This window comes from Furipterus horrens, unplaced genomic scaffold (genome assembly GCF_987537825.1).
Source record: "Furipterus horrens unplaced genomic scaffold, mFurHor1.1.pri manual_scaffold_1, whole genome shotgun sequence".
Classification (NCBI taxonomy): Eukaryota; Metazoa; Chordata; class Mammalia; order Chiroptera; family Furipteridae; genus Furipterus; species Furipterus horrens.
In genome coordinates this window covers 195,876,566-196,020,744 of record NW_028327171.1, presented here as the reverse complement: position 1 = coordinate 196,020,744, position 144,179 = coordinate 195,876,566, and the positions used below count along the sequence as shown (strand labels likewise).

The 144,179-nt window shown below is 38.7% G+C and overlaps 3 protein-coding genes and 1 non-coding gene across 11 annotated transcripts; 2 read left to right on the top strand and 2 right to left on the bottom strand.

The window, feature by feature from the left end:
• Window positions 1–41,217: 41,217 nt before the first annotated feature.
• LOC150022579 (uncharacterized) lies at window positions 41,218–47,035 on the top strand. The gene is given in 5 exon segments (XM_090288175.1): window positions 41,218–41,235; window positions 42,193–42,323; window positions 45,876–46,010; window positions 46,012–46,360; window positions 46,529–47,035. Coding segments are annotated over 5 exon segments (1,140 nt in total).
• A 1,863-nt stretch (window positions 47,036–48,898) lies between these two features.
• Window positions 48,899–105,868, top strand: METTL21A (methyltransferase 21A, HSPA lysine). 4 transcript variants are annotated; one of them, XM_090282955.1, is made up of 5 exons: window positions 49,066–49,126; window positions 50,262–50,440; window positions 54,489–54,600; window positions 60,494–60,810; window positions 105,277–105,868. In XM_090282955.1, the coding sequence occupies exons 2-5, from the start codon at window positions 50,294–50,296 to the stop codon at window positions 105,280–105,282; spliced, it is 582 nt and encodes a 193-aa protein (XP_090139081.1). In that variant the 5' UTR covers window positions 49,066–49,126; window positions 50,262–50,293; the 3' UTR covers window positions 105,283–105,868. The 4 variants fall into 4 exon arrangements, with proteins under 4 accessions (XP_090139087.1, XP_090139074.1, XP_090139081.1 ...); XM_090282951.1 differs by lacking the exon at window positions 105,277–105,868 and adding an exon at window positions 76,753–76,845; XM_090282961.1 differs by lacking the exon at window positions 105,277–105,868 and having other exon boundaries at window positions 48,899–49,126; window positions 60,494–61,132.
• On the bottom strand, window positions 73,511–125,643 carry CREB1 (cAMP responsive element binding protein 1). 5 transcript variants are annotated; one of them, XM_090282931.1, is made up of 9 exons: window positions 125,417–125,643; window positions 107,608–107,729; window positions 101,350–101,496; window positions 100,539–100,580; window positions 93,901–94,001; window positions 89,151–89,293; window positions 84,369–84,551; window positions 82,365–82,515; window positions 73,511–74,183 (listed from the first exon to the last, which is right to left on the bottom strand). In XM_090282931.1, exons 2-9 carry the CDS (start codon window positions 107,719–107,721, stop codon window positions 74,039–74,041), a joined length of 1,026 nt encoding a protein of 341 aa, XP_090139057.1. In that variant the 5' UTR covers window positions 107,722–107,729; window positions 125,417–125,643; the 3' UTR covers window positions 73,511–74,038. The 5 variants fall into 5 exon arrangements, with proteins under 5 accessions (XP_090139057.1, XP_090139060.1, XP_090139061.1 ...); XM_090282934.1 differs by having other exon boundaries at window positions 125,533–125,594; XM_090282935.1 differs by lacking the exon at window positions 100,539–100,580 and having other exon boundaries at window positions 125,417–125,638.
• LOC150022578 (U6 spliceosomal RNA) lies at window positions 87,585–87,688 on the bottom strand. The gene has a single exon (XR_016513406.1). It is a non-coding gene; the product is annotated as a U6 spliceosomal RNA (small nuclear RNA).
• Window positions 125,644–144,179: the final 18,536 nt, after the last annotated feature.

The following is a 144,179-nucleotide window of genomic DNA, read 5'->3' as shown; positions in this document are numbered from 1 at the left end:
GGCTAAAGGAGTTCATCACCACCAAACCATTATTATATGAGATGTTAGAGGGATTTATTTAAGAAAAAGAAGAAGATCAAAACATGAACTTCAAAATGGCAATAAATACATAACCATCAACAATTGAATCTATAAAAACAAACTAAGCAAACAAGAAGAACAGAAACAGAATCATAGATATGGAGACCTTTGGAATGGTGGCCATTTGAGACAAGGGTCTAGAGGAATGGGGGAAAATGAGAAGGGATTAAGAAGTACAAATTGGTAATTGCAGAATAGGCAGGGGGTTGTTAAGATCAAGTATAGGAAATGGAGCTGCCTAAGAATGTATGTGCATGACCCATGGACATGAACAAAGGAAGGGGGATTACCAGAGGGAGTCTTGGGCGGAAGGGGGCAACGGGGGAAAAACTAAGACAACTATAATAGCATAATCAATGAAAAAGAATGTATGTACTTATTTTTACCTTCCACTTAGTTTTTTCATGTCTCCATGGTCTCCCACCCATGGCCTATTGACTCTATTCACATTTCCTTGCCATTCTTCTGTAGGCTGCATTTTATTATTCATTGAAAATAAGAGACTGAATTGCTTCTCTTTCACAAAGAGCAACAAACCCATAAAACTGGTAAAAACAAACAAACAAAAAACAAAAAATGGATGCTATAAGTAAGTGTGCCAGTTCACCCCAGACTTTTGGGCTGATTTACTCACTTGACTGCAGATGAGAGTTGACATTAAAAAGTCAGGCAGTGGTACTTTTATAAGCTGGATACTCACTAGTACAGATGCACGGGGCTTAAGAAAGGGAACAACAGGAGGGCCACTGGCCTGGGTCCTCACTGTCACAGAAGGCCTCAAATGCACCAGATTATACCTATAGTTACAATGAAGTGTTGGCAGGTTTAAGGAAAGATGGTATCACTGTCCAAATTAACTCATTATCTCATGACTGAATCATATCTGTCATGAACTATGGACCGATATTTTTAATAAGTCCCCCAATGACTCCCTTAATCATCTTGGGGATGATGTAATTCTATTAAACTAAATGTGTATGTGTGTGCATGTGTGGGCTGAATTGCTTACTTATTAGATATTGACGTTTAAAATATACCACAGAAGAGCATTTGAGATCTTGCTCCTGGCACTTGTTCCTGGCACTAGTCATCAGTTTGATTCAAATAAACTCTTATAAAAATTTTTTTTTAAACTGCAAATTTTGTAACTCCATCTTGGAATTTCTTTTTCTTCTCTCTCTTTTTATCTTTTTGTTGTTGTTGTTCGGTTTGGTTTATTATAGACATGGCCTGTGCTTCTCTTGACCTCTTCAAGGCCCTCTGAAAACTTGAAACCAGGCAAGGTGACAAAGTCTGGTCACTCAGCACTCAGGCCTCCTCATATTACTCCTTTACTTAGAAAAGTCAGTGTTGTTGTAGAAGCCCAGGAGCCACAAAGCTTCTTCCCAGGCTAATGAGTTTCTGGATTCTTAGATTTTTCGTTTAATTTCAGCATTAGGGAATTTTCTACACTGGAAATATCTGGATGAAAACAAAAGAAAATCTCGTGTGAATCCCTGTCTAGCAGAATGAGTGGGAATCGGATATGGCCGGGAGGGGGGGGTGGCTTGGGGGGGAGTGGATGGAAGGGAGGGAACTGATTTTCACCTGTTTGCAAGACCATAGTTTAATCTTTGTAGCTGCCATTGCTAATGAGGCACAGGCGCGACCCTGTGTTCAGTATGGAAATGACAGCATAAAACTTTTTAGCAACACTTGTACTCCGTGATAATATTGTCATCTTGAGTTGAGGGATGGTGACACTGCCTGTATGTAGTTTTAAATTCCCCAGTGATGCCAAAGATATTTCTGTCAACAGACACTGTTTCAAAACACTGAGTTCAATTTAGCTGAATACCAGAGGACTGACTCAAGTCACTTTGAAGGAAACGAGTATATCCTTACCTCACTCAAATGGAATGTAAAAGTCTGTCTTATACTACAGAACTATACAATATAGTTAAATGCCAATAATCATAGGAATAATCATCACCAAACTAATATCTAATTCTGATTGAGTACTTAATATGAACTAGAAGCTTCCCTAGGTACTTTTTGGATTGTTGTATGTAAACCTCCCAACAACTACATATGATAGGAAAAATAATTTGCTTTTTCTATTCCAGTGAATGGCTAAGATTTTTATTGAGAACTTCCTGTGTGTCAGGCACCATTTTTAGTGCTGTGTATGCATTAACTCATTCCTTCTTCACGACTCCCCACCAACCAGTGTCTCTTATCATTCCCATTTTAGGGTACAGAGTTGAAGTGACTTGCCCAAACCCACAGAACTGTGATATAGGCAACACTCAAACTCTGGCCGTATGGCTCCAAGCTCAGTCTCTTACTCACTAAGAAGCTGCTCGATTTTTACATGTCAGGCGCTGTGTGAGATGATCTTCATGTGTTAATGATCCTTCCTTGAGGAGCTCATTGTTTTCCCATTTTTCTGATGAGCAAAGTACGGCATAGGCCACTTGCTCAGGGCTTAAGACCTGGTCTTGCCTGCCTCCCAACCTCATAGTCTCCCATTTAATTGCACAGGAAAAGTGGGTATGTGTTCAAAAGGTGCCTGGTGACTCCAAGGAAAAAGGATACGCACCGTGAGAATCCATTTAATCGGGTCCTGAAATAGGAGAAACACCCCATAAATGCATTAGACACAAAGGGCTTAAGAAAAACGTGGCACACTCCCCGCCTGTCTCCCTGTGCCTTCCAGGGTGCTGGCCCCCGATACAGAGAGTGAAGAAATCTGCCTAGAAGGCATCCATCACTCTCATGGTGAGCTGGACTTTTTATGGGCTGCCCAGGCTCGAAGACAGAGGGTCAGAATCTATCTCACGGATCCTGATTCCAGCCGTTTCTTAGATTTTTGAGTCACTTGTTTGGGCCAGCGATTTGAAAAGCCTCAAGTCACAGGCCAGCAGTGGAAACACAAGAGAAACTATTCCTGCAGAGTGAAAACCAGCTTGTCATTTTCCTGTTATTCATTTTGAGTTTCCTCTTCCTCACCATGGAACATTGTTTAAGAAACATTATTTAAGTGCTAAATTGCAGTAATTTTCATTTTCTTCTTTTCCAAGTGGGGGTATTCTTATTTATTCTTGTTTATTTTTCAATTATAGTTGACTTACAATATTATATTAGCTTCAGGTATACAACTGTTTCTATTTCTTTAAATTACTGTTTGACATACATTCATAGCCTCAGCTTTTGATAGAATTTGGCAATAGTGCCAGCCCAGTCTGGTGTAAAAGACATCTTCCCTATAAAAAGGTGCTTTATTTTTCTGAACTGTGTACACGATTGTCCCTTTTCTTTGTTTGTTTTTTTTTTTTGTTGTTGTTGTTTGTTTGTTTTTTTTCAGAAATGAGTCCCTTTTTACAATAAACTACTGTCATTTCTTTTTTCTGAAGTCATCTCAGTCTGTTGTTATATATATAAAACACAAATTGACTTCCAGTGCTTGAGTCCTCGACCAGGGCTGCTCTGAGGTTGTCCCCTAGGTTTCCTGAGTGCACAAATGCACGTCCCCATGCAGTGCCCTTGCAGTCAGGGCTCTTTGCCAGAACCGAGTACTGCAGCTTAGAGTTAATAACAGGAATTTACCATTCTTCGATTTTTTTCCCCCCAGGTTGATCTACAATCCTTTACCTTAGTTCCAGATTTTAACATTATAACTTTAATTTTTAATTTTCATTTTTTATTAAATGTTGGTTAATAAGATCATATAGGTTTCAAGTTTACATTTCTGTGACTTATGATCTGTGTATTGGCATTGGCATTATGTACCCACCACCCAAAGTCAGATCATCTTCTGTCACTATGTACTTGGCCCCCTTTACTCTTTACTACCCTCCCCACCACCCTTCCCTCTGGTAACCACCTTACTGTTGTCTGTGGCTATGAATTTCAGGATTATATCCTATATATGAGTGAAACCATATGGTTCTCAACATTTATGACTAACTTATTTCACTTAGCATAATACTCTCAAGGTGCATCTGTGTTGTCACAAATGGCAGTATTTCATTTTTTCTTATGGCTGAGTAGTATTCCATTACATACAGATATCACATCTTCTTTATCCAGTCCTCTGTTGAAGGGTGCTTTGGTTATATCCATGTCTGGGCCACTGTGAATAATGCTGCTATGAACATAGGGGTGCATATGTGCATATTTTTGCAAATAAATGTTTTCAACTCTTTAGGTAGATAGCCAGGAGAGGGATTGCTGGGTCCTGTGGTAATTCTAATAATTTTTTGAGGAACTGCCATACTATTTTTCATAATGGTTGTACCAGTTAACATTACCACCAGCAGTGAATGGGGGTTTCTTTTTCTCCACAACCTCTCCTACACTTATTACCTGCCTTGTTGACAACAGCTATTCTAACAAGTGTGAGGTGGTATCTCATTGTAGTTTTGATTTGCGTTTCCCTAATAGCTAGGGAAGTTGAGCATCTTTTCATATATCTGTTGGCCATTTGTATGTCTTCTTGGGAGAAGTGTCCATTCAGGTGCTCTGTCCATTTTTTAATTGGATTGTTTGTTTGGTGTTGAGTTGTATGAGTTCTTTATATATTTAGGATATTAACCCTTTGTCAGAGCTGTTGTTTGCAACAATCATCTCTCATCTGTTTAGTTGCCTTTTTTGTTTGTTCTTGTTTTTTGTTTTCTGTGCAGAAGCTTTTTAGTTTGATATAGTCCCATTTCTTCATTTTTGCCTTTACTTCCATTGCCCTTGGGGTCAAATGCATAAATTGTTCTATATGACCAAGGTCCATAAATTAAATACCTATGTTTTCTTCTATGTGATTTGTTGTTTCAGATCTCATATTTAGGTCATTGATCCATTTTGAATTAATTTTTGTACTTATGGACAAACTGTCATCTAGTTTCATTCTTTTGCATGTGGCTTTCCATTTTTCCCAATGTCATTTATTGCAGAGGCTCTTGGAGATTCCATCTCATTCAAGATCCATTTTTATATTAATAACTGGGCTTGGTAGTCTCCTACTACATGGACAGTACAAATACAAATCTTATACCTTTGTAGGGGTCTTTTCCTTTCTGCATGGGGTTTTAATTTCTCAAAGGAAATTACTTTTTATGCACAAAGTGCCCAAGGCACAGACTTCCTTTAGGCCATGGATGTCGTCTGTCTGATGCTCTTGTCAGGAGGGGCCAGCATTTCCAGGATTTTATTCTTGGTACAGGTTTTGGTTCCAGCTACTTAACTGGTGTGATCCCTCTGTCACCGCCTTCATCCTTGTGTGGATACTAAATGCCAGCCCATGGTCATTCAGACCTATGTCTGGGTGCAGTGTCCCTGTGACTTCTTTGATGTCATCTCATACATGTATCGCTCTGGTTTTGAGTTCCATCTTCTGTTTTGGCACCTAGGTATTTTCTTTTGGAAAAAGAAAGTACTGCATTTTATCCAGAAATCCTTCTGTTTGGAGCGGGAAGAGTGGCCTCAGCTGGATTTCGAGTCCTCAAAAAGTTCTCTAGACAAGAGTGTCTCAGACTATATTGTTAGCTCACCTAGTGTGTTGCCATCTGTTTTGAGGAGAGTCCCAGAGATCAGGCATTAACAAAAATGAGAGCACCAAAGTTTTTCAGTGTTTCACCTTTGAAAATAAATTCAAGGCTCTTCGTATTTGATAGCATGACCCTCACTTCCTTAAATTCTTTCCTGGTAGAAATTCTCTAAGAATGTCATCTTTCATGTGTGTGGAGGTGGGCAAATAGCTAGGAAGTTACTCTAGACTGTATTCGCCACCCTCTTAGGTATCATCTGAAGCCACCCTCCACACCAAACCTTATCAAATTCTTACAAAGTAAACACATGCTTCAAAACGACAAGCAGAAAACTCGATTTACTCTCTGTACCTTTTCTAAGATTTTTCTTATGATTAATTCCAAAGCGCAGTTTCATCCAAATAAAACAGAATTTGTAAAGTGTGTGCTATGGTTGCCTAGCTACTGTAAGAGGGAAATGAATTGAGCTTCTTCCCTCGCAGGTCCAGTCCTGAACTTACCCCAAGGGCCTACTAAGGAAAAATGAAACCTACCTTAATGGGCTATCCCTCACCTGCACCTCTTCTCCATTACTGTGGCCACTCTTCCTACTGAGATCTCTGGTATTTGCACCCATGTTCTCCATGTTGGTGGTGAAAAATCGAAGGTGGGAGGTGCAACCCAGAGACAATTGATTATTAGGTCCTGATTTTTATCTCCATCACTAAAATGAGTTTTCCTCAATTATATGACTCCTCAACAGAGCAATGGTAGAAATTATCTTTTAAAAAATCATAAATTGTGTTTTTTGCTGTGTAGTACATCACCCAGATTTCTGTAAGCTCTTTTGGTCACCTACCACCTCATGGGCTTGAGCGTCCCATAAGGAAAGGAGAGGGAGTTATTCCTTATTTCACAGGGGAAGCTGCCCAGTGTGGAAAGCCCTCAGGTGTCCATTGGGCAAACCTGGGGTGTCCAGGCTAGCACTGACCTGAAACCTTCGTTGATTCAAGTTCCCCCCTTTCACCCGTGATCTTGATTTGGTGGTTCTCTCCCTATTTTCCTTCTCTTAGCTCAGTAGGTGGGTCTAACCCTCTCATTCCAACTCATCCATGTCTCAACTCCACCACCACTGAAATTCCCACACACATCACTGCTTTACCAACACCCGTCTTCCCTGTTGTTCCATCAATGAGTCTACATGTGTGTTCACATGAGCCGACTGCACATTTGTCACTTCCATTATGTTGACCATTGGCCAGAATCTTCTAAGTTATAACAGATGAACCAGTGTGATTCATGCAGGAATGGTAGGACCAACTGTGACAAATCTTTGAGAAGACAAACATTACTTGGTACTTCTCTTGTGACAGGAAAATATCCCCTTTTTGTTAAGATTTTATTTATTTCTTCTTAGAAGGGCAAGGGAGAGAGGGAGATAAACATTGATCAGTTGTCTCTGGCACATGCTCCAACTGAGGAGCAGGCCTACAACCCAAGCATGTGTACTGACTGGGAATTGAACTGGCAACCTTTCGCTTTGCAGGACAATGCTCAACCAAATAAGTCACCCCGGTCAAGGTGAGATGGGAAAATACCCTACCATATAAAAGGCATCTGAATTTATTAGGTTGGTGTAGTTATAATTAACTACTAATATATGTGGCTTTTCTCACAGCCTGATAACAACTTTATTGCATGTCAGCCCTTGTCATTTATTGTTCCCTATGACTATAAGAACTGAAAAGAGTGTGTTATGGCTTGACTGGATGACTTGAATTTGTGGTTTATTTGATCAGAAATGTATCCTCTGATAATGGTACTTTACTTTATGGTCATAGCTGGGTTGGCAGTAAATTAAAAAACATAATTAGAGAGCACCCAGGACATCGAGCTGCTTTCCTAAATTAGAGTTACTAACTTAGTTATTATTTTAAGTCAAAACTCTGTCTGAGTTTTGGTTTTTGCCCAGCAACTTTATAAAAGTTATACAGGTAAGTTAAAAGAGCTAACTAGGTAATTAAAAGGCCATAAAGTGAATTCCTATTGCTTCAGCCTAAAGAGAAGGCTCTGTCCAGGGTCACACTTCTGTGTGTGAAGGGCAGGAAAAAGCAGGGAGATGAAGGAAAAAGAACATGAGCAACAAGTCTATGGCACAAGGATAAAAATACCTGTGGAGCGACAGAGAGTGGACAGAGAGGAGAGAGGCCTGGCCCTTGGTGCTCTCCCACGCCTGGACACACAAGCAGTGATGCAGCATCAGTCCAAAGAGAACAGAAGAAGTCAGCTCTCCAAGGTCATGATGCTGAGGGGGGCTGGCATGTGGTGTCACTAGAGATGATCTGGACTAGACTCAAAAAGAGAGCAACTGAACTTGGCAGAAACAACTATGAGGGGCATTACTAATTTTTTAGTAGTACCTAAGAGATATAATAGACCTGTTTTAAATCTCCCACCCTATCTTTTTTTTTTTTTTTTAATTCAAGGTTTGGTTGAGGCAAGATGACTGTTGTGTGAAAAGGTGGAAACTTCAGAGTTTGGTGCTTACGAGTTTTTATTCAGAAATCTCCAGCTTGCAGGGGGCAGACTGGGGGACTTCTTTGCCTCTATACCACGGGAGACTGTTACTGGTAATAAATCTCCTTGTGTCTATATATCTGTATCTATTTATATCCTGTTGGCTCTGCTTCTTTAGAGAATCCTGACTGACACAACAGGCATTTCTTCACCTAAAAAATATTTTATAGGGAGAATATGAACCACGCTTAAAAGTATCAACTGACTTCTTCCTTTTCCTCTTCTTCTTCCATTCCCTTTCCTTCCTTTCTCTTCTCTTCTTAAACAATTCAGGTTTAAAGTCATTAGGTGGGGCATGTGTCAGTGGTAGAAGGGGGTGGAATGGGGAGCCATGAAGGCCCGCTGAGCAGAGAGGAAGGGGTGCCTGGCAGAGAGGCAGCCTGGTGTGAACACCAGAGTCCCAGGGGAGTGTAAAAGCCATTCCTTGGAGAAGTGGCCTGGTACAGTGGGGTGGGAGTCCTAGCCTAAGTAGGGTGAGGAGGTGGCATTGCCAGATTTAGCCCCCAAGAAGCCAACCAAACAAAACAAGACATGACATACAGTTACATTTGAATTTCAGGGAAACAGTGAATGTTTTAGTACAAATCTCTCTGAAATCTTGCATGAATTATTTGTAGTTTACCTGAAATTCAAATTTAATTGGGCATCCTGTATTTTATCTGGCAACAGTACGAGAAGGCCATCCACACAGAGGGTGGTCCGGTGTGTGGAGTGCTGGAGCTCAGGTGTGGTGAGAAGGCTGGCCAGCAGGCAGGTGGAAAGTGGTCCAAGGCAGGGAGCCAGAGCTGGAGCAGAGGAAGAAGAGTGCTGCTGCAGGAGATGCCCTGGCAGCGGAGGAGTGGGGTCCCTAAGGCTGCCATAGCTATTACCACAAATATGGCAGCTCAAAGTAATAGAAATCTAGTCTCTCAGATCCGAAAGGCAGGAGTCTGAAATCAAGGTGTCTGCAGGCAGAAGGCGTCCTTGCTCTTTCTTCCAGATCCTGTTGGCTTTAGGCGTTCCTTGTCTTGTGGCTGCAGAATCCCCATTTCTGCCTGTCTTAATGTGGCCTTTCCCTCTTCTTCCTGTGTCTCTCCCTCGTGTGTGTATCTTTTTTTAATAAGGACACTTTGTTATTGGATTTAGGGCCCACCCACATAATCAAAGATGAGCTCATCTTTACAACTCCAAGTTAATTACATCTGTAAAGCCTCCTTTTCCAAATAAGGTCATGCCCACAGGTTCCAGGGGTTAGGATGTGGACATATCTTTTGGGGGACCACCATTCAACCCACTACAGTTATATTTAGGAAATTGATCAAATAAGCAAATAATTTAAAGATAATGAAAGCCTGGTTTCTCCCATTGGAGAGCAATATGAAAAAGCATCACATTGGAATTAGATATGGATTGGTATCAGTGTAACACATGGCTTCCAATATAATACGTACATAAGTACAGAAAGAATTCTAGGTGTTAGTTTCTGCCTGTGTGTATGTGCACATGTTGTGTACTGGCCAGCAGCATCCCAAGAGCCATGAACATAATACATCTAGCACCCAGTCTTTGGCTTTCAAATAACCATTTCCTACTAAGGGGAATCAGGTTACCTTGGAAAAATGCAAGAGAAGTACAAGGTAAACCCAGAATGTTTTGTTGTATCAAAAAATAAAGGTGTTCAAAGAATAAAAGGGACATGTAAAAAGGACACGGAAACCAACTTTAATAGGCTCCCAGTTGCCAAATTGAAGACAATTTGAGCAACAATATAAATGATTGTAACAGTAGACTATAATCCAGTGAATAAGAATCACAAGTCTATACTTACCTGGATGAATAAATAAATGAATGAGTGAATGAATGAATGAAAAGTTTAATGAGAAATAGGCTATTTTCATACTTTCTAAGAACCTCCCTGTAAAATATTTATCAGTTACAAAGGGGATAAGAATAATTTTACAATAAAGAAGTCTGGCAGAGCCCTGGCCAGTGTAGCTCAGTTGGTTGGAGTGTCGTCCAGTAACCCAAAGGTTGCAGGTTTGATTCCTGGTCAGGGCATATACCAGGGTTGCAGGTTCAATCCCTAGTCTGGGCATGTATGATCCCCAGTCCAGGCGTATACAGGAGGCAACAAATCAATATTTCTCTCTTGTGTCGACGTTTTTCTCCCTTCTTCTCTCTAAGAAAGCAATGAAAAATGTCCTTGGGTGAGAATAAAAAAAAATTATTTAAAGAAGTTTGGCCAACACCATCTTAATCAAATGATCAATGGGCACATCATCAGTAAAGTGATAAATTTAAATGAAACTCCGCCTGGTAGGGTGCAAAGCAAAGAACTCAGCATTAGTTCTGTTTTTTGTTGTTTTTTTTTCATGCCAAGGTTCATAATAAACAAATTTAATCATGAAAAGCATCAATTAAACCCAAATTGAGGGTCATTCTGCAAAATAATGGACCCATTCTTTTCCAGAGTGTCAAGCCCATGAGATCAAGAAAAGGCTGGACCCATGTTCCAATATCTAGCAGACTAAAGAGACATGACAGCGGACTGTAATACCTGATCCTGAATCAGATACTTTTGCTATAAGGGAATTATTAGAACAACTGGCCAAACTTGTATGGGAACTATGTATTACTAGATGGTAGTAGTGTATCAATGTTTATGTCTAGATTTTGGCTGTTATTTTATGGTTATATAGAAGAGTATTCTGATTTCCAGGGAGACACAGGGAAATACTTAGGGGTGATGTGGCATCCATTTTGTGTGTGTGGCAAGAACATTTAAGATCTACTCTCTTAGCAACTTTCAAGCATATAATACAGTATTGTTGACTATAATCATCATGCTGTATATTAGATCCCCAGATGTTATTCACCTTATAACAGGGTTTGTCCCCTTTGAATTACATCTCCCTGCATCCTCCACCCCGCAGGCCCTGACCACCATCAATCTACTTGAAGAGCTGTGTTTTATGGCATTTTCTAATCCAGTACCACGGAGTAGTATAGGGGATATATAGTAATGATGAAAAGATGAAGGATGTGCAGGGTCCCTAGAGAGTAAGAGTTCCCAGAGTCCTCTCGGTTTCCTTAGTTTAGAACAACACCAACTCACCTCCTGCAAAAACACACCTGGGGCAAGGGGTATTTCTTCTCTTTGGGCTGGTGTCAATGACAGCTTTTATGAAGGATACTTCCTGCCCAACTTGTCATGCTTTCTTGAGTTGATACCCATGTGTATGGACAAGAAAAACTTCTACAGAAATACTTGTAGCACCTCTGAGAAGTACTCTGGTGGCCAGTGGTGGGTGTGGTAGAAACGAAAAGAGAAGATTCCTTAAATCTTCTCACTCAGGATGACATTCTTCAAAATGTGTAGCCTTCCTTGTTTTGCACACTGCTGGTTAATTATTTACTGGTCAACTTATTTTTCATTTCTTTTCGGGGTTGGGGGGAGAGGGCTGAGTGATCCTGCTTTGTTATTCAATGTTACCGTTGAAGATGGATATCCCTATTTCCTGTGTAATTCAGTTAATGATAATCACTTTGTCAGTAAATGTTTTTACTTTTTTATTATTATTTTGAAAAGATATCTTTGCCAGAACTTTTCTCTTCATCTAACGTATTTTATTGAGCAGTTCTTCCAAGTCGAGGAAAAGGGATAAGGAAACTTCTGGGTTACTGTTGGCCTTATGATTCTAACTACCAGCTTCAAGTTCACATCAACGTACACCTCACAAAGTGTTGTTTGTTGTCTCACGTTTTTGACAGAGTGTTGAAACCTTTTTATATAATTCAACAAACATTTACTAAAGGAACGCTTTGCTGGGCTTTTGTGGAATAAGTAGATGAATAAGAAACAGTCCTGGCTGTCCAGGGAGATAAGAATGAGCACAGGTGACTGTGCATGAACTATTTCTGACTCACACTGGCAATAGACTGGGCCTTAGACCAAGAAAAACTAAACCCAAGATTAAAAAAAAAAAAAAAAAGTTCTTTCAACTTACTGGACAAACGATCAAAACTATGGACTTCTCAGATTTTAGATAACATTACAAAGAATCTTTACTGATTGTAAATTTACTCTTCTAGCAATATGAAATTTTTTCTGTGTTTATAGTTACAGACCTGTTTCTGTGACTGTGTTTTACAGTTGGGTATAAATGTAGAATTTGGCTTGGGTTCAATTGTAGAAGACAAATGTATAACTTTCCCTCTTCCCAATGAGAAAAAAAAATCAGGAAGGAACTTAAATACAAGTCTTTCCTCCCATTTTATACTTAAAAATGTCTCACAGGAAATGAACAAACAGTGAGTCTCAGATGTAACATTGTGATTCTATGAGCTGTTCCTGAAGTTGAGATTTTTAAGGACAAATATGAAACTTGAATTTTCACTTCCTGCAGAATATAAATGCCAAATTCTTTAGCCTAACATTCATGATCTTCAAAATCTCATCCTAGCTCACTCTGGCCTTATCTGTTTCCATCTTTTTCCTACATGCTCAGCAATGTCCCATGAAACATGTTGAATATTTTTATTTCCGTACGGCCCCCCAACTTTAGAACGCCCTACTATTTCTCCTCTCCCCCCATTTCCACTGTCAAAAGTTCTTCAAGGCACATTTTTATTAAAGGCATCCGTAAAGCAGCCTGCTCGCCATTCTCCAAATTTCTTCTTTTCTTGGGTTTTTATAATTCCCAATAACTAAAGGTTATTGCTTTGATAATTAGAACTAAAAACTAAAAATTGCTTAATATAATATCAAATAAAACTAGAACCTAGTGTTTTTAAAAGGGCAAGAAATTCCTTCAGAACCAAAGAGGTATATTCATACCTTTAAATCCTTTCATTAACAAGAAAAAAAGAGATTAAATTCCAGCCAACTTACAAAGTAGTAAGAAGATAGAGTTATCTATGAGCTACTAGTAATTATTTTTAAAAAGTAATGGAAAAGTGAAAGAAAAGATTTAAAAGCTAGAATTACATGAAAATGAATATGACCTATAGTAAGAAAATTAAAACCTTATTAATGGGAAAACATTCTAATGACATACTAATGCATACCATAGTCCTATAATTTTTCCTCAAATTAATATGTTGGTTTAATGCAAAAACTGATGAAAATTCCAATGTAAGTTTTAAATTAGAAAAATGAAGTAAAGTTTATTAAGAAAAACTAAACAGACAAGAATTAAAACATGTTTTGAAAAAGGAAAGACTGTAAATAAGTCATGGGGATATGACTTACAGCATGGGGAATGTAGTCAATAATATTTTAGTAACTTTGTATGGTGAGATATGATCATTAGACATACCATGGTGATCATTTCATAATGTATAAAAACATCACACACTCTGTTGCACACCTGAAGCTAATATAATATTGTATATCAACTATAATTCATATTTTTTTAAATTAATAAAAAACAATGCAGTGGGACTAGTTCTGTCTGATATGAAGACATATGAAAACAATAATAATTAAAACAGGATGCTCTTGCAGATGACCTGAGAAGTAAATTAATAAAACAGAAGGCAGCCCTGGCTGCTGTGGCTCAGTGGATTGAGCATCGGCCTGTGAGCCAAGTGTCGCTAGTTCGATTCCCAGTCAGAGCACATGACTAGGTAGCATGTCAGGTCCTCAGTTGGGGGCGCAAGTGAGAGGCAACCACACAGTGATGTTTCTCTCCCTCTCTTTCTCCTTTCCCCTCTCTCTAAAAATAAGTAAACAAATAAACAAACAAACAAACAAAAAACCTGAAGGCATAGCTCAGAATTAAATTTTAGTTTACCTAATATTTTATAATAAAATGTGTTCTAAGTAGAATTTAAAAACTAAAGATGAAAATAAAATAGTAAGATCTTCTGACAAAGTAGAAAAAATATATATTTATCCAATGTCTGGAGGAGAGAGTTCTTTAGGATTAGAAGTATGAAGAAGAATCAAAAGAGAAATGAAGTGTTATCTGATCACATACGTCTCAAACCCTTGCATCTGAAACATAAGCAGAAGGAAACAGCTGTTGTCTGGTCAAGTGCAGCAGCTTCACCTCCCATGAAATGTCCCTCCCACCTTCAATCCCCATACCTGGCTCAAACACATAGCAACCAGACCTGCAATAACCCGTCTTGGAGCAACCATTCCTGGAACAGTCAGACCTGGTGCTCCAAGCCTGGAATAACCAGACTTGAAACAACCAGTCCTGGAACAATCAGTTCTACAGTTACAGAGAAAAATCCCTGCAGCCCCAGATCCAGTTTCCGCAAAATTGTCCTATCAGTGATTTGGAGGCCACCTTGGAAACTGCTGTGAAACAATACAGCAAACCCCTAAGTATTGTAGTACCCAGCAAACCATGGACTTATTCCCAGATTACTCCATGAGCATACAGCCTGAAGATGTGTGATGGTGGGTATGTTCAATCTCAATTCGGGCAGTGGCTTTATTACCTCTCCTAGGATTTCTCTGTGTATCCCTGCCTTGATATCCTGCTTCCCATTATACCTATTGTTCCAATTTGGAGGGGTGGGGTATGACTGGAGTCTAATCATAGAGGCTTCTGTAGTCTTGCTGCTATAGACTAATTATAAAGGATGTCTCTGGCTGTAGATAACTAGTTATAATTCTATTTTGGATAACTCTAGGATCTAGGATCTTAACTTCAAGAATAGAAAGTACGAGTACAAGTACAAAGATGTGTGATGAAGGATTATTCACACTTTCTCAGATTGGGAAGCTTTTTAAAAACTTCAATTCAATTGATAATTACAAAATAGTCATGGGGATGTAAAGCATAGGAAATACAGTCAATCATATTGTAATAACAATATATAGTGCCAGGCGGGTACTAGAAATATCAGGGGACCACTTTGTGAAGTATATGATTATCTAACCACTATGCTGAAAAGTTGAAACTAATATTGAACTTAAACGATAATTGAAAATTTTTAATTAAAGTATTATAAATATACATTATGAAATATAAGAATTACTGGGTTAAAGATAAGCATATAAAGTGCTAATATGTTTTTTAAGTGACTGGGTAAGTTATAATATGCTTCATTGATTTCTTCTGCCCCTTTTGCTGTTTTACTATAATTCCTAATTTATTTCTCAAATATTTGTAAAAGATATTTTGTATTTTGTTGTGTCATGAAAATAATAGTACCAGTTTGGCTGGTTGGTTTATAAGTTGTAGTACAAATAAATAAAATGTCTATTATAGTTGTCTCTAAAAAAATGTATGCTGTATATACCAAAAGGATAAAAAATTTAAACCATTACAGGGTGAGTTCAAAACATCAAGAAAATATTAAAATATATCACAGATAAAAGACAGGTCATGTGTAATTAGGCCACAGTCATTCCATCAGAAATATTAGATGCCACAAAGAAGCCAGTAAAGTGATATCTTCAAGGTACTGAGGGAAAATGGATGTCTATACCACTAAACTTCTACAATGTGGACACAAAATGAAACTGTTTTCAACTAGCAAAAAGTAAGACCAAAAATTTTTGGTCACCTACAGACTGGGGCTGATATAATATTTACCAGTACAGGACTGGTATGAATAAAGTGGAGATCCATTACACAACAATATGAATATACTCAACACACTGAAATATACTTAAAAATGCTGAAGATGGAAAATTTTATGCTATGTGTTTTCCTACCACACTGGAATAAAGAAATACCATGCTCAGTTCCCAAATAATTCCACCCTAATTTCTCTGTGTGAGTGGGCAAAGTGCAGGGAAGGGGAGCAGTAGGGATTTAAAAAAATTTCCCAGGTGATTTTCAATGTGCAGTCAAAGTGAAAAACTACCAAATGATGCCTAAAACAAAGCCATAAAAATTTTGAAAGAAAAAAAGGATCAGAAAGGGAGTGTTTAAAAAGAGGGTTATAAGACAAATATAAAAAAAGAGGAAATAGTAGGGGGAAAAGGCCAGTGTAGTATTTATTAATATAGACAAAATAAAAGGTGAAGCAAAACACTTGGATAACAAGGGAGGCTACATAATAATCAAGGAGGAAAAAACGTCATGTGCAGTCATGGATTTGTATGCATACAGCAGCATAGTCACAAAATATATAAAGCAAAAAATATATACGAAGCAAAAACAGAATGACAAGGAAATACTTATAAATCCACATTTGTGGTGGGACACTTTTTACACCGTTTTCAGGAACTATTAGACCAGGAAGACAAAAAATTTGAGGAAGGATATGAAATATTTATAAAATAAAACTAACAAGTTTAATCTAGTAGAGATACAGAGAATCCTGTAAGTGGCAGACAAACACATAAAACAATTATAAAAACTGAACACAAAGAACACAAAGTCTCAACAAATTTCAAAAAACAAAAATTCCATATCATGAAGATTATATATTTTTTGTAATTTATAGTCTTTTTCTTCTTGAAGAATTTCTGAAATTATGGCAAAATATTATGTTAAAAAGCTGGATGTAGGTGCATAATTGTTTTATATATCATCCTATTAATGTTTCTTTATATTTACAATATAGGAATAACATATTTTAAAAAATTCAAACCACTAGAAAAATGTTTCCAACAAATATAATAGCAGATTAATATCACTTTATAGAAAGAGCCCACAAAAAGATAAGAAAACACTAAAATGTTAATACAGAAGTCCACAAAAGACATTGAATGACATTCAATATAAGAAAAAGACAAGTACTTAACAAATGGAACAAAATTCATTATGAATAAAGTCAAGGAAATATACGCCCTGACAGGTGTGGTTCAGGCTGTCAATGGCATAGTTACGGGCCATTTCTGTCCTTGTTCTGCCTTCCTTCCATAAGCATGAGTGTGATTGTCTAGGCCAAGGGAGGGCAGGCCACCTTGATGGCAGTTGGCCAAGGACATACAATAAGGGAGTGGTAGTTCCCCCAAAGAAAATCGAGGCCTTCTCGCCACAGAAAGAGTGAATAAAAATAATAATAATAAAATAAAATAAACATATCTGCTTCAGACGTTTATTGTTGTTTTAACTATTTTTGTCCCATGTGAGAATCTTCACACAAACCCCTGCCCCTCCCCTACCTTTTTTTTTTTAAGTACTACTACTTTTCCTTTTTTTTTTTTTTTTTTAAATTTTTAGAGAGAGCGGAAAGGAGAGAGAGAGAAACATTATTGTGTCGTTGCCTCTCGTGCGCCCCCAACTGGGGACCTGACGTGCAACCTAGTCATGTGCCCTGACTGGGAATCCAACGAGCAACACTTGGCTCGCAGGCTGACGCTCAATCCATTGAGCCACAGCAGCCAGGCCTCCCCTACCGTCTTCACACCCAAACTTATCCTCTGTGTCCCTCATTTTATTCAAATAACAAATGTCTGCTTGTGGCCCAGGCTAGGCTCTGTGTGGGAGATCAAAGATGAATCAGAGCCTGAGCTTGCCCTTGAGCTGTTCACTCTTAGTAGTGGGAAAAGAGAGAAATGCAGTAACATCGCAAAGAAAGAGGAAGACTCCCCAGAGGCACAGATACAGTGCTCTGGAAATTCAGAGGAGGTACTGCATCCAGCCGCACCCCTGATCACATACTGCCTTGCAACATCCCTTGTATTGCTGTGTTGTCTGGTTATTGACTCCTACGTTGTTCAACAACAGCTAATCTTAGTCCTGCTGAGTAGCGCAGGGGGCCGCTCCTTCCTCTGCACCCAGATCAGCAGCTCCCCCGAGGCAGGGTTGGAGAACTCTGATGCGCAGAGGGCAGGGGCTTATATCCATAGACTGAAGGGTACTACTGCAGCAGAAGAGAACATCAATGAAATGTTAGCTGAATAAAGTCTATATAGGCTCACAGATATAGACTTTTATTAGCTTACTAATATTTCTTCAATACATTAAACGAAATAAGAAATTCAAAGATTGCTTTTCTCCATTGCCACTCCCCACCTCCAACACCCCAGAAAACGGCTGGTATCTCCTGCTTCTGATTTCTGATATCAGAGTTGGGCATGTCTTTCCACCTTGGTTATATAGAAATGTCAACTAAAGGTAAAACACACCTTGTTGGTGGCTCTCGAAAGACCTTTTAAATACCATAATCTCTGATTTCTTATGGAAATTTCTTTTGTGCATGCACCATCAAATTTCGCCTTTTGATATCACTTCCAAGTCTGAAAAACATACTATGTTTCCTTTTTTCTTTTTAAATGACAGTTAGGAGATATCTTATTCACTCTTATAATTATTCCCCCCAGTTTTTCTCCATTAAACAGCAATTACCCTCATGCGTAAGCTCTCTAAGTAGTTATTTTCTAGCTCCTGAAGAGAATAATCCCAACAAAGGCATTCATTTTAGGCACTTCATGGGTTTTCTCAGCATGAAACTTCTATTGAATAGAATTTGTACCACAGTAACTAACATAGACACTTATATATGCTTGGTAGTTTGTTTATTTTTAAGCAGACCAAGTTTTCAGATGAAACATTCATCTGTTTTACAAAGGATAGTTTTCCTGGATTCTATCCAAAAGTACCTTAGAAGAAAATTAGTTATGTGAGTACGGAACTCCCATTATTTTCTGAGGGAGAGGTGGAGTGAAAAGTTTTTTTTCTCTGGCTTAAATTACCTCACATTTACACTGTGTTCAGCAATTTTTTAAAATATGCAAATTACCTGCTTTATGAAGAAGTAAAACCCCTTCTGGGTTTATTTCTGGATGCTAGCAATACTGAAAAACAATTTAATTTATATTACACACACATACATAAACCCTTTAGATTTAATAATTAAACATATAAATCAAGTCACAGTAAAGTAGCAGAAAACAGAAACAAGCAGTTATGATATCTTTAGAGGAATTTATAACTTATCTAAGCTTGGAAGCAGTAAATGAAATATCAGATGACAAAAACATGGGATTTGATGGTTTGTAAGTTGTAATACAAAAGATGATTTTAACAAATAACATTATCTTACCAAAGGTCATTCAAACTTAATTTAGAAAAAATTATTCTTGGCCTTTGGCAGCCAGTGATGTCCACATTTCACAAATAATCCCCGAAGCCAATGACATAAAGAACTATGTTACTTTGTTGAGTCAAAATTTGAATTGTGCTGAGAGCATGTATGCCCCACAGAGTCCCTCACTTGAAAGTACCCTATCTGACCCCAGTACCTGAATTTCAAGGTAGCCTTGTCCTTTTCACCCACTTATGACAAACTCTCCAGAAGTCACATGTTAATGGCATTTATACAAAAGAAAGCATTCACTACAACGGTTTTTCTCAAATGTGGAGATTCAAAAAGGTTTCACCCAGGATGCATTGCTGGAGAATGATATCATTGCTGGGAAATTCCATGGAATGGAGATAAAAGAAAGATAAATAGAAAGTTGTTGAATTTCTAGAGATATTCCCTGAGTCAGGACTTTCTCTAATTGACTTTAGAAGAATTGCAGCTTTGAATATGAATGACAGTATTCAAGGGAATCAATGCTACTGTTAAAAAAAGAACAGAAGATGAAAAAATAAATAAAAGAGTAGGAGGAAGAGAAGGAGGGGCAGAGAACCCTGTCTCAGAGTCCTACAGAGTAACAGTTACAAGCAGTCAATGTGAATTCCTGTCCAGGAGTCCTCTTGAATCAGTTGATCTCTCTGGGCAATATTAACCACATGCCAAGCTGGAAAATGACCAGAACTGCCCAGCGGGACAGTGGCCACAGTTATACACCTCGGGAATAAGGAGTCCTGCCTGTATTCCTCAGTGCTGGCAAATCTCCTTCCTGTCACACCCACATCAACCCAGGTCGGGACCCTCACAGGCCCTCCAGCTGCTCTGGCCACTGCCAATCCATGAAATACTGAGGCTGCTGTCTGAAATGTAGCTGTGTGGCCTGACCAGTGTGGCTCAGTTGGCTGAGCGTCATTCCAGAAAGCGAAAGGTCACAGGTTGATCCCTCGTCATGGCTCATGCCTGAGTTGTGGGCTAAGTCCCTGGCTGGGGATCGTGATCGATATTTCTCTCACACATTGATGTTTCTCTCCCTCTCTTTCTCCCTCTCTTCCCCTCTCTCTAAAAATAAATAAGTAAAATCTTTAAAAAATAAAATGTAGGTGTGGCCATATCCCTCCCAGCTTTAAATGCCCGGTACCTTCAATTCTTTCTTTTTTATAAAATATGGTATTCATCTCACTGAGTATTATAAATATTTTCTCATTGTATTAAAAATTTTAATAAATATTATTAATTAGCAGAAAGTATTTTTACCATAATCATAAAAGTAATAGTTTCTGAGAAAAAATTTAAAAATATTCATAATTCCAAAGTAAAAACCACCATTAACCCTTTGGGTTTTTCAGGGGAAAAGTATTTCTTTCGCTCTGTTTGTGTGTGTGTATAATTAAGACAAATGGAATAAACATTTAAAATCCTTGCTATGTTTGACAAATTGCTTTTCAGAAAATCTGTTCTTATTTAAATTAACAGCATCAGTAAATGAGAATGTTTGTCTCACAATAGCCTCACCAACTTTAAATATCATCTTTTAACATTTTTGTTAATTTCACAGTGGGAAATGGTTTTGAATTTGAATTTATTTTAAAAAAATTAATTGTGAAAATTATTACCTACAATTCTTATTTTATGAAGCAAATAAGATTAAATATATAATATTAAGAGCTCTGTATATCCAAATTCTAGTTTATATCACACCTTTTTAGACTATTTTAAACCAAGGTAACAATGGCTTGCAAGCAGTTCTGCAAAACTGCATTATATTAAGTGGAATCAAAAGAATAAAAAAGTACCAGGTAAGACTCAAGTAAGACTTCTATGGAAGAGAAGAAGGCCGCACCTCTCTAATTTATTTGTTTCTTTCTTCCCTACCCTGTTCCAAAAAGGGAAGACAACTAATATAACGACATAAGAGCACAATGCAGTCAGACCGCACCTGCAACCAGAACTTCTTAAACGTTCTCCCTGGGTATATTTTAAAGCCACCACTGATTTGAAGGGATATACATCAGAGTCGCAATTCACAGAACACTGGAGTGAGAAATCTAAACACCTCCAGAAAAAGTTTCATTTCCAGTCCAGTCACTACCTTCCTAAGCTTCCCTTCCTGTCCCTTTGCGCCTGAACATTTTTCAACAAATATTTATGCTTGTTAAATTTCTGGTATGAATCACATGCCATTGTTGACCCTAATATTGTGACTACACAGTCTGTTGAAGGAGAATCACATTTGTGGCACGTACAGTGTTTGGTGCCAGTGTTCAGAGTTCAAAGACCTGGGAGTGTCCTCTGTCCCTCCTGAGAGGAGGCTCTGCTGGCTTGTGGCGTCAGGTGTGTAAAGCTATCCCTGGCATCTTCAGGTAACGATGTGAGATAAGCCTGGGAGAGGGAGCAAGAGAGAAGTGGAAATGTTTGGACTGTATTTTGTAAATATCAAGACGTATGAGAACAAACGCCAAAGTCTGGAATCTGTTACAGCCTGTGAGTGCAATATGATGCTGTCATCATTGTTGCCATCAGAAAAGTGAAATCCCTTCATACTGAATGTCTTCTCTGTTACTTGTCAGTGGTTAATGCTATCATTGTTCTGGGGCTTTGTGTTAAGAATGCATGACAATCATGATGATGGAGACATGGAATGCAAACTCTTTCTTCTGACATTCAAGGCCTTATATAACATTGACCTAACCAACGTTTAAAGCTTGTTCTCTCCCTTATGTAAAGCTTTGTTCCAGGAAAACTAGTTACTCATTTCCCTTCGTAACCCCCTGCTTTGTTAGTGTCCTCATGCCATCTGTAATGCCCTTCTTACCAACCTGCCTGGCAGTCCTTTCCATTGAGGATCATCTCAAATTCCACCCCGTCCATAATATTTCTCCCTTGTGAACTTTTTCCTCTACTCTGACAAAGGTTCTTCGAAGGTAGAAGCAACACCCCTTAGACAATATGAATGACAGAGACCTTAAGCTTGTTCCCCTCCTCCCCAACTGTAAAGCTGTTGCAGGAAATTGCTACCCTGCCAGGAATTACATGGGCCAATATGTCATACATCCAGGTGTGCCCGAGTAACTTGTCCTTATGGTTGCATGTAAGTGCAAGTGATGGGTGTCACTTCTGGTCTGGGCATTTTAAGAAGCGTGCATTGCCTTCTTCACTCTTCTACTTCTTCAGCAGCATGAGGAAGAACATTTTGCCAACAAAAGAGCATGGCAGAAACCCAAGATGGAAGGAGGCAAATCTTTGGAGCACCAGGTGGAACAAAGTTGCCTGCTCACCTAGAACATCACTAAGCTGGTAAATAAACATGAACTTAACTTCCATTGGGTTAAGCCACTGATGCTTTCTTTCTTAGAGAGCTAGAGTCATTTCCCAACTAATATTACTTGGTATATTTTAGTGCTTTACCCTGGCTGGTTTGGCTCAGTGGATTGAGCGTCGGCCTGCGAGCTAAGTGTCGCTGGTTCGATCTTCCAGTCAGGGCACATCAGAGAAGGAAAACTCTGACTCCAAAAAACCTCCGCTGCCTTGCAGCATACCTCTTCAGGGGAAAGGCTAAGGAAGTAAATCCTGACAGAAAATCTGGAGCCGGAGTCCCTAAGGTGGTTTGACGTTGTAGTCAACACCGGCAACTCCTGAGGCGCACCTGAAGCCAAGCTGTATTGACTCCGTCTTTCCCTTGGATCCTTCAGCTGCGAAGAGAGGGGGGGTCTGCTGCATGGGCAACAGAAGACCCTCCATATCACCCTGCCCAGGCTCTGTAGCTTCAGCTTCACTGGAGAGGACACTCCAGCGTCATCGCAAGATGTCGATTTAACACGGGAGGAGACAGATATCGTGTCACTCCCGAGTCGGACTGCACAGCCATTCTCGGTGGTGCAGATAGACTCTTAAGAAGCTACACCATCGTCTCTCGAGACGGACGGCTGCCAAGAAAGATTTTAGTGCTTGGCTCATTTCATTTCACATAACAGGAGCTCCAAAGTGTTTGTTAAGTTACATTGAAAATTCAGAGACAAACACAAAGAAATATGTATTAGGTTGTACTTTAGAATATAGTTTGAGATATCTGATGACTCTAAAATGCTCTCCTAATCCTATTTTCTTAAAAAATACCACCCCCAAGTCATTTGTTTTACATGATAAGCACTACACTTTGAAATCATTTGTCACTTTGTTCTTTGCAAAAAGAAAATAAGATGTTTTGATAGCCGATAGTCATTCTAGTTGAATGTGGATGCCAAGTTTTCTTCTGGTTAAAAGAGCCAGATGGCATAACTATGAACAAATAATGACAAAATGGAAGACATTCTTCTTTGACTGTCAGATAATTGGGTCAGATTTTCAAATAAGACATAAGTAGTGGATAGAGGCCTTTGGTCAATAGCACTTTTGTTCACATTCCACTTAGACTTGCCTTGTAAAATGATGATGATATTATTGTGGGTACTATTTCATAGGTTGAGCTAAGTCACAAAAAAGGGAGATATTTATTAGCTCCGCCCAAAATGTCATCAAGACAAAATAAGATTGGGTGATCACCTCTCCAAATCAAACTTCACCTAATTCAGTATGATAGGCTACTGCATTAGAAAACCAGAGTGCTGTGCTTGAAGAGGAAGAAGAAGATTATAAGGTTACCTGAAATTTGACATACAGCTTTTCTTGGAATTACTCTTCAATCTCCTCTCAGTGTGGTTTTTCTCCCCCTCCATCACCCATTTTATTTTTCCTCCATCTCAATAAGCAAGCAACCCACAGAGCCCTATTCCTGTCTCTGTTCAGAGACATTTTCTTATTATTTATCTTTATGCTTAGATTGTTTGAATCACTTGTCTAGCCTACACTATACCATCAGATTGTTTGCCATAAAAACATTAATGAATATGTATACATTTGTTTTTGATAATTTTTCCAAATTTTTTTTTTCCTAAAACAAAAAGTTGAACCCATACTTTCTGAGAGCAAATGGGCTATGAGACTCAATTTTGGGGGTTCCTCAGTGGCCCATAAAAATCAGTTGACTAAGTCACAATCAGCATTTCCAAAAATTAAATAAAATAGAATAAATAAATATATATCAGAAGGTGTTATACTCGGTAGCGGGTAAATATTGATTCATGAATCTTCTATTTAAGTTACTTGTATTTGGCATGTTCTATGAAACAAAATAAAATATATCTCAGTGTAGTATGAAGTAAAAACGTTTGAATCCTATTGATTTAGCAGATATTTTTCTGGTTATTATTGCATTAATAATTTAGCTGCCTATCATTGGGGTTTTTATGGAGGAGAGAAAAGGAGAAATATTAAGATTTTAATAACTAGTATTGTTCCTTAAAGTAAAAGGAAGAAAGGGACAATTCCTCAATGAAGAAATAGAATAAAAACTTTAATAATCCTTTACAATGAAAAACTTTTAAGTTTATTTTCCAAAACATCTATAAAATTCGTAATTATCACGTTGTCCTAAAATTATACTAATATGTTACTTTGCTTAATTATTAGCTTTAAAGATTCATTTTTTTAAAAGATTTTATTTATTTACTTTTTAGAGAGAAGGGAAGGGAAGGGAAGGAGAAAGAGAGAGGGAAACATCGATTGGTTGCCTCTCACATGCCCCGAACTTGGGAGCTGGCCCACAACCCAGGCATGTGCCCTGACTGGGAATCGAACTGCCAACCTTTTGGTTTCCAGGCGGGTGCTTAATCCACTGAGCCAAATCAGCTAGGGCTAACAGATCATTTTTTTAAAAACAGCTTTGTAGAGCTATAAATCACAAAATTTACCTAGTTGAAGTATCTATGATTCAGTAGGTTTTACTATGTTCAAAGAGTTATGCAACCATCACTATAATCTAATTTTAGGATGTTGTCATCATCCCCCTCAAACCCCATACCCATTAGCAGTAACTCCCCACCCCCCACCCTTCCCAGACCTTATAAACCACTATTCCATTTCTGTTTCTATATATTTTCTTATTCTGGACATTTCATATAAATACCCATACAATATATACAATCATACATACTGTCTTTTGTGATTGAGTTCTTTGCCCTATCATGCTCTCCAGGTTCATCCATGTTGTAATGTGTATCAGTATTTCATTCTTTTTTGTGACTGCATAATATTCCATTCCACAGATACACCACCTTTTGTTTATCCATTCATCAGTTGATAAAAATTTGGGTTATTTTTAACTTTTGGCTATTATGGGTAATATACAAGCTTTTGTGGGGACATATATTTTTACTTCTCTTGTGTATGTCTTAGGAATGGAATGATGGGTCACATAATAACTCTATCTTTAACATTTTGAGGAACTGCCAAACTGTTTTCCAAAGTGGCTGTACCTTCTACACTCCCACAGCAACTTATGAGAATTCCAATTTCTCCACATCCTCCCCAACTCTTGTTGTTTTCCCTTTGTGTATAAAAGGGCATCATATTATGGTTTTAATTTACAATTCCATAGCGACCAATGATACCGAGCATAGTTTTATGTGCTTATTGACCACTTATATATCTTTGGACAAATGTCTATTCAAATCCTTTGCCCATTTTTCAATTGGGTTACCTTTTTCATATATAAGTATTCTCTACATATTCTAGATATAATTCTCTTATCAGACTAATTATTTTTTTCACATATTTTCTCCTATGGATTGTCTTTCCTCTTCTTGATGGTATCCTCTGAAACACAAAAAATTTTCTTTTGGTGCTTCACTTGTGCATTTGGTGCTGTTTCTAGAAGGCATTGCTTAACCCGAAGTTACAAAAATTTATTCCTATATTTTAGCCTTAGAGTTTGGCTTATGATCTGTTGTGAGTTAATTTTGTGTATGGTGTGAGATAAGGGCTCAGCTACTTTCCTTGGTATGTAGATATCCAATTATTCAGCACCATTTGTTGAAAAGACTATTATTTCTCCCACTGAGTTGTCTTGGCATCTTTGCCAACAATCTATTTACCGCAATCAGAGAAGGAAAACTCTGATTCCAAAAAACCTCCACTGCCTTGCGGCATACCTCTTCAGGGGAAAGGCTAAGGGAGTAAACCCCGACAGAAAATCCGGAGCCGGAGTCCCTAAGGCGGTTTGACGTTGTAGTCAACACCGGCAACTCCTGCGGCGCACCTGAAGCCAAGCTGTATTGACTCCGTCTTTCCCTTGGATCCTTCAGCTGCGAAGAGAGGGGGGGGTCTGCTGCATGGGCAACAGCAGACCCTCCATATCACCCTGCCCAGGCTTTGTAGCTTCAGCTCCACTGGAGAGGACACTCCAGCGTCATCGCAAGATGTCGATTCAACACGGGAGGAGACAGATACCGTGTCACTCCCGAGTCGGACTGCTGTGCAGATAGACTCTTAAGAAGCTACACCATCGTCTCTCGAGACGGACGGCTGCCGACCGATTTACCGCAAATGTAAAGGGTCATTTCTGGATTTTCAATTCTACTCCATTGGTTTATGGCCTCTCTTCTTGTCAATGCACCAGTCTTGATTCCTATAACTTTGTAGTCAGTTTTGATATTGAGGATTCTGAGTCCTTCAACTTTGTTCTTTTTAAGATTATTTTGGCTATTCTAGGTGTCTTCCATTTCCATTTGAATTTTAGAATCAACTTGCCAATTTCTCCAAAAAGTTCAGCTGGATGTTTGAGAGGCATTGCATTGAATCTGCAGATCAGTTTGAAGAGTATTGCCATCCTAATGTTTTCTTGTGAGCCACAAACATGAGTTGTCTAGTCATTTACTCAGGTTTTTAATTTCTTTCAATACTATTTTGCAGCTTTTAGTGCACAAATCTGTACTTCTTTTACTAAATTTATCCACAAGTATTTTACCATTTTTGATGCTATTATAAAGGAAATAATTTTCTTAATTTCATTTTGGATTGTTTGCTAGTGTATAGACATATAATTGGCTTTTGTATATTGACATTGTATCTTGCAATCTTGCTGAACTTGTTTATTAGTTCTAATAGTTTTTGTGTGTGTGCATGCATGTGTGAAAGAGAGAAAGAGAGAGAGAGTCCTTAGAATTTTCTATATACGAGATCATGTCATTTGCAAATAACATGTTCCTTTCAAATCTGAATACCCTTTCTTTTTCTTGCCCTGACGGGCAGTACAATACAATACACTACAAAACAAAAGTGGTGGAAGCAGACATCCTTGTTCTGCTGTAAGGAAGAAAGCATTTAGTCTTTGACCACTAAGTATGGTGTCTTTTTACTAGATGCCATTTTTCAGGTAAAGCGCTTCCCTTCTGTCCCAGTTTGTTGGGGTTTGTTGTTGATTTCAATCACAGAATGGTGTTGTATTTTGTCATGTTTTTTCTGTGTGCACTGAGATCATGTTTTTGTCCTTTATTCTATTGATATGGTATATTGTATTGATTTATTTTTGGATGTTAAACCAACCTTGCTTTTTAGGGATGAATTCCACATACTCATCTCTATACCATGTTATTGTCTTAAAGGTAGAAGTTGGAAAGCCTTGGTAGAGCTGTCCTAAGTGTGTGACGTGTCTGGCTTTTTCCTCCATGTTCCTGGCTCATTATCTCTTAATATCAATTCAATTACTATCTAGGGTCCTTTCTTGTAGTCCAAAGGACTCCCTTTAGTATTTCTTGCAGGGCACATCTACTAGTGAAAAAGTGTCCCAGGTTTTGTTTGTATTTAGTCAAATGTCTCAGTTTTTGAAGGATGTTTTGCTGGGTGTACAATTCTTTTTTGTTTCAGCTCTTTGAATGCCATCTCACTGACTACCGGCCTACATAGCTTCTGACGAGCAGTACGCTGTCAGTTTCACCAGTGATCACTTGTAGGTGATGGGTCATTTTTCCTTTGCTGTTTTCAAAATTCTGTTCTCATCTTTGGCTTTAGACAGTTTGACTACACTGGAAATTCTTTTTAAAATATTGGATGAGGTACTTCTTTTCTGTTGGGCTGTAGTTCTTTCAATGTGTCTTACTGCCTCTCAGTCTTCCATCAATGCTGTTGTGACCTTCTCCTCTAATTCTGCTTAGAGTTATCCTCGGAAAACATTCATGGAGCAGGAAGAAATGATGGCCATATTTCTTAATACTTTTTTGTCCTTTTATGTTTTGTTTCTTATTAAAGGGAAGTCTTTTCCTTCTAAATTACCTCTGCTGAAATGTTAGGCTGAGTAGTGACCCTTCTCTGAGAACTTAAGGCTGCGAGAAGGCTTATATTATACACACTGTTTTCTTAACTGCTTTCTTCCACTTAACAACCTAATGTAAATATTTTCCAGTATCTTCCAAAATACACTTTGTAATGGTTGCATAGTAATTTGTGGCTGCAAAAAGAAACTAATTTTGGTTATTTTGTTAAGTTTCTGATTTTTCCCTATTATAAATAACACTGCAATGATTATTAACAATCTGCAGAAAGGCAAGGGCCCTATTTTATTCTATATTGTGTTGCAGCATAAAGCACAGTCTGCCCCATAAAAGATATCAATAAATGTGTATAGAATAAGTGGTCAAATAACAAGCTTTTAAACTTTTACATACAAATTTGATTAGTTCCTTTAAAAAATACCCAGAGGAGAAATTGATAGATAGGTAGATCTGTTTTTGTTTTAAACACTTGGTCAGTATTTTCAAATTGCATGCAGAATGATTTTGTCAGTTTACACATTCACTGGGTATGTATGGGAATGCCTATTCTCTAACCTCGCCAACTATGATTTGTTTAAAGCTATGTAATTGGCAGTTGAAGAATAGGGCTCTCTTAACAGTTTTAATGTACATTTCTTGCAGGATGAGCAGTGATGAACTTTTTAATGCCTTTTGCCATTTGTTCCTTTCACCAGCAGAGCTCATCACTTTGGGAAGGAGGGCTGGTCTCTCTGAATCCTGGGGAACACAGCCTGGGGCTGCTGAGGGGATGAGAGGGCTGTTCTGTGACATCAGAACCTGTCTGATTCTCAGGTAGTCTCACAGGGTGTTGTCCTCACTGGGAAGAACGACAGGAGTGATTCAATTGTACCTTTTTCCTGCAGGTTCTCCTCTCCTGGCACAATGACCCAGGCAACTCAGGTGTTTATCTTTTGTATCCTAGGAACTTAGGGACAGGCTCTCACTGCCACCACCTCCACTGAGGTTCACCTTCTTCTGTTAGAGACACCAACCACCTCCACTGAGGTTCGCCTTCTTCTGTTAGAGACACCAACCACCTCCACTGAGGTTCACCTTCTCTGTTAGAGTCTCCAGGCTTTATTGGTTCTGCATTCATATTGGCAAACAGCCTTCAAGCTTATTTTTCAATATATGCCTACCAATAAAATCTGTGTGTGTACTAAAATACTAATGTATTAAATACATATAAACCTATCACATGAAACTCAAAACTTTAAAGGGTAACATTAAAAAGGTATGCATAAAAATTGAACCACTGTAACAATATAATCAATAAAATATACTTTAAAGAAAAGGTATGCACAACTGGCAGGTCCAACGTTCGTTCTTGCTCAGTGATATTTCCTTTTGGGGTCCCCCACCTTAGAGCTCAGCACTTTCAGGTATTTGTAGTAAAGTGGGTTGTCTCCTGTCTGAGCAGACGAATTGTTTCCACAGTTCTTAGGGAGTCAGACTTCCTCCACCACCGAGCAGCTGGCTGTACAAAGCAGCACCTCCCCGTGGGGAGCCATGGAAGGGCACTTTAAACTGCTGCTCTCAGTAAACTGAACCCAGTGCCCTCTGATGCAGACTTTATATATGAGTCAAGCCCAGAGAAGCGAGGGTCCTGGCGTCTGTCCCAGCTCCTCAGCCTCTGCTGCCTCACACTCAACGGCTGGTCTGCTTATTAGATCACCGTGACATTTGAATAAAGAAAGAGTACCAGCAGGAGCCGAGTCAGGACCTGCCCTCTGCAGTTAGAGCTTGCATCGCATTGACCCAATTAAGTGAAATATTTATGTCACATCATATTGTGTACACATGTGATGTCTCTATACAGAGAAGTACACGTGCAAAGTAATGTAAAAATTTAACTGGAATCATAAAAGAAATAATAGGACTCGAAAAAAAGCTATGAGGCAATTTCTTTACAGTAAAACCTAACACCAAATGCTTTCATGGAAGTAGCTTTCTTAAAGGAAAGAAGGAAAATCCTTCAATACACTTCAGTTGAAACTTTGAGGGAAACTGCTGTATTTGAAAGGGTCAGGACCTTTGGGGCCAGACACCCAGATTTGAACTAGCTTTGGACCCAACCCTGCCGTGCGCAAGCAGAGTGACCTCTGACATTGAGATGTTTTGTCTATGAAAAGGGGATAAAAATCCCCTTACCTTACAATATTATGAAAATTGAACCACAGAATACCCACTCACCATTTTCCATGTGGTAGATGCTCAATAAATGTTTGTTCATTCTGAGACAGGATAGTAAGAAGGTAGGATGATTCCTGGGCAAGTGGAATAGGGAAACTGAGACAAGAAAATTAAACAAGACGAAATGGTTTGAGCAACTTACAGCCCCCTCGTGAATCTCAAGACCTTTATCTCCCCTAACCAGGGACACCTGGGAGCAAGTGGCTTCTACCTCTCCTCCTTAACCAGAGAATACCTGGTTTAAATCACCCTGGTCTGGGAACCTCTTCTGATACTTCTCCCTGCAGTTGTGACATACCACAGGTGGCTGGGGAAGGGAAGAAGGGGGAACCTAGAAGTTGGCTACAAGCATAAGACCCCTAAGAAACACTAGATAAACAATGGTATTTTCCTGAGCTTATTCACAGGGCTCAACGAAGGAGAAAAACAAGACCAGGGTGCACCTGCAGAGAGAAAATAACTATTTGTCAGTGCCCTGTAGCCACAGAAGCTCAGGTCAAAAAGGAAAAGCCTACTGCTCCCCACCCTGTCACCCCAATAAAAAGCCTGAGCACTCACACGCAAAACACGACTCTCCGGGTCTGATTCCCAGGGTTGCTGCCCTCTGCAGAGCTGAAATAAATCTTATTTCACCATCGGCATCCCTGAACTAAATTCTTTGATTTCAGGAGAAAAGAACCCAAACTGGTTCTGGGTTCCATTCGGTTACAAGTCCATCCTCATCTTTTTTTAGACCACAGGAATTTCCTTCATGCCTGCTTATGTCCTAACTTCAAAGTTTGCCTCCTGTTTCTTTCTGCAATAATGATGTAGAATGTTCTTCCATCAGTTGCTTTACCTAACAAGGTCTTAAATTTGAAAATTCCATTGTAAAAAGTCTATGTTCTATTCGATCATTTCCAAGTCTCTAATGCAACCAAGCGGGCTTACTTCTAATAAAAGTCAGGTGTAGCCTCCGGTAATTCCATCATGTGACTGTCATCAGAATTATTTTTAGCAGCGCGAGCTGATTTTTAAAAAATTATACATAACTAGAGTGTTCCAGAAATTCACACATACAGCAAAATGCACATTTACACCTGCTGCAAAACCTGCTTTAGGAGAAAGTCTCTCCATTCAGCTCTTTCTGTTCTGCTTTTCTTTGCTCCTTATTCGGTGCTGTAAATACAGGCTTATATTTAGCCCCTCTTTGAGTCTCCATAGGCCCTTCTAAAAACATTGCCTATTAAGGAATTTTCAGTAGCTGATCTCTTGGAGAACTACTGAGCGGTAAGATCCTGTGCAGGTGTGAGCGAGGGTGGTCTGCCGGTCGCATCACAACTAGATCAGGGATCGCACAGAACGTCCACCTACTGCATAGTTGTCCCATGTTTTTGGAAAACTTGCTGATGATCAGGGAGGGAGGGAGGGAGGGTCAAGCCTGGTGTCTGTGGAGGTCTGTTTCATCTGCACCCTCTCCACCTTCTCTGCTCTGTGTGGAGAGGGTGTGGACAGCCAGAGGATGGGACAGGTGGGCTCACAACACCACAAACCGAGGTAACTGATGCCTCCTCAGCAGGGCAGGGTGGCCTGGAGCTTCCTAGCGCGATGGAGGGCCCTGACCCCAGACTGCAGGTCTTTAAAGAGCTAACCTTTGTTGGCCACCTTACAGGCCTCAGGCTGCTGCTGCTCTCAGGGAAGAGTGGACAAAAACAGGGGCCACATACTAAACCTGACGAGCTCAGAGAAGGCCAACATGGCAGGTCCTACGAACCCAGAGACCAAAAGTAACCACGTGCAATGGTCTGAATGTAAAAATTCGTACCTGAAAGCGGGTCCTGGCGGGCACTCACACGCTAGGCCCGTAGCTTCCTTGACAAAGGTCAATCTCTACCCCAAGTGAGCCTGTCTGTTGCCTCTTTGTATCTATGATGACATACCTTTGAAATGTCAGAGTATGTCCTGTTCCAGACCCCTCAGGGCACCTACGTAGGTACCAGAGCACCAGAACACAGAAATGCTCCTTGTTATCTCGTTTCCTGAATACCATCTCTGTGTGCTGTAAATGTTCATCATTATCCACCCGGAATCCACCAGCGTAAAAAAAGTGTCTCTCCATTTTACTTTGTCCAAGTCCACAGATTTCTCTACTTTGCTTTCTCCTGCCCCCTTTAATCTATCACCAATGGATTTCATGTGACCCTCCTTTTGACTTTTGTCTCCTGCTTTGATTCTAATGTATAAAATAAGCAGCATAACTGCTGTTCTCAGGAGCCTTTTCCCAATCCATTGAGATTTTGCTTCCAGGCAATTGTCAGTTTGGCTCAAATAAACTCATAAAAATTCTCTACAGGTCTGGACGCTTCTCACATTGACAGAAGAAACCATTCACACTCGGCCAAAAGGACAAGCAGAGAGAGGGGAAGGGTTTTGGAGTCAGTGAGAAGGGCCCTGGAATCTCTCCCCTGACTCTTTGATATCACCCTGGGCCTTGGTCTCCTGGTCTCTAAAAGGGTTAACAGCTCCTACTTTGTAGGGTCACAGATGTGCATGGCATCTGCTGGGCACTCAATAAGCCATGATTATACCTCAGCCACTGGCCTGAGGACTCTGCTGGTCCCCAGTCTGTGCTCAAGCTCTCTCTTGTTTTCCTGAATTTAGTGCATATCAGCACATCCTGGATTCCCTTTCAGTTCTTTGTCTTTTCAGTCTTTTGCCTTTGTTTTCAATGTGTTTCATTCCATTTGATTTCCCCCAGTAGATGATAGGTTCTGCTTTTTTATTTCTAGAAACTTTGCTTCCATAGTCACTAAATGTCACCGTATTTACTTCCCTCGAAGAACATTACCACAGCCATGGAAGAAAATCTAGTGTTCTCTGTTCAATTTTCCTTCAGCCTCCGTCAGCCCCAGCGCCTCTGAGGGTCGGGTGGGTGAGGAGCGCTTTCCTGCCTCTCCAGGAGCCCACGACTGTCACCCTAGGCCTCTCTGCCCTTCGACGTGCTTTGGGAAGACTCAGCTCCTGGACATGTGTCTCAGACCTGTCCGTTTTCCTTCTGGGAGCACGCCTGGCCTCTATGCTGCTCCCCCATGATGGAAGAATCCCATGGGGGCCTGCCTTGCTCCAGTGTCCCCTGTGACCCAGCTTGGCTTTGCCCAAAGATAACAAGCCGCAACCCCAACCTCTTCCCTCTTGGTAAATAAAGGGGATATTCTGCCTTCAGCTTTATTCATTGTTTTATTCCTCAACTTGTTTAGAACCCATAGAGAAAAGAGAGAGATGCTACTCATTGGGGCCCTCTCAAACACCCTAATGGTATTGTCAATGAATGAAGCTGGGTAGGGGTAATAAGGAGACTGGCGAATTGAAGAGAGAGTGTACTATCCAAAGAGAATAGAGGCAACTCAGCTCTAGCTCATTGCTATCTGTGGGCATTTGGACCTACTTTTTCCAGATATTTCAAAATTTCAAGGAAAGTCAGAGCTCTTGATTTTTACCTGACATCTCCAAACCTTTAAAGGTTAACAAGAAAATTAAACAAACAAACGAACAAAGCACCAGTAGTTGGCGTGGAGCAAACTAAATATATCTGTAGGCCAAGGCTGTCTGCCTGGACCCTCGGTGCTGCTTCCTCCCCGGTCATGCCTGCATGGAATTCCACATCCATTCCTTATGTCCCATCAGGAAAAGGGGAACTCCAATGCCCTGTGACATCTGAGGAGGGATACTGCTGTAAGTAAATGAGTTATTTTGGACCTAAAAGTTAGCATTTTTATTTGATAATTTACTGTTCTTTTTTTGATGATGTCTTTTGGTCTGACTTACTTAAAATGAAACATATTTTTATAGTTACACACAAATTAGCATGCAGAGTATGAAAAAGGCAAATGGCTCTGTAACAGAATGAAATGCTCAGCCTCTCTTATGCCACCTGGTTCAAGTCTGCTTTGTTCTCATGGTCTTCAGACTAATAGTTTCTGCTTAGTCTTGCATTCGAGGGGGAGCCCCTCAAAATAACTGAAATTATCTTCTGGAGGGTGGGCCCCTTGTAGTACAGGCTTCCCCTGCTAGGTCAGTGTTCTACGAACCCATCTGTATCAGTGTGTGCCAGCTGGCATTGTTGTGAGAGGCTGAGTTCAGCTTCTGCCCCCCCCTTTTCTTTTTGGAGGACTCTTTCAACACCTTTGCCATTTATGAGTGCATCTGCCTACATCGCACTGAGTGTTCAGCAGTTTTTGACCAAAAACAGCATGACCCCATGCTCCCACCCTTCCTATTCACCCTATCTCACCCTGACTGGCTGTTTTTTGTTTCCCAGGATGAAAAAAGTTCTGAAAGGGAATCGTTTTTGCAGATGTGGAAGAAGTGAAACAAACAAACAACAACAAAAAAAAAAAAAAAATGAAAGAAGCACTAAAAGGCATCTAAATCAACAAGTTCAGCCCTGGGTGGTGTGGCTCAGTGCACTGAGTGTTGGCCTGTGAACCAAAGGATCACTAGGTCGATTCCCAGTCAGGGCACATGCCTGGGTTGTGGCCCAGGTCCCCAGTTGGGGGCATGGAGAGGCAACCACATATTGATGTTTCTTTCCCTCTCTTTCTCCCTCCCTTCCCCTCTCTCTAAAAATAATTAAATTAATTAAAATAAATAAATAAATCGACAAGTTCAAAAACTGAACAGTGGAAAAAATGTCTCAACAGATGTATTGCATCAAATGAAAAGTACTTTGAAGGTGGCTGAAGTTGAAATGTGTAAAAATAAATACACAATTTTTAATAAATAAATTCCATTTTTTTAGGTCCCCATCATATAGATATGCTAATCATTAGGCAACTTCTCCTGGCAGTTTGAGGAGATAAAGCAAGTATGTACTGATATCAAAGATTTGCAGGAACTTGTCCTGAGTCACATCAACTAGCACAGTCTTCTTTAGATCTCCGCTGACACCCAGAGGTCTGCCCCTCCCATTTCCTATTCCCTTTACATAAAAGAAACCCAAACTGTACTTTCTTAAGGTGAATTTGAGGTACCACTAGGGCTCCCATTTTCTCAGTTGGCGTCTTTGGGATAGATAAGCCTTTCCTTACTGCAAACGTTTGACGTTTGGAGTTTTGGCTTTTCAAAGCATTGAGCACACAGACTTTGGACAGACAACAGCTCCATTCCTTTTCCTGGCATCATTAAAAGGTGAGCGGTCAATAGCTTCATGTCCAAATATTCAGCACACTTGTGGATTTCACTGAACCTCAGCTTAATGAAACACATACAGAAAAAATCACTCAAAGGTGTCTAATAAGTAGAATTTAGAATTAGTGAGGTGGGAACTAATTTGGTGGGACAGTACTGAATTGCAGCATTTGTGAAGGAGGAACAAATTCCACAAGGCTCTTCTGGTTGGTCCAATAAGCAAACAAGCACCAGATGGGTCCGTAAGAGAAAATAACCAAACTTAATACATTCATATGTACGGGAACCTTGCATACATGAACAAGTCAGAGACCCCTCATGCAGGAGAGGTTCGGAGATAGAAAGGCAATGTGGGCGTATAAGACGTCCTGAGCTAGGGATGAGGTAAGGTGCCTTGGGGGCTTCCAATTGTCATTGCAGGATGATAAGTTTGTCCTGCCCAATAGATTGGTCAAAATAAATGATGCCTGATAATTTCTTATTATGAACAAGGTGCCTAAGTTAAAGGGAAGGGCAGAAGTTTCTCTTGAATCTGAAGGTAACATTGCCCTCAGTGCAAAATAATTTGCACACCGCTGAGGCACGTCTTGAGGTGACTGGCTCTGAACCCCACACATTCATTCATCCATAAACAAATATTTATTCGACACTTTTCTGAAAACCACAGCTGGAATTGCAAAGCCCAGCAGAAGCCAAGCCCGGGAATTCCAGCCCAAGTGGTTGCTGCTTATTGTGCTGATGACTGAGAACAGTGTCTGCAGCTGCCACACAGCTGGGCCCCACATCCTGCGGGGTAGTAGTGGGCAGTTCTTCGGTCCTTTTTTCCACGTAGTGAGGTCTTATGAAAACTTGGATATCAAGTAGCTGGAGGAGAACTTTAAAATGGTGGTGAGTGCAGTTATACCAGGCTGTGATCTATGTTTGCCTCTCTGTGGCACCAACTTGAGCTTTATTCCTTAAGCTTCTTGAAGAGCCTGCAGACAGTAACTCTTCTGCTGTTTGTTAGCATCGTCCAGGGCATCTGGCCTCACCCCCGGCGTCACCTGGGGCTCCAACACTCACACGGAGGACTTGGTAGTGATGATGCAGACAGGCCTCTCCTGCAGGCAGGCTGTTTGGGGAGTCCCGGGACTTAAAAAGTTTCAGTCCTGGGTTTACTTTACCCTTAAAGCCTCTTCCCCCTTGCTCAAGGCTCATCTCTGGATGGTTTCACTCTTAGCCTGGGGGCTTTTGCATTTTCCATTCCATTCCTTAGAATGCCTTCCCCTCCCCTCCCTACCCTACTTCTGACCTTCTAACCTTTCACATTTCTAGTCTTTCAAATGTCACTCCCTCGGAGCCCTCTCCTTCCACTCGCTCCAAGGACCTGACCTGTGTGTTAGTGAAGATAGAACAGGCCCCACTGCCACAGTGAACAAACTCCAGAGCTCAGTGGTATCACACATAAGGGTGATTTCTTGCTCATGTGACAGTCCAGTGACTCAGAATCTAGCTCCTCCAGGCTGTCCACCTCTCAGGGTGGAGGGCTCTCAGGCAGCGGCGTGTTGGTCATCCTACTGACCAGAACCTGGGCACATGGCCCCAAGTTACCTGAAAGGGGGCTGGGAAAATAGTCTTCCTTTACAGAGATTATTTCTCTGAATCCTCTCAGCAAGGCTCTGAGGTACACGAGCCTGCTCATTTTCCAGATGGGACACGGTGGCTCAGAGAGGCTAAGTGGCCCACCCCAGGGCGCCAGCCGCCAGAGCCTGGTCAGAACACAAACTCTGCATCGCCTACTTGCTTGCAGGTTCGAAGTAAAAGACGATCGGTAGCATATCAATTATATATTTACATCTCATGTTAGGACCTCAGAGTTTTCTTGTTACTGATTCTCTGAACGATAGCAGTTTAGACAAAGAAGAGAGTTTTGCCAAGAAGGCTAAGGAACAGTTATGACAAACAGTTCTCAAAGTATGGTCTGCAGCTTCTGGGGAACCCTGGTACCATGGTAGGGGATCCAGGATATCAAAACTATTTTCAGAATAATGCTGAGATGTTATTTGCTTTTTTTCATGCTCATCCACTCATGAATGTACTATGGAACTTTCTAGAGGCTCCCTACACATGATGATGTCGTTGCTGTGATGTTAACGTGTAATGGAGGCATGGTTGTTACTTTATAATGAATTAACAAATAGTTCACTGTTTTCATTTTTAATTTTTTAAAACCTGATATGATCAATATCAATAGATATGGCCCACATGAAAGTTCTTCGGGATCCTCGATAATTTTAAAGAATGTAAAAGTCCCTAAAGCCAAGAGGTTTGAAAATGGCTGGGTTAGAAGTTTAAGGCAATGTGTTTTCTGATAGCAGATTAAACTCTAGTGTATAGCGACGAAGAGTCTGTTTTAAAAGTCATAGTTTTAAAATGGCTAAGTCTCATTTCTTTATCTTTAAAACAGGTAATAGCACAAATTATAACACTGAATAAAATATTAACTTAAAACATCAACTATAGTGGCTTAGGATAGAATCTAGCATTCAAGAAAAAAATAACTATGAGAAACATTAACAATAAATTTAAAGAAATTTCCTCTATTTCTCCCTTTTCTCCTCCATTTCATTTAGTGAAAAATAACTATAGGTCAAATGCCAAGGTAACAAAACTCATCTCAACTGCATTTGTATAAAGACAGCTCTAGAACTTGGTTTACGGTGTGTGTTGTCCATGCTGCTGTCATTGTGGTAAATTTAAGTTTAAGTAAAACCAAGTAGCCAGTCTCTTCCAGTTCACTGCAGTGGCTACACCATGTCACAGTAAGCTGATATTTAAAATGCATTTACCTTCACCTAGAGGACAGGCCATGGTGGCAGAAAGCTCATTGCAACAGATACAATGTAGGTAAACCTCGGTATTTATCATCCCTGTTATCTTAATTGATGGTAGGCTGTGTGGGCGCTAAGTAGACCATTTAGAAAGCGACAGGTAAGGCCTGCCTGGGGGCATGGTTATGCTTGATTTAAGGCTTAATAACAATGAATTCATTTAAAGTATTCTCGCTTTTTGAAAAACTAGGATTCTAAATAATAAATTAAAAAACTAAGATTCTAAAATGATAAATAAGTAGTCAAATACTGCTACGGAGTTAATAACAGATAAGTCTTACTAAAAAACTACTATGTACAGGTGTTATATCTGGTGATGGACGTATTTTTAGCTCTCTTACCACCACCACCTTACCACCATCACCTCCCAATCGTCCGATGACACAGGCATTATTATTATTTTTACAAAAGGGAAGAAATTGATCTTTGCAGGATTTAAACTCAGATGCTCTGACTCAGTGGCTCACACTCTCAACTACTATCCTATACCACTTTCTACTTTAAAATCATCAATTTAAAGCAAATCCATACAGTTTTTTAAAACAGTATTTTCATTAAATTTTTCCCCTCATTTGTTTGTCCTTGCTGCTTTGGTTGGGGACTGTTATGGGCTGAATAGTGTCCGCTCAAAGGATATACTGAAGTCCAGTCCTAAACCCTGGTACCTGTGATGGGACCTTACTTGGAAAGAGGGTCTTTGCAGATGTAATCAAGTAAAGAAGAGGTCATCCTGGCTTAGGATGGACCCTAAATCCGATGACTAGTCTGCTAGTAATGAGTGGGAGATTTGCAGACACAGACACATGGAGAGAAGACTGCCGTGGGAAGACACGGGCCGAGACTGGGATGTGCTGCCACAAGCCAAGGAATGCCGAGGACCCCCAGAAGCTGGAAGAGGCAAGGAAGGACTCTTCCCTGGAATCTTCACAGGGGGCCCTACCTACACCTTGATTTCGGACTTGTAGCCTCCACAACAGTGAGAGAATGCATTTCTGGTTTTTATAAGGCACTCAGTCTGTAGTGTGTTGCTATGGCAGTCCTAGGAAGCAAATGCACTGACTTCACAGGCTGATAAGTAACTGAGGGATGACAAACGATGTAAGTCCTTCACAGCGTCCTCTGGTCCAAGGCAGGTCCCACAACAAGTAGCCAGGGCTGCGGAGGAGGTCAAGGAGAAGGCTGAGTAGAGGGGAAATCTGGCTCCTTCCTGGGGTGTACACTGACCACCAAGGCCAGTCCCTTGAAGACACTTTGGTCACCAAGCCCCCTGAGCAATGAACAAACAGACTGAAAAATATGGACACCAATCTTGGTAACTAGAAAAAGCTGGAGCAGTAGACAACAATGAGGAAAACAGTAACAATAAATACTTAGTAAGTGCTTCCTGTAGGCCAGGCTCTGGTCTAAGCACTGAGCATCTGACAGCCACCTTTCACCTGACATCAAGCCGACAGGGTCATGGTGTGGACCAAAACAGGGCCCCGTGCTACGTTTGACAAGCTCAGGGGGGCCTGCATGGTGGCCTTACAAACTCACATACCAGAAGTAACCACATAGGATGGTCTAAACATAAAAATTCCTAACTAACAGCAAGTCATGTTGGGTAGTCACGTTCTAGGCCTGCAGCTTCCTTGACAAAGGTCAGTTTTGACCTCAGTGAGCCTGTTTATTGTCTTTTTGTACCTACGATAACATACCTTTGAAATGTCAGAGTATCTTCTCTTCCAGACCCCTCAGGGCACAACCACCAGCATCAGAGCAGGAGGCCACAGAACTCCTCATTGTTATCCTGTTCCCTGAATGCTGCCTCTCTGTGCTGTGTTAATTATTGACTATCTTGTACCCGCCAGTGTGAAAGAAGTCTCTCTCCATTTTATCTTTATCCAGCCCCAGATAGTCCCCATTTTGCTACCCCTGCCTCCTTTAATCTACCACCAATGGCTATCGTATAACCTTCCTTACATCTCCCCCTTCCATTCTACGTATAAAATAAGCAGCAAACTGCTATTCTCAGGAGCATTTTCTCAGCCCATGGAGGTTTTGCTGCCCAGAAACTGTCGTCAGTTTGGCTCAAATAAACTCATACAATTTCTCTACAGGGTATGTTCACAGTGGTAAGATCCCTGTTTTGCAAATGAGGAAAATGAGGTACAGAACTACTGATTTCTTAGTCAAGGTCATACAGCTGGGAAAGGATGTAGTCAGGAGGGAAATCAGTCCCTTGACCCCCATTTATAGATAAGGAAGCAGATAAAGTCAGGGAGTTGTAGTGACTTGCCCAGGGTTGCATGACCAGGGACTAGCAGAATGGGGACTGGGTTCAAATTGTGCAATGTCAAACTCCCTACTCTTTCTCTGCACCCTTGTGGCTGCTCAGGGGCAACACTGGGCTTGCGTGGAAGTGGTACTTTTGAACATGTTGCACCTGAAGTCGCAGTAAACCTGCTAAGCAGGCAAAAGTGTAGGAAAAAAAGGCCAGCTTTCAGCGAAGCTGCAGCAGCCTCGGGGAGCCTAGAAGCAGAGTGGAGGCAATGGGAGAAGAGTGAGGCCAGAGGCTGGTGCCTCAACGTCCCAGCACAGAATTCCCCCCAGGGCCTCTTTAAGTCCAATACCACAGAGAATTCTGGCCTCTTGGACAGAGATAAGATCTAGTGCTGGCCAGAAGTAGCACTGAGACAACATCCCAGTATGGCTGGAGAGCAGAAGGTAGATAGCAAGCAGAAGGACCAGCAGTGAAAACCAGTGGGGGTTCAGAACAAGTCACCCCAAGATGTGCCTCTGTTGCATGCAGATTGTTTTGAGCTGAAGACAACATTAGCCACAGCCTCAAAAAAACTTATACTCCTCTCTTTACTACCTAGAAGAACTTAAATTATGAGCCTTGACCTATCTACATGGCAAGAAAACTTCTATTTACTAAGCATCTGCTGTTCTTATCATCCTGAAATGATCCCTTGAAGCACTCAAGGTTTCATCCCTAGCTCAGAATGCCTAACACACCTCAGTCCCCCTTTTCTGAATCTCTTGTGCATGTGGGGTCTCCACCTCTCTCGTGTATACAGAGTTCCCATATATATGTATGCATTAAATTTGGTAATTTTGCTGATCCGCCTCATGTCTGTTTGCTTATTAGACCAGCCAGAAGAACTTTGAGGGTAGAGGAAAGTTTGCTCCTCTCCCACAAACCCATAAGCAGCAAGCAAGCATCACTCTTAAAATACTGAATTTTGAGATATCAGGGGACTGTTGGATTTGTTTGAAGGCAAAAAGAAGCTGTTGATGGAACAGGTTGAGGAGCAAGTCTCCTCAGGCCTGGGGAGAGGACAGAACTCCCAGGGTGGGTGTGGGGGTGCTGTGGGGCTTGGAGGGGCCACTCCTTCATTCTAGAATGGACAGGAAAGATGAAGCCAGAGATCACACTTCAATTTTGTCAACATTTATTAAGGTCTGTGCTAACTCAAGCTATCTGCTAACAGTGAGTGTGGAGAGGAGATTTGTCTTTCAAACACATATCCCTCTATAAAGATCATATTTAGTTTGGCAAATAGGATAGGAAGTTAGCCATCACCAAATCGTATACCAGGACCTGATAGAATATTTGTATTTTGTCTACATTACTTCCTAAAAACATACAACAGGTGTTCACATGTTCCCTTTCCATAGGAGCTCCACGGGCCAAAGCAGGGTGCCAAAAGCGGGGTGGACGGGAACAGAGACTGTGCTGAACTACTGGAGCCTCAGATGCCAGGCCAATGGCACAGCAGCTCTGGGTCCTGGCCCTCCTCCTGGGTTGGGTGAGGTCAAGGTGGGCTTGTGGCCCCAGACGCTGGACTTTTTCCAAAGCAAGATGAAGCTAAGCCACCTGGATGTGGCTGAGGCAGAGTGGCGGCCTCTTCAGGGGTATCTGGCATGCAGGCAGAGGTGTGTGCCCTTCCATCTTCAGTAAATCTTACCACTATTGCTCAAAATAAATAAATAAATAAATAAATAAATAAATAAATAAATAAATAAATAATAGAGACAACAGAAGACATACTATCCATTAGGATTATGGTTGCATGTATGAGACACTCAAGCCAGCTTAAGCAAGAAAGGGAAATTTATTATCAGGTTACACTGGTGTCCTATAGGTCCTGGCAGCCCAGGTGCAGCCAAGAAAGGCTCAGGACAGGAAAGCCACAGGCCCCTCCGCCTCCAGCTGCTCTCTGCAGCCTGGCTTCTCCATACTCAGCACATGGGGGCTGGCCCCACACAGTGGGACTTTCTATCTCCTTTGTTCAAGGGACCAGCCCAGACTGAATGGATCATGTTTCTTCTTCAGGGGACAATAAAAGCAGCTCAAATTGGCTTAAGCTAATCAGGGAGTTGAACGGTTCAAATAACTAAAAATTCCCAGCCAGCTGGGTCCAGGTGGTCACAGGGCGCAGCAGGAGGTAGCCTCTCCCTCTACTAGCACATGCACTGCCTCCCTTCTCTGCTGGCTCAGTCCCCTTAGGACAAGATGACCTATAGGAACCTGGCTTCTATCCTTCTCCGGCACTGGGTCTCTGATTGTCCCACCAAGAGTCAGGATGGATGGTGGATAAACCCAGCTTTGGTCACGCTGCTGCTTCTGAACCACCCACGGCAGATCGAAGGACATGCTCATTGGCCAGTTCTGCAATATGGACCTGCTCCAGAAGCTGAGCAGAAGAAAACTGCTGCCGGCCAAACGGGAAATATTTAGATACTGGGCTAATAAAGATAATAACAACAGGTGTACAACAGCAATTCTGAATTCTCACTCAACAGAGAAAATTATTTACCCAGCCTGGGTTGGGGATCCACCCCTGGCCGAGGGTGGGATCACCTTGTATCAAGGTGGCTGTTTCTGCTGTGACCTCATACATAGACTATTTCTGGAAAACAGGAGGGACAGAAGAATATGTGCCTGTCCTCAATTATACCTTGGTGATGTGTCATCTGATTGGGGAAAGGCCATTTTAGTCTTGGTGTTAAAAATGCAAAGCCATCAACCAAAGGTTCTAGGTGTACTTATTTACATTCTACTCTCACCCTAAATTCTGCTCCCCACAAGGGGCTGGTGGGTATGAAGAGCCCAATAGCCTGAAGGTGCCCACTGGGCTGGAGGAGATGCACATGTCCCCTTTTTAGTTGCCTGGGTCCAGGAGAGGACCAAGGAAAGAAGCCCAGTGCCCCTTGCTAAAGAAAAAAGCACAACTTATAGATCATTATATTATAACTGAGCTGCACTTTGGAATTACAGAAAATGCAAAGGATGACTCTACCTTTTTTCACATCCTAGCAAGACTGTCAGTAGAACCGACTCCAAGCCGTAGAATCCCCCAGTTGGATCAAGGTGGTCAGTAATCTTAAGCGGATGCTGACAATGGAGGCCCAGGTGTAGGGCAATTGAGGAGTCATTATGAGCTGGGCCGAGCTCCAAAAATGCATCTTCTTCACTGAGAAGCTACACTAAGCTGCCCATCCTAACAACTTCTGTTTTTTGAAATTTCTCGCTTCCACATCTGTGTTCTGTCAGCTTATGCTGAGTCATTCTGTAGTGATGAGGCCCAGATCTCAATGGCTACCTCAGCAAAGGTCTATTTGTCACTTATGGATCACAGGTCAGCTGTAGTTGGCTCCGCCTGGGGACTCCAGGTTAGGGAGCACCCCAATCTGGGACATGTAGCTTTGGAACACAGGGAAAGGGGGCAATGACACAGCTATGCCAGACACCTCATGTTCCTTCTTGGAGGTGACAAATGTCATTTCCACCCACATTCCATTGGCCAAAGAAAGTCATCTGGCCAAGCCTGACCTCAATAGGATAGGGAGACGTCCCTCCCTCAGGAAGGGACACCAAGGACAGGCCTGTGTAGAAGGTGGACTAGGTGTTTAAATAATATAGTCTACCACATACTCAACTTCTTGTGAAGATTAAAAATTTATTTTCAAGTATTCACAGAGAACCCACTGGCTGTTTTTGGTTTATTTTGATAAAAAGCAGAACTCCGCTTAATGTCTACACTGCTATACAAGTTGCATATGTTTCTAAACATTTTTTCTGGTGTCTCCAATTGGCACCACTTAGAACACTGGTAGGACTAAGGATGTTCTTGTCTATTACACAACTATTATTCATCCATAAAAAAGGAGATCCTGCCATTTGTGACAACATGGATGACCTTGTGGGCATTATGGTAAGTGAAGTAAGTTAGGCAGAGAAAGATAAATACTGTATAATCTCACTTATATGTGGAATCTAAAAAAAACAACAACTCCAAAACCCCAAACTCATAGAAATAGAGAACAGATTCATGATTGCCAGAGGCAGAGGATGGTGGGTGGGGGAAATGAGTGTAGATGGTCAAAAGGTACAAACTTCCAGTTATAAGTTCTGGGAATGTAATGTACAGAATGGTGATTCTAGTTAACAGTACTGTATTGGGCATTTGAAATTTGCTGAGAGTAGATTTTAAAAGTTCTCATCACAAGGAAAAAATTGTAACTATGTGAGGTGATGGATGTTAACTAAACACTGTGGTAATCATTTTGCAATATATACACATATACATATACATATATATATCACATACATATATGTTGTGTACCTTAAACTAATACAATGTCTTATGTTGATTATATCTCAATAACTGGGGAAAAAATGCTCCACAGCATACATCATTAAGGAATTGCAAATTAAAAACACAGCAAGATACCACTACAGGCCTATTAAGGTGGCCCAAGTCCAAAACACGGAATGCCAGATGCTGGTGAGGTTGAGGAGCAACAGCAACTCCTGTTCATTGCTAAGGGAATGAGACGTGGTATGACCACTTCGGGAGACAGTTTGGCAGCTGCTCACAAAACTAAACACACTCTTACCACATGATCCAACTCTCATGCTCCTAGATACCTACCCGAAGGAGGCGAAAACTTTTGTGCACACAAAAGCCTGCACATGGACGTTTACAGTAGCTTCATTTATAATTACCAAAACCAGGAAGAAACCAATATGTTCTTTAGTGGGTAAGTAGATAAACCGCGGAACATCCACACAATGGAATGTTATTCAGCACTAGAAAGAAGTGAACTACCAAACAATGAAAAGACATCGTCGTCGTCGTCGGCAGCCTGTCCGTCTCGAGAGACGATGGTGTAGCTTCTTAAGAGTCTGTCTGCACCGCCGAGAATGGTTGTGCAGTCCGACTCGGGAGTGACACAGTATCTGTCTCCTCCCGTGTTGAATAGACACCTTGCGATGACACTGGAGTGTCCTCTCCAGTGAAGCTGAAGCTACAGAGCCTGGGCAGGGTGATATGGGCTGGGGGCGGCGGGGGCAGGGCCGACAGGGCGGCCGGCCCCACCGTTTCTCTCCTCGCAGTGTTCGAGCAGTACCAGAAGGCCCGGACTCAGTTCGTGCAGATGGTGGCAGAGCTGGCGACCAGACCCCAAAACATCGAGACCCTGCAAAACGCGGCATTTTTACAAGAAAGCAGCTGCCTTTGTGTTACGAGCAGTTGGTAAACATTCTCCTCAACTAGCTCAGGCAATAGTTGATTGTGGGGCACTGGATACGCTGGTGATATGCTTGGAAGATTTTGACCCTGGCGTCAAAGAGGCTGCAGCCTGGGCACTTGGAAATACTGCAAGACATAATGCAGAACTGTCACAAGCTGTGGTGGATGCGGGAGCAGTTCCTCTTCTAGTACTCTGTATCCAGGAGCCAGAAATTGCTTTGAAAAGGATTGCTGCTTCGGTCCTCAGTGATATTGCAAAGCATTCTCCAGAGTCAGCACAGACAGTAGTGGATGCAGGAGCTCCTGGCGTCAAAGAGGCTGCAGCCTGGGCACTTGGAAATACTGCAAGACATAATGCAGAACTGTCACAAGCTGTGGTGGATGCGGGAGCAGTTCCTCTTCTAGTACTCTGTATCCAGGAGCCAGAAATTGCTTTGAAAAGGATTGCTGCTTCAGTCCTCAGTGATATTGCAAAGCATTCTCCAGAGTTAGCACAGACAGTAGTGGATGCAGGAGCTCCTGGCGTCAAAGAGGCTGCAGCCTGGGCACTTGGAAATACTGCAAGACATAATGCAGAACTGTCACAAGCTGTGGTGGATGCGGGAGCAGTTCCTCTTCTAGTACTCTGTATCCAGGAGCCAGAAATTGCTTTGAAAAGGATTGCTGCTTCGGTCCTCAGTGATATTGCAAAGCATTCTCCAGAGTTAGCACAGACAGTAGTGGATGCAGGAGCTCCTGGCGTCAAAGAGGCTGCAGCCTGGGCACTTGGAAATAATGCAAGACATAATGCAGAACTGTCACAAGCTGTGGTGGATGCGGGAGCAGTTCCTCTTCTAGTACTCTGTATCCAGGAGCCAGAAATTGCTTTGAAAAGGATTGCTGCTTCGGTCCTCAGTGATATTGCAAAGCATTCTCCAGAGTTAGCACAGACAGTAGTGGATGCAGGAGCTATCGCTCACTTAGCCCAGAATGAAAAGACATAGAGGAACCTTAAACGCATTCTACTAAGTTAAAGAAACTGATCTGAAAAAGTTACATATTGTATGATTCCAACGACATGACATCCTGGAAAAGATTAAACTATGGAAAGAATAAGAAGATCCGTGCTTGCCAGGAGTTATGGAGGAGGGATGAATAGGCAGACAACAGGATTTTCAGGGCAGTGAAACTACTGTGCGTGATAACATAATGGTGGATACATGTCATTATACACTTGTCCAAATTCATAAAATGTGCAACCCCTAGAGTGAACCCTAATGTAAACATATCTTGTGTGGTAAAGATGTGTCAGTGTAAGTTCATCATTTGTAATAGATGTACCACTCTGGTGGGGGATATTGACAATGGGGGAGGCTGTGCATGTGTGAGGGTGGGGAGTGTAACGGGAATCTCAGTACCTTCTCTCCAATTTTGTTGTGAACGTAAAATAGCTCTCAAAAAGATTCTATCCTATAAAAAAATGAATAAAAATAAATAAACTGAGCAAAGAAAAAAGAAAAAAGAGCCCTGGCTGGTGTGGCTCAGTAGATTGGGTGCCTAACTGCAAACCTGTCACCGGTTGGATTCCCAGTCAGGGCACATGCCTGGGTTCTGGGGCAGGTTCCCAGTTGGGGGTACTGGAGAGGCAACCACACGTTGATGTTTCTCTCCCTCTCTTTCTCCCTCCCTCCCCCTCCCTCTAGAAATAAATAAAATCTTTTTAAAGAAGAAAAACAGAAAACATATGATCGTCTCAATAAGTGCATTTAAAAAAAAAGACCTTCCCTCTACCGTCCAAGTACACTTCAAGTCACCTTTGCAGCCCAAGGCCCAGCTTCTGCGTGAAGGTTAAGAAAATCGGGAGAGTGAGGCCTGGCACGCCCCCTGCGTGATAGCAGAGGGGCTACTTCAGGCCTGGCCTGAACCTCCTGCGGGTGGCCATACGCGGAAATCACCCTGGAAGCTCTGCAAAAGACCAGTGCTGGGCCCCAGCGCACACCCACTGAGGCTTTCGTAGCTCAGTACCAGGAGTTGAAAAGCATTTAGACACGCAGCAGCCCGGACTGAGAATCTCCGTGAGAGAGTGGCGGTGGGTTGGGTTGAGGAGACTGGGGATCAGGGTCAAAGCAAAAAAGGAAAGGAGAAAGCTGCTCCACGCGTGAGCACACTCTTGGGTGTTCCCTGCAGCCACGCGTTTTCCGAGGCCCTGCGGCCTGGGTGCCACGCTGTCAGCAGCTTTCACCTCAAGAATGGGTGTCCCCAGGGTAGATGCGCTAACCATCTGGCCCGGGACGGGGGTGGGGGGCGGCTAGGGACTGGGGTCTGCTGCAACTGCCAGGGGCAGAGTCGGGTCCCCTCAGCGCGCGCGCGCGTTTTACAATACAGGAGCAGGCGCCAAGTGCCGGCAACGCGTTTGCGCTCTAGTTAAGGGCTTTGTCACTTTCCCAATGTAATGTCACCGAGCTGGCAAATATACCGCTTCGGACTTCACAGGGGACGCGTGGACGAATGGGTGGGTGACTGTGTATTCTTTGGAACGAACTTTTTCCTACACCCGTTAACGGGCCACCTATAAATAAACTAAAAACGAGCAAGCACATAAATATAAAAAACGCGCACGCGAGAACGAGCACATGGATAGAAAAGTGCAACCAGTACTACGGCGTAGCCAATGACCAGATTGGTGGCTTCCTTCTCACCGATCGCCAGAGTGCCCCAAGCCCTCTCCGCAACTCATTCTGCAGCCAGTGCTGCCCTCGGCCGCGGAGCAACAGACATGGGAGCCCGAATACCTTGTGGATCCCCTGGAATAAGGGCTGACCACCCCCCACAGTAGGCAAGGTCTCCCTTCCTGGCCCCTGGCGGCACAAGCGGCGGCCTCGCGCCCCCCAGCGATCGCCAGGCACCTGTCGGGAAGTGTGGGAAGGGAGGAAACCGGAAACGCGTACTCAGAGCCGCCTTCCTCCAGCCGCCTGCCTGTGCAGCCCGCGCCAGGCCCAGCTCCCAGCTCTCCTACCCTTTAAGGTGGGTCGTTTCTGCCTCCCGCCTCGGGGCGGGGGAAACGCAGCGCGCACCAGGCAGCTGCCTCGGGAACCGTAAGTAGGACCGATGTATCGCGGACCCCACTTCGGGGGCGGCCAGGGCGTACCCTCGGCCCAACTCCAGGCAGCGCTCGGAACTCCCGGGGTGGGTGGGCGTCTGGATCGGCCCTCTCCAGTCTTCCATCTCCACCCCGCCGGTTCCCAGAGCTCTGGGGCCTGCAGGAAGAAAGTGCGGACCTGTTGGCGCTTCCGAGGGGCAAGTGGCGCAGGTTTGGGGGGACTCCGGGAAGGCCTCCTAGCCGCAGACCCCCGAGTCCATTCAGGATCCGGGGCCGCGAGCAACTCGGAAGCCACGAGTGTCTTTCACTTCCAGTCGTTAGGGAATGGAACTGGTTCCACCGTACAGATACGGCTGGCGTCAGAGAGTAGGACCATCCAGCCGTTAACAGTCCAAGTGCCGGTGGGGGTCCTTGGTTGTCACTAGAGAACTCACCGCTTTGGTGGGGGTGGAAACAAGACCAAAACAAAAACAGAAACAAAAACAAACAAACAAACAAAAAAACAACCAAAAATACCCTGCCGGGAGCAGCGAGATCCAGCTGCAGCCAGTGCAGGCCTACGCAGTTAGAAAGCGCCAGTTGCTCCCTAGCCCTGAGCTGGCACCACCGGCTCTCTCACCCTCGAGGCTGCTCGGAATGCTAACAGTGAAGTGTGGGGGGCATCTTGCAGGCGTTGTACCGTACAGGGTGCTTTTGCCTAATGACATACTTCGGCATGAATTCAGAGCCAAACCTCACGTCCCAGAAGACTGGGAGGAGGAACCCTGTAAAAGGAATTAGGCAGAAGCTTCCCTCACCTCTGATTATTCTTTTTTTTTAAATTTATGTATTTGTTTATTTTATTTTTAGAGAGAGGGGAAAGGTGAAAGAGAGGGAGATAAACATCACTGTGTGGTTGCCTCTCACTTGCGCCCCCAACTGGGGACCTGACGTACAACCTAGTCATGTGCCCTGACTGGGAATTGAACCAGTGACACTTGGCTCACAGGCCGACGCTCAATCCACTGAGCCACAGCAGCCAGGGCCTTGATTATTCTTTTGAAACCCTAACACTTTCAAAAGCATTTAGGGCCACCTAAGAGAAAATGCATTTCCTGGCCAGAACACGCAGGATTCTTTTTGCCCAACAGATTTAAGGGAGAAGAGGGCTGGCGCAGTCAACATGGCCCTGGTGCCCTATGAGGAGACCGCGGAGATGGGGTTGCAGAAATTCCACAAGCCTCTTGCCACTTTCTCCTTTGCAAACCACACGATCCAGATCCGGCAGGACTGGAGACAGCTGGGAGTCGCAGCAGTGGTTTGGGACGCGGTAAGCAAATCCTTGGGGACCTCTGAAAACATCTGCAATTGATTATAGGCTGGTCTTTATTTTTAAAAATAAAAGAACAGCTTATTGAATATACTTCATATACTGTATACTTCACTTGAAGTGCACAAGTGATTCTTTTTGTGTGTGTGTAAATTCAGAGTGGTGGAACCATGATCAATTTTAAACTATTTTCTTCACCCCATTGCTTCCAAAAAACTTCTACCCATTAGAATCACTTTCTTGCCCATCTTCCCCGAAATAGGTTGCATTTTAAGGGTGAGCAAAGGAAAGATGAGGGAAATTAAAATATTGCAGAAAGAGTATTAAAAAATGACAAAGCCCAAAGTGAAGAGCATGTGTTTTCTTTAAGTTTTCATAGTTGTAGTGGTCGCAAATTATAATTGCTTTTTTACTTCTTCTCCCAGCACTGTTGTCAGCTGCTTATGACAGTGACTTGCCCTCAGCACCTGGCACTACACCTGGGATTCAGTGAGAGCTCATTTGATGTAGGATAAATACTTGGTGTAGATGCAGTTTTATGGTTTCTGCATTGTATAAGGGAAGTAAGAGAAATGTTTAGGAATAAAAGTCAATCTATTCTAACCTAGTAGTACTTCAAGGAGTCTAGTCTAAGGTAATTATGGGAAAAGTATTCCTAGACCAAGTAATAAAGGTACATAATAGTGAAGACTGGGCAAGTCTCTTAAATGCTCACCAAGAAGAGGAAGGGCTAATTATGCAAAGAGTATGTGGCCATGAAAACAAACTATATTTTAAAAGGATGTTAATAGTCTACATTGCTTCTGTAGAACAGAATGCAAATGCTGACTCACATATCAAGTATAGGTATCCCCCATTTAACATGACACTTCTATAACATGGTTTCACTCTAACATGGTTAGAGAATTGGGGAAGACTCCCATATAACATGAAATTAGGAAAATACCTGTACAATACTGAACATGATAAAAGCTTTTAAGAGCAAAAGATAACTCATTTAAGATTTTTCATTCAAGCCCATATGTCTTATCAGTTTACTCTAAAAAGCGTAAAGAAAGGCCTAGACTTAGCCAAACAGTTACAAGTCATATTTCTTAAATGAAGATCCTTGCACTGAAAGGAGCACGAAATTTAAAAGAGAACTTGAAAAGTGCTTAGCACCATATAACGGAATTTATAATGATCTCTCAGCTGAAAGCAAGCAGTCTAAAATAACAGATTTTTGACTTCCGGCCAAGATGGAGGCCTAGACAGACATGCTGCATCTCCCTTCACAACTAAGAAGGAATACACCTACCTCAAAACTAGAGACAACCAGAAGTTCCAGGAAATCAAGCTTCATGGAAGTCCAACAAACAAAGATATAAAGAAGAAATACTCATCCAGACAGGTAGGAGGGGTGGAGAGGACACGGTGTGGTGGCGGCGGCAGCGGCCAGCTGGTGGAAAGCGCAGTCACACTTTTTAAAAAGTCAGGAGGGACACCTGGGGAAAGTTCCCAGCTCCTGACCAGACTGTGCAGCTCATGGTCCCAGAGCCAGGGAAAATTAAGCCTCATTGCTTCTGACTGTGCAAACCAGCGGGGGTTGGGATGGAGGAAGAAACTGCCTGTCTCTCAGCAGAGTCCGCTTGTTTAAAGGGCCTCCATGGTCCTAGAACATCCACAGACCCATCCACTCTGGAAATAACAGCCAAGGCAACAACTAGAGAGGTGCTAGTCCCATACAAAGTGGGAGAAGTGCCTGGAAAAGGGGCGAGTGCTGAGCAAGCAACATTGTTCCCTCTCAGACCCCTCCCCCACATACAGCGCCACACGTGGTAAAACAGGTCGCCCTCTATTGATGAGGAAACCTAAAGGCTCCGCCCCTTACAACGTAACATAAGTGATAGCTCTACCTAAGGCACAGAGGCAAACAAACACAGGAGCCTGTCAGGATGAGGAGACAGAGGAGTATGGCCCAAAAGGGGAACAGATCAAGGTTCCAGTGGGAGAACTAAGCGATGAGGAGATAGCCAACCTAACAGATGCAGAGTTCAAAACACTGGTGATAAAGATGCTCACAGGCTTGACAGATAATGCTTAAGAACAGCAAATGCATAAGGGAAGAAGTGAAGGCTATGCTAAATGAAATGAAGGAAAAGCCACACAAAACCGATGGCGAAGGGAAGAAAACCAGGGTTCAAATCAATGATTTGGGACATAAGGAGGAAAACAACAGTCAGCCAGTACAGAATGAGGAAACAACTTTAAACATGCCAACATCCAAACCATGGTGCCAGAAGGAGGAGAGGAAGAGCAAGAAATTGAAAACTTATGTGAGAAAATAATGAAGGAAAAATCCCCATATTTGGTGAAGGAAATAGACATACAAGTCCAGGAAGCACAGAGAATCCCAAACAAGCTGGATCCAAAAAGGACCACACCAAGACACATCATAATTAAAATGCCAAAGGTCCAACATAAAGAGAGAATCTTAAAAGTAGCAAGAGAAAACCAGAGAGTTAACTACAAAGGGGTGCCTATAAGACTGTCAGCTGATTTCTCAAAAGAAACTTTGCAGGCAAGAAGGGACTGGCAAGAAGTATTCAATGTAATGAAAAGCAAGGACTTACAACCAAGATTACTCTATCCAGCAAAGCTATCATTTAGAATGGAAGGGCATATAAAGTACTTCCCAGACAAGGTGAAGCTAAAGGAGTTCATCATCACCAAGCTATTATTATATGAAATGTCAAAGGGAGTTACTTAAGAAAAAGATCAGAATTATGAACATTAAAATGCCAATAAACACCCAACTATCAACAACTGAATCTAAAAAATAAAAACAAAATCCAACTAAGCAAACCAGAATAGGGACAGAATCATAGGTATGGGGATCATTCGGAGGGTTATCAGCTGGGAGGGGGAAGGTGGAGAAATGGGGAAAATGGTGCAGGTTTAAGAAGCATAATTGGTAAATACAAAATAGGAGGAAGTTAAGAATAATACAGGAAAGGGTGAAGTGAAAGAACGTATATGCACGACCGATGGACATGAACTAAGGGGGGGGTGGGACTGCTGGAGGGAAGGGGGTACTGGGCAGAGGGGAGTAAAGGGGAAAAAATTGAAATTACTGTAACAACAATCAGTAAAATATACTTTAAAAAATAAATAACAGATTTTTTGCAAAAAGCATAGAAATCAAGATAATGCTGAAGAAAGTTCAGAGGATGAGGATATCTTGTCAAAAAACATTTGATTGATGGAGCTTAGTAGTGATGATGAAGAAAACATTAATTCATATTAATATGCAGTACTTTTGATGAAAGTTGCTTTAATAAAGATATTTCTCTCAATTATAAAAATATAATAGTATGTTTTTAATATTTTTGGAACCTAACCCCCCTTTTCGTACTAGTTCTTTGTTTCGTATAACATGGATTCGTATAACATGGCATTTGTTAGGAACCTAACAACTGTGTTATGTGGGGGTTATCTGTACCCAGAACTTTGGCTAGACATAACTTTTGATGCCCAATAATATAGCGTGAGGGCTCCTGGTGGGTGATGGCTGTCCGGGAGTCCTGAGGGAGGAACGCAGCTTCAGGAGCCTTGGGGTCTGTGATGCTTTCTCCCTCTCCAGGACATTGTCGCCTTGCTGACTTGAACTTGGTTTAGAAACTAGACATTCCCTTACACAAAATCACAGAGACTGTTCACGTCAGCTCTGCCAGAGAGGAGTTTCGTAAGCCTCAAGTGTAAAGCAGTGACACATTAAGAAATTAATCTTCCTTGATTCAGCAAGACCCCACCTTGTGCGGGCAGTGTCATTGACAACTACTGTCCCGTGGGGCCCCCGTCATGTGGGATGCCGTGTCTATGCTCACTCTAGGAGCTCACCTCCCAGCAGCCCCTGAGTTCCTGTGTGTGTTCCACTGGGACTCGAACCAGGCCATGGGAGGAGGGGGCGGGCGTGATGTCTTCCTGCCAGTGCAGAACCTACTGGAAACCCTTCAGCTCCTGGAGCACTTATTGACCTCCTTCCTAATCACTCTGTGTTTTGACTCAGGCTGTCGTTCTTTCCACGTATCTGGAGATGGGAGCTGTGGAGCTCAGGGGCTGCTCTGCCGTGGAGCTGGGTGCTGGCACAGGGCTGGTGGGCATAGTGGCCGCCTTGCTGGGTGAGTGACTCGTTAGCTCACTCCTTTGGGAGTGGAGCTCATTGAGAGGTGCATTTGCTGTTTCCTCCATATAAAACCCATTGTTCATTTCCCCCTTATTTTTCTTTCCCGTGTACTTATGGGTTATGGGTCAACTGCTGGTGCTCTTGACTCCAATAAGACTAATTTCTTCTCTATTATCTTATCTATACTTCTCATGGGAGTTTGCTTTGCCCCCTTCAATTTTATAAGGCTGACAATATGATTTGAAGGTGACTCTAAGTTCAAAGAGAATTCTCTTATGCATGTACGTAGTTGTTTTTTCTTTACAGTTTAGGTGCTTTCCCATCCACTATCGGATTTAACCCTGTAAGGAAGATAGAGCAGACAGTCTTTTTCTTTCATGGCTAATAAAACTGGTGTTTGTCTTTTAGAAAGGGTCAGCCCTGTCTCAGTTTGCGCTGGCTTCTTACATTCAAAAACTGTTTTAACAGTGTATAGCTCTGAATTGATTAATATCAAGGTTTGTCCTTTTCTTTTTTGTTTGGTATACATACCTTGAGGCCTAGAATATTTTTAAGCCTCATCATTACTTGATTGTTCATTATTGATTCCTTACTACAATCTCTGGTTCACGCAGTTTGAGTTAGGAGTGATAGGAGAGACCAGCTTCTCAGATTCCATGCAGAATATTCACACTTCAGTACCATCACTTGGGACTCTTGTTAAAGGCAGCTTCTGATTCCAAAGGTCTGTGTGGGGCCCGAGAGCCTGAATGTCTAATGAGGCCCAAGTGATGATGACGCTGACTCTTAACTAATTTCTGCCCTTCTCCTAACTTCTTTTTTTTTTCGGTATTCCTTTCTCTGTTGAAATTCTGCCTTCCAAAATGTAACGGGGTGCCTGGGCCGGGGTGGAGGTTAGAAGTACTTATGAACTGATTTAGTGCTGTCTGTAGACACAGCACTTTGTCACGGATAAGGCCCTTGCTGCTACCCTGCCTTTTGTTCTCCCGAGGTACGCCTTATCTTTATGTTCGGTATTATTTTTCATTTCCATTTTTTAAATGGCACTGGGGTTCCGGGAGATGAAGCCTCTCTGAAGTCCTGGGCATCAGAGCCCAGAGACTCAAACCAGGGCTGTCAGACACAGCAGCCCAGGCTCTCTTCCCCACGATGCTGACTCTCCACTGCTGTGAAGAGAGGAGTTCACTGGGTGAGGAAATGAGGTTTCCTCCTGGCAACGAGGACTGCATGCAAAACTCGACTGGCTGGTATAGTGACACATCAGTGTGGTAAAGCGCATTGGGTTAGGATTACACTTGGTTTTGACACCTCTTTTAACTTCCGCTAGCTGTGTGGCCTTGGGCAGGTCGCTTAACTTCTAAATTGCCGTTTTCTTATATAATGGGGAATAATTGCACTGAGGATCAAATGAGATGAGTGTAGAAATCTTGTTAGCTCACTGACTGGCACAGAGTAAATGCTCAACTAGTATTGATTGCCTCTCTTGAGTATTTCTGTTTCTGACCTAGAAGTCTGGATCTGCGGGGTTGGGAAAGTCAGGATGAGGCTCTTCAAAGACTATTGTAGAGCCGCGGACTAGTGTGGTGTTGCTGCTGAAAGACTTGGGTGGTCCTGGGAGCTAGAACTGCGGATGGCGTTCTCACCATTGGGAGATGTGGCTCCTCCGCCCAGCTTCACTGTCACTTCTTTGAGTCCTTTCCTGCCCCAAAGCAAAATTAATTGCCTCTTAGTTCTCGTCTGTGCTGTGCTTGGTACTTCCCACCTCTGTCCCAGCACCAGCACATCTCCTTCTAGGCCGTTGTCACATGTATCTGTTTCTCCTGGCTCCTGAGGAATGGGCTCTGCACACCCCCTTCCTATTTTTTACTTCACACATTGTATCACAATATGTTTATGTCTCTTTCCCTCATGAGACTGAGTTCCTAGTGGGCAAGGTTTACCTTGCTTCTCTCTGTATCAGTAGCATGTACTGAGTGCTTAAATATTTCAATAAATTAAGTCATTGCTTACAAACCTAAAAACTAAACGTGAGGACAGATGTTTACACATTCTTTTTACATGACTGAGTGACAACTGGCTATGTCGTCCTACTGGGCCAGTTTCCATTAGCCTTTTATGAACTAAATATTACCTCACTTCCCTCCTCCTCCAGCCTAAATCGCAGCATAATTGATCTTCATCTTGGCCACCATTTTCACATACTGTCAACACCCTGCCTTTCCTTGCTTCATCCTCTTCACTAGGCTAAAAACAAGGGTTAAGCGTGTCTCTTCTTGTCCCAGGTACAGACCTGGGCAGGGAACTGGCTAGAGGAGATGCCCTGCTGCTGGTCTCATTTTAAATTCAGTCATGAGCCTCAGGGCGGTTTGGCTGCTGAGCAGTTCCTCGACTTCCTCTCTTCCCCTGCAAGCCTACAACCCTCCTTCCTCCATTTTCACCCTTGGCTACTGACCTTGACTCTTTATTTCATGGAGATGACTGAAGTGATTGGAGGAGAAGCTCTGTAACCCCCGGCACTGCTGCTGCCTGACCTGCGCTCTCCCCTGCTCATTCCCATCACCATGCAAGCTTGCTGGTGTTTCTCCCATCTAAAAAAAAAAAAAAAAAAAATTAAATACTTTCAAGTGGCTGCTTCTAGGTCTGTGGCAAGACATGAGTAAGATAACCCTGGCATATCTTGTTATACCAGATAGTAACAAAGCTACCAAGAATGACATGGGTTTGTGTCAAAAGTCCACTGGCAAAAGGTAGGACAGTTTGAACATCAATGATGATAATGGCAATAGATTTAATTACATCAAAGGTGTTTATTTTAATCCATGAGTTCATGATACAATAACAACAAAAGAACCAAAATAGCTGTCTTTGGAGGATGCTTAGAAACCAACTCTTTATGTTGAAATCTGGTTTATGAAAGGGCAGGGAGGAGCAACATTTACCCTTCCTTTCTTATTCTAACAGTTCCTATACACAATGAGCAAATAAAAGCAATTGGAAGACGCTTTTCTTTATCAAAGTTTCTTAACAAATAAATGCAAAAGGACTCTAATGAATTCAGGATCTGGGCTGCTCAAATCACAAAAACAGAGCCTACCAGGTACCTCTTGAGGAAAATCACACCACCGCCTCCGATATAGTCTTGTCCAACCAATTAAACCCAAAGCAGACAAATTTATGGGACATACAAAGGACATGAGAACATACTAAATGATACAGATGGTACAATCAGCAAAATCCCAGCTGTGGGAACCTGTGGGAGAAGTTATCTGTTTCTTCCCTACATTGCACAAGAAAAAAGAAAGCAACCAATTAAAGGAAGCTTAAGATGTCCTCTGTACACCCTCCCCCCAAACCCACAAAGAAAACTCCAGAACGAAGCCTTCTGGATAGACATTTGGGTGATCACATTCTGTGAGCGGTGAGGGAGTGGCCCCAGAAGGGTCAGGAGGGGGCATTCTTGTGGGTGCTGTGTTTGGAAGGTGGCCTGTGGAGGGTGTCTGGGGGCGGTTCCAGCCAGGCACAAGCCACCAGCCTCCACCCGGGTCACTGTGTTGGCCTCCTCACTGTCCTCTTGCTTCTGGCCTCAACCCACTGTGGGGAATTCTGTTAAAACCCAACTCAGGTCATTAGCAATTCAGCTCAGCACTCTCCAGGGGCTTCCCACCTCGATCAGAAAAAGCTGAAGCCTTCCCTTGTGTTTTTTTTTTTTTTTCTTTCAATCTTTCTGTGTTGTTTCCAGGTGTACAGCTTAATGGTTAGACAATTATATGCTTTATATATTGCTGACCTCAGTATTTCCAGTACCCCAACTGACATGATAAGGAGTTATCGCAGTATTATCGACTACATTCCCTATGCTGTGATTATTTTGTAACTACCCATTTGTGCTTCTTAATCCCTTCACCTCCTTCACCTAAAGCCTTTTCAAAACAAGACCAAAGAGTCCCTCCGTGATCTGCCTCCCCTCCTGGTACTTCTGTGACCTCTCTCCTGCTTTGTTCCTCATTCGTTCATATCCGCCACTCTAGTCCCCTCCTTTCCTTCCCCTCTAGGCCTTGGTGCTTGCTCACTCTCCTTCCTGCTAGGAACATCTGTCCCTCCACGTGCCCTGGGTCATTTCCTTTCTCTCCAGGCCTTTACCTCACTCATTTCTCAGAGGCCTTCCCCTTCCACCCAGTCTAAAATCTACCCCCCCTTACTTCCTGACATTTCATGTCTGTCTTCCCTGATTTATTTTTTCCTTAGTGCATATCTCTAACATACTGGATAGTCTTTTTAAAAAGCTCTACTGGTTGTCTCTTCACTTGAATGTAGGCTCTGTGAGGGTGGGAGTTTTTGGCCGGTGGCTGATGGTAACCACTCAGAAGTTCGTAGAACTGACGGATGTTACAGGGGAACAACTGACATCAAGATCCTACTGAGACTCCTGGAACAGCTGGCAGGTCAGAAGGAGCCTTAGAAATCCCTGAGACAGAGGGATCTATGTCTAAGCACTTTTAAAATGATCACTGAGATGATAGGCAGACCACTTGGTTGCCCGGTATTGAGCACAGTGCTCTGTAGACTGTTGAGAAATCCAGAGATAAAGCTCAGAGTCAAACCAGGAAAAGGCTGTCTGTGAGTCGTGTTACCAGGAGAGATGGAAGTATCACCGGATTCTGCCCACCAGGCAAAACTCTGTCTAGCAATGAATAGACAAAGCGGTAGGTCCGTGTTTGTAAAATCTAACCACCTGAACATTTTCACAGTCTCCCACTCAGGACTGGAAATGACAAACTAAATTACATACTGTCCTGACCTAATGTCACAGATCAAGGCTGCTCTGGAAGCCTGTGGGGGATTGCCCATGGGCAATACGTTCATGCAGGAATGGAACACTAAATATATTATATTGTTACTATAATATAGATGAGGTATTTCAGGGCTGACCTTACGTGGTGGCTTCGTTTTAAGGCTTCAGCCTCTCTCAGATACACTGGTTCAAAAAATTGGATCTTTTGCTTATGGTAAAAACCCACAAGAATGAGATTAATAAAATATTGCCTCATTAATTTTATACACTGCATGTAGAAACAAATACAGCATGTATACAACATGATCTCACATGTTAACCTACAGTTCTTTAATACAACTTAGGAATTTCTGTTATTCCAAATTGTAAGTGAAGGTTTATTTAGAAAGTTAGAGGTAGTAGAACTGAGCCAGCTGGGCTTCACAGACTCAGGAAACAAGTTACAGGAGTAAAAGAAGGGCCCTTCGCACTTGGGAGAGAGAAGGGCGAAGATAGCGCATGTGCCTGGCAGGGGAGAAGAGGGCAAGAGCATGCCACTATCTAGTAATTTCTAAGTGTACCATTTTTCAATAATTATATATATCTGAACTAAGTACAGATAGGTTGGCTGCTTAATAATAGCATGAGGAGATGTGGACTAGGATTTCTTAGTAGCCAATTAATCTTCCTCGATTCTTTTTAAAGCTTTAAGCCCAGAAAGGAGCCCTTCTCTGATATGGGTATCTTGTCATCTTCATAAGTATTTGCTCCCAGATTGTTCATTCTTGGATCTCATTCCACCCTGAAGCCTGGTGACTTGAAGATTGTGACCTAATGAATGAAATGCAGTGGTGGACACCTTCAGAGGGTGGGCCAGCTCTGCCTGATGCGTTGAGAAGCCTCAGTTTGTTGTCACCCTTCATTTTATAAGGTTCGCTGTTACTAGTAGGCAGGGCAGAAAGAGCTACTGGTCATTGTTCTAATCTGTTGCAACCATCCATGAAGGGTGTGATCTACATATCAGGTGGAATCTTTAGACACCTGCCGTTGGACTTGACCCCACTACCTATTAGTTTTACTGATGTGCCCATTCCTTTCTCTCTGCCCCACATTCTAGGTGCTCGTGTGACAATCACAGATCGAAAAGTAGCACTAGAGTTTCTGAAGTCAAACGTTCAAGCCAACTTACCTCTCCATATCCAGCCCAAAGCTGTTGTTAAGGAGCTGACTTGGGGACAGAATTTGGGGAGTTTTTCACCTGGAGAATTTGACCTGATACTTGGAGCTGATATCATATATTTAGAAGAAACATTTGCAGACCTTCTTCGAACTTTGGAACATCTCTGTAGCAACCACTCCGTGATTCTTTTAGCTTGCCGGATTCGTTATGAACGGGATAACAACTTCTTAGCGATGCTGGAGAGGCAATTTACTGTAAGTAAAGTTCACTATGATCCTGAAAAAGATGTACATATTTACAAAGCACAGAAGAGTAACCAGAGGGAGGGCTTATAGTTTCCTATAATTTAGAGGAATCTTGTCTTTAAAAGTGGCAATTAAGGTCTTACCCTGGGGATCTAACCATATTTAATGAAATGTACAAGTCTAACCAAAGGTTCTCAAGGGACAAAGCGCAAATGTTCAGTTTAAAAACAAAGCAGCAACAAACTTCGTCCCATTGTTGTGACTTTTTAGTCCTATGTTACTCACTCAGAAACTCAATGAACATTAAAGGGAAGTGTGTGGTTTTGGTTCACGTTGTTTCTGGAACCCATGCTGCTGCTCCTGGTGAAATGGGGAAGGGCTGGTATAAAGGCGTCTTCAAAGCAGTGAGCTTGTTTTGTTTTAGAGAGGCTGAATCATGCAAATCATTTAAAACACATTTTCTGAGATGTATGTTTAACCCATTTTCTTAACTTTCTGAATATAAAAAGAGAGGTTTAATATACATTCCCTGAGCTGTTAACGCTCTTGAAATCTTTGGTCTACCCATTTAGGACTTAAATACTTTTCATTGTTTGAGATTGGAATGTGGGTTTTCTAAGGTCTCATATCATGCTTTCCGGCTTAATTTCAGATTTAGGTATATAAACAAAGGAATAAGTAAAAATAAAGTTTTAGTTACTTTTGAAAGCATATAAAATCTTGCACTTCCATGTGCTGTGAATAGGTTTTCATCTTCAAATCAAAAGCTATAGTTTTTCCCTTCACCTTTCCCTTTTCTCAAATGTTTTTGCATTTTTTTCTTAGGCTTTCCCTGCCTTCTTATAATGCACAGGATGACAATGACAAAGTTTTAAATATCACCCCTCCACAAAAGGTTAGCTCCCCAAATTCCTTCCTTATTGTACTTGTAATTGCTTGTTCAGTATCCAGATTCCCCAGAAGACACAAGCTTCTTGAGGACCAGGACTGCTTCTGCCCCTTTCAGGGTAGCCTCCTCAGTATCTAGTATATCAAACCAAATATTTGCTGAGCGACAGATACATTCCATTTAGAGGATATTGATCTTTGGGTTAAATGGTTGCTACATTGTTTCATGATTATCCCTGATAGACTTTATGAAGTCATACACAACAACACAGCCCCCACCCCTGCTTTGTTTTACAATGTAAAAGCTTAAACAGCTTAAAATTTAGACCACAAGAATATTATAATCTCATATGGCATTTGATATTAGATTTCCTTTGTAAAACATCAGAAATAAGACCTCCTGCTTCCTCTTAACCTTTGAATATCTTCGGTATGAAAATACCTTCTACATTATTTTCTACAATTATCTTATTTATTTTAATAAAGGCGAATTAAAAGTTCTGAGCATTCTGTGAGGCACCAGTTTAACACAATTCTGATAAATGCACAAATAGAAATAGCCATGGCTTGAAAATCCATAAAATGCCAGTACTGTACATGAACAAGGAAGGTCTTTTAAAACAATAAAAGCTCTGTGATGTCATCAACATGAATTAAAGGCCAATCACATTTAAGTATTAGAAATTATATGAATTAGTTTAGTTTAAAATCCCTAACTTTGGAAATAGTTATTAAAATGATTTGAGTTGGGGGGGGGGGGGGGCGGGGGTGGAGATTCCAAGATGCCTGGATGCTCTACCACGCGAGCAATGATTAGGTTGTCTTACGTTTTCATAAAACATTAACTAAGAATACTGTTGCCAGAACAAGTTGAAGGCATTATTTTTTCTTACCCCACTAGCAGAAAATAAAGGCAAAAAAAATTTAGTAGGAAGTTTGGTTGTCTAAGCGAAAATCAAGTTTTTTTTTTTTTTTTTTTTTTGCTTTGGGTTTACAGTGTTGTCACAGGTCGGGTTCCCCAGGGAAAGACTCTGAGAGGGAGGCTGGAGTGCAGAAAGTTTAAATGGGACTGCTTTCAACATCCGCGTGTCTGAAGGAGTAAAAGGAGGACTAGTAAGGAGGGAAAATTTGTTCTGTGATACAGACAGGAAGTCCTCAATGAATTCAGACATGGGATGGCCCTGCAGTTGGGCCATATTAAGGCAAACGGTGGGACTTGATAATATCCTTGTGTAGCTTAGTCATTGGATCCCAGGGGCATAACCTTGAAGATGCTATCTGGAGAGAGACTGGGCCAGCAGTCACCATTTCCAGAGGCTGGGGAAGTGAGTGGTTCAGAAGGCGTGTGGGGGAAGGCTGGGAATCTATCTGGAGAGTAGGCCAGTGTACACCATAAGTATCAATCAACAAAGTTGGGACCTTTTTCACTTATGTTAAAGGGATTAATGTATCCCATAAATGTGCCTTTTAAGTGTGGCTGTTGTGTCCTCAAGTTAAGGATAGAAACTTAGTTCAAACTGACTGTACTAAGCCTGGATTCTCACATTGCTACTTCCTTGAACTGTTACACAGTTATCAAGTGGGTATCAGTAACATCTTTCCCAATAGAAATTAAATATTGCTGCCAAGGTGCTATGTTACAATGTGTGTAGACATCAGGTTCAGAGAACTACCATTATAAAGCATGCTGCTATCGTTTTCTACATTGATTACCTCTTAGGGGTGTCTTACTTTAGTTCATGAACTATCTGAAGTCCTGGTGCCTTCTTCAAAGTTTCTAGCAGAACATTTATTCTTTTGTACAAAGGGATCAGGATTCTAATACATCAAAATACTTTATCTAAATCAACTGAATACTGGGTTGAAAATTCAGGGCAGAATAACAACATTGTCTGGAATGTTTTATTTTACCAAATACAATTAATGCCCCTAGGAGACAAGGACTGTACCTCATATTTTATATTTCAAGTGTTAACATGGTGCCCTCTTCATAAAGGGAGTTCAAGAAACATTTACTCATGAAAAATACAGATTCCTTTACAGATGAGTTACCTTATTGTCTAATTTCTGTGCATTATTTTTCCTTGACCAAGGTAAGGGATAATAAGTACATTATCAGGGTTATCAAATTATCAGGCTTTCATTTATGATGTTTGAAAGGTAATGGTATTTCCTGTCAATTTTTAAAAGAGATTTTATTTATTTTTAGGAGGAGGGGAAGAGAGGGAGAGAAACATCAATGTGTGGTTGCCACTCACGCGCCCCCAACTGGGGACCTGGTCCGCAACCCAGGCATGTGCCCTGACTGGGAATCAAACCAGCGATCCTTTGGTTCATAGGTTGGCACTCAATCCACTGAGCCACACCAGCCAGGGCTCCTGTCAATTTTTAAGTCAAGAAAATAAAAGTTTTGAAGTACATTTATTTATTTATCTTCACCTGAGGACATTTTTTTTTTTTCATTGCTTGTAGAGGGAGGAAGGGAGAGAGACAGACAGACAGACATCAGATATCAATGAGAGAGAGAAACATTGATGGGTTGCTTTTTCATACTCTCCCCAACTGGGGGTCAAACCTGCAACCTGGATATGTGCTGACTGGGAATCGAACCCACGAACTTTCTTGTATATGAGATGACGCTCCTACCAAATAAGCCACACCAGTCAGGGATTTAAGTATTTTTAAAAATCACTTTCAAAAAAATCCTCACCCGAGGATACGTTTATTGATTTCAGAGAGGCAGAAAAAGAAACATCAATCAGTTGCCTCCTGTACATGCCCTGATGGGGGACTGAACCCGCAACCTAGCTATTTGCCCTGACCGGGGATGGAACCCGCCACCTTTCTGGTGTGTGGGATGACACTCCAGTCAACTGAGCCATCTGGCCAGGGCAAAAATCACTCTTTTAATATTCCAGTATTGTAAGAGATCCTAGATATAGAGCCTGACATCAGTTTGTGAAAGAGACATGTGATTTATTTTAGTGTCAGAGAAACAGTCATTATTCTATTGCTCTGCAGAATCTCTCCCTAGACAGAAGTAGCATTTGCAAGTTCTTTCACAAGAATGAGGTGAGACCTGGCAGTGAATACAGAGAGCCCTGCTCTGGGAAATTGGAGATTTGGGTTCTCTTAGCACTGACATGAATTTCATGAAATCAGGGTAGTCCTCATTTTTTTGATGTCACTAAAAATTGAGGATTTGGCCCTGGCTGGCGTGGCTCAGTGGATTGAGTGTCTGTCTGCAGACCAAAGGGTCACCGGTTCAGTTCCCAGTCAGGGCACATGTCTGGGTTGCAGGCCAGGTCCCCAGTTGGGGGCACGTGAGAGGCAACCACATATTGATGTTTCCCTCCCTGGCTTTCACTCTCCCTTCCCCTCTCTCTAAAAATAACTAAATAAAAATCTTTTTAAAAATAATACTAAAGCTCTTAAAAAAAAAAAAAATCGAGGATTTGTTAGCTCCGAAGTTTCTTTCCACTGTTAAATTTTGTTAGCTTTTCTTTCTACAACCTGGGAAGGGTTAAAACTTAATACTAGAAAAGACAGCATACTGAAAAGTTAAGTTTTCTTGATGAGAACCACTGTTTCTGAGGGAGATAAAAGGGAAACAGTATAACAAAAAACAGGAAGGCCTACCTACTTTATAACCTGTGTTCTGCTACTTCTAATTTTTCTTCTCAAAAAGACAAAAAGAACTTACATATTGTGAAGTCTGACATAAAAAAATACTAACCAATATGATATTTTTATTAAGTTAGCAGATTCTTAGTAACATTTAGGAAACAACCTCCAAGTATGAAGAAAGCCATACTTGATTTCCACTTCTCGGTATCTATTCTGGACTTACTAGCTTGTAGGTATCTCTACTAACTTGTGTATATCTGTAACAGTCAAAGGTTTTAAGCAACCTGAATGTCCACAAGAGAGGTTATGTTTATATTTATACAGTGGCATACTACATACCTGTTAATAGACAGATGTATGTACATACATATACTGAAATGGAACTATTGCCAAGACACAGTCAATAAATAAAAGCAACATTTATGTAAAAAGAGAGGGGAGGAGAATCTCCATTACACTTTCATATCTACAGGGTGGGGCAAAAGTAGGTTTACAGTTGTGAGTTTGTGAAAGTTTGCTTTTTTTAAAGTATATTTTATTATGCTGTTACAGTTGTCCCAATTCTTTTTCCCTTTGCTCCCCTCCACCCAGTAGTTTGCTCTTACATTGCTACTTATTATTGTATTATTTTCCATACAAACAACTATAAATCTACGGTTGCCCCACCGTGTATGTAGGTTGACTCTAAAAGTATACACAAAAAAGTTTTTACCATTTGTCCATTTGTAGTTTAGTTTTTTCCAAATGTACATATCACTTAAAAAACTGAGTTAAAATGACATTATCAAGAAAGCAGAAAGAAAACTTAATGGGAGAAAATATTTGCAAACCATTTTTATCTGGGAAGGGTCTAATATCCTGAATATATGGAACTCATGAAACTGAACAACAAAAAGTATCATTAAAAATTAGCAAAGGACTTGAACAGACATTTCTCCAAATGATACACAAATAGCCAATAAAAACATGAAAAGATACTAAACATTAGTCATTAAGAAATTGCAAACCAAAACCACAATATTTCACACATGAGCATGGTTATAATTTAAAAAATTAAAAAGCAAACTCATTCTTCACTGGTGGGAATGTAAAATGGTACAGCCACTGAGAAGGTTTAGCAGTTCCTCAAAAAGTTAAAACAATTACTATTATGACCCAGCAATTCTACTCATGGGTATTTGAGTATATTATACCCAAAAGAATGGAACCCAAATATTTGTACATGAATGTTCCTAGCAGCACTATTCACAATAGGCAGAAGGTGGAAATAACCCAAATGTCCATCAACAGGTGAATAAACTGTGGCATATATGTAATGGAATATTCAGCCACAAACAAGAATGAAGTATTGATAAATGCTGTAATGTGGAGGAACCTCAAAAACATGCTAAGTGAAAGGAGCCAATGTAAAGTTACATATGGTATGATTCCCTTTATATGAGTTATCCAGAATAGGTAAATTCTATAGAAACAAAGCAAGACCGCGGGTTGCCAGAGGCTGGAGGAAGGGGGAAACGAAGAGGCAGGTACAGGGTTTTTAGAGCGATAAAAATGTTTTAGAACTAGATACAGGTGATGGTAGAATATTGTGAATGCACTAAATGCCACTGAATTGTTCACTTAAAATGGTGGATTTTATTATGTGAACGCCGCCTCAATAAAAAATGAAAATAGTTCAAACTCCTGGAAATTTACCTTTCCTCTTCAGTTGTTAGGCCATTAGAATTCCAAGTCCCAATTTGGACAGTGTGCCTAAAATGCACAATGAGATGAAGGTCAACATTGATGAAGGTGTGGCTTTTCTCAGTTTTTGGCATAAGCTGTAGTGGACAGTGGCATCATCTATAGGAAAAAGCCAAAGGAAGAACAGATGTAGAGGAGAAACCAAGTTTTTTTTTCGGACCTGTGTTTTACAATCTCAGTGCAGATGACAAAGGAGTCTGGAGCTCAGGACTGAAACTGTAAATGAGCAAGCGACGGCAAAGACATGCATGAAGAGAACAGGCACCCTATGCTTTTACTGGCGATCCATCCAAGCACCTGAATGACAGGCAGGGCAACCCTGGTTTATGCCTTGTCCCTATTAACATTACCCCTTCGCTCTCAAAAATGCCTGTTTCTATAATAATGTGGTCACTTTGTAGAAGAAAAAAGAAAGTAAGTCATGTAATTCCCTTAATACAGTAACAGGTGTACAGAAGTACTTTAGAATAAATGCAACTGCTATTTTTAGAAAATGAATCAATAGTATGAGTCTTTTATTCTTATTAAGCAAAGGGCAGATAAACCACATTCCCTCCTTTTATATGATCACAAAACTTCAGAATTATAAAGGGACCTGAGAAGTTATCTATTCTTATTGTTTTCCAATGCAAACATGCACTTCATGACATCAGAGATAGCTGATCATATTCTCAACAGAGCAGTAACATCTCCGAATCTTCAAACAGGCACTGTTAAATCTTACTGAACAAAGAAATCTTGTGCTAAAAATTAGGAAGACAGTAAAATTAACCGAAGATATGTTCTTGTTGCCTTAGTTTTCTGTTGCTGTGCAACACAAGCCTGTGATATAATCTAACATAACTTTTGCTCACTTAATAAAAGCAATAAATGTAACAAGAAAATGTCTTAATGCTACTAGCAAAAAACAAGATAGAGATCCCATCCCCAAAAAAGAGACTTAACAGTTTTTAAAAGCATGTTTATGTGACTGCACATAAATGTGTGTAAAAGGGCATTATGACAGTTTTTACCACAAAGATTACAGTAAAAAAAAAAGCATTTTATGACAATATTTCACAATTCACAAGGATCACTTTAATATACAAAGCAATGCTACCATTCTGAACACAAAGCAGCTAATATGTACATAGTGTTAATAAAAGGTTTTATAACTCAGTACATTTTTTTCTTTACACAGGTAAAGCACAAAAAGATTTAGGTAAAAAAATTAAAACAGGGATGTTTCTAGAATGTAGGAAGTTTTATTAGAAATGTAGTTCCCTTATTATAGTTCTCTATTTAGTATTCAACTCCAATAGCAACATCAGAGTCAAAAATCAATACCCTGTGATAATTTTGGGGGGAGGTATTCGTTACCCTGATCGTCTAGGGAAAACCAAGAAAGCAAACACCTCTCTCTATAGAAACTTCCCTGATTGTTTCTAAAAAGTTTCAAGTGATACATCTAGGTTAGAAATAATTCCTTTTGGGGTGGAGATGACAACTGACGTGGACAAATGAGTCAGAGACAACTTTACACGGAAAACCGCTAACTAGCACTCTCCTTACCACCCCTAACAAATCTGATCACAGAAAAATGTCGACAAGTTATTTCCCACCTTTAATATAAATAATTTTATTACACAAATTGGAGTGGCACCTGGATAAAAATACATCTATAAAGCATTTACCAATTCAATTTTAATAACATAAGAAAATAAAACCTCCCAAACACAATGCTAGATCATTTCACTTGGCCAACTAATGTAAGATCGTTATCTGCAGGGATTTTCTTCCCTCCCTACCAATTTTTCAACTATCTCAGATTTACTTTCACATCTCTGAGATGCTTCTCAGACAGAAGCTTAGAAATGCAGGCAAGTATTAAATAATGCCTGTATAAAGTAGGTAGAATTTGAATTTCCTACTGTTTGACCCTCCTTAAAAAAATTTCCTGAAGATTGTTCATTTTCTTCCTTGCTGGTGAAAATTAAAAATGTTATTGTTTTACCAAGCTAGGACCTGCACTCACAGTACCAGAATGCAGGCAGGTGAATATTTTCTCTCTGTGCTAAACAACTCTGCCTGTTTTATAATATCATTTTTGCTTCACAGGCTTTGTTCTTTTTTTTTTCTATTTTAATTTTTTTAAAAAATAAATTTCAAGCTAAAACACCTGAAATATAATCCTTCCATTCAGACGTTCTCTGGTCCCCCTTAAAGTTTGTCTGCCCCCTGAGGACACATACAAAGGCTTAAGCTACATTCACTAATCAGCAAGAACTTATCATAAGCCTATGAGACAGATGGAACTTCAGCACCCTGTTTGATTTATTTGAAATTCTTCCATACTGACTCAGCTTCATGATATGTTCAGCCCCTCAGGGATTAGTGCCTCTTCTAGCCATTGATCTAGAAAGTCAAGGAAACCAGTTCCTAGTACATACAGTGACTATGCAGTCAACTTAAAAAAAGTCAACATATCAACATTAAAAGTATTCAAGATGCATGTAAGCCACTCATGAGTTCTAGTTGTGCTTTGTACACTGAGTGAGCAGATGTATCCCACAACTCCTTACCTACAGGCAGCACACTTCGCTTTCTCCCTCCTCATCTGAAATCAGTCACATTTAGGCAGCATTTCTCTGATGTTAACAAGGCCAATTTTAAGTGGAATAAATTTAGTCAAATGATTGATTATACATGTGGTCTCCATTATGACAGTAATTAATTGCCTTGAAAAATCTTTTACCATTACGGGACAAATCCATGGATATCTTGGCATCCTACACACAGTATTTTGGGGTAAGAATAAGAGTATTTAAAATTGGAAATAGTCACTTGAGTTGCTTCCCCCCCCCCATCTTTACCCATAATTAAAAGTAATAAGGATTTGGACCCATCTTCTATTTAACTAGGCTAGTCAAATCTAATTTCCTGACATTTTTCTTTCAGAACTATAAGACTAGCCTTTAGGTGCTAAAGTATTTTAATTAATGGAAAATTTTCATTTAAAATTGTCCAGTTATTTGAAGAAAGGAGAAACACATAAGTCAGATGACAATTAATTGATGAGGGAATTTCTCAAGTTGCTGATACCCAAACTGGGTCATTTTTAAAAGTGCAAGTTACACCAAACATTTATAAAGAATATAATGTAAATATAATCCAAATAAATATACAACTGTTGTATTAAGTCAATGGGACACAACACACCAACAGTTTTCAGGGCTACAAAGGCAATAAAATAAAGCTTCTTGAAAATAACTGAAAAGGTATATATAACCATTGTTTCTAAAACACCCTTTAATTCAAAAATCTTAACTTTAAGATAACAAGCTTTATTTAATCCTGCAAAATGAAGCAGCCTTTTTGATCTTCAAAATAGAGAACAATTTATGCTGACTAGCTAATCACAGAATTTTAAAACATATTAAAAATGAAAAGAAATCTAGATTGAAGCCACCTCAAGTAAGTAAGAGTATCTTGACTTAAATATACTTGCTGTTTCTTCCTAAGCTTTTGTATGATTCCATATGCCACTCGAGTGGTCAAAATGATAGCAGGGGTAGGCCTGAGAGACAGAGATGAACCGCAGCCAGATGGCTTCTGACTGACAGCCCTCCTGGCTGGCATTGTGCTTTCCGATACGAGCACTGCTGCTGACCCACCATACAAACGCGTTTTCTGACAAAAATCCTTGCTCAGATGAAAACACCAACCCCCGCCCCCCGATGATTTGTGAAATATCAGTGGTACCTTTTAGAAGCTATCTTTAAAATGTTCTTACCACTGTTTTAGCTGCCAGAGACAAAGCATAAAAACCAAATACTTTGGGGATGGAGGGGAGTTTTCAAGTGACTAGTAACATACTTAAAAGTATCAAGCCAAGAAAACTAACAATAAAAAAAAAAATACTTGGAAAAAAATTAGAAGACAAAAAATCAATTATGAGTGCTGGAGTAATGCAGTCCAAGAAACTATCAAAAGGTAAGCAATAGAACACGCAAAAAATGTAAAATTTCATCTGACCTCAATATACTATAATACTCAGCATTCCTGACTTAAGAGCTCTCAGAGCTTCAGATTATATACTGTATGTATATATATATATATATGTACACATATATTATACAAATGCCATTTCCCCCCCAAGAATATCTAAATGAACAGAGCACCTATGACAGTATTATGGTTGCCAATATGGTACTTGAGTTTGAAAAAGAATAAACTTAAAATTACATCTGATAGCAAGTGTTTTTAATAATGTGAACACATTGGATCTAGCCCTTTCTAAACCACTTTTCAGTTAAACACTATCAAAGCTTGAAAACTAACAAGAGTAATATCAAAAATAAACCCCTCCCACTTCATTTTCATTAGTTAATCTGTCCTAAAGATAAAAGTGCCACATGGCCCTATCTTTGCAAAGTGATACCAAACTATTTTCTAGGCAAATCAGTAGCATATGTACAGATCCCTATGATGACATTTCATTCCCTTTTGGCCAATATGAAGAGAAAAAAACATTTATTACTGGTAACATGGCCACGTATGTTCTTGGCTCTAAGATTTTTTTTATTCTGCTATTTTCATGATAAAAATTCTAAAAGTTGCATGCTTAAAAACAAACACACTTCCCCCAATTCTTGTTTAAAAAAGGAAAAAAGTCTGCACAAAAGATGCTTAATTTCTATCTGTATAAACTGAAATCTTCAAGTCTCTCCAAGGGTCTGAAACAGATTTAGCAACAGAATTCATTTCTTACCTCACCATTAAGTAACTGACTTCAAACCAGTGCAGTTACTACCCTCAAGGTGCATAGGACTCAGTCTTTGTAACATACAGATCCAACCAGCTAATATGGAAGTGATTGCCTCGATTTATCAGGGACTAAGAGGACCACCAACTTTCTAATTACCTAGAAAGCCCCAACTTTTGAAAAATGTTTAACTTTAGTTTACAACGTGCTAAATACTAGGCATTATTCATTTATTAAGCTTATAGCATTCAAAATGTTCACTTGGACATTTTGACTCATTATGAAAGAATTCTAGTTAAGATTTCTGATTTTGTTTGGTTTCTGTTAAGCCAGTTTTGGAAAATGACATATATCTATGCTGGTATACAAATAACTTTTATGCTCTAACTTTCCCCATTAGCTCAGCAGGATAAACATCAAACTTTACAGTCGTTTGAAAGCTGCCTTGAGAATCTGGTGTATTGTCCAAATATACTACATCACTCAATTCTTAGAATGAGGCTCCTTCATAAACTCTGTTCATCCTTGAAAAAAGACAATGGTTTGTTACAAACAAAAATATACCATTTACAAATATTAATTAAAAAATCTTATTTTCAAAATGGACCCAATAATTAACATCCATCTGCATATTTTAACACATTAACAACTTTAAAAAATATCCATGACTAAATATAAAACATTAGTTTTCTAGACTCTCTTCTGAAAGAAATAATCTTCTCAAGTGAGAAATTAAATCTAACATTATGTCAGATTCTAGTTTTTAAAATCTGCCTTAGTCTTACTTTTCTTGTAGTCTTATTTTTCTTTTAAAGGATAATTCTTAGATTTATCAGGCTTAGTGAATAAAATGATTAATTAATAATAAAAAGTAGTACTAAAAACAATGTATGATACATACAAACACAGACTGTTAAAAAGGTATCTCCTTTATAAAATGACAGACTATACAGCATATTGGAAGCCTAAAGCATAATTATCCTTTTTAGAAGAAAACAAAACAAATTTTTCCAAGGATGAAAATCCAAATATTGTAGTACAGCAGTCATTCAAATATGTCTGAAGAAAATCACTTTCCTTGTCACATCAAATAGTGTACTTTTTAGAGCTATACCTTACAACTTCATTAAAAAATTCAGTAGAGATATACTCTATTAAAGTGTGTTAATATGGGAAGATTTAAAATAAGTATTTTTCTACAACACAACATTTTATAAACAAATATATCACTTTGCTTTACTTAACATCTTGAAGGCTTTCCTGTTGGTATAATGTTAAGTGCAAACGGGAACCATTTAATTAGAAATTTTTTTAAGTAAATGATTGACAATATAAATATTTCTGAAGGCGATGACAAAAGCATTTATTTAAAAACCTTGTTATATAACTCAGGGCTTATTTGAGTAAAGAGCGTCTTTTTACTAAGAATTTAGAACTAACTAAAACAAGCTTTGTACTTTATGTACTTCAGTTTAATTTAAAATTAAAATACCATGCTTTTTTTCATTCAGTTGGTTACTTCTTTTAATGTATTCAAAAATGTTGAACACATACAGAACTGATTTAAGAAGCAACAACTGCCCTAGGGAAGAGCTGTAGTTAATACAGAATGTTTTTAAGAATCAAGGACAAGTTTTCAGTATTGAAGAGAATGTACATAGAAAGCACTCCAAATTCATTCTTAATTTCTTCAACACCATGCTAAAATTCTTTTTCAGAGGGTACGTCTTTTAATAATTTTACACAATTAACAATGAAAATGTGAACACACGTCAATTTGGCAGTCACACTTCTTCATTGCACCTTACTTACTTTATGCATGCGGCCCATACATTACGTCAGCCCAAGAGGCTGGGGCAGTTCTGTCCCTAAGGCAATCAATGCGCTCAGCACAAACCTTGGAATATTTTATAAAAAAAAATTTCTCTTCCTCATTTCCCCCATCATTTTACAGGTAAATCAATTATTACTTCTTGAGGAGGGTAGGGGATGAAATGTAGAAGTCTCTCCATGATTCCTGGCGCTGAAAATTTCTTGAGGGGAGAAGTGGAGGCAGGTGTTGGAACATTCACAGTTTAATGCAAAAGCACAAATGAATGAAATTCTGTAGTTGCTTTCAGGCAGTTTTGCGCATAGAAAAAAAAATATTTAGAAAATAAAATGTTTATTTTGTCTTTCTGGTTGTGGCCAAGTCAATTCTTTTTCCACCATAACAGGTGAAATTTAAATCCCAAACTAATCTGATTTGTGGCAGTAAAGGTCCTTAAGTGCTTTTAGCTCCTCAATCAGTGTCTTGTTTTGGTTTTCAAGCACTGCCACTCTGTTTTCTAAACATTTCACATATTCTTTCTTCTTTCTGCGACATTCTCGGGCTGCTTCCCTATAAGCAAAAGAGGGCAGGAAAAGTTATGTAACATTTCTGTATCACTTATTTTGGGTTGGAATACATTTCTTTCTTAGAGTTAGCTCATATCACTTTAATATATTATAAATCTAGCACTTGAAAAAATACAGAATGAGTTGGAAATTGCCTTAAACATTTAATTTTAATATAATGTAAAAGTTTCATTAAAAAAACAAACAAAAAACCCCAAACGTAAAAACCCCACAGACAACAAAAGGGCTGAACTATCACTTAAAAATTAATTTAAAAAATGCATCATACCTATAAAACTTGAAATTCTATCAAACCAGTGACTAAGAAAATATTAAGTTAAATTTTAGTGTGAAAAACATCCTTTAAGTATCTCACAAACTCATTTCAAGGCATTTAGAAAAACCTAACCAAAGTCTCTTCAACAGATGATGTTGAGAAAACATCATGCAAAAGAAGAAAGTTGGACCTTAGCTTATAACATATATAAAATTTGAATAAAAATGGATTAAAGACCTAAACGCCAAGACCAAAAACTATACAACTTCTTTAAAAAAACATAGCGGTAAAGCTTTAAGACATTGGATTTGGCAATGATTTCTTGGCTATGCCTCCAAAAGCACAGGCAACAGAAGCAAAAGCAAGCAAATGTGAAAATGTGACTATATCAAACTTAAAAACCTCTGTTCATCAAAGGACAGAATCAACAGACTGAAAGAGAAACCTATGGAATGGGAGAAAATATTCACAATCGTGTATCTGATTCGGAGTTAATATCCAGAATATACAAAGAACTCCTAAAACTCAACAAATTAAATTGATATTTAAAAAAGGCCAAAGGACTTGAAAAGACATTGCTTCAAAGAAGATATACATATGGTCAACAAGGACATAAAAAGATGTTCAACATCAATCTAATCATTAGGGAAATACAAGTCAAAATCACAGTGAGGAATAACCTCACAGCCATTAGGATGGCTACTATAAAAAAACAAAAGCAGCAAATAACATATGTTGATGGGGAAGCAAAGAAATTTGAAAACTTGTGTACTGTTGGTACAGCCATTATAGAAAACACTATGTCAAGTCCTCAAAAAATTAATAACAGGATTACCATATGACTCTGCAATACTACTTTTGGGACTATATCCAAAAGAATTTAGAGCAGGATATCAAAGAGATTATTTGCAGACCTATGTTCATAACAATACTATTCACCATAGCCAAGAGGTGGAAGGAACACAACCCAAATATCCATGGACAGATAATGTATTTTTAAAATGTGGTATATAGGTAAACAATGGAATATTATACAGTCTTAAAAAAGAAGGAAACCCTGTCATGCACTACAACATGGATGAACCTTGAGGACATTATGCTACATAAAATAAGCAATCACAAAAGACAAAAACTGTATGACTGCACTTATATGAAGTATCTAAAGTAGTCAAACTCATAAAAACAGAAAGAACGGTGATTGCCAAGGACTATGGGGAGTGGGGTGGTGGAATGAGGGAAGTTGTTTATTATAGAGTTAAAGTTTTACAAGATGAAAAAGTTCTGGAGATCTGTTGCACAGTAATGTTAATATACTAAACACTACTAAACTGTCAGAGAAGGAAAACTCTGATTCCAAAAAACCTCCGCTGCCTTGCGGCATACCTCTTCAGGGGAAAGGCTAAGGGAGTAAACCCCGACAGAAAATCCGGAGCCGGAGTCCCTAAGGCGGTTTGACGTTGTAGTCAACACCGGCAACTCCTGCGGCGCACCTGAAGCCAAGCTGTATTGACTCCGTCTTTCCCTTGGATCCCTCAGCTGCGAAGAGAGGGGGGTCTGCTGCATGGGCAACAGCAGACCCTCCATATCACCCTGCCCAGGCTCTGTAGCTTCAGCTTCACTGGAGAGGACACTCCAGCGACATCGCAAGATGTCGATTCAACACGGGAGGAGACAGATACCGTGTCACTCCCGAGTCGGACTGCACAGCCATTCTCGGCGGTGCAGATAGACTCTTAAGAAGCTACACCATCGTCTCTCGAGACGGACGGCTGCCGCCGCCGCCGACGACTAAACTGTATACTTAAAAATGGTTAAGATGGCAAATTTTAAGTTTTACTACAACTAAAATAAAAACTTTTAAAAACCTATCACAGATTAAAAGTAATAAAAATATTTTTTAGCAAGCTACTAAGTCACTAGCACAGGAACTGGCACAAGGCAGGTACTTAATTGTTCAATGACTATAGGAGTTGAAATTAGAAAATTTTTAAGTCCTTAAAAAAAGGAAAAAAAAAAACAAAAACACAGAACCCCAGCAATTTACAATCACTCATTTGCAACAGTGACAGTACAGCACAGTACAGCAGTTAAAAGACTAGTACCTTCATTGTGTCAGATTCTTAGGTTTCAGTAGTTTTACACCTTATCAGTTATGTGACCACAGGCAAATTATTTAACCTTAAGTTTCCTGACTGAAAAGAGGTAACATTATCTACCTCAAGTTTTATGAGAATTAAAGGAGTTAATATATGAAAAGCAACATAACATTTTTGTCTCAAATATTTTTGATCTGCAGGTGGTTGAATCCACGGATGCAGAACCTGCAGATACAGAGGGCTGAATGTATACTACATTGTTGCGAAAGATTAAATGTTTCTCAAAAAAAAAAAAAAAAAAAAAAAAAAGAAAGAAACATTGGGCGAAGGAAATTAATTTACTTCTTCAATGCAAGACCTCTTTGATCATTTCAATATACTAATCTCCAAAGAGAAATTCTATGTAGCATGCCCCAAAATGAATGTGACTACATGATGCTTTTTTGTGTGGGGGTGGAGAGGAGCCCACCAACTATATTTCAAGTAACAATGTCATGAAGAATGATGCTCAATTTAGGGACAGTTTAAGATAAGCAAATTTGGATAACAATTTCATACAGTATGACAGACTAGCAAGAATTCTAAACTAAGGGTCAGGAAATGGGTACAGTTCCTGATGTTGACATTAACTACTTGTGCAGCTTCCAGCAGGTCCCTTTCCATTTAAGGATTGTTCCTCATCAGTTTAAAAAAAAGCAAGGACTAATCACCCTGTCCCAAATGAAGGACTAATCACCCATTAGCTTTGTAGTAAGGAGTATGCAGAACCAGAGAATGAACCTGGCATGTCATTCTAAAGCACCAATTTTAATTGATGGGGCAGAGAGTATGAAGCATTTTCATACTAAAATAAGCATTACTATATTTTGGAGTAAAATACAAAATTCAAATGAACTTTAAATAAAAAGTTTAAAGAACTCTTTAGTTTGGAGAATGCCTCTTAAAGCTTTTCACAAATTTCTATCTAAATATTTTTAAGAACAGAAGAAAATGAAAGCACTCTCCCACTTGCTTGGTGAGAACGTGGGATGAAGATTAAATTGACCGCTGATGTCTCCGCCAGTACAGAAACAGGATTTTACAATTCCAAGCATTCATGCAAACAGATGGCCTATACATTCTGAAATTTAATTTGATACACATCTTAGGAAAGTTCTTTCACATAACATCTTCCTCCCTTATTTACTGAAATAACTGTCTGCCTAGATGTGATCCTAATTGTTTCATTTATTCTTTCCTTCTCTTGGCATCTTCAATTCTTCCATACTACCTTCACTTTTGTCTTTGCGTTCAAAGTTTATCAATTGTATCGATTTTTTAAACTATCTATTTATTTATTTATTTTTGGAGCCTTGACCAGGAATCAAACCGGCAACCTTTTGATTCTAGGACAATGCCCAACCAACACAGCCTCTGTTTTCTTCTTTCTTTTTTTACTACAAAGGGCCAGAATGTAAATATTTTAGGCTTTTGGACCCAATGGGCTCTGTCACAACTTACTCAATTCTGCTGTTGTATCATGAAAGCAGACATTGATAACACATAATTAAATAAGCATGGCTGTGCAGGGAGGTGCAGTTTGCTAACCCCTGACACAGATTAGTGATTTAAGATTTTCTTTTTTAACTAAGTACTTAAAGGCATAAATTTCCCTCTAAGCACTGATTGAGCTGCATCCTCCAAATTGTTGTCATGTTTTAATTTGCATTCAGTTCAATTAATTTTTTAAATTTCCCTTGAAACTTCCTTTTTGACCTACAGATTTAGAAATGTTTAATATTTATTTAATGTCCAAAAGACTGGGGATTTTCCCAGATGTTTTAAGGTTCAAAACATACTTTGTATTATTTCTATTCTCTTAAGATTCACAGGTGTTATATAAATGATAAATAGGTGTAGTTGGTTAATAATATCATTCAGGTTTTCTATTTTCCATCATCACTGAGAGAAGAGTGTTGAAGTCTTCAACTATAATTATGAAATTGTTCATTTCTTCTTTTAGTTCCATCAGCTTTGGCCTCACATATGCTGAAGCTCTGTTAGAAACATACATATGCAGAATTATGTCTTGTTAAGTAAGAGGACTGACCCTTTATTGTTACATAATGTCCTCTTTTAGATTACTGTTTGCATGGTATATTGTTCTCCAACTGTTTTATGTTTTTTAGCTGGGTTACACCAGGGGTTGGCAAACTACGGTCCATGGATCAATCCATGTAGCCTGTTCTTTAACATTGATAAATTTCTAGCTAGACTCACCAGAAAAGTGAGACAGTGAGTGAGAGAGTGAGAGTGAGAAAGAGGGAGAGAGGCCACAGATAATTAGTATCAGGAATGAAATCCCTACTAACCCAAGACATTAAAAGGATAGTAGGTAAATAGCACAAGCAACTTGATGTCCATAATTTTGATAACTCAGAAGAAATAAACCATATCCTTAAAAACAAACTTTCAAAACTCAAGAAATATAGTCTGAATTGTCCCTAATCTATTACAGAAATTCAATTCACAGTTTTAAAAAAAAGCCTTTTAAAAAATGAGAACTCCAGGCCCAGATGGTTTCACTGGCAAATTCTACCAAATATTTAAGGACTAGACAATACTAATTCTATACAATCTCTTCCAGACCTCATTTTATGAGGCTAACATTACTTTGGTAACTAATCCAGACAGAAGCATTAGAAGAAAACTAAAATTCTCTATAAGTCATGAATGCTGATGCAAAAATCCTCAACAAAATATTAGCAAATCAAATCCAGCAATATATAAAAATGATAATATATCATGACCATGTGTGGGTTCACCCCAAGAATGCATTCATATCTCAACACTGAAACAAAAAACAAAAAAACAATGTACTTCACTCTATTAATAGACCAAATAAGAAAAGCCACATATCACCTCAATAGATTCAGAAGAAGCATTTGACAAAATTTAACAACTATTTATGACAAAAACTCCTGCAAAACTAGGCATAGAAGAGAACTTCTTACCATAACAAAGAGCAGTTACAAGGAACCTATAGCTATCATCATATTTATGGTCTCCCAAAGATGTCCAGTCTTAATCTCTGGATCCTATGAATATGTTACGTGACATGGTAAAGAGGATTTAAGGGTCCAGATAGAATTAGGGTTGTGAATCAGCTGACCTTAAAATAGGAAAATTATCCTGGATTACCTGGGTAGGCCCAATGGAATCAGAAGGGTCCTTAAAAGTGGAAGAGGGAGGCAGCATATATGACTACAAAAGGAAGACACACAGAAACACAAAGATGCTAACTTTCGAGATGAAGCCATGAGCCAAGGAATGTTAGGTAGCCATTAGAAGCTGGATTGGGCAAGGAGACAGATTCTTCCCTGGAATCTCCTGAAAGGAACACAGCCCTGCTGACACCTTAATTTAGCCCAATGAGACCCATGGGGGCCTTTGGTCCAAGAAAATTTTAAGACAATAACTTTGATGTCTAAGGCACTAATCTTGTGTCAATTTGTGAGAAGCAGCAATAGAAAACTAATACATTTCCTAAGATGGGGAACAGGCAAGGATGTCCTCTCTTATCACTCCTATTCAATAGCCTATCAGAGGTCCTTAAGACTGCAATAAGGCAAGAAAAAGTAAAGGCATATGTATTGGAAGGAAAAAATAACACAGCCCACATTTGCAGACAATATGATTGTAGAAAATACCAAAAATCTACAACAAAGCTCCTAGAACTAATAAGTAAGTTGAGAACAGTTACAGGACAAAGGGTTAATAGAGAAGTCAATTTTATTTCTATGTGCCAGCAATGAACTGAATATTTGAATATAAAAAAAAATACATACCATTTAAAATAGTCCCCCCTGCCCTCGCCCCAGAAAGCCCAAACCTAAAGACCCTAAGTATTTAGGTTGGAAGCTAACAAAATATGTACAGAAGCTAGATGCTGAAAAATGGGAGCGTATAGTGTCTTCACAGAATGGAACAATCGCTATTGTTAAAATGTCAATTCTCCTCAATTGGACCTATAAGCTCAACACAATCCTAATCAAAATCTCAGCAAACTTTCTCATTGACATCAACAAACTGATTCTAACAGTTATAGAAAAATGTAAAGGAACCAGAAGAACCAAAAGAATTCTGTAAAAGAACAAAGCTGGAAGACTCACATTATCAGACTCAAAACTTACTAAGAGTAATCAAGACAGCATGACACTGGAGAAAGTATAAACACAGACCAATGAAAATAGCTAGATAGCCCAGGAACAGGCCCACACAAATATGGCCCATTAATTTTCAACAGAAGTGCACCGGCACAGAGAAAGGATAGTCTTTTCAAAAATGGGGCTGGACGAGTGGATGTCCATATACAGAAAATGAACCTTGACACACCTCACACCTAATATAAAAGTTAACTCAAAGGTGATCATATACCTCAATGCAAAACAATTTAACACTTGATATAGAGCAACTGAAACTTTCATACATTGCTGGCGGGAATGCAAAATAGTATAGAACTTTGGAAAACAGTTTGGCAGTTTCTTATAAAGTTAAATATATACTTACTATTACACTCAGACAGCCCACTCCTAGATATGTACTCAAGTGAATGCAAAGTTCATATAAAAACATGTATGTAAATGTTTATAGTAAATTTATTCAAAATCCTCCAAAACTGGAACAACTAAGATGAACTTCAAGGTGAATGGATAAACAAACTACAACATATCCATACACTGAAATACTAGTGATAAGACCAATTATTTATTTATGCAGCACTATTAATGAATCTTAAATGCATTTTGCTAAGTGAAAGAAGCCAGATCCAAAAGGCTACATACAGTATGATTTCATTTGTGTAAGATTCTGGAAAAGGCAACCCTGGGTGGTTGTGGGATCCTGTTTCACAAAGGAGAAAATTGATTTTTAAAAGATTACTATGTTCTTCTAAAGCCACATTAAAAGGGATAGATCCAGAACTTGAATACAGATCTATATTCAATCTCTGTTTCTTTTACTTTATTCACAGTGTTTGAAGAATCTTGGGGTGAGTAGCAGAGGAATATTTTCACCGATTTATAACTTTTTATATCTTTATATACCTTATTTTCATTTTGTTTGGTTTAAGTCATTTCTACACTAAAATCCTAAATAAATATTTAAATCCTAAGCTAAATAAAGAAAATTACTAAGGTAAATATAAGTAAATAAAAAGGTTTTGTTTTTGATGACAAAACCATGTATAGCTGTGGATTTATGAGAAATAATTTTTCATAGATTTTTGTTATGTAGCATTTTTATTGTTGAAGACTTACTATTTTAAGATTTTGTCAATAACAAGGAATTTTTAGACAATCTATTTTCAAAGAATATTTGGGTGTTAAACTGTTACTATTTTGAGTAAAAGTAATATTCATTTAGACATGAATTGGCCATCATACATTTACTATATTACAAATAAATTTAACATTCTATTTTAATATACATAAATGAAGCTCTTGATCTTGAAATATATTGCTCATGAAAACAAATAATTTTTAAATAACCTAGCCAGCTGGTTAAAGCCTAATTGAATATATAGCAAATTGTGTACTAAATCTCTCATGGGGAAATTGCATGAAAGAAAACTATGATCAAATATTGACCCATAATCCTATTGGCCATGTTGTAAGTCCAGCTTATTAATTAAAAAACTTTCAACAAGACCCATCAATTCTACCAGAATAAACTCAACACAAAGATCTACTGTCAGCAATCTAAAAGACTCGTATCTGAAGAATCTGAAAACATGCCTGACTTACACCAAACTCAGTAAATGCAGCACACGTACCTGTTCTTCATGAGGCGCACCTCTCTCTTCCGGGCGGCTTCTTCAGCAGGCTGCGTAGGAAGCGCTGGGGAGGACGCCATAACCACGCCAGGGGCAATGGTGCTTGTGGGTGCTGTGCGGATCTGGTACGTTTGTACATCTCCAGAGGCAGCTGGAAAGAAAAATGGTGAACATGGTGTAAGACACTGAAGCACTGTGACCTGGTCAAACTGGGGATGTCAATCATCAATCTAAACATACATTTCGGATTAAAAGGGGAAAAAAGGAACAGGTGATTCTGACTAAAATATTGAAAGAATCAGCACTCTTTGGGTCATTACTGAGAAACAGTTCCCAATTTAATGTGTTTATTAGCATAGACACTTGGGTGAAAGAGGTCTTAACCTATACACATCTGCTGGGTCATTTATCTTTCATTGGAATGCAGTTCTATTCTGTTGTTAACATGCTTACCAACCTTAAGTCTAAAAGGTAAGTAGGGCACAGCTTGGATCATCTTCCTAGATATAGTCCTCAATGTCTTCCTTTGATATTGGTAAATTCATATTAAAAAATTTCAAGTAGACTCTTGCCACGACATAAAAACGACCATGATTTTTCATAAAATAGCAAAATGGAAGAGAAAATAAAGCATTATGGTCAACTATTATAAATCTCTAATTGACACAAAACTGTAAGAATGAAAAAGTGTACCAAGCGATGCCAATTATATCATCCGTAAACACTGTTTTACTGTAAATGATAATGGCAAAATAAACTCAAGTTTTATTTTTCTAACTAAATGATCCATCACTTGTGAAAAGAAATAACAATCATCACTTGTCAAACTGCTTTTAAAAAAGCTTAATAATATGCCCATCTGAGAATAAGAAACCTAACATTATCTGAGAGAATTTGAAGGTCTTTATAAAATTATCGATGTTTGTTAATATCAATTAAAATGTGTAGTTTGGGTGGAAAAGGTTTATATACTAAACATGTTACCATCTTCAAACTGACGTTCACAATTCAAATTCACTGACATCCTGCTTTACAATTTTTGAGTACCTGCGTGTAAAGTGAAAAGGTGTTTTACTCCCATTAACAAGCAAAACATTATCTTCTTCAAATATTTTAGTAACAGAACATATTCTGTAAATACATGAGGGTCCTTTTAAATAAGTCATGACTCTCTCTAGTGGATGATTTATAATTATTCAAAAATTGTCATCCATGGTGAAAGGACACACTTGTCATTACCTAACATATTATTAATGAAAACATTTTTAGAAACATTTTTTATTTCTTTAATATGCAAATTTTCAATTTGGCATTAACTATATTCCTAAAATACTGAAATGGTTAAAAAGAAAAAATGGTCAACTCCTATCTATAATGATTCCTGAAACAAGTTGGAAGAAAACAAAACAAAATTAAATAAATAAAACAGAAAAAGCTATTTCTTTTTTTAAAGCTATTTCTATAGCTGCATATTGGCAGAAGACTTTTCAAAATATAATGCTTTCATTTGAAATAAAAAATGATCATCTTAGAAATGTGGGTGTAAATTTCTTCTGACTAAAAAAGCAGAGAAACGATTTTGAATCTCCAAAGATTATTATCAACAATTTAGTACAACTCTCATTTGACACATTAAAAAAAAAAAAAAAAGGCCTGGAGAAGTTGGGTCTTAGTCAGGGTCACAGAGCAAATCTATGCAGTTTGATCTAGAATCTAACTCCTGATTTTACTGTCTTTCCCTTTAACCTACCCTGCTTCTCCTAACCCCAAATTCTACAGGTCCTAAAGACAGAAGTTATATTTTTAAAACTGAAATAGTTGTTTTTATGCCATGACATTTTGGTCCAATTGGAATAATGGAAGAGTTTATAGAAAATATTATCTATAATGAAGAAAAATTTACATTTGAACAGTGTTTTACAATATCATACTTACTTTTTTGAGTTTATAAAATTTAAATCTTTCAAAGAATTTACCATACCTGTGAAATCTGAGTTCTCTTACCTTGAACAACAACTTGGTTGCTGGGCACTAAGATCTGCTGTCCATCAGTGGTCTGTGCATACTGTAGAATTGTAGTACCCGGCTGAGTGGCGGCTGCATTGGTCATAGTTAATGTTTGCAGGCCCTGTACCCCATCGGTACCATTGTTAGCCAGTTGTATTGCTCCTCCCTGGGTAATGGCAACTAAAACCCAATGGATTTTATTGTTACAAGTTTAATTAACACCATATAGGAATTTTACAACACACTAAATTCAAAGTAGAGTAATTTGCAAGACATAAACTTGGAGAATTACAATAGCAAATAACAATTCCAAGAAGCATTTGGTACACTCAGGTACCCTTCTGTTCAGGAAACCCACATCCAATTTCTGTAATACAAATGCAATCAATGAACTACATTATAATTTATAGTAATATGTACTAAAATATTTTTTAAAGTAGATAAATGAGAAAACTTTAAATTCCTTTTGAAATTATTTGGTTCAGAGGTACCACTTTGTGATCCGTACTTACTTTACTTTTGCATTAACTACCCAATACTTTAACTGTTTAGTATTTGCTGTCCCACTAGTAAATAAATTTCTTCAGTGTAGGAAATGTGGTTTTTCTTCTCTACTTTCATATACTTAGTACAATAATGGGCATGTAATAAGTGGCTATCTTAATGAATGATTAATAAAGCAGTTCAGTAGTGCATTCTTTTCTCTACCTTGCTAGCAATGCACAAACTATAACAAAAGTTCACTCAATGAAACAACTGAAATGTCCTATAGAACTTAATTTTCAGTCTCATGAAGCTTAAAGTCAGAGCTTAATATCATCTTTTAGAAAAAAAGAGATTTCATTGCTATTTCTAAGTTACATATCCAAGCATTCTCATCTAGAATCTTTTGTTGATTATTTACTAATTAACCACACTTGTCATTCATTCATGTGTTACAAAGAAATTTCACTTTATTAAAAAAAAAAACTGAATTCACCTTTATGGTAGCATACATAGAAAAAGTTAATAAAAAGGAATAAATTATTTTATTTGGAAGAAGCAATCCTTTGGATACCAGCATTGAGATAGGTAGTTGGAGCCTTCTCTAGATACTCTTTCAGAATTCAAGTTTTCCAAAAAGAGACTAAAAATTGTAATATTATATATAAAATTGCATAATGGATTTTTAACTGAATAAGTCAACATGGATGACTTAAGCATGTTACTTTTTGTCTGTTAGAAGGGAATTAACTTGGGATCAACTGTCAGCTAGCTCTAGTTAACTAATATCCTGAGGCGTCTGTATATGGAAAATTGATTATCTACTGTTCAATCAGAAAATATTAATAGTTAATGGCTATGATCTGGTTTACAAATGATCCTGGCAAATACAATCTATTCACTTTCACTTCAGCTAATCCCGTAAGTTTTACTTATCTTAAACAAGGTTAAAAACAAAACAAAACAAAAAAACCATTATGTAAGAACTATTGAGATTAATATTGCAGGGTAACTTGAAAAAATCAGGATAAGAGAATCAAACCACAATTTCTCATATAGAGTTAATAAGCAAATTCCACTGTACTTAACACACATGGCTTTCTTCTCAGCTACATGCCAATTAATTCAAGGTGGGAAGAAAGAAGTAGAAAACTACATATCACGAGATCTGGGATCTAGTCCAAGTTCCATCACTAAACTGTTATTTGAATCTGTTATCTCCTCCGTAAAAATAAAAATATCTGGTTATAGCCACTAAAGTACAATTGCTGCAAAAATCAAATGAGATAATGTATATAAAAGTACTCTGAAAACCGATGTCTGATCCTATCAAACATGGTTTTCTTAATATTTATTTATATATTCGATTAGTCCAAAAGAATTTTAGACAGCTTTATATATTCGATTAGTCCAAAAGAATTTTAGACAGCTTTCAACAGAAAGCTAACCAGTGTGGCTCAGTTGGCTGGGTATCATCTGACAAAGTGTCGCCTGTTAAGATTCCTGGTCAGAGCACATGCCTGAGTTGCGGGTTGAGTCCCAGGTCGGGGCGCGTTAAGAGAGGCAACTGATGGATGTTTCTCTCCCGTATCAATGTTTCCCTTCCTCTTGTTCTCCCTCCCTTCCCCTCTCTCTAAAAATAAATTAATAAAATCTTTAAAAAAAACTAAAGTAATTGAAACAAGAAGATAGAAGTGACTGAGGTCTCTAGGTGTACACAATAACTCTACCAAAAAATCTAGACAGAAAGAATACAATTAAACATAGAACGTAACTGAGATTCTTGGTAGCCAAAATAAAGAGGAAAACATCACTGCTTATATACAGTTTTGTTTAGTGAAGCAAAGTATTCAAGTTCAAAATGCTTTTTTACCTAAAAACAGAATCTCTCAAACATGACTTTATTATTGGACAGTGAATAAAGTATGGATAAAACTATTAACAGTATTGATAAAAAAGCATAACCCACTTATGGAAGGAACAAAATCTAGTCCAGCCACTGGGAAGGACAATTGAGCAGGATATGCTTTGATTGAACAATTCTACTCTTCAGATGCTACTCCATGGAAACAGTACCACATAAATAAGAATGTTTGTGTAGCACTGTTTTAAATAGTTGAAATGTTCTGAATGTTCATCAGTACCTGCATGTATGTGGGGGGCAGGAGGGGGAGCGAGGGGATGTTTAAGCAAATGTTCTAGTTATAAAGTGAAACACAACATAGCTGTTAAAGACATAATATACATAACTTTATGTGTATATATTATCTATGGTATATAAATAGTGTAGGTTTCACCTGTATAAAAATACATGATATGTATGTGTATAAATGGAATGAAAAGAATGGAAGGATATATACAAACACTACTGGGAAGGGATGAAAAAGATTTTTACTTTTTATTAATGCTATGAACCTCTACCACTTGAATTTTCACAAAATATTCATTTTATAAGTTAAGAAATATATAAATGTTGTTGTATATGTAAATATTCATTATATTGCTTCTTAATGAAAATCAAGAACATAATGTTAAATCAGTTCCATCAAGACCACGTGTTTATACAGAGAGAATAAGGGATAAAGATAAGAATAAGCTTTAATAGGGGAAAGGGGATACTGGACAGAGGGGAGCAAGGGGAAAAAAATTGGAACTATTTTAACAATATAATCAATAAAATATACTTTAAAAAAAGAATAAGCTTTAAAAATCTCAAAATATTAGCCTTTAAAAAAAATGGAATGCTTCACAAACTTGCATGTCATCCTTGTGCAGGGGCCATGCTAATCTCTGTATCATTCCAATTTTAGTATATGTGCTGCCGAAGCAAGCACTCAAAATATTAGCCTTTTAAAACTAGTAATATCCTCAGTTGCTAGAGCAGTGTGCCAAATTAAATATCTACTTTTCTGAACTTCACTTCCCTATTTGAGATTCTAAGATGCCTCTTTCCAAAAGAGCATGCTTTCTAGTTCAAGTGAGAATGGCTGCACTAAGTGAATCACTGTCACTAACAGCAGAATGCTGTAACCCCCAGGCGCGCTGAAGTTGGAAAAAAAAAGGTCACATATCTATGTCTTAGAACACACAGCTTCAAGAACTCAAATTATTTGGCTATAGGGCTAAAAAACACAAGTGCATGTATATAGCTACTACCTGTTTATCTCTGCCAACAAAGAACTTAAGAATGAAAAAGATAACAGAACTCTATTAAACTCAGAGAGTGGACAAGAAGCTTGGTCAAAAATGACTTCCTTCTACTTACTAAAAGTTTCAGCTTTGAGAGAGCTAAAAAGTCTGCTACTTGCAACTCTGTTGTTAATCCAGCTGTAATGCAAACCAAGCTGGAGTTATAACTGAAACACTATTAACTTGGGAGTCAAACTTTTATACATTTCTGACAAGGCCCCAGGGAATTTGAAAACCAATGCAGCAAAGAAGTTTCGATTAATTTGCAATTAATGAAGGGAGTACAGAAAACATAAAAAGGGCAGTACTGAAGTTAATGAACAAATCAAAATGAAGATACCAGTATGTGAGGCACTTTGGGAGGCAAAAAGATGCTGGGGAAAGAGAACAAAAAGCACCATTCACACAAATGCCGTTGATCAAACAAAAGCAGAACTCAAAAGTATTTTATAGTAGATTTAGGTAAAAAATAAGACACAACTGTTAGAAATATCACAGAAATGGAAACTGGTAATTTTGCAAAAGATATCTTTCTTTCTGTAAGTCAAGAAAGACTTAATTCAGCAGTCCTTATGCTTTCATTATCACAGCTCACCTCACTACCTTTCATATGAAAAGGAGCAACTCAATGTACATGCAGTAGAATGCAGCCAAGCCTCTCCACCCCCACCATGAAACATTAGATACCACTTCACAATCCTAGAAGGAAAGATGAAATATTAAATAGAGAAATAATAAGACCATTTTGGGCTTTAAACATAAAAGAATGATTATTCTCTTTATCTCAAAAAATTTGTGTTCTCTATTAACATCATATGTCATGATAACTAAAATCCTCAAGTAGTGGTACGAAAACCTCTACACCTCTCCATGTGTCAGCATAAAACGAAAGGGCCGTCATCTGAAGGGCTTACACACTTGAGCAACCATAATCAAAACCCTGAAGAAAACTCAATACCTCTATTACAGAACTTCGCATACTGAACAGTAAAGGAAATATCAACGACCGCAAGACTGAGAAAGAGCTGGCACTGCTAGGATTCCTTTGAGGAGAATGTACACACAGTTTTCACCTCACTTTCCAAAACAGAAATAGCTATTACTCACTATACTGTCCACTGCTCGTTTGGTAAATTGGAGTTGGCACCGTTACAGTGGTGATGGCAGGTGCTGAAGTCTCCTCCTCAGACTTCTCTTCTTCAATTCTTGGCACTCCTGGTGCATCAGAAGATAAGTCATTCAAAATTTTCCTAGAAAAACAGAGAATTGTATTAACTACAAGTCACTTGTACTGGCTAAATACAAATAGGGAAAGACCAGAAAAGTGGTAGGAAGCCTCTACTGCTTAGGACCAAAGTTTAAAATATAAGAATTTACAAAAATAAACTAAAATCAGGCCAGGGATCTATAATCTACATGTCAAAAAGAAACCATATGAGAACCAGAATTAGCAAAGGTGAATTTTCCTTTAACCTGAATGTAAAGAAAGACTGTGATTCAAAATCCAGATGCAACTAAAGAAAAAATTAATAAAATTTGACTACAGGAAAAAAAATCCTTTTGTGTGGCAAAGAACACAAAAAACTAAGTCAAGAGATGGTCAACAATACTAGGAGAAAATGTTTACATATATTACATATAAAGGGCTAATATCCCTGATATATAAAGAACTCTAAAAACTGAAGGGGAGAAAAAAAGACCAAAATACTGATTTTTAATTTTTAATTTTCAGACTGGCAAAAATTTAAAAGTAAATAAATAAAAAGCGTTAACAACATATTCTGTTAGCAAAGCTGTGAGAAAACACTTTCTCACATACACTGCTATTAGGAGTATAAAATCAGAAGAACACTTACAGAAGTAATTTGGTAATATCTAACAAAACTATGCATTTATATAGCAGTCTTCTAGAAATTTACCCTTAAGATACACTCCCAACAGTACAAAAATACATATGGATAACGTTATTCATGGCAGTACTATTTGTAATAGCATATACCAGAAACAATCTAAATACCCACGCATAGGGGAATGGTTGAATAAATTACGCTTCATCCCAATAATAGATATACACGGTACCTTTTGTATAAGAAATAAAACGAAATAAGACAATATATATTTATTGGCTTATCTGTTCAAGAAGAGAGAGGATAAACCAAAGTTTAATGAGATTAGTATCTACTGAGGGTGACTGAAAAAGAAGTAAAAAACGATAGAAGATATGAGTGGGAGGTACTTCTGAGTATATGTATATATAACTTTTTGGTACAATTTTAACTTTTGGAATCATGTTAATGTTTTACATATTCAAAACAAAAGAAAATAGTATCAACAAGGATGGCGAAAATTCTAAAAATAAAATATAAACAAAAACAAATAAATCTTACCATATTTCAACTGAATAACATAATCACAGAAGAGAGGAAAACATCCTAACCCAAGTAGTTTTCAAAATCTTAAATTTCCAGCAAATGAGTCTGAATTAATAACTTAGCTTTAACAGTCTACCCAAACTCTGCCCCTTTATGTTATTATTGTCACATATTACATCTTCATAAAATATAGTGTGCTCATTAACAGATTTTATAATTATTGTTTTATGTACTGGTCTTTCAAATCATATAGGAAAAAGTTACAAAGCAAAACAATAATAATCCTGGCTTTTATATTTACCTATGTAATTACCTTTACTGGTATTGTATAAAATATTCTATTATTATCTCTAAATAATTTTCTTTCTCCTGATTTCCCCTCTGGAAATTCTATAAATGCTTCCACTGAAGCACCTCACTCTATATACTCCATGATTTTTCACCAGTTTTTCACATTGTCTACCTGTTGCTGTTCTCCATTCTGAGTTACCTTCTCAGTTCCCTTCCAGTTTATTACTGGGTTTTGTTTTTAATTTCCCAATTTGTATGTATCATTTCCAAGATTTCTTACTTATTCTTTTCCATACATACTTGCTCTCATTTAGTAAATTCCTATTCTTATTGTAAGGAGGATTTTCTCTCCTTTATCTCTTTATGAATGAGAAACAACTATTTTAAACAGCTTGTGGACTGACTGTTGGCCAACAGATCAAATGTCAGCATACACAGAGCCATCTGAAGAGCATGTTGAAACACAGATTCTGCCCTGGCTGGGGTAGGGTAGCTCAGTGGCTAGAGCGTCACCCCATAAGATGAAAAGCAGCGGTTTGATTTCCAGTCAGTGCACATACCTAGGTTGCTGGTTTGTCCTGAGCTGGGGTGTGTAAGAGAGGCAAATGACTGATGTTTCTCACACATCAATGCTCCTCTCCCTCTCTCCCCCCTTCCCTAAAATCAATAAGCATGTCCTCCAATGAGGATTAAAAAAAAAAAAAAATTAAAAAAACACAGATCCTAGGTCATCTTCCCAGAGTCTAATTCATGAAGTATGGGGGAGGAACCAAAGAATTTGTATTGCTAACCAGATGCTGACTTATCAGTCTGGTCTGTGGACCACATTTTGAGTAGTATTGGTTTCTAGAGCAATGTTTTTCAAACTAAGGTCACAAACCCATTTGTGGGCCATGAAAACACATTGTAAAAACAAGTAAAAAACAGCTGAACATCACACATGATAAGGACTAGTATTGTTTTGTGGAAATCTTCAGATGCCTGTATATAAGTATATACACTCACATATATACACCTCCATATTTATATATGAATATGTATAATTGTATGTATATATATGAATGTGTAATTATATATATATGCATGTAGATAATTGTAAATATATATTTCTTATTATGGATTGTAGTTTGAAAACATTTAAAAGCCATTACTGAAGTCCTGCAAATATGCGTACATCTATTTCTCTTTTGCAGGAAGCCAATAATCATTCTTAGTCTTTTCTTTCCAGACCACCTTGGTCATCCTCCCATTGGAAGTACAGTTCACTTTCTCTTAAAGCATATTCCAAATGTGGTCTGAGTAGCAGGATAACATTGACCCTTGAACAATGAGGGGATTAGGGATGCCAACTGTGATGCAGTTGAAAATGTGCTATAACTACAGCCATCTCTCGCATACATGGATTCCCAACTGTCAACTGACCTTAAACAACATGGATTTGAACTGTGCAGGTCAGCTAGGAAAGTCCGCACGTAAGTGGACCAGTGCAATTCAGACCCAAGCTGTCCAAGGGCCAACTGTAATTCCCTCCCTTAACTGAGACACTAGGTTTTTACCACTGTAGTCTTAACAGTATATTGGCTTTTTTGGCAACTATATCTCATCAATGATAATTAAAGAACATAATTACTTTTGAAAAATCAATTACCGGTAATTCAGAATCCTGTACTTTGAATAACTAATTTTATTTTAAACTCAAGTTCCCTTGGTTTCTGTGATCTTTCAAAGTACTTCTCTCATTCATTAGGATATTTAATCCCTTAAGGTTCTGTCATTTGCAAATCTGAAAAGCATGGCTCAAATGTTTTTCAGCTGAAAGGATGGTAAAAATACCAAGCCAGATGAGACTTCCTCTGGGTACAAATTAATCACTATAAAGCTGGGTTGTTCCAATAAAACCCACCTTGTATTAGCCATCAATCCCCATTTCTCCAACCTTACAGGGATATGATAGAGACTTCATTAGAGATCTTGTTATAAGTAAGACTTTGAGGCAAGGTTTCAAAATTCCTAAGTTTAAAACAAAATAATGATACCCCATTGTGGAGGTTTGACTGCAGGGAAAGATATCGCTACCTTATAAGAAAATAGCCCTTTCTCTCAATATATATGGTGTCAGGCATCTTTATTTGATTATTAATTAAGATATTATTAAATAATTTTTGCTGGGATATAGGCTACAAGCCAATTAAGGCAAATAAATTTTTTTTTTCAACAGAAAGCTCCTATTTTATAAGGTTTACAGCTAAAATTTGCCTAGAATTTATATACAGAGAAACCACGTGCTTGTTTCTTAATACCTCAGTTGGGTTTTCTTCAGGATCAAATGTGTTACAAACTAACAGGAGATATACTTCAAAGTTAAATCTAAAACTAGCTATATTTAAAAAATTATGAATATAAATGCATTCAACACATACTTGGTAATATAAAATTTCCTAAGACCTCAAAATCAATTTGCTATTCATTTAGAAACCTTAATTTAACTGTGAGGATAGAGAAAAGGGATAGCATAGTAGCCAAGAAGAAAAAAAAAATTAACCATTCCTTTGAAAAAAAGAGAAACATGTAAAATAATTTAGACTCCTGAAAAAGAATAATATAAGTTTGAATTTTATTAAACTCTAAAGTAAGCTTATGAAGATTTGTGGAATTATACTTCCTGGAGATATTGAATATGGAGCCAATATATACATATAAAAAAAGGTTTTGGTTCAATTTGAAGGTAAGGCATGGACACCCACCAGGCAACTTCTCTTACTGAATATAAAACCTATAGTAAGGTACCCTGAAAATTAGGGGATATCAGCAAAACATCACTCTGAAACAACTATTAAATTAACAGTTATCTGCTAAGTACTGTGTCATAAGAAATGGTTTGCAAATGTGTTGCTAAGTAGACGAACAGTAGTCTCAGAACTGATATGTAACTAGAAAATGCTATAACCTTATCAAATGTATTTTAAACTTTTAAACAGAAAGGTGGCAGCCAGCATAATCTACAAGAACAGAAGCAGGGGGAAAGAAAATATCAGTGTTTATCCAGGACTGTGCAGAGTAAGAAGTGCTCTTACTCTGTACGATAAGCTTCCAACTTATTTTGAAAGAAGTAACTCAAGTTAAAGAAAAGTAAGCTGTCTTGAATGGAACAGCTAAGTGGTTTTCCAACATCTTTTAACTATTAAATTTCATACCTGTAGGAAGGCCTCCTTGAAAGAATTTCTCTTCGTTTTTGGGAATCAGTTACACTATCCACTGACTCCTGTGAATCTTCACTTTCTGCAATAGTTGAAATCTGAAAAGAAAGGACGACTATCTTGATAATCAAATTTCATTCGCATAAAATTTTTATAAATTTTAAGAAAAAGTCAAATACAAAAGAACATACATAAACCTTATACATACTTTAGTAGATTTAAAAACAATTCACTTATGAAAAACAATCACACTGATCACTTTCCTCTCCCTTTTACTTATTCTATGGAAGTCAGAGAACCTAAAAAATTGTCAAAACCACATTTTTGAGATATTTAAATTCAGCTTCATCTATTCTAAGACTTCATGTAATCAATTATGAATGCATCAATATTACCTGTCAGCTGTTTTCTTACAGTTGTTGAACAAGACTACCCAGGAAAATAAAGTTTCTGACATGAGGAAAGAATAAATGACTAAATGTTTGGTCTTAAGTCTATATAGTGCCTATACAAATATTTTCCTTTAACTACAGTGTAAACACTTGTGAATATATTCACAAATGTACAAATAAGATCGCGATACCCCACAATGCTCCAAATGGTTGTTTCTAACAAGTTAGGAAGAAGCTCTCTGCTACATATAGACATGCTTCAAAGTTTGCATTCTGCAATTCTTATTAAGCAAAACTCAAGGTAAAAAGAACTGTGCATTTCTAGAAAGTATTTCTAGACTGTAATCAATATAAGTTAAATAAAGACTTTAGAAGGGATAATAATAATAGCAACTAGCATTTTTTACTATGTGCCAGGTGTGCTGCTAAAGCACATACATGTATTACATCACTTCATACTCACTAATACAGTAATATTAGGTGCTGGATAAATATGGTTATTATATCCATTTTAAAGAGAGAAGAACTAAGGTACAAAGAAGTAACTCACCCAAGCCACAAAGCTAGGAAGTAGTGGAGTCACTGTCAATACTTGGCATCCCACTTTTAGACATCCTTAATGGGCATCAAAATCCTACTGGTTCCAGTCTCAAACCAGTTTTATCAGAAGCAGCAACCCAGAGGCATTTTTAGACCATTTTTAGACCACAAGTTCATTTGCCTAGGCAAGCTGGTCTCTCAGATTTATACTGCCAAGTTCCCCTAGTCTACTCCACAGGAGCCTCCTACTCTTTCCTAACTAGTTGTGCATGATGCTGCCAGTGAGAATTAGATTTAACCAAGGCAAAAGGGTCTATGTGAATTAACTCTAGGTTAAAATTTATGGCAATGGCAATATGAAAAAACATATTCAGAGGATCCTGAGAAATCCTAAAGGTACTATGTGTGTGGTCTGAGCCAAGGGTTCTGGCGAATAAGCACTCATTTTAACAGGGCTTTGTGATATGCACTCACTTTAAAATGAAATTAGGTATATCTAGTAATGCTTCACAAACTATACTTACAATAAAGTAATGTGTCTCATCCAAATACTCTTCAAGACGTAAAAATAAACAGGAACATTTAAGGAGTCCAGAAATGACAGATAAAAAGATGGGCAAGGCTGAATTTATTCTGTGATTCTCTGCAGAGTAATAATGCTATAGTTACTGCCAAAGGAGCACACAGAACGACTTCTTACTGATCTATAGCTGCTGTAACTAGCCCACTCAGAGTAGTCTGCACAGACTTTCTCAGAGGCAGAGCAGATGAGGAGCTGCAAAAGAGCCTTAACAGATGATCAGAATTTCAAGGAATAACAAGACTGAACTCATAGTGGATAGCACTGGGTGTGAAGTGTTTACCTTCATTAATACCACCACATTCTCAGGGCCTTAGCTCCTCTATTGTTCTTTGTCTAACTCTCATCCTTACAACCTTCTTTTAAGGATACACAGTTGCAAGTCATGAAAGTAACTTCAAAACACACTACACAAACCACCCATATGACTATTTCAAAATGAAATAAATTAACGTTCCGTTTTTATATAGAGTCTGATTTTTTTTAAACTCAGCCGATCAATTGCTCTCAGTAGGAAGCCCCCCACCTCCCTAATCTGAAAGATTTTGTCAATTCAGACAAAAGGAATTAACTTACCATGTAGTAATTACTTAGAACTATGGGGCCAATTCCTATGGATTATCTACCCAAAATAGAAAACCAACCAAACAGAAAAAAACCAAAAACACACAGTGGATCCACATTTCTGAGACTATTAAAAACCACGTCAAAATCCTTTTTATATAAATATTAAAAATTATATATAATTTAATATGTTATTTAATAGGCTATTAAAAATAATACCAATTTTAAGTATGAGAGACTACCACCACATTCCATTAACAGAGCCACTTCCTCTGGGCCTCACCTCTGTCACCTCACTTATAAGCCTTCTGGAGCTTCCTAGATAAATCTTTAACCTTGGCCACTTATAAGGCAAGACATATTTAAAAAGCCAAATGACCATTTATAAATGTAAAGTTTTATATATGTATTTCTCAACTTTCTTTTACTTTGTTAAAAACCCATACCTCTTGTTTATATGGGGAGAGGCTTCCTATTTTGATGTTTTTTGAAATTTCAAAATAAAATATCAGCATAATTCAAAGTAATATTAAATGCTTTCTCAAACTATATGCACTCCCCTGGAAACTTAAGTGCTTTTCCTGGGTTCACACTCATGATTTAGGTAGATTTTTACTTAATGTATCAAGAAGTTTAATAAAAGTCTAGAACAGTGATTCCTGAACTCTTTTTATCTGCAGATTCCTCTTATAAATAAGAAACATTTACAAAAACATATATCTGTAAATTTCAAGTGATATATATTATAAAACAAAATTTTAAAGGGGTGGATCAAATGTAAATAAAACATATCTGCAAATTTCTTAAAGATAGAATGATATTATTTAATATGCTTCATCAAAAATCATTTAATAGTTTATAATTCTGACTCAAAAATATGATTCTAAGCTTGGGCTTTTGAAATGTGATTTAAAACCTGCTATTGTTGAAAAAAGAGAACTCATGAGATGTAGATATAAAATAAGTACATTTTTGGCTGGACTTACTTAATCATCACTTTTCTTTTTCATTTACCAGTTATACAAACATTTGATGAGACTTACCTAATATATTTTCATTTCCCTGGCTCTCAGTGTACACTAATAAAAAATATTATGGTTTCATATTTCAACAAATAAGTTCAGTACTTACTGAAACTCTACAAGACTTCCAAATAGTTTAGAAAATTCTATTTCTAGAGTTTTAAAAGTATATAATTTGAGTTTTTAGGTGCCAAATTTACATTTGCAGTTTTTTAAAAAAGGTATGGATCCCCTGGCCAGATGGCTCAGTTGGTTGGAGCGTCATCCTATTCACCAAAAAGTTGCAGGTTCGATTTCATCAGGGCACATACCTAGGTTGTGGGTTTGATCCCCTGTAGGGGAGTGTATGAGAGGCAATGGGTCAACGTTTCCCTCTCACACAGATGTTTCTCTCTCTCTCAAAAATTAAAAAAAAAAAAAAAAAAAAAGTAAGAAAACATTTCTGAACCTTTCTTTCGCTTTTTAAAGATTTTATTTAGTTTTAGAGAGGCTGGAAGGGAGGGAGAAAGAAGCGGAGAGAAGTATCTCCATGAAAGACATATCGAACAATTGCCTCTGGTATGCACCCCGCGGGGGACCGAACCCACAACCTAGGCATTGTGCCCTGACCTTTCGCTTTGCAGTAGGGCACCCAACCAACTGAGTGAGCCACCTGGTCAGGGCCAAACTTTTATTTTCAAAATGCTCTCTCCAGAGCACAAGTTTCTTTCAGAAAGCAGTTACTTTCAGCCCTGGCCAGGTAGCTCACTTGGTTCCAGTGTTGTTCTAATACACCAAGGTTGTGGGTTCCATTCCTGGTCAAGGCACATACAGGAATCAACCAAGGAATACATAAATAAGGGGAACAACAGATTGGTATTTCTCTTTCTCTTCCTCTCTCTAAAATCAATCAATTAAAAAATATATAATGGATAAAGCAGTTACTCTCTCATGTATTAAAATGTTACTTATCCCTCAAAAAAAAGTTGAAAGGGATTCTCTTTCCAAAAATATATTAGATAATATATCCCTTGCAAGTCCTCACTTTGCCCTCATTAAAAATATCAGAAACTTTGAACACTTGTCTTATGTAGAGAACAAACAATTCAACCTTTCATTAGATAACTCAAACAGTTTGCTACATGATAACCACTTTACCTCTATGTTGCACAAGAGATTTTTATTGTTGCTCCCATCACATTACAAAGTGTTATAAAGATTCTATTAAAATTCCATCTCCAACCACTCTTCCCTTTGCTCACTATACTTGAGTTCATCTTCTTGCTATTCCTTGATATGTGACGCATATGCTCACTTCTTAGCCTTTGCACTTGCTTTTATTATTTGTATGGGTTAGACTGATTCACTGCCTTCTGCTTACCAAGTTCCCTGACCACCCGACATAAAACAGAACACCCTTCTCTCCAAATCATTCTCCATCACTTTCCCCTGCTTTAATCATCTTCCCAGCACTTATCCTCACCTGACACATTTTATTTTTTCATTGTTTCTCTTCGCTCAAATGTGATCTTCATGAGAATAGGGAAGTATTATTTGTTCACTGCTGTCTTTCAAAGCACCTAGAACAGTGACTGGCACATAGCATGTGATCAATAAAAATTCACTGAAAGAATGAATGTAGTAATTTAAGGTAACATAATCCATAAATCCTTTGACACGTTTAAACTGCACTGTATCAAAAAATGCATCCAAAACCAATAGATGAAAAGCGAGGATGCCAGTATTAACTTCTATGCATTTATGTCACTCCCATAATCTGTGAGGTCTGACTCATACGTATATGTAAGGATTAAGTTAGGGCACCAATGTAAGCCATAAATATAGCTTTATTTTTAATATTCTTTGATTAAAAAATATAAACAGAAGTCCTGGTATCTTATTTTCACACCTGAGAAATGTACCTTGTACATTTTGGAAATGCCATTCTAGAATAATATTCTCCTACCTAGAAGTTTGAGGAAACATTTCTCTCCTTGTTTGATCACCTCTTTTGATGTAAGCTACTTCCTAGTTATATTAATACTACTCACTGTGATTATTATTAATCATTGACGTAACCATTAAAATTTAATAGATTCTCTCTGGTTAGGCCCTTTAAAGAAAAAACTACTATCCTTATATCTCTATTTGTAGAATTCAGGCTTTCAATTATAGGCATAGCTCACCTTAACAGGAAAATGTGTTCTTGAAAAGATGAACACATTTCTATAGTTAATGGCCATATAGCCCCCAAGTCCAAATTACTGTTATTATTACCACAAAGTAAAGATTAAAATTAAGAATATAGTAAACATCACATATTATAACTAAAAACCGTGACCTTAACAAATTTGTGGGTACTTTTGGTAATCTGTTGGGGTTCTTTATAGAAAGACTTTGTACTATAAGTGAGAAAGAAAAAGTAAAGATTAATGTGAGGTTTGGAATCTAGTCTCCTCACTAGCAGTTTCTTTCCACTATTATCAAGAGGAAGATATGAGCGGGGAATTAGTAATGGCATAGGATGGAGAATATAAGGTAGTAGGTCAATGAAATAAAAACCGAGGCAAAGGACAACTGTAATAGAACAATAATAAATTAATTATTTTTAAAAACCTGAGGCAAAGGATAAGAGGCTCTAATATAATACAGCCACTGTGATTCCACAGAAATAGCAATTCTTAGGTCTTTACGGGGACAACACTGGCTCCTACTTGGTAACAAATTCCATTCCTGGTACCTTAAATGTGGAAATTCATACAACTTAGTGATTTCACATTCCTTTTCCCCCCACCAAGTGTTCAAGTAAGCCAAAAGCACAAGGACAATGAAGCAGGGGGATGGGGGAGAATGGCAGCTCATCGTATAATATGGCTGAAAAACTCTAGCATGTCCTTTCAACGTTAACAGAATGCTTCCAGGACAAAAGGAGGCACTTCTCCCCTCTACAAATATTAATCAGTTTGGCTACCATACCCAAGGAGAACAAAATAGCTCACCCATGAAAAGACAATGAGGATGCCAGTGAGGAATCAAAACTACACTAGATAGTAAATGGCTGAAGAAAACCAAGTGATTGTTTAGTCTGGCTTTTTTTTTTTTTTTTTTTTTTTTAAATAGAAAGAGGATGAGCGATGGGGAGTAGAAAGCAGTCCAACAAAAAAGGAGTTAAACTTGCTTAACCAGTTTCTGAGGGTAGACCTGGGACCACCAAGAAAATTTTAGAAAGGCATATTCCGGTTCATCATGTGGAACAGTATTTTAGCAATAATCCCTTATTATAAATCGGTTACCTCAGGAAATAATATGAACGTCCTTCCTCTGAAAGTATTCAAGTAATGTTGGACTACCATTTGGAGAAGAGGAGAAAAGATATACAAGAAATCAAGCAACAAACTAAGGGCTGGGTGAGCAACAAATTTGGCCTACACCTAGATGTTTTAAGATTTTTATTTAAACCTGAATTCCATGTTTACAAGAAGGACAAAGACATAAAGAATAATTTCTCACCTTCCTTTCTATAAATAGTTCTCTCCAAATCTAGGACCTAGGACTCACCTGGGTTCCGGAGAAAAGTCTTTTTAAGTCCTTACAGGAAGACTGTGAAGCAAAAAATATGAAATGGGAGGCTGGGGTTATGGCCTACTTGAATGAATGTTAAAGTTGTTTTTTTTTCTTTCCTTTTTTTAAATAAGCTCACCACAAAGATGTATACTGCTCTAGGTTTTCCCTACAATTAAATAGAGTAGTCACCTTCAGAGGTCTACATGCCTTTAATTTCTTTGGATCCAACCAAAGAAACAATCTCTCCACAGAATGAGATAACTTGTAGTATAATCCCTGATTCTTAAGGTGCATTTTCTAAATATATCATTATTTCACAGTTATATACTGTAACTTAGAACCCTAAACATAGCTGGTATTATAAATGCTTTATGTAATCTCTAAATTCAAATAATATCTTAGGTAAGGTTATTGGTTAATGTTTGAAAAGGGTTTATTTTTTTCAGTTACATGTCTAGAAAATAATTAGAAAGATATTTTATTTTTTGTTATCTCAATTTTCCTTGAGGTACATCAGCCTTACAGTCTCTCCCAAACATATTTTTCATTTTATCCCTTTACTTAATGATCTTCCCAATCAATTATTTTTCTTCTATAGCTTAAGAAAAGTCTTTTTCTTACTTGTTTGTCCTTGATATATGTGTTCCGACACATAAGGTGACTATACAGATGCAACATATTCCTTTACCGTAAAATAACAAACTCAGAACTAGATTATGTCCGTATTTTCATAAGTAATGAAAGAAGAGAGATATAACTATAAACCACAGTTACAAAGTAGATGCAGAACTTTTTATACACATACCTGAACTGTCTGGACTTGTGGAGACTGAATAACTGATGGCTGGGCCGCCTGAATAACTCCATGGACTTGAACTGTCTGCCCATTGGGCAGCTGTACTAATGTTACGGTGGGAGCAGATGATGTTGCATGAGCTGCTGGCATGGATACCTATTGTGTTGAACATGGGAAAAAATTACAATCACAGTACCTTCTTGGGAGTACTCATGTTCAATATAAAACAAGATTTTAGCAGCAAAAAGATGACCTTTTTGCTTGGTAATTATTTCATTGGTATAAAAGAAACTAATCATTAAATTTAACATTCTTAAAAAAAAAACAAAACTACAAATGCCTCCCCCAGCCCCACTTTTCAACTCCTTCCAAATGACAAAACCCAAAATACTATTTTAATGTAATATCAATATATAGGATTGGTCAAAAAGTCTGTTACATTTTTTCTGTATGATGGCTCTAGTTGTCTTTAACTTCATTTGACACAATTTTGTTAAGACTGTTGACACCTGTCATATCAGCATGCATTTAAAAAAAAAACAACATTGGTGAATTTTTGTGCAGCCATTTGAATACTGAAAATGGAAGAAGATAGGCAACATTATCTGTGTATTTTGCTTTATTATTTCAAGAAAGGTAAAAATGCAACTGAAATGAAGAAAAAGACTTGTGCAGTATATGGAGAAGGTGCTGTGATTGATCGAACGTGTCAAAAATGGTTTGCAAAGTCTCCTGGTACTGTTGACATTTTGGCCAAATAATTCTTTGCTATGGGGCTTATTCATTGGAGGCACTCCTGGCCTCTACCCACTGGAGCCAATGGCGGGAGATAGCCAACATACTCAAAATATCCACATATATCAAATTATTGGTGACTGTAAAATGTTTCTTTTATTTTATAGAAAAAACAACACTTTTTGGCCAAACCAATATGTAACAGACCTCCTTTGAACACTAAATACTACTTTATTTGTATGGTCCTTTACATTTTTCCACCTGCTTCCATACTCAATTTCTCATTTTGCTCTTCAAAGATATCAAAACTGGGTAACTGGGATTATTTCCATTTTAGAAACAGAAATAATAAGTGCTCAATGAGATTAAATAATTTATTGAAGGTCAAATGATATGCTAGACTTTAAGACATAAAAGTCTTCTTAATATCATGTGTTAAATAACCCATGTTCTAAAATATAATTGCGGTCAATCTTGGGCAAACTTAGCTTCTAAGTCTAGAACAAATACACATTTTATAATACACAGTATAGTTTTCTTTATGTTTAACTAATTACAAGTATGCCTTTCATTATTGAGAAAGTATTAATAGGAACTATAATCTGAAAATTTCTTCTTCCAAATAAATCACTAAATTGGTAATAGTTGGTATTTTAAAGATTTACTTTCCTCTCAAGGGAATAAAGGAGCAGAGTTTAGAAAATATACGAGAAACCATTTTTTTTCCAGAGGCACAAAGAAGGCAATTTTAATGAGTCAACATCCAGGTACAAAGGGCCCTTATGCCATACACGTCTATCAGATGGTACTTAACTGTTCCTATGTTTGTACACATTTAGGGCTAGGGAATGTATTTGCCCATTTGGTAAACAGTTACTGGGAACCTATACGCCAGGAGCAATGTTAGACCTGAAACTACAAAAATGAGCAAGACAGAGGTCCCTGCCCTTATGGAAATTATTGGGGTGTGTGTGAAGAAATGGGGAAAAGAACAAAAATTTAATTCAGTGAAGTAATGAGGTCTGCAAAGATAAAACTGAACACACGGAGAGCTACCCCACCCCACCTAAGAGAGGAGGTTCCCAGGAAAGAATGTGAATTTGAACAAAGAAAACTAGCTGGGCATGTTATTACAAGCCTAGAATTGCAGGCAGAGGCTAGCACCAGCAAAAGCAAAGAGAACAGCATGATCTGTACATGGCAGAGAGATGACAAGCACATAAATGTTTTACTCTATAATGCAGGAAGTGGAGATAGATGAAATAACAGAGGTAGGCAGGGGCTAGATGTGCTAGTCATGAAAAATCTTGTCGTATTAAAGAACTTGCACTTTTTCCTGAGGAGACTGGGAAAGGCACTGAAGAGTTCTGAACTCCTGAGTGTCATGGTGAGGTTTACATTTTAAATAAATCTTTTTTGTGGCACAGCGAAAAATATTTATGTCACAGGAAGAAAAAAGTGCAGACAAAGAGAACAATTGAGATAGCCTATATAGTAGTTAAGGTGAGACGATAAAGGGCAGAAAGTTGGCACTAGGTGTGGAAGAGATGGGAATGAGAGAAGCGATTTAATGAAAATTCAGGGGGCAGACCGGTTAAGGGTCTTATGAATGACTGGTTGAAGGAGGTGAGAGGAATCAATGATGATCCCTGTATTTCATGTTTGGGTAAGAATTGGTACACTATATTATCAACTGAAACAGAACATAAGAGGTAAAGAGAAACTTGGGTGATTGGGGTGGTGGTGGAAGATGTCAGAATTGATCTGACATCTGAATTTGCAGATATATAGCAGGCAGTTAAATATTTGACTGTGAAGCTTAGGGGAACGATCCCTGTTGAAGGCAGAGGTTAAAACCATAAGCTTTGCATCTTTGGACAGTTAATCACTATTTAATCACTTTCTCTCTGACCACTATAAATCTTGTTTAGTTTTACTGGTTCTCAAAATGTGGTCCATGGACTACACCTCCATTAAGAGTTACACAGGGACCTGTTTATAAACTCTGATGGACCCTAAGACTTTTCCCTACACTGAACCCTAACCTTAAGTTATTCAGAGTATTTTATCTCAATTCCATATAAAAGCTCTTCTAATATTTGAAGCAATTATTATGTCCTCTCCTGAGTATTCTCTAGGGTGAATTTAACATGTTAACTCAATGAATAATCCCTCTTTTTACCCTGTTCATTCTACAAAATGACTTTTCTCATTATCTGTATAAAATAGATACACAAAATTAAGATAAAAATCACTTATATTCCTACCACTCAGAGATCATCACTTTTAATATTTTTGCTGTAGATTTAGGTGTTTTTAAAGGTACATATATACACTCAATTTTTATAACACATAATCATGGAATCTATTTTATCTTTCGAATCCACTATAAATATCTTTCCATTCCATTAACAGTCTTGTTTGTTTTAATGCCTGCATAACAGTAAAAATTATATAATTTATTCAATAAATTTATTACTGTATATTTAGGTTTTCAAATTTGCCTATTTCAAGAAGTTACAATATCATCCTTTTATGCAACTCTTTAGTTAATTCCATAAACATTTACATTCTCATAGTCAAAATCAACATTTTTTCACTCAAAAAAAAAAAAAGTGTGTAAATTCCAGAAGTAAATTAACACATTTCATCATTGTTTTAGATTTTCTTTATTAGTTAGGCTGAAATTTTTCCTATTTATTAATTCACAATAATCTTGGATTTGACAATTTTATTATATTTTTCCAGTATTAAAGACTAACAATAGCCTTGACCAGTATGGCTCAGTTGTCTGAGCATCATCCCTCAAAGCAAAAGGTCTGCAGTTCAATTCCTGGTCAGGGCACATGCCTGGGTTGTGGGCCTGGTCCCTAGTTAAAATCTTTAAAAAATTAAAAAAGACTGACAAAAAATAGCAGTTATCAGAATTATAAGAGAAAATTATGTCAAAATGTATGATGTATGTTAAAAATTTGGATGAACAAGTGGAAAAATCTCTGTAATTAGGGAAAAAAAAGAACAAAAAAATATACAAATAGAAATGAGCTTTCCTACAACTCGTATCATGCCATCCTGCTTTTAAAAGTCTTAAGTGTTAGGGGACTGCGTGGTAAGAATGACATACTGAATATGCGTATATAATTTTGCTCCTTTCCTAAATCTCCAATTAAACCTCATGAAACTGATTTTTTTGTTTTTCAGGCATAATCATGCAAGCATAGAAGAATAGGAAAGAATAAGGATGTGGGGCTGGAAACAGATGAATGAATAGTATTAAACTTGGAAGACCTCAGGAAGCCAGTTGAGAAGGAGGCCACATGGGGAAAGCCTGATTTACACCACAAAATCCTGAAGTGGTTCGGGATCTGAGACACCATGGAGGCGGAATAAAAGGGAAGGCTGAAAATAAGGAAGGGTGTTTCAGAAGCAATTGGAACCCCTCCTCAACTCCCTGAAGGGAGGACAACCAACTATCCCATGCTGACAGAGAAGTGGAGATTCATTTTCTGGATAGAAGGTCTCCCCTGACCTGGACTGACTAACACCAGCCATGGCTGAAAGTGGGGCAGTGAACCTCAGTCTTCTCACTTGGCTCCCAGGCCTTTACCGTACGAGCAGGGTAAACAGTAAAGCTTTCCTCTGGGGAACCTCACCAACACCGAGGGCCAGAAGAAAGACTTAGAAGAAACTGCCACACTGAGGCTGAGTGAAGCTCACAACTTATGTTAGACCCCAAATGTACCCAGAGAGCTTCCAATACAGCTTTTTGGTACCTTACTTTTAAACCTGATGAGACAACAGATGGATTGGAATGTGAATTCAAGGAAATCTCCCAGAAAACAGAACAAAAAGAAAAAGAGATTAAAAAACAGGAAAGAAGAGAGGAGAAAATTAGATAAACAGTCCTACAGGTATAACACCTGTATCACAAGGATTTGAGAGAAAAAAAAGAGAAAACAAAAAACCACCAACCAAATAATTTAAAGAACTTTTCCAGAAGTGAAAACATGAGTTTCCACTACAAAGAGCCCGCTGAATACATAGGACAATGGATGAAAATTATCCAAATCAAGGTCCTCATAACCTGATAATGAGGTAATGAAGCAGTATGGTCAGAGAAAAGATTTTTATAAGGTACCAGATATTCAAAATAAGCAATGTATTTAGTCTTTCGAACAGCAAAGCTGGAAGTTGACTATGGATCGATGCCTTCAAAATTTGAAAGAAAAATGATTTATGAAGAATTCCTTAACCAAACTTGCTGAAGAAACCACTGGAGAACATGTTTTACTATCTCAAGAACACAAACCCCTCAAGAGAAAGTCAGGAGGAGGAAGGAATTTCCAGAATGATATTGTATAGCAGACTTAAGAGGACAGCTGGACCAGAGAGAACAGTGTGATGCAAGAGGAAGATCCGGTGAACGTTTTCACCATTAAGATCCCTGTTGGTGTTGTCATTTCTTAACAGAGCGCCGAATGCCCAGATGAGCCCAGATTCTTATCAGGGGATGCTTTCCTTGCCCGGGCACTGATGCAGTCCTGGCTCTCCTGCTTTGTTCCAGCACCTGCCTCATCTGAGTCCACTTACTTCATCCCCAAGTGTCTTCTATTTCTAAGGGCTGGAGGTGAGCCTGGGTGCCCTTACAAAAACAGAGCAGCCTGCTCCTTCTGCTAAACTCTATTTCTGCTGGAAGTCCTGTTTTTGGCCCGCACTTTAGCAAAACCCCATTCTTGCTCAGTGACCTCCCTGGGAGCTTTAAAACTCTTTGGAAAGCTGATGCTCGACATTCCAGAGCCTCTGCTAGAATTACTTTCTCCTGGGAGTCTTCACCTGAAAGAGGCAATTCATACTCTTACCTAGCAGGTTTATGTTTGCTATTTGGTTTTTTTATTAACCACCTTTCTCATATATATTCAAATAGCTATTAATAAAATACTTGAGGAAAAAAACAATATAGAGGGAAAATACCATAAGAAAAAAATAAGAATGAGAGAATATAACCTTAGATATAGAATGTTTCAGACAAAGACAAAACGAAAGAATCATGAATTAATTTAAAATATGCGGAAAACAAAAACTATCATCTTTGAAATTTACTAGTGTGTCAATTTATTTACTTATCCTTTTATTTTGTTTAAGCACAAAAGTTTAGCCTTTTAGATCACCTGCTTTCCCATGTCCCCAAATAAATCTGATACAAAAAAAGCAATTATATAGTTTCCTTCCCTTTATCATATACAAATAATCTACCCATCAATTAAAATGTCCTTATTTCTGAATCATGTTACTACAAATAGTGTATCAGTGTTTATCAATACATTTTTTCTATTATATTACTGAATATTGTCACTTCTAAAATTAGGTTAATACTAAGCAAAATAGGAATTTTGATATTCTAAGAATGTCTCTGCTCATTCTATGTATATGTATACTAAAAAAAAAAAGAAAATGAAAAACCTAAATTCTCTTGTCTGAAACATATTTCTCTTGCAAGAGATGCAACTTGGAATCTCTCCATGTATTTTATACCTGGGCTAATGTGGCAATCTGTGGCTGGGCTTGAACTGTCATTTGCTGGTTTTCAGCTTCTGTTACAGCTGCATCTCCACTCTGCTGGTTCTCTGCTCCAGAGTCCATGGTCATTTAGTCACCTACAATAATATGGAAGAGTGTTACAAGCACTACAGTGCTTTGTGCTTCTGTGACTTTAAAGGCAAACTTCAAGTTATAAATACAGTAGTCCCTCTCTATATCGCGGTTCACTTATCGCGGCCTCACTGTTATCACGGGATTTTTAAAAATATTATATTTAATTATTTATCGCGGATTTTCTGCTATATCACGGGATTTTGCGGTACTGTATACGTATGTTGTTAAAGTTCCGTAGGTTTAAGAGTGTAGAATAAATGTAAAGTTCTTACTTCGTGGGGGGGGTCTGGAACGTAATACCCGCGATAAGTGAGGGAATACTGTATGTATATGTGGTAGTTAGGTTAGCAAATGCACTCAAAAATCTAATTAAAATACAATGTAGCTTAATTATTATAAAACTTGTCCAAATTTGCTGAGCTATAAAAGTTTTAGTCCCTTCAAAATAGAAAAAACTTCTTCCCTTGTCATTTCTTCCCAATGAGATATTACTCTATCTAGATGGAAGAAGGTATTCTTCTCTTCCCTGAGTCTCCCCTGTAAAGAAGGGGAAGCGGAGTGACAGCAAAGTTATAATTTTTTCAAACTGTACCAATTAGGCATGAAGAAAGGGTAGAGAACAGAGGTGAGCTGATGACGTGGTCTATGAGACAATGGCTTCATAGTACATCCTATAAGGGAAGAAGCAGAAAAATTATAAACTACTTCCACAGGAAATTACTGGAGGTAGGACAAAATCAGTACAAGTTTCAAGAGCTCAAGTTGTGGGGTATCAAGATAGAAAGGTGGGGTAATTATCCACAGAGCCAAATTAGAGGCTCCTGTCACTGCAAACATTACGGTTCTGATTCCTCTCCCTGGGTATAGTATACAATACTATGTACATGCACACACACAAAGTAAAAGTTTTAAATTTTTAATTGCAAAATTGTGGACAAGTTAATTGAGGCTAATCTTTTTTACTTTTGGACCCTGCTTTGCTAAGGGCTGAGTATATTTGTCGGGTAATCTGGCACGGGATGGCAGAAGTAAATGGAAGGCAAGTCTTAGCAGCAGCTACACATGAAGGTTAGAGAAATTTCTGATAACTGGGGAGGCCATCAGGTGTAAAGGATTCCCAATGAAAGGGATTACTTCTTGTGTATTACTGTTATCGTTCAGTACCTAGCACTTTTTAAATGAATTTATTAATAATAAGGATTACCCATAGTGATTCCATAAATAACACAAAACCCCAAATGCTTTTCCAGAATTTATTAATTTATTTTATAACTGAAAATAATCAAAATTGTCATTGTTCTGTAGGTGATTACTACATGCCATCAGAATGTATCACATACTAATACATTTTGTCATTTACAGGGTTCTATTAAAAAAAGTTTTACAAGTGTCAGTTAAAAATGAAAGTAAAAATATCTCTGGACATGAATATAAATAATTTAGAAATACAGAATCCATGAAATAGAAAACAAAGGAAAAGGTCAACAGACTTAACTACATAATTACTTAAATCATTTATATGGCAAAGCTACTAAGAAAAGTGTACAGGGAGAAAATATCTGCCACATATAATTAACACGTAACATCTAGAATACAGAGAAAGTACTAGTCAGTAAGAAATCTTATTGAACTATTACTGACTAGTTCACAAAGATACATGTTCAAAGAAATTTTTTATAATAGCAAAAAACTAAAAACAAGTATCCATCATTAGGAGAACCATTAAAGAAATCACAGCAGTAAAAAAGAATGAAGTCTATTTATAATGTAATAATACATAAAGCTTTTTAAGAGAGAGTGAAATGGAGAGTCATGGATCATACTACAAAATAGATCCCCTCATTTATGTTAAAAACAAGTAAACCAAACTGTTGCAAAGGTGCATGCATGAAGAAAGATGTGGGAAGTTATATACTAAACTGTAAGTGGTAGCTCTAAATTGAGGTAGATGTGTATAGGATGATGACTTTCACCTCTTTTTGTATATTTTAGTATTACGGTTTTCTTTCCATGAGTAATGTCAGAGTTACTTGTACAATATAAAAATTTTAATACCAGAAATCATGGATAACATTTTGAAACTATGAACCAAAAACTGTATTTCAATCATGACTTTGAGATACCTGTTGACAAAAAACTCTTAAATCCCAGATACTTTTTACATGAAATTATTATCTTTGTTTAAATTTTGCTTCAGTTGTTTACCTTATATATCCAAAGAGTAACTATTTGTAAAAATTATCAAATAACTTTATTATCATTTATAATTTATTAAGTTGTATACTTACAATCTGTACTCCTTTACACTAAAAATTTTAAGACATCAAAACCAACAGAAAGCAACAGTAACAATAAGTTTATGTACCCTAAATGTTGTGCATACTTTTGTTCTAAAGAAAATGGATGTGAAAATAAAAAAACTTAACTTTAATAACAATAGGTAAATGAATCCATTTGAGAACAATACTGAGTCAAACCAAGTAACAGCAGAAATCCATTTACTTTTCTACTTCTTCTCCCCAATCATCTTAATGAAAAAGATAAACACAATTTATCATCACAATACCTCCTTTGTAGACAGAGTATATGGAACCATTTTAAAGACATTATTTATAGCCACATTTTTTAAACCTAAGCTGTCATCTATTCTAGTTTTACTCCATCACTTGATTAAACATAATCTAAGCACAGATCAAATATATATATATATGTGTGTGTGTGTATATATATATATGTATGTGTGTGTGTGTGTGTGTGTATATATATATATTTGTTTTCTCTATAACATATCTGGGTTACTTAATTTTTTTGGTATGTAAAGACATAGAATATCATTACAACTTTTGTTTTAGGAAATATTTATGGCTATATTTTAATAAAGAAAAAATGATTATCTAACATAATTATAGCTGCATTCAAGACAAATATGACTTGCATCCTTCTTCCCTCCCCAACTAGATAATATTCAAAAACAAAGTGTGATATTTACAGTAAATAGGATCTCCCATGTAAACTGTCAGTGTTTTATAATAGTATTTTATTCACGCAGACCAGCTCTCTTTTTTCAGAGGAGGGAACAGTCTTTTATTTTTATTACTCTCAGCTTGAGTAGGTATCAATCACTGGGGCAACAGTACAAATACTGTCTTTCATCAGAAAATTCAGACCTTTCTCAAAGTGGAGGTGAGAATAATTTTAAAAAACAACCTGTATCAGATGAGAAACGCACTCAGCTACACGAAACTAGCATCTGAAGTAGGTGCATTAAGTTTGGACTTTGAAGACTTCTGTTCTTTTGGTTTATACCTTCAGATGGAGAGGGAAGAGATGCTATGATATCATGTGTACAATCTTTATTTTTCTATTAACCCAGCAGCAGTCTAGTCAGCAGTGCAATACACAAAAACAGGATCAATTACAGAGTCAAAGTGTGTGTTTCCAAAGTTGTTTGAAGAAAGGAGGAGTCCTATCTAATTCATTACACAAATCAATACATTTTGGGTGCAAAGCAAAAACAAAAAAAGTCAGAATGATACTATAAAATAAGAAAAAGACTGTGCCCATATGAACAATAGGCCTGGAACATAAGAAATAGAATGGCTCTTAGAAATCACTAAAAACCTAGTATTAGTTTGACAGTTTTCTAATTCTTGTTCTTCCAATAATTCTGATTTTAAAATTTATTTGGGTTCAATATTTAAGATTTAGGGATTTTCGTGATTTATCCTTAAAAATTAAATAATCCTTTGGAAATTATGAATTTATAACAAATAAAAGTGTCATACCTAAAACAAATTTTAAACCAATTCAGAAAGATACATATCACTATGCTATAATGATCTGAGTTCTACTTAATATGAGAACTAAAAAGTGAAGTGATTCTGTAGTATAAAGCATCCAATCTTGAGAGAAACAATGTTGCTATACATGGTTGAGAAAGGTAATTCTGGATCTGTCACCAAGTGGTGCTTGTTGGACAAATTGAACTTTTTGTGTTTTAATTTCCTCATCTGTAATAAGGGAGATGGATTAAAAGATATTTTAAATGCTCTGATCCTAGGAATTGACACAGATGTATGTACACACACATAATTATGCAGGCCACTTACTAAAATAATATATATAGTAAAGGAAGTATTTCCCATATATATGTGGTAAGACAATTGATTAAGACTAGGTTATGGAGCCTCTTGAAAGTGGACAAATACAGTAATATTATCCCTCATTTATATATATAAAACCTTGATAATGCAACCCAACTGGAGATAGTGTTTTTTTACTCATTATATTGTTCTCATAACTGTTGTTCTAGTTCAATTTAAAGAGTTTAATAGTTCCTTTTATTAACTTTCAAAGAAGATAAAGAAATTTTTTCTTTCCATCTTAGAAATCTTCAAGGAATTTATGAGTAGGGCTGTGTCATTTTTGTACCCTTTACACAGTAAAGATAGTAGATATTTAAGTTTAAAATGTAGTTCAGATAAACATCTCAAATATTGAACAAGCACTTCCATGACATTTAAAAGAGGAGGATATGTCCTGCAATAGAATAGGCAAGAGTGAGGGAATTCCAAAGAGGCATCAAAGATGAGTGTAGTACTGATAAATGAGAAGGAAAAGGATAACTTTTCTGATAAGAAAAATACAGAAAAAAGGCTTAAATTATGGAGACCTTTAGAGAAATGACTATGTCAATGGCTGGTGCAAGATTTTGTATAGAAGCAGAGAGAAAAGAATCATAATACTGAATGGTCACTCTAAAGCAATCAGCAATTAATATGGCAAAATGAGAATATAAAAATGATGTCTTTTAAGGTATTAGGTTCAGAATTTGTATAATGCAATGGATTTTACTTCTACTCTATATAGCAATATATCCTGAGGGAATTTGCAAGTGAATAAATCACTTGTCTAAAACCAACATCTTCAATTTGTACTGTTTACATTATTTTTTTATTATTATAGTATCATATCCGGGTACTTATATATTGGGCACTGTCAAATTATTGGGAATAAAGGAATAAAATAAAAATTTTAAAAACTCTGCCTTTGTGAACTTATATTCTAGTGTGTGAGAGCAGGGCAGAGAAAGTAAACAAGTAAAATGTATAACAAATCAGATGGTGAGAAGTGCTATGTAAAAAATAAAGCTGGGAAGGATGTTTGAGGGATTCTTAATATTCTAAAAGCAGACAGTGAAACCTTCATTGATTTAAAATAGCATTTAAATTCTATACAGAACTATACACCAAATCAGGGACAAATTTCTGGCAGCACTATTTCCATATCTATCTGCCTCTACGAAGTTAACTAAAGCTAATCAAGAAAGCAAGCCTGTATCATCAGTTTTACTAACAATCATTAAGCAAAAGGAAAGAATGCTACAGATCTTCACTTTGTTCTTTTTCCTAAAACATTTTGACCTTTAAGAAGTGCTCCAGTCCTTACAATCCTAAACATTCTAGTTTGAGTTTATGAAAAACAGACCCATCTCCCCAAGAACCTAGTCTACTTTTTAATCCCTTAACTCTATGACCAAATTAATCCAGTATAGGATGAGAGGTTAAGTGTTCATAGGTAAGTGCCCTGCATTCTGACTCTGAAGAAAGAATGCAGTCATACATAAATGCACTGACTTTTTAAAATGCAAATGACCTCAATTATACATGAGAAAAAAACCTGCCTCTGCATCCCACAGCAAGCAGATTCCTCCTGCACTCTTTTCCAAATCCAAAAAGGCCAAGAATTTAAGGAAATCGCATAAGCAGAAGTTTGAAATCTCCAGCGTAACCACAGCAAAAGGTACATTATTTTAAAACTAAACAACTATTTGTCCTACTCATATGTATTACCAAAAATATTTTGCAGAAGTGTTCCCAGAAACATCTGAGCAATACAAAATACTTTCTACACAGTTATTTAGTACTTATTAATTTTTAGGATAACTGTTTGAAAGCCTTGCTAACACATTCTTAACACCTTCAACATGTCGATTAAATTTCTAAAGTGTTAAGATTAATTTACTAAGGAAAGTGGTAAAATGTTCAGGTGCTACACAACAGACTTGAGCTGTCCAGGAATGTAACTAGGTTGGCACTGCCTCTTTGCCTTTACTTCTTTTTTTCCTGTACAATTTTATTTTTTAGTTGTTAACTTTGAACACTTGTCATTTGTCTTTATCATATGTCGAATCTAGCAGAACCAAGGTGAATGCAACCAATAATGTAAATTTAATAATGCTCCAGGTTTCTGATGCTAATAAGTCTTTTGGTATTAAGTACAACCAATCTTCACTGAAATCAGATAAACTGCATATTCAAATGTATAGACACATATCAGTATGTATATCAATTTATACACCGCCCCCAATTCAACACACATATCAACTTCAACTATAAAAACTTTATTATATTATATTGATCACACCTTAACAAAATGAAGTTATACTAATTTTTTAGGGAAACAGTAAAAAACAAACCAAAACAGGCAATGTGATAAATTCTGACATAGTTTTCAGAAATAGTTTTCCACATGTGCTCGCCAAGCTCTCTCCCTTAATTGGAGAACAAATCCATACCTCAGCCTGTAGTCTAGATATTAGAGGAAAGCAAGAAGTTACAAATGAACTTAATTCTCTGTGATTTGAATTTATGTTTTAATCATTTAGAAGACAAATAAAATCTGAAAATGTGTTTATATATATATTTAAATTCTTTGTATCAATAGCAAACACCAGTATAACCGAACTACTGCTGCCAAAAAAAGAAGGCAGCATACAGCAAAGAATACTTTCAATGTCATTTAATAAAATTAATCACCTGATTTATCTGTTTGTTGGCTCAAACTCAGAGAAACTGCTTTAAGTTTGATATTTATATTTTATGATTTATTGCAGCTTGTGATTACCAGCATATCTGAATGTTATTTTTAATAAACCAAGTTATTTTTAAATGTATAGCATGCACTCTAAGAAAAATACTGCTCCCTCAATGAAATGAATTAGAAGTTATTTGATTTATAGAAATGTACTGCATGATTTATGACAGCCATCGTAGAATATGTGACTAATTAATTCTATAGTACCTTTCAATAAGAAACTTTAGTACCTTCTTAAATCAAAGCTATTATTATTATTTATTTTTAAGTATTGGCAAATTGTATATGCTTTGTTTTCCTTCGGGTAAGACTAGTGATGGCTCTGAAATTAGCCTTCATGTGCCTGGTAACCAAGAGACAAAAACTGTTGCTTAGCAAAGTAGCCACCAGGAGCATGCATTATCTTAGATTAATATTTTATCCCATCTCTTCCTATTCTTTCTTTCCACACATCCACTTGATGTTTCCAGATTTTTACACCTTAAGCCCTTCAAAGAAGTGATCCCACATAAACTTCTATATGTGAAGTTCTACTAAATGGATTTTTAGAGCTGAGTTGTTTCCCAAGGAATAAAGGATTCTACACCTCCTACATACACATAGTTACTTTCAGAAAGCAATTTTTGTGTTGACCGAAGAGTGAAACTGTCCACAAATTTTAAGTTCTGCTTCATAAACTAACTCAAGGATGAAATTAAGGACCCACAAAAGTAGTGCCCGGAGTTAAATATTTATGGCCTACTATTCCATTTACGAAACAAAACCTGAAACTATTTGAAAATCACTATTCAAATGGAAATAAATGTCCAAGTGTTTTTGAAAAATAAGTTTATAAAATCAACATTTATTATTTTGACAGTTCTGTTTTGAACTAAATTTGAAACGCTATTCTTGGTGATTTACAAATTGGACATGGAAGAGTGAAAATTCAGTTTCCCTGAAGCAAGTCAGCATATTATAGTAGGAATCATAAGACAAGAATTCTTGTTTTAGCTCTGACTTCATGGATAAAGAACTAGACATGTTAAGATAGTTACAAGAATGTTCAGGGCTATACCATATAGCTTCCGATATTATAAAAAGTGAAGAATTCTTTGTACTGGCAGTGGGACTGCATGGACTATTAAGCAACATGCTAAATCATTTTAACTATGTGTTGCTTACTAGAAAAAGCCCAAGCATTCATGGCACCAAGGACATATTGAGACTGTATTTAAAAATTAGCCATGGTTTACCTATAAGATGATAAATGACATGCAGACAACAGCAAAGACTATGTACAGTTTTGATAAAAGGCTCACTTCAAATTTAGGAATCTTTTATTTTCAATCCTGAAAATATCAGCATGAAGTCCAACCTTTCAGGTAGATGTACCATTTCTTTTACCAACCTGGTAGTGATTCCTGGTAAGGTCATTTTGATTAATACAAGCTCATGCTATTTCTCGTATCACAGAGGTGGGAAGTTAGTAAAGCATCAAAGTTAATAAATATTCAAAATATGAAAACTTTTCAAGCAATGGAAAATGAAACTAATTTCCTTGGCTTTAAAAAAATAAATCTGTAATTTCAGTATGTTTTAATTGTCTAAAGTCCTTCAATCTGTGCCACTGTAAAAGGGCACTGTTTCTAATGCTGTCTTTTAAATTTGTGATCCTGGAAGAGGGTATTATTCATTAAACAAATAAAATTTTCTGTGCTAAAATCTATGAGAACTAAAAAAAAAAAGCAGACAAGATAAACTCTCAATGAACTTATAAGCTAATAATAGCTAAAATACAGGGTGGAACAAAAGTAGGTTTACAGTTGTGAGTACGCAAAAGTTTATTACTGTATTATTATTTATTAATTATTGTATTATTTTCCATACAAATAACTGTAAACCTACTTTTACTCCATCCTGTATGTATTATATGTGAAAAGTTGGGCAAGTATAACCAGTTCACCTGTAAATTCCTCCAAACATGTATTTAATAACAATGATTTAAAATCATAAACTATTTTGAAATGATAAGAATACAACCCGTTCTGAAATAAAGGAGAGGCTAAGCGGCCATTTATGGTAATCTTCCTAATGATGCAGACCTAAGTAATAAATAATAAAATCAACATCTTTTTTTCAAGATCATGGCTAGAATGACTCTCTCCAAGTGAACTTTATAAACTGAATCTACTGTTGTTTAAAAATACAATTTCTAGTAATCACAAATAAAGCTAGAGCTTTGAAAATTTTCTTCACAAAGGGACAATGCTACAAAAAAGTCATGAAGGCTATGCTTTTACTGTTATTTCTTGCCCAGGAAAAAGGCTCTATCACCAAGTAAATTATTAAAATTCTCCAGGGCTCAATTTAGTTATCTGTAAAAAAAATAACAAAAAAACAAACAAACGAAAGAAACCCCCGAAGGAGTTAATACGCTCTTCATGGTAAAAGTTTGTAAAGTTTGTAAAGTGTGAATTCCCCAAATATAGTAGAGTTTATGAGTCATACACTATACCCACACAAGCATCACAATAAATTCTCTCGTAACAAATAATTCTCAAAATACAGCACTTACTAATGTTTCACCTAAAGTTGGTATTCCTTGACTTTTATCTTTGCTTCTTTTCATCAGTTACTCCAACTAAGGGGTGTGGACACAGAATAAAGGGAAGTCAAGAGGAGGCATGGGGTTATGTCAAAACATGCATTAGTGGTTTTAGTTATTTTTCACTAAATAATGATGTCCTGTTTGCCTGGGCTTTCAGGGATATTTAGAAAATATTTGTAATAATTAAATAAGAATTTATGTCCAAGATAGGGACACCAAAAGCACAAGCAACAAAGGGAAAAATATATGAACTGGAAGTCATCAACATTAAAAACTTTTGTGCCTCAAAGGGCACCATTAAGAAAGTGAAATGACCGAGCAATCAACAGAGACCATGACCCTAACCACCACCCTAACTCTCTTAGTCCCCTACACAACTCGCCATCAGGAAGCCAGGTCTTTGAGCATGAGCTCACCGGTGACTCCGGGTATGGCACAATTTCCTTAATTACTAAACCTTTATTTTCTTGGCTGGGTAAAATGTAAAAAGACAATCCCCAGAATGAAAGAAAAAATTTTAAATTATATTTCTTGTATCTAGGATAATAAGAACTACAACTCATTAAAAAGACAACTAACTCAGATTTAAATATGGGCAAAGGATCCAAACAGACATTTCTTAAAGATATATGAGTGGCCAGTAAGTATATGAGAAGATGCTAGGTGAATTTATTGATAAAATGTTGTGTATCCAATAAAATGTAATATTATTTAGGAATATAAAGGAATGAAGTACTGATACATACTACAGTTTGGGTGAACTTTGAAAGTATTATGCTAAATAAAAAAAAGCTTATCACAATGAAAAACTTATTGTGTAAGTCCATTTACATGTAATGACCAGAATACGTAAATCTATAGAGAAAATAGATTTCGTAGTTGCCTGGTACCAGGGGTATGGAGAGGTTGAGGGATGATGGCTACCAGATGCTGGGTTTCTTTGGGGGGGGGGGGGGGGGGGGTATGAAAATGTCCTAAAACTGATAGATGCAAAACTTTGTGAACATGCTAAAAACCAATGAATTGTACATCTGAAATTGGTAGATTGTATGGTATGTGACTATTTCAATAAAGCTGCTAAAAAAAGAATCTATGATGTCCAATTTATAAATTGCAATATAATCTACCATGAAGGGGTGAGGATTGTGAATCAGGAAATCTATGTTTTAGCCCAATTTATGTCATTCCTGTTTATATTGTTCTTCCTCTTACATGAAATTTAAAACTTCCTGCCTCACACTCAGGGTTCCTCATAATGTGGATTTATAGTTAATGTAATACTTTCTTCACCAACTTGTGAGCATATTAGGTTCATTCTACTTCCACATCTTCATTTTTATTGTCCATGCTACCGCCTAAATAGAATGCACACCCTTTTACTCTACCTATTCAAGTTCTTCAGTATTCAATTTAAATTCTTTCTCACAACTTCCCCTCACTAAATTGCCTCTTTTAAGCTCCTATCGCCCTTCAACACAATGGTGAAAGCTGATATTCTGCCATGTATAAGTCACTCTCTCACACTATTTTCATCATCTGTACTATACCATAAGTTCCTTGAGGATGGGAGCCACATAATCAGGGTTTATTATTTATAGCAACTAGAACAATCCTTGGTTTAATATCTATAAAAATACTTAACTGAATAAATTTTATTATTTCACCAACTATAAAAATATCTAGATTGATAAATGGCAGTAAGTAAAACCAAGGTATTACTATTACTGGTCATAGCAAACAATAAAGCTGCTGATACCATAAAAATAATAATACCCTTTTCAGAGTACAAAGTCAAAACAAGCAACAATTTTTGCTTCAATAATTAAAAAACAAGGTACTTCTTAGACTCCTTCTGCCTATCACTTATACAAATAGGGATAGCAACTCTCAAAAATAATGGTTACTCAGCTTCAGCTAAACTACATTTTTAGCTACATCTATACTGTCATATAAATATAACCAGAAACTCACACGCAAATAACTAGATCATTGGGAATACACTTAAAATTAAAAAAATATTAATTTTAGAGAAGATTCACTAATGTTTGGTGAAGACATAATTACTGTTGGCATAAGTCAACTTTGAGACTCACCCTCCTCCATTTCCTACCCAGGTCATTACTTGGCTACTTTAACTTCTGCTTAATTCTCTCTAACGAAATGTCAGTCTTTACTTCTCTCCTTTTTTAGGGGGAGGACCCTCAACATCAATCTCTTACATTTCAAACCTCTGCCCCTTGTTAGATTCTTCAGAGATACTAGATTAATCCAGCAGCACGTAAGAAAACTCAAACGTGCTTTTCGTCTTTGAATACAGTCCATCTCATAGATGATAAATCCCTTTATTACCTTATCTCAACCCTGAGAAAAAGCAACTAGACATATCAAAGTTTTTCAAGAAGTACTACTGTTTGTTTCTTCTTTTAAACTTGAGGTTCATGTAACTAGTCTCAAGGCTAGATTAAATATATAAGGTAAGGTCTCAACACTGGAGATATAAAATACTGTCTTTTACTTCTCTGTTGGGATAGACATCAGAATATAAATGATTAATCTTTTTCCCCCTTCTTTATGGTAACCTAGTAGACAGGTGAACAAAACTCTGGGTAAAATATAACAAGACATCTTTACAAGGCCATGTCTGGCAGAGCTAAGAAAAGAGAAGAAACGAGAAACAAAACGACAAGTGTGTATATATTAAGGGAAGAGTAGCATTCTGAATAAGAAAAACAAATGGTTACTCTTATCTAAGTTTCAACTGTCTCAAAAACCTATAATTACAGATATGATAGTACAGAATAAGGTTAAAACCATCCTTTCTTCTTAGGACTTTAGAAATTTGACCAAGGCTGACTACATAATGATAGAGTTCGCATATATATTAAATAGCAGAAGAAAACAAACAGCCATTTTCACATTATCAGTTTGTTACTTTAATGTAGTTCAGTCCTTGTTTTTTAAAGCAGACTATTTTCCTGGGATATTATAATCTAGTAATGCTGATTAATTAGTGTACTAGCTTAGGTATCATTATCTTTACCTCCCCCCACAAAAGGCAATCCACTGGTTCCATGATACCACAAGAAATCATTTAATTCCCTGGTAGTGCACAGGTATGTTCCAGAAGAAAAATGTTCTGCCTTTACAAACTTTAATTATCTATCTTCATCCCCCCAAATCTGTAAAAAGTGCTTTGTAAACATTTCAGTCATTGAGCAGATTAAGAAAACAGCACATATTAGTAAGGCAATATTTTTACATTAAAAACTTTAGCATATGTAACTGTGAACTTGAGCATATAAAGAATGAGATACACCAAGACAACTTCAATTAATTTGTTTTCTGAAACACAGGGAGCTTATCTATATCACTGCTGCTGGGTTATTAGTTATCATTTTCTTTCTAAGTTTAATCAACTTTAAAAATTTACAGCAGTTGTATTTTAAAGATAAACATATAATAACATATTAAAAATGTACTATGGTTAAATGCTGCTTAGAAGAGCCAAAAAAAGATACACTGAAACTTATTTTGTGCTCTAGTTGAAATAAGTATTACTTTGTCCAACTGGTTGACCAAAGACTTCCGGCTGGAAGGGGGTGAGGGAGGGTCATCTAAGCAGTTAAGTCTCAGTAAAGAATCATATAGGTGAAACTCACTATTTAGGTATCAAATATAAAATACACTGACAATTACACTAAAAAAATAAGAAAATCATTGAAGAGTAAGTTAATAACTATGTAAAAAATAAACATAGGAAGAAAGCTAGTACACTAATTAATCAGCATTACTAGATTATAATATCCCAGGAAAATAGTATGCTTTAAAAAACAAGGACTGAACTACATGAGATGTTCTTTCTCATTTAGAGAAAAAACTACTGATACTTTTTTAGCTGAAACTAATAGACGGAGGTGGGAGTCTGTTTAGGGCTATAAGAACCTCAACAAGAGTTAAATTCAGACGAAATTCATTTTCATTGTTAACTCTTACACAGCTTACTTGCGTTTACATGCACTGAAGCTAAAAAGGTAATGAGGCAGTTCAAATAACAATTTCCTGTTACGAGCTGCTATTTCTCATTCACGTGAAATAACTTTCATTTAAAGAAATAAAGGCATAATGCCAGATTCCTTTAAAGGATCATATAAGGCCTAAAAATAAATCAGCTCACTAACTCGTCAATAAATACAGGTACATTCATACCATGATATGCCTCATAATTAAAAAAAAAAGAACAAAGCTCTTTATGTATTGATACAAATTAACTGCTAAGCAATACCAAGTGAAAAAAAGCCAGATCTATGACAGTGGATATAATATACTACTATTTGTATAAGAAGCGGGGCAGAGTACATACATACTTTCTTGTGTACGGATACAATACCTCCAAAAAGATAAATAAGAAATTGGTAACACCTGGATGACTGGGGTGGGCGTGACACACTCATGTGCACATGACTTTTTCTATATATTTTATGGTTTGAATTATGAATTATCTGAATTACTTATTAAAAATAAAATTGGAAATACAAAACTGTAATATTTCTCTTTTCCATTATTGCACCAAGTACAATCTCTCCGACTTTTTTTTTTCTTCCTGTTTTATTATGACATATATTCTGCCTTATTAGTCATGGTGTCCTCAAGTTCCTTCGATAGAAATAAGAGTGTAATTCATCTTTGGATTCGCTGCAACTTCTGCTCTAGTGTATTAAACAAAGTAATATTAATGATGAATAATTTTAAAATAGGAAACATTTGTTGAGTACTTGTGAAATGCCTGGCATTTAATATTAACTTAAACAGTTTACATGTGTTAACTTACTTAACTCCACATTTCTATGAGGTAGATATTGTACATTTATGACCAAGAAAACTGAACTATGGAGAGGAAACTTGCCCAATTTCTCAAAGAAGGGAGTTAAAATAAAGCTTAAAAATGAGTATCTATCATTGAGTCCCTAAGGAGGTACTTTATCTCATGACCCTATTAAGTAGGTGGTATTGTTCTAATTTAATGAATTAAGGAAACCGAGGCTGAGAAAGATTTTAAGAAACTTCTGATAACTCACAGATTTCAGTGAGGGCAGGCACAAGACAGTGGTGTCAGCAGGGATTCCCAACCTAATGCTCGTCCCAGTAAGTACATTCTGTCACAGTAAATGCTAACTAAATATTTGAATTACCACAAATGGTTGTCTCAAGTGATACTGTAGTAGAAATAGGTTCACACACAAGAAAAAAAAAACACCACCTTGCCTTTTTTTCATTTCCTATATACTATATCCTTACATTCAGTTTGAGCTCTATTCAATAAAAAAGCCATCACTGGAAGTGACACTGCACATCAAGAAAGACATGCTTGTAAAACTGTGTCACAGGCTACTATAAACAAGTGTACATAACTGTATCTAGTTAGGTATTTATGGATTAAATAAAATTGCAAATTTCAATGATACAGTGTAAAGATTAAGTTACAAAAAAAAATTTCCTACCGTGGAGGAGGAAGATTTTTAAATTGAGGTGAAGTGGGAAATACATACAGCTGGGGCAGAAGTAGGTTTACAGTTAGTCATATGGAAAACAATACACTAATTAACAAATAACAACTCTAGAATAAACTGTTTCAACACAAGAATAAACTGTTTCACCTACTGAGAACTGTAAACCTTTTGCCCCACCCTGTACTTGGGATTTACTATAACCATATTATACTTCAAAAAACAAAATCCAACGTCTGGGAATGAAACAAAACAAATTACTTCTGTGAACAGAAACTTCTATTTATCAGATCTAATCAAGAAAACGAATTTTAGAAAGCAGAAAAAGGAAGGTGCCTTTTATGGATCAGGTTTCTGAGTTTCCTTAAGCTCTTAGGTGAAGAAAAAAAACAAAACAAAACTTTCAACAGGAGTACTAGTTTTAAATCTCCTAAGTGTCTTTTAACATTTTCCAGTCAATTTGTGTCAAAGATTCATTAACTTTCTGAATACATGTGTCCATTAAAAAAAGTTCAAGCAGATTTAACTGTGATTTTTACCAATCCCTGAGAGGGGGTAGAGGTATAATTTAGTACCATGCTCCAAGTGAACGTTCAAATATTAATGAACATAGAAGTCTGGCAAGTTTCACCTGGAATTGTTAAGATTATGAATTTATAAATAAAATGAAGTTTAAATGATCTTTTGGACAAGACTGAAAAAAGAACCCAACAGGAAACTTTTTTATTTTTTTTTTAATTTCACAAAGGAAGTGATTGTCTTATATTCTCTGCTGGGGGAAAAAACTGACTGAACTCATGTTGGCTTGCAGAAAATTTTTCAGAAGGAAAAACAGTAATTTATAGCATCATCAGTACTATATTTTTTCTCACTGTTTGGCAACAAAATCGTCTTCCCAAGCCTTATGGGAAAAAGTCTCTTTATTGCATCTTCTTAATTAAGTTTTTCATCAGTGACAAACTGCTAATGTAATTTTTTAAAGACCTGCAATACAACAAAGTAGGTCTTGGAAAAGTGACTAGGCTACAGAAAAAAAAAAAAAAAAAAAAGACCGTGCTTCTCTTGCCAATCAGTATTTGTTCCTAACCAGAAAACCCTTGTATTAACCACAATTCTATCAGATATACTCTGACAGACCAAATATTTTTAAAACAAATAATCCCTTCACCTTCGGGACCACCTAAAAATAACCGTTTTGGCTTTACTTTTAAATCAGGAAATAAGGAGCGTGTAAACGATTTCAATAGCTGGCAACCAACTTTATCTTTTTTATTAAACCTTTATAAGGCAGAACTTATGTACATTAAGGCCACAATGAAATTCTATGTACTTAAGAAGGTATGGCAGACTTAAATAGGTCATATTGCAGGTCCTTTCAAATTTTTATTTTAATCTTTACTGTGACAATGACTTTTGTGCTGTGCCTTTTCCTAATAAGCAAGAAAAGTAAGCCCTGTGGCTTAAATTATTATCAGTCTCACCCTGGGGTTACCACCGCGTTCAAGACAAATAATGGATATTTTTAAATGCCTACTTTTAAAATTAGTATTAATCAATATATTTAAGTTTAGGCAGAAATAGGTGGGAAACACGGTAGGAGGTGGGGTGGAGATCCAGAGGACCCAAACGCCGTTGGCACGGTTGGCAAAAAATATATAAAAAGTGATGTAAAGCAAGAGTACATCGAGTATAAACGAAGTGTTTCATAACGAAGGATCTCAAGCGATTACCTTATTGAAAAGGGTTAAAAGCGAAACTGTTTTTCAAACACCAGCTTCCCTTTTACAAGATCCCAACAGTTTTCAAGTTATTACAAATATGTTTTTCTTAACACCCCTTTCCTCCCCCAAAAAGAATGCATTTCCATGACTACTGACTTAAAAAAAAATAAAGGGCGAGGGAGTCAAAACTACCTAAAAATGCACAAGTCCTGATCGTTTCGACTACGGAGAAAAAACGGTGTTTCCCCAGTGGAGTGGGAGCAAGGGAACGGGAATGAATAAAATACAGGACGAGAAGAAACCTTTGGTTTCGAACTTTATTGCACAAAGAGAGCGGGGAAGACTAGGTCAGACGTTGCCGCGCTTCTCCTCGCGAAGCGGGCACGGCAGACACGGAGGCTCCCGGGGAGGCAGGCACCTTCACCTCCTCTGCCCTCAACAGTCGCCTCCTTCCTCCTCCACCGCCCGCGGGCACCCGGCGGCGCTGCCCAGGAGGACGGCCGGGCCGGGGGCGAGGCGGGCAGCTGGGGCCGCGCGGGCGGTAAGGGGGGCAGCAGCGCCAGGCCAGATCGGGCCGGGCAGGCGGCCTCCCCCGGGGCGGCTCCCGGTTCCCGGCTCCGCGCCCAGCCCGATCGGGCTGCGGCGGCGGGAACGCGGGCGCCAGCTTGCCGCGGCCGGCCGCCCGCCCGCCCGCCCGCACACCACCGCGGTCCCGGCTCCCACCCCGCCCGCTGCCCGCCGCCCCCCGCCATGAGCGCCGCCGCTGGCTGCAGGCAGAGTGGCTGCCGCCCCGGCCGCCGCTGGCTCCAGTCCGCCGCCATTATTCTTTGTTCGCTGCGAGCGGCGGCGATGTTGTGGGGCTCGGGCGGAGGCTCCATCTTTACCGCGGCCCCTCCTGCGATGGGAAGGCCCCGAGCGCGGGTGTCCGGCGCCTCCCCGTCCCCCCTCCGTCCCCCCGGCTCTCTCCGGCTCCTGCCTCCTCCTCCTGCTCCTCTTACCGGTGGTACAAGCTCCTCCGTCACTGCTTTCGTTCGCGGCCCGGATCTCGCTGGAGTTTTATTCTCTCCCCCACGTAACACACCGCGTCAAACTACACCTCCGCCGCGTCACTCACCAACACTCCGCTTCTCCCAGCCGCCCGGGCCACAGGCAGCAGCAGCCGCCGCGGACTGAGGAGCCGCAGCCAGGGAGCCAGCCAGCGCCGCCCAGTGCCGAGTGCGCAGCGGCTGCGCACGGAAAGAGCCGAGTTCGGCCCGGAGGAGCTTGAGCGGCCCCGCCTTCCCGCTGGAGGCGGAACTTGCCGAAGTTCTTCGGGTTTCTTCGGCCGAGGCGAAGAGGTTCCGCGGGGAGTGGGAAGGCAAAGGTGGGCTGGAACCCACCGGGGGTGGAGTGATATCAGCCCCACCGAGGTGTTTTGATGAATAAAACCCGGCGACGGAAATTTGAAGGAGGAAGTGGGGCTTGCGAGTGACCGGGTGGGGAATTCCCGAGGGGTGTGGACTACTGAATGGAAACCCCCGTGCGGTTTTGGCTCTGCGGCCATAAGCGGCCGCCTCTAGAGCGTCTGCGACCTGCCGGGCCAGGGCCCCTAAGGACCATCGGCCCGGGAAGTTTCGAACGCTGCGGGGACGTGGGGGACGCGCCGCCGAATCTGGGACGCGGCTGAGAGTGGAAGTCAGGCAAGCTGGGGAGGAAGAGCAGCTGCAGATCTCTCTGCAAACGCCCGCAAGGCCTAGGGCAAGGCCGGGATGGAACGCGAGGTCTCTATGCAGCCCCAGCGCGACTCGGAGCTCCTGTAGGGAGGGTTTTCTGCTGGGTAGCCGGGCTCCGAGAATCAGCTGAGAAACCTGGCGACGGCCGGCAGAACTGTTCTATTTCGGGGGTGGGGGTGGAGAGTGTGGCACCTCGCGGGGTTCAACCGGCTGCGTGGGCAGCCACGGTCACCCAGAGCTTCCAAGCAATGACCTGCCCCGACCCAGTGTCTTAGACACTTTTTCGAAATGTCTTCCCCCCTTCCCCTACCTGCCCGCATGCCCGCCTGCCCGCCTGCCCGCCTGCCCGCCTGCCCGCTTGCCCGCCTGCCCGCCTGCCTGCCTGCCTTTTTTCTGGCACCATCCTGCGTCGCTGTCTTTTCACAGCCGGTTTTCTACAGCAGCGGTTAGCACCCACTGCACCCTGTTCTTCACCACCCACTCCCACTCCAAACCAGCCAGTGTTACTTCCGTCGCCTCGGGGCTACTGGAATTTCTCATAGGTCGCCCAAGGTTATTGACTTTTCATTCTCTTTATGGAACTCTGCGGTCCTCTTTCATAATTGTCTTCCTGTCCGTTAAAGCAAACCTGCCCTTTTGGAAGCGCACCGGGACCGTAGAAATCTGAGCTCCGCCTCTTATTTGGCTTCCTGTTACAAAGAAACAGTTGCCCTTCCTGGTCTTTTGATCAATAGCCTGCTTTCTCAGGAACTTTGGGCTGAAGGATATCCACCTTTCTTTCTGTTACTTTCAACCTTTCTGACTCTACAGGTTTTCCCGTCTAGTGTTTTAACACACGTCTCTCATTTCTTTAAAAAGATTTCTCTCCTTAAAGCCCTCTCCAACTGTGATTCCAGTTGTCTCTTACACAATGGACATTCTCTCACGTCGCACTTCTTAACCCTCTCCAGTCTAGCTTCTGTTGCTACCATTCACCTGAAGCAGCTCTCATTTGTCACAGGCAAACTTCAGTCATCATAAGACTTTATTCTAGCATTTGACACTATTAGCCACACCCTCATCCAAATATGCTCTTCCCTCTGCTCTTATATCAAAGTTCTAAATTTTCTCCCAAGGACATTTATTTTCATTGCTTTTTAGAGAAGGGGGGGTGGGGGGGAGAGACAGACAGACAGACAGACAGACAGACATTGATTGGTTGCCTTCTTCCCTGCAAGTATTGAACCAGAAACCCTGGTATATGCCCCTACCAGGAATGAAATCCACAACTTTTCGGTCCAGGGAAGGATGCTCCAACCAACTGAGCCACACTGGCCAGGGCTCTGGTTGCTCTTCAGCAACCAGCTTCTCCTCCTTTACGCAGCTCTTAAATATTGGAATCCCACTGAGGTGAGCCCTCTTCTTGAATCCCACCATATACACTCTCCTAGGTGGTCTCATCCTCTTCCAGTAACTTCATGTATCCTTTGCTGAAGACCTTCCATCCCATACTCAAATCTAGATCTTGTTCTTGAACTCTAGATTCATATTTCTAACTGCCATTGCTACAGTATCATTTGGATGGCGGGCATGTCAAACTCAAACTGTATATTGGCATGTCAAACTCAAACTGTATATTGGCATGTCAAACTCAAACTGTATATTGTATTCCCTCCAAAACCTTCCTCCCATTGCCCTGGGGTCAGTAAAGGGCATCCTGTTCATTTACTCAGTTTAAGCCAGAAACCTAGCGTGCCTCCGACACACATCAGAATCACCTAGACCTGTGTGCCTTCGTCGGCAGCCGTCCGTCTCGAGAGACGACGGTGTAGCTTCTCGAGAGTCCATCTGCACCGCCGAGAACGGCCGCGCAGTCCGACTCGGGAGTGACACCGCACCTGTCTCCTCCCGTGTCGAATCGACATCCCGCGATGACGCTGGAGCGTCCCCTCCAGTGAAGCTGAAGCCACAGAGCCTGGGCAGGGTAACATGGAGGGCCCGCTGTTGCCCATGCAGCAGACCCCCCCCCTCTCTTCGCAGCTGAAGGGTCCAAGGGAAGGACGGAGTCAATACAGCTTGGCTTCAGGTGCGCCGCAGGAGTTGCCGGTGTTGACTACAACGTCAAACCGCCTTAGGGACTCCGGCTCCGGATTTTCTGTCGGGGTTTACTCCCTTAGCCTTTCCCCTGAAGAGGTATGCCGCAAGGCAGCGGAGGTTTTTTGGAGTCAGAGTTTTCCTTCTCTGATGTGTGCCTTAAAAAATTGGATTGTGGCCACTTTCCATCCCTACGGCCACTTTTCCACATCCCACTTCACTCTAAGCCACCTTCATCTCTTGCTTGAAATACTGCAAATAACGACCATCCAGGTCCTACAAAACTGTTCTTGGCTCATTCCGATTCATTTGCCAAACTGCAACCCCAGTAATTTTTAAAATAAAAATCCGAGCAAGTTGCTACCCTGCTTGAATGCCTTCAGTGGCTTCCCTTTGCTTAGTACAGTTTAAGCTCCTTATCACAGAGACCAGACCCTCCACAGGCGTGTCATTTTCCCCAGCTTCGCTAGCCCTCGGCACTCCAACCACATTGGTCTTTTTATTTTTTCCAGGCTCTTGTCTCCTTTTTTTTTTTCTCCCCCCCCCCCACTATAGGCTCTCATCTCAAGTTATTGACACACACCATTCCCTTCCCCTGGAATTCTTTTCTGTCACCCACCCCTCATATCTAACTGTAAGTTAACGTATTCTCTTCTTATTTATCATACTTGTAATTTAATGTCCACGTAAGGCCTGTGCAGGTGGAGCCAATGTCTGTCTCAGTCACCACTGGCATTCCCCTTCACTTTTATCCTTAGCACCAGCACAATGTCTAGAATGTAGTGGTACTTGTTAAGTATTTATTGAATAAATAAATATCTATGTGGTCCCAGAATAAGTTCCTTAATATTTTTGGATTCAAATCCTGGCTCAGCCACTTACTGGCAATATGACTTTCGGCAAGTTGTTCATTCTTGTGCCTCCATTTCTCTCTCCATGTGTAAGATAAAGATGATGATGGCACCTACATTATAGTGTAAGTGACTCGGAATGGTCTCATGAGATGATCATAAAAGACTTCAAGGAGAAAGTAACATTTAAGAGCTTTTCTCTAACCATGGCTTCCTTTTCCTGTTATTTTTCTCTCTTGCTTCCGCTATTGAACTTAATTTTCATCTTCACTACAAACTCAAGTTCCATGAACCCTGCCTATTCTGGTGCATCACCTCTCATGACTTAACTCTCTTTCCTTATCTAACCCCAAAGCCATGGTGACCTTTCTTATTAATTCTAAAAATATCTGTTGAGCACCTGCTTTGTGCCATGTACTCTAGAAACTGGGCATCAGTGCTATCAATGTTATCAATGTTCATGCAATAATCTTGTGATTTGAATTGTACTTTCCAAATAGTTTTCCAACAGACAAGAGAAAAGCACTGATCCGTTACAACTATTCCTGGTGTTTACCAGTTATGTTTCGCATATTGGACTGTCCCAGGACTCTTGGACCTCTTCTTTTCTTTAATCTCTCCCTCAGTGATCTCATTCAGTTTTATGGCATTAGCTATGACAAATATTCTCACAACTTCCTAGTCTCAGATCCACACTTGTATGTCCAAGTACCTCAGCATCTTAACTTGGATGTTTAATAGAACTCTCCATTTTATTATGTCCAAAACTAAACTGATTGATCCTCCCCTCAAAAACCTTCTCTACCTGCAACTTTGTCTATCTCAGTTTATGGCAACTCCATCATTCCAGCTGCAAAGGCCAACTCAGCAACTCTTATACCCCCCACATCCAGTCTATCATCAAATCCTGTTCTGTAGCTTCAAAATATATGGTCACTCTTCCCCTCTCCACTCTTACCACCTTGGTTCAAGCCATTGTCACCTTTGATTAGGATTTTATATCAGCCACCTGTAACCTTCATTCTGTTCTCAGTACAGCAGTTAGCATGATCCTTTCAAAACACAAAGCCAGCCATCCCATATTCTGTTCAAAACTATTCAGTAGCGTCCTGTTTCACATAGAAAAAGCCATATTTCTTACAGTTAGGCCTATAAGACCCTTTTTCTCTGATTTCCTGACATTCAGTTAGCTTAAATAAACAGGTCTTTCAAGTGTTCAGGTAATCCTTATTTTACTGAATGCCACAATCACATACCTTTTATTACAGTATATTGTTATAATTGTTCTATTTTATTATGATTTATTGTTAATTTCTTACTCTGCCTAATTTATAAATTAAACTTTATCATAGGTATGTATGTATGTATACAAAAAAACATAGTATATATAGGGTTTTGGTACGATTTCTAGTTTTAACCATCAACTGGGGGGTCTTGGAATGCATCCCCTACAGATAAGGAAGACAACTATAACTTGAAGAGATGAGGACCTCTTTGAAGCTTTCTGGTCTCCTCACATCCCAGAGTAAGTATTGAAGAACTGATCAGCAAGATTGTGGTTACTTTTAATTTCTATTTTGAGGGCCAAATGGTAAGCTGCAGTCTCATCTTCCTTGTGACCGAGAACAGTGCCATGTAAACAAAGCTGGCCTCTTACCCTACTAGAAGTTTCAGAAAGGCCAGTGGTTGGCAGTTAAAACCAGTAGCAGGTACAAGTGAAGATTTATTGAATGCTTACTTTGTTCTGGGTACTGTTCTAACATTTTTGATATGTTAACTAATCCTTATAGTACCTCAATGAGGAAAATATTAATTTTAGAAATATTTTATAGATAAGTAAGATGAAGTGCAGAGGGTTGAAGAAATGTCTCTGAGGTCTTAGAGCTAGTAAGTGGTGGCGGCTCCAGAGACTGTATTCTTAACCACGGTGCTCCACTGCCTGGTTGTAGAGTAAAAAAAAGGGGGGAGAGTGGACTTTACATTGAAAAGAAAGCAAAATAATTAGAATTCCATCCATGTCATTCTGAAAGCACATAGTAATCCCAGCACTTTTTTCTGACATCAGCCTTATTGCCATTTTCATAAATGACACAGGAATCAGGCTAACAAGGTACCTTGTTGCTCTTCCTAGGCAAAGGGGTAGGCTCCTTGAAACACTCTACAGTCTTTGTGAGGGGGCAGAGTTCGGTACAATTGCTTCAATTGAATTTTTTAAAAGTAGTATTTCTATAGAATATCTACAATTATAACCATGTATTAAGATGAACTTCCTTTTTTTTTAAGTTGATACAGTTTTTCCCAATTTATTCATTGCTTTTTTATTTAATTAATGTCTGATCTCTTTATTTATTTATTAATATTATTTTATTTATCTGTTTTTAGAGAGAGGGGAAAGGAGGAAGAGAGGGAGAGAAACATCGATGTGTGGTTGCCTCTCATGCGCCCCCAACTGGGGACCTGGCGTGCAACCTAGTCATGTGCCCTGACTGGGAATCGAACCAGTGACACTTGGTTCGCAGGCCGACACTCAGTCCAATGAGCCACAGCAGCCAGGGCAAGATGAACTTTCTTTTGTCCAGGCTAGTCCGTCCTTTTAGAAATGGAAAAGATAATTTTCTTCTAGTCTGCCTTCCAACTGTTGAATTTTTGTGTTGTAATGCCTGTGCCATAATGCTAGTTTTTAATTAGTGCTTCTTTTGCTTCAGATTCAACGAACATTCAACTGCTCTGTGATCAAACTCTTAAGTCTGAGAATTGGGGTTTGAATTTAGAACTTTCAATTCTAAGTTTAGCTTCCTTTTCTTCGTATATGCCTTTCTGTCCCCATCTGTGATCTTGTCTACTAGTCCATGATTATCACCAATATTACCAAGTAACAGGCATATTTTATAATCTTATTGTATACACTCCCTTCAAAAATCTTTTTTTCTCATTCTTTTGTTTTATTTTTCACTTTTATTCATTTTCTTTTCATTTCTACTCTGCCATTTTCTCTTCCAAACAGTGGCACTAGGGTTTATGAAAACATTTCTGGGGCTGGCCCTAATCCCACGTGTGGATTGACGACATTAGTAATATTTGTTTATTTCTATTATTATTACTATAATTATATTTATTTCATAAATAGATCTAAGAGTCCCAGGGATTGGAACAGGACATGTAGTATTTGGGCTCCTGATTAAGCAAGGTGATTGAACACATGCTTTTTGGGTTGCTTATTCCCTATTCGGCAGCCGTCCGTCTCGAGAGACGATGGTGTAGCTTCTTAAGAGTCTATCTGCACCACCGAGAATGGTTGTGCAGTCCGACTCGGGAGTGACACGGTATCTGTTTCCTCCCGTGTTGAATCGACATCTTGTGATGACGCTGGAGTGTCCTCTCCAGTGAAGCTGAAGCTACAGAGCCTGGGCAGGGTGATATGGAGGGTCTGCTGTTGCCCATGCAGCAGACCCCCCCTCTCTTCACAGCTGAAGGATCCAAGGGAAAGACGGAGTCAATACAGCTTGGCTTCAGGTGCGCCGCAGGAGTTGCCGGTGTTGACTACAACGTCAAACCGCCTTAGGGACTCCGGCTCCGGATTTTCTGTCGGGGTTTACTCCCTTAGCCTTTCCCCTGAAGAGGTATGCCGCAAGGCAGCGGAGGTTTTTTGGAGTCAGAGTTTTCCTTCTCTGTTATTCCCTATACCCCACAGTAAAAGAATAAGCGAAGTATAAACTCCTATGTTAGAATAATGGTCCCCCCATAGATATTCCTGTCCTAATTCTTGGAACCTAAGAATATGTTATGTTACTTGGTAAAAGGGACCTTCAGATGTAATTAAGATTAGGATTTTGAGATAGGAGATTGTCCTGGATTATTTGTGTGGGCCCAGTGTAATCACAAAGATCCTTGCAGGGAAGTTAGAGTCTGGGGTGGGGGGAGGTGAGGGGAGGGAGAGAGAGGGAGGAAGGGGAGAGAGGCAGAGAAAAGGAGAGAGCATGCAATTGGAAGTTGCTTCACTGCTGGCTTTGGAGATAGAAGATGAGGTCATGGGCCAAAGAATGCAGACAGCCTACTGGAGCTAGAAAAAGGCACAAAGAAACAGTTTCTTCCTTAGAATGTCCTCAAGTATTGCAGCCCTGCCAACAGATTGATTTTAGCTCACTGAGACTAACTTTGGCCTTCAGACCTCCAGAGCTGTAAGATAATAAATTTGTATTATTTTTATATCATGAAGTTTGTGGTAATTTGTTACAGCGGCAATAAGATTCTAGTACAGCCCCTCAGGGAAAAAAATAGGAAAGGAGATATAATTGCAGTTGAGAGAACTCAACACATGTTTAGAAAATGGGATGGATGGGGGAAAGGTAACTGACTTGGCAGAGTGGGGGAAGTGATACCTAAGTGCCTGCAGAAAGGATATCAGTAAGAAGACAGTCAATTTGTCCTATGGACACCAGAACAGTTCAGGAACTAGAGGCCACACCTACTTCATCCCATTTGCAGAGCCAAGGAAAAAAATATAAAGAGAGGCCTGCAGAACATTTGGTGAGCTATTTACTTACTGATTTATTTATTTAGTTAGTTAGTTTAACAGGCATTTATTCCTTTAGTTGAACATCTTCCACACACAGAATAGACAGTTTAAGATTTTTGATTGGAGAGGAATTTAGGTCTTAAGAGGTTTACAAGTCCGCTACATATTTTCTGGAAATCAGAAAGCCCCCTGATGGCTGTGGCCAGATGGAAAAAGCACAATGGCTATTTAAATTACAAATCCTACCAACTAAAAGATAGTATATCTTGCAGAATGCAAAGAAAGGACCTCCATTTGGGAGAACTCTAAAGAATTTAAGGAGATTATTCAACATGAAAGAGAGTATCCAACGAACTATCCAACCAACTAACCAAGCAAACAAAATCTAATTTGTGTGAATGAAGCAAGAGTTAAACAGTGGTAGAGTTTCTCATTAGGGATATGTGCTTTAAAGAACTAAGGAAATGAAAAGAACAACATTAACTCCATGGAAAACAAGAACTTTGGCAGAAGAGGAAAAGTCATCATAGTTCTTATGTGGTTCACATCTAACTAGCATGCAAGTCCAAATAATGTACCCTATTAAAGTTATGATACATAGTGAAAGCAGCCTGTACATGGTGGGTGTGCAGAGATGGGGGAGAATAAATTCTCATTTCCATAATGAAAAGTCAGTAAGTAATACCTAATTAAAGCATGCTGTGTACAGCTAGAGAGGTCAATTTCAAAGAATCAGCTAAAAAAAAATTCACAGTGGCTGTCTTTGGGAAGGGTAAATATTCAGTAAGAGGACTGTTGATGCTTCAAACTGTGAGCATATATGACTTTAATAAAGCCAAATTCTTTAATAAAAGATGATCTCAAGGAGAAAATTTTTGAAGATACTTTCCTAGATTTTAAAAACATGAGCATTAAGATCAAAAGAGCTATCTTAAGTCATTTGACAAAGGCCCATGGTAAAGCACATGATCATGAGATTATAGAACACCAATTATTAAAAAAAAAAAAAAAAAAGAAGAAGAACCTAAAAGCCTCTGAGAAGGGGTGAAGGTACATATCGTCGGCAGCCGTCCGTCTCGAGAGACGATGGTGTAGCTTCTTAAGAGTCTATCTGCACCGCCGAGAATGGCTGTGCAGCCCGACTCGGGAGTGACACGGTATCTGTCTCCTCCCGTGTTGAATCGACATCTTACGATGACGCTGGAGTGTCCTCTCCAGTGAAGCTGAAGCTACAGAGCCTGGGCAGGGTGATATGGAGGGTCTGCTGTTGCCCATGCAGCAGACCCCCCTCTCTTCGCAGCTGAAGGGTCCAAGGGAAAGACGGAGTCAATACAGCTTGGCTTCAGGTGCGCCGCAGGAGTTGCCGGTGTTGACTACAACGTCAAACCACCTTAGGGACTCCGGCTCCGGATTTTCTGTCGGGGTTTACTCCCTTAGCCTTTCCCCTGAAGAGGTATGCCACAAGGCAGCGGAGGTTTTTTGGAGTCAGAGTTTTCCTTCTTTGATGTGCCCTGACTGGAAGAAGGTACATATATATATATATATATATATATATAAAGGACCAGGAATAAGAGTAGTATTGGGCTTCTCAACAGCATCATTAGAAGCTAGAAGACAATGTATCAATGCCTTTTAATTCTGAGGGAAAATTATTTTAAATCCAATATTCTGTTATTTTCAGACGTACTAGGTCTTTGACTATCATGAACACCTTCTCAGGAAACTACTCGAAGACATGCATTACCAAAATAATTGAGTGAGCCATGAAAGAAAATCTAGAAACAAAGTGTATCTGTCAGCTTAGGCTATGATGCAATAACAAATAGTACCAAACTCTCCATGAATTTACAACATGGGTGTGTTTATTTTCACCCAACATTTCCATTGTGTATTTCTGCTCCTTGGCACTTTTACAATGGGACTGAGGCTAATGGAACATCCTCTCTCTGGGACATTGCTGATCCTGTGGCAGAGGGATAGAGAGATGACCAGCCTGCCTCTGAAGCATCCACCTTGGAGTGATGCATGTCATTGGCCAAAGCAAGTCACATGGTCATTTTGGAGTTTAATATGGCAGAGATGTAAAAATCCTTCCATAGGGTAAGACATCACAAGTCATAGCCAAGCCTGATGTCAATGGGGTGAGGAAGTATAATTGACCCCAATGCAGGAGCAGCAAATATTTTGAACAATAATACGATCCATCTCAAAAGGAACTCCTTCATACAAGAGAGGCAGAGGGAATCCTCAGGGCAGCAACTGAGAGGAGGAGGAAGAGGAGCAGTCCCAGAGGAAGGTCAGATTGGGGCAGTGGGGGATGGGAGCAGGAATTGGTATTGATAGCTTTTCTGACAGGTTTGATTAGTAGGTGGCTGCCTCTCTGGGCAGGCACTGGATTGATTGGGGGGCAGGGGAGGGGTGGGTTAAGAGAGCTGTCTTCTCATCAGCCTTTTTCATATGAAGTAAATTTTTAAAACAATATAATAAAATAATTTAATAGAAATTTAATTTATTTTTAAATGGATAGAAATTTAGCTGATGTGTTTGTGTGTGTGCTTGTGATGTGTATGTGTCCTGTGTTTGTGTACGGGTGTGTCATTAGGGTAGTTCTTAAACTGTAGTTGGGAATAAATAGTTTGTTACTTGTCTGCAACAAGGTAAGTACAGAAATTGAGAATAAGCATTTATAAACTTTAGTAGCAATTTAACAGAGTATCTTATATCTGTTGAAATCAACAATACAGAATTTGAGGGCTTGTATTTTATATTCTTTGTTTTTTAAAAAATTCTACTTTTAGTAATTCATTCTGTAGTTTACAAGAGTTTTCAGTGGAGTGGAAGTTTTAAAAATGGTCCTTCATAATACAAAATAATATTGAATGTAAACTGTAATTGAAAAATGAAATTTAAAAAAAATAAATAAAATTGATCCTTTGCCACAGATTATTTTAGAAGTGCTGATTTGGGATATAAAGGTTAAGCTTTAGGCTGAATATATTTTAAGAATTATTGTGCTAGAACATTCAGCAAATGACCAGTGCTGCCTTTTCTGACCATTCTTCCTCTGTAATTCTGAGAATTTCATGTAGAAAGAACAGAAGCATATTGAGGTCAGCATTTCCCATCCTTCCGTGATAAAAATGTTTATAACATTCTCCTTTTACTCCATCTTGTCCTCTCAATAAAATATCTGGAAAGAACCCAAAGAAAATGGTGACATGGGAAAACAGCATTACTAACCCTGAGAAGGTGGAGCATTTGATTTTCTAAGGATAATAAGCTTATGTTCTCATTTTTGACTGCACTACCCTTAGCCTGGTGTTGACAGTCAAACATCTAAGGCATTAGGAATAATAATATAAAAAGATAAGAATTCTCTTGCCTTTCAAACTATCTTATTTGGTTCTTACTCCTTTTCCTTCAGGCTTTGTGGCCCTTCTACCCTGTGCTTACTCAAAGAAAATGTCCAACTCAGTATCTTTTGAGGCTTAAAAAATTATGCTTTACTGTGATAGAGCAAAATACAATTTATCATAGGATGTATTGATACCACAGCACATTTCTTCTCCAGAAGAGTGACATTCTTTTCAATGTATTAGTTAAAAGGCGGAAGTGGTCATTATTTCTGTCAGTCCTGATGCTGATGTCCACATACCTCTTGATTAAACTTCTCTGGTCTTGGCGTAGTTGTTCAGTCTTGGTGATACTGGAAAACTGCACAGCTGAATTATACCCTAATTGTTACTACCTAAACTCAGGGACAGGGTACAGTGGTTCAAACCACGCCCCAAGAAGCATCCCCCATTTCTGCATAATGAAAGGCTATCCAAACATGGTTAGCTTATGAGATAGGAGTTATTGTTTCTCCTAAAATGAACACATTTACATCAATAACATCCAAAGATGGCCCTGTCTGGTGTGGTTCAGTGGATTGAGCGCCGGCCTGCAAGCCGAACCGTCTCTGGTTGGATTCCCAGTCAAAGCACATGCCTGGGTTGCAGGCCAGGTTCCCAGTTGGGGGCGTGTGAGAGGCAACCACACATTGATATTTCTCTCCTTCTCTTTCTCCCTCCGTTTCCCTCTCTCTAAAATAAAATCTTAAAAAAAAAACCAACGTCCAAAGTTTGAGTGGGGTAAAGGATGCTGTCTATTTTCAAAAGCTCCTTCCACCTAGACTTTTACCTCTCCTCATCCTCTTTCTACAAGGAAGTTGGAAAGAGGTTACTAACATGTTTGGATGTGTAAGGGTGATAGGAAAGGACAAAATAAATCTTTCCATCTGTACACATCTCTAGGCAGCAAATGAGCATAAGAACCCTTAAAATGTCAGTGTCATGATTGCCAGTATCTCTTTTCTGTATAGACTTTTCTTAGCAAGGAATCTAGTCCTGTCAGCTAAATTTTATATCTTAGTATTTGACATACTTCTTTTTAAAGGGACCTGTCAAAAATGACAGTGGTTTAGTATATGTTTCTGTATGCTACATTAACTACAGCGAGTGTTGCTTCTTCTAGGAAATATTTTCTTGCCAACACAACTTAGAGGACTCGCACACGGCCATGCCTCAGGCAGTTTTGATATCATTAGGGTCTTGTGTCCATAGGTCAGGAAAAAGAATTGTTTCTGAGATCCTTGTACGATAAGAGGTCCCTTAGTACACATATTGTCAAACTATGAATGAGGATTATAGACATCAGTGAAATGGAATTGAATTTGCTGGAATCTGGTATGCTCACAGCCCTGGCTCTCAATAGGGTGGTTTTTTAATCCAGGTTCACACAGTCTCTCTAGATTTATCTTTTTCCAGGTCTGATTAAATCTTTTTTTTTTTTTTTTTAATGTATTCCCATCCTCTTCCCCACCCCCCACTGCAGTACAATTACCCTTTATAAATTCCTGTAATGAATCTGCAGATGTTATTGTCTAATAAGTTACTGTGTAACACTCTGTAAATGTTACTGTCTAATATCTCTTCTGGGGCCCAGTGCTAAATAGTTTTTGTAAAGGTGGTTTTGAGCTGAACCAGTAGAATGCTTTTGTAATTGTGCGTCAGTTTCTTATATTTTTTCCAGGAAGCCAGAATTGTTTTTAGGACTTATAGTCTGCAATCTTTAGGAGCATATGCTCTTGTGACCTATGTGTTCCAAGGTATGAAAAGGCTATAATCAAAACGCTCCCAAAGTGGCTTGTTGCAGCCCAGGAATGTTTACTAGAATTGCTCTGAAGCCAAAGGGGTTTAAAAACACATCTCTTGCTCTCCATTAGGGCTTGCCCTGAGTTGTTGTTTCACTGTCTGAGCTTGCTGCACACATGGGCAGAACACATGTCACATGTTATGAAACATATTGCCTATTCGCATATTTGTCCAGCCCATTAGACTGTAAATGCAAGGATAAAGTTTTACTCATCCCATTAGCCCAGCACCTCCTTCTATACCTGTTTATTAACCTGAACTGAGGCAACACAACAAAACTGAAATCACAGGACACCAAAGACTGGAATTAGAGCAGCCTCACTTGGAGTAACATATGAAGCAGGCATGGAAGACCCATGCTAAATATTTCAGCCTTAACTTTTAAAGGTGAGGAATTATTAAACAAGAGGGTGATGTTTTTTCCCAAGGGAAAAAGCAAAATGTGAAGATTTTGTGGGACATACAAAAGATACATGAGTTTTCTTTACTGTTTTTGACCTTTCTCTAAAAAGGGGGGGAAGGAATGGGTACTACTATGCCACAGGATTGTTGTGAGGATGAAATGAAGTTTCATACATATGACTGAGCACTGTCCCTGCCTCAGTGTAAGTGATTAGTAAGTATTTGATATTTTTTATCATATTTCATTGCATCCAATTAAAAGATATTTTTGTGTCACTAAGAAAAAAAATGACCATGAACTGTTACACAATGATTTCTTATTACCAAAATTATTTTCAATAAGAAAAAAAATTTTAGAGTTATTTAAATTAGTTTTTAAAATCACATTTTATTCTTAGGCCACATATGAAAAGGTAAATAAATTGTCTAAGATATTTATAAAATTTTTTCATATTCAGAGTCTAATTCTTCAGAATCATTTTTTGACTCAGAGGCACTGATTTCTGTGTTTTTTCTTCATAACGCTATCTGTGACATCAAGTGCTGGAAATTAGAAATGTAGCACTTCTAAAATGGGCCCCTCTGCGAAGTCCCAGATTTTCTTTCAAACCACTGACACCCACTCTCCTTGTGCTTGTTCCTTCTTACCAGAAAGTGTCAACAGAATATTTTCAGACAACAACCAAATTCATATTCTTTTCTGAATTCCTGCTCTTCACATCCTAACTTGCCTCTTCCATGGTCGTCCCCACATTAGTTTCATTGTAATTCCATTGTAGTTGTTGCTCAGGGACAAAATCCCTGGAGTCATTTTTGGCTTCCCTCTGTCTGTTAACACCCCCATCCGGTCCACCAAGATTCTAAATCCAGAATCTGGCTGCCATCTGCCTCCTCTACTGCTACTTCTCTAGCCGGAGGCATCTTCAGATCTCACCTATAATTACCTTCTAACAGGTTTTTCTGCTTCTGTCTTGGCCCCCCTACAATTCTATTCTCAACATAAGTCAGATCATATTTCTCTTCTACTCAAAACCCAGCATGGCTTCACTGGGAGTGAAAAAGAGTCTTTGTGTTGGCCCCTAAGCCCTACAACCAATCAGTGTTCTCTGCTTCACCACGCTCCTCCCCTCCTCCCTTCCGGGGCATTTTGCTCCCTATTTGCTGGCCTGCAGGATATTTGTCTACCTCACCAGGCATGCTCCTGTCTGGTGGTCTTTGCTCTAGGTCTTTCACTGCCTGGAAGCCTCCTCCTTCAGGGTCTATATAATTAACTCACCTCATTCAAGTCTTTGCTTAAATCTCATGTTTTCACTGGCGCCTACCTTGACCATCCTAATTAATATGGCCACCTGATCCTCCTTCGATACCCCAGTTCATTCAATCCCCCTTAATGCACTTTACATTTTCTTTTCCCATAGCGCTGATCAGTATAATATGCTAAAAAATTGACGTATTTATTATAGTTTATTGTTTATTATCTGTTTGATCCCACAAGGGCTGGTATGTTTGATTTGTTCACTGATAATTCCCAAGTGCTTGGAGCAGAGCTGCATCAGCATTCATTCAATACTGTTGAGTTGTACTCTGTTGTGATGAGTCCTATGACTGAGGTCAACACAAGGTGTGTGGGAATGCCCCACACTGCGCAGGCTGAGAAAGACTTTCTGAAGGAGCTAATGCCTCAGCTGAACTTTTAAGGCTAAATAGTGAGGCAGCTGAAGGAACCATAGGAAGCAATAGTATCACAGGTACAAAGTACTCCCTTGGGTATTGTTTCAGGTAGATATTTACATTGGACACTCCCTGATTGCTGTTAAGAGTATGGAAATCAAACTCAACAGGTAATACACTTTGCAAAAATGTTTTCAACAAGGCTTATTTATGTCTGGGTGTTCTATGTTATCAGTGAGCACTCATAGCGTTCTATGATCAGACTACATGGGCCAAGGTGCTGATCTTTGTTTTGGTCAACAGAGTAGTCAGTAATGAAAATGTTAAAGTTCTGCTAGTCAAAATAGTAGTTAAGGAAGTTTACCATGAGATCTTTAGAAAGGAATGAAATGACATAGAGATTTTTCTCATTTTAGGTATTCTTTCAGCTTGGACCAGGGACTGTCCTCAGAGATAGAGCCTTAGCTCTTTTGGTACCTGGGATAAGATACAAATCCACTCTCAGATCAGCTTTGTAACTTATGATGTATGATTTATGTGCCATCTGGTGGCTTCATATTCATATAATTAGTCTTGATAATTAGATGTCAAGCCTAGTTGTTTATAGCTGTTGGAGGAATGCATGTGCTATCAAAATATATATAACACATTTTGGAATTGCGTACATTCTAAAATATTTGCTTGCATCCTTTAAATTTCAATGGGCAGTCCTGGCTGGTGTGGCTCAGTGGGTTATGTGTTGGCCTGTGAACCAAAGGATTGCCATTTTGATTCCCAGTCAGAGCAAATGCCTGGGTTGTGGGCTGGGTCCCCAGTGGGGGACGCACAAGAGGCAACCATACATTGACGTTTCTCTCCCTCTCTTTCTCCCTCCCTTCCCCTCCCTCTAAAAATAAATAAATAAAATCTTTAAAAAATAAATACATAAAAATTTTAAAATTTTCAGTAGGCAGATACACAGTCCTTTCTGTCTTCCCAGTTTTGACCTGTTTCATAGAATCCCCTAAGCTTAGTCTCTGGCTGGCACAGTAATCTATACGCATTACTTAAGTAACTGAACCAAATGACTTTCGATCCAGAGAAAAACAAACTCTAAACTTTAGGATACGGGAAAACTGGATTTAATGTACTATTTTGTGTCTATAAAATAGGACTCACCACAGTACCTATCTCAGTCTCTGTGAGAATTAATACATGTAATAGGTTATAATATATATAAGTCTTTTGCCTATTTCTTTTATTAATAGACTTTATTTTTCAGAACAGTATTAGATTTATAGGAAAAGCGAGCAGGCGGTAAAGAGACTCGGTGCTTCTATCTTCTCCCCTTACCCCACCACATGCCCAGTTTCCCTATGGTTAACATTTTGCATTCATATGGTATATTTGTTACAAAGTAATGAACTGATATTGATACATTGTTGCTAACTCAGTTCTGTAGTTTATTCAGATTTCTTTAGTTTTTACCCAAAATTCTTTTCTGTTCTAGAATCCCATCCAGGATACTATTATATTTAGTAGTCATATCTTCTTAGGCCCTGGCTGGTTTGGCTCAGTGGATTGAGCGTTGGCCTGCGAGCTAAGTGTCGCTGGTTCGATCTTCCAGTCAGGGCACATCAGAGAAGGAAAACTCTGACTCCAAAAAACCTCCGCTGCCTTGCGGCATACCTCTTTAGGGGAAAGGCTAAGGGAGTAAACCCCGACAGAAAATCCGGAGCTGGAGTCCCTAAGGCGGTTTGACATTGTAGTCAACACCGGCAACTCCTGCGGCGCACCTGAAACCAAGCTGTATTGACTCCGTCTTTCCCTTGGACCCTTCAGCTGCGAAGAGAGGGGGGGTCTGCTGCATGGGCAACAGCAGACCCTCCATATCACCCTGCCCAGGCTCTGTAGCTTCAGCTTCACTGGAGAGGACACTCCAGCGTCATCGTAAGATGTCGATTCAACACGGGAGTAGACAGATACCGTGTCACTCCCGAGTCGGACTGCACAGCCATTCTCGGCGGTGCAGATAGACTCTTAAAAAGCTACACCATCGTCTCTCGAGACGGACGGCTGCCAACGATCTTCTTAGGCTCTCTTGGCTGTGACAGTTTCTCAGACTTCCCTGTTTTTGAAGACCTTGACAGCTTTGAGGAGTACTGGTCAGTTAGTTATATTGTCAGATGCCTCTCTATTGGAATTTGTTTTTGGCACATGTTAAGGCCTATAAAAGTATGGATTATTATGATTGCTTCATATTCACACTAAAATGTGGAACTTAGGGGGGATTTAGGGGAGGGATAGTTTTGCTGCATGTTCAGTATTTAAAAGAAAGATTTATCCTGAGGCTTGGTCAAGTTGTCAATTCTGAAAGACTGGACAAAATGCAATTTGCCTACCTCTCGCCTTCTATCTGTCTATCCTACTCAGTAAATATTCACCAAATCTCTATTGTGAGAGCAGAGGTATGTTGGATGCTGGGGACTGAATGATCAAACAAAACCACCTCATGGAGCTTAGAGTCACACAGGGCGACAGTTCAAATAAGTAACTAAAGAAACAATCTAAAGATAGTTTGTGACAATTGAAGGAAATAAAATATTCTTATATTAAAAAATATCTCAGATGAGGGGAAGGGGGACTACTCTATTAGGATAGTGTATAAGTTAGGATAAGATTTAACAGTGAGGGGCAGAATTTTTAAAAACAGGGGCTTAAACAAGATAGAAAGTTCATATGCTCAGGAAGTTAGGGAGTGCATCCAGAGCAAATGTAGCAGCTCCCTAGTGTCAGGGTCCCGGGCACCTCCCATCTCATTGCTCTGCTGTGCAGATGTACATTTCCCAGGATCACCTCATGGTCCAAGACAGTTTCTGGAGCTCCAGCCATCACACCTGAATTCCTGTGAAAGGGAACACTTATTTTCCCATTTCTGCTTACTTCTTCCCAGCGAGAACTTAGTCATGGCCTTACCTAGCCACTTGACCTAGTCTTTATCCAGGTGGCCAGGTAGACCAGTTAAACATCAGAAGGTTTTTTTGTTTTGTTTTTTTAATTTTTGATTTATTTATTGTTTTTCTATTATAGTTGTCCCACTTTTTTCCCCCATTGCTCTTCCACCCAGTCCACCCCTTCTCCCACAGTCAATCCCCACCTCGTAGTATATGTCCATGGATTATTTATACTAGTTCCTTAAACATCAGAAGTTTTATTGCTATCAAAGAGAGGTTCTCAAACTTCAGCACGCACCAGAATCGTCTGCAAGACTTGCTGAAATACAGACAGCGGGGCCTCGGTCCCAGGGTTTCTCCTTCAGTAGGAGGCCAAGAATTTGCATTTTAAACAAATTACCCATAATG

Excerpts from the sequence above, each read along its gene's own strand:
- METTL21A (XM_090282961.1), top strand. The coding sequence starts at position 50,294 with ATGGCCCTGGTGCCCTATGAGGAGACCGCGGAGATGGGGTTGCAGAAA. Across the intron at positions 50,441-54,488 it reads CAGCAGTGGTTTGGGACGCG|GCTGTCGTTCTTTCCACGTA; the intron begins GTAAGCAAATCC and ends GTTTTGACTCAG. Across the intron at positions 54,601-60,493 it reads CATAGTGGCCGCCTTGCTGG|GTGCTCGTGTGACAATCACA; the intron begins GTGAGTGACTCG and ends CCCACATTCTAG.
- CREB1 (XM_090282931.1), bottom strand. The coding sequence starts at position 107,721 with ATGACCATGGACTCTGGAGCAGAGAACCAGCAGAGTGGAGATGCAGCT. Across the intron at positions 101,497-107,607 it reads AGATTGCCACATTAGCCCAG|GTATCCATGCCAGCAGCTCA; the intron begins GTATAAAATACA and ends TCAACACAATAG. Across the intron at positions 82,516-84,368 it reads CAACCAAGTTGTTGTTCAAG|CTGCCTCTGGAGATGTACAA; the intron begins GTAAGAGAACTC and ends TTTTCTTTCCAG.